This window comes from Hyla sarda, chromosome 4 (assembly GCF_029499605.1).
Source record: "Hyla sarda isolate aHylSar1 chromosome 4, aHylSar1.hap1, whole genome shotgun sequence".
NCBI lineage: Eukaryota > Metazoa > Chordata > Amphibia > Anura > Hylidae > Hyla > Hyla sarda.
The window spans coordinates 78,930,261-79,070,508 of NC_079192.1; the positions used below are offsets into that span (position 1 = coordinate 78,930,261).

General features: G+C 43.0%; 1 protein-coding gene across 6 annotated transcripts; it reads right to left on the minus strand.

Moving 5' to 3' along the window:
- Positions 1-5,538: 5,538 nt before the first annotated feature.
- ADD2 (adducin 2) lies at positions 5,539-120,469 on the minus strand. Of its 6 annotated transcripts, none has more exons than XM_056571468.1 (15): positions 120,321-120,469; positions 58,466-58,685; positions 56,061-56,199; positions 54,012-54,163; positions 52,256-52,336; positions 45,560-45,709; positions 45,300-45,443; positions 42,419-42,517; positions 39,681-39,857; positions 35,864-36,112; positions 21,854-21,973; positions 19,467-19,556; positions 15,631-15,796; positions 12,926-13,042; positions 5,539-9,641 (listed from the first exon to the last, which is right to left on the minus strand). In XM_056571468.1, the coding sequence occupies exons 2-15, from the start codon at positions 58,646-58,648 to the stop codon at positions 9,364-9,366; spliced, it is 2,145 nt and encodes a 714-aa protein (XP_056427443.1). In that variant the 5' UTR covers positions 58,649-58,685; positions 120,321-120,469; the 3' UTR covers positions 5,539-9,363. The 6 variants fall into 6 exon arrangements, with proteins under 6 accessions (XP_056427443.1, XP_056427447.1, XP_056427448.1 ...); XM_056571472.1 differs by lacking the exon at positions 120,321-120,469 and adding an exon at positions 114,019-114,040; XM_056571473.1 differs by lacking the exon at positions 120,321-120,469 and adding an exon at positions 83,547-83,567.
- Positions 120,470-140,248: the final 19,779 nt, after the last annotated feature.

Sequence of the window (140,248 nt, forward strand, 5' to 3'; positions counted from 1 at the left end):
CGTTGCCCCTGACTACGATCCTTGCCGCCTGCCCCCGACCTTCTGCTACGTCCGACCTTGCTTCTGCCTACTCCCTTGTACCGCGCCTATCTTCAGCATCTTCAGCAGCCAGAGAGGTGAGCCGTTGCTAGTGGATACGACCTGGTCACTACCGCCGCAGCAAGACCATCCCGCTTTGCGGCGGGCTCTGGTGAAAACCTGTAGTGGCTTAGAACCGGTCCACTAGCGCGGTCCTCGTCATCCCTCTCTGGCACAGAGGATCCACTACCTGCCAGCCGGCATCGTGACAGTAGATCCGGCCATGGATCCCGCTGAAGTTCCTCTGCCAGTTGTCGCTGACCTCACCACGGTGGCCGCCCAGCAAGCCCGACAGATCGCCCTTCTAACCCGTCAGCTGTCGGAAATGTCCACCATTTCGCACCAACTTCAGTCGCAACTTCTCCAGCAATCTTCTCCTCCGCCAGCTCCTGCACCTCCTCCGCAGCGAGTGGCCACTCCTAGCCTCCGCCTGTCCTTGCCGGACAAATTTAATGGGGACTCTAAGTATTGCCGTGGCTTTCTTTCGCAATGTTCCCAGCACTTGGAGATGATGTCGGACCAGTTTCCTACTGAAAGGTCTAAGGTGGCTTTCGTGTTCTGCCTTCTGTCTGGAAAAGCCCTGTCATGGGCCGCACCGCTCTGGGACCGCAATGACCCCGTCACTGCCTCTGTACACTCCTTCTTCTCGGAAATTCGAAGTGTCTTTGAGGAACCTGCCCGAGCTTCTTCAGCCGAGATTGCCCTGCTGAACCTGGCCCAGGGTGTTTCTTCCGTTGGCGAGTACGCCATTCAGTTCCGTGCTCTTGCTTACGAGTTGTCCTGGAATAGTGAGATTCTCTGCGCGACCTTTAAAAAAGGCCTATCCAGCAACATTAAAGATGTTCTGGCCGCACGAGAGACTCCTGCTGACCTACATGAACTCATTCATCTAGCCACTCGCATTGACATGCGTTCTTCCGGATGGCGTCTGGAGCTCCGCCTGGATATGGACTTTGTTCGCACGAAGCGTTTTTTCTCTCCGGCTCCTCTCTCCTCTGGTCCTCTGCAATCTGTTCCTGTGCTTCCCGCCGCGGAGGCTATGCAAGTTGACCGGTCTTGCTTGACACCACAAGAGAGGACACAACGCCGCATGGAGAATCTTTGCCTGTACTATGCCGGTACCGAACACTTCCTGAAGGATTGTCCTATCCGTCCTCCCCGCCTGGAAAGACGTACGCTGACTCCGCACAAAGGTGACACAGTTCTTGATGTCAACTCTGCTTCTCCACGCCTTACTGTGCCTGTGCGGATATCTGCCTCTACCTTCTCCTTCTCTACTATGCTCTTCTTGGATTCCGGATCTGCAGGAAAATTTTTTTTGGCCTCTCTCATCAACAGGTTCTACGTTCCTGTGACCAGTCTCGCCAGACCCCTCTACATCTATTGTTTTTACAATAAAAGATTGGACTGTCTCGTACGTTTCCACACAGAACCCCTCCTAATTTGCATCGGACCTCATCACGGAAAAATTGAGTTTTTTTTCCTCAGGTTCTTTGGCCCCAAGAAGAGGGGGAGACCCAAGGGGGGGGGTACTGTTACGCCGAGCGCTCCGGGTCCCCGTTCCTCCCCGGAGCGCTCGCCTCATCTTCATTGTTGCAGCGCCCCGGTCAGATCCACTGACCGGGTGCGCTGCGGTCCCGCCTTCAGCCGGGATGCGATTCGCGATGCGGGTAGCGCCCGCTCGCGATGCGCACCCCGGTCCCCCTACCTGACTCGCTCCCCGTCTGTTCTGTCCCGGCGCGCGCGGCCCCGCTCCCTAGGGCGCGCGCGCGCCGGGTCTCTGCGATTTAAAGGGCCAGTGCACCAATGATGGTGCCTGGCCCAATCTTCCCAATTAGCTTAATTGGCTCCCACCTGTGCACTTCCCTATATCACCTCACTTCCCCTGCACTCCCTTGCCGGATCTTGTTGCACTTGTGCCTAGTGAAAGCGTTCCCTTGTCTGTTCCTAGTCCGTGTTCCTGACCTCCTGCCGTTGCCCCTGACTACGATCCTTGCCGCCTGCCCCCGACCTTCTGCTACGTCCGACCTTGCTTCTGCCTACTCCCTTGTACCGCGCCTATCTTCAGCATCTTCAGCAGCCAGAGAGGTGAGCCGTTGCTAGTGGATACGACCTGGTCACTACCGCCGCAGCAAGACCATCCCGCTTTGCGGCGGGCTCTGGTGAAAACCTGTAGTGGCTTAGAACCGGTCCACTAGCGCGGTCCTCGTCATCCCTCTCTGGCACAGAGGATCCACTACCTGCCAGCCGGCATCGTGACAGCCTGTAGGTCCTGAACCCAGGGAACTCTGGGTACATCACATGACAGTATCACATGACCTAGGAAGGTCCTAAACATTTATACCATTGCTATGTACATACTGAACAATAGGTACAATACATCTATAATGCATTATATGAGGGAGTAATTAATAAGCAAGGGGGGGAACAGCCATGCAGGAGAGCCCTGGGGAATGGAGGGACTCTGACTGAGGGGACATAGGACAGGAACAGGACAAGGTCCTGTACCGGGACACCACTGAATATTTTGTTCTGAGCAGCAGAGTATCCTTTTAATGTTTTGTGGGATGTGATGTGGCAAAAAAAAAATTATTGTGACATTTGCGGGATCAATAAAGTTCTATTTTAGGATATGTTCACATATGCTGATATGAAGTGAGTTCCCACTGTGGGTTTAAGCTGCAGCGGGTATGAGCAACCAAAAATATGCAGCAGACCCTATTAAAGTCAATTTTATTTGCTGTAGAAGACCTACTGGAGCTCAAACTCTCAGTGGGAAACTCGCTACACATTTTTTGGCCGCTTGGAATTTTCTATAACAAAATTGGGTAAGGGGGGGTAATTAGAATTCATGTGGGGGTATATTTGAAAAAAAAAAAAATTCTATACACTATTGTGTACATGCCATCATTCAGCATTATAAGGGTATGTTTACCTTTAGGCTGAGTCTTTTAGGCTTGGATCACACTGCCACCGAGCTCCATCTTGTTCAGCTTTTCCATCTTTTTTTGGCACCGCATGAACGTTCTACAGGACGGACACTGCCGGGTCCTGATGGATCCCATTAACTTGAATGGGGTCCATTGGGGATCTGGTATTTTACAACAGTTGTACGGAGAAAAAAAACATGCAGTATTTTTTTCTCCCCTCAACTCCCGTCCTTTAAACAGGTATAGTGATAGAGCTCCCTTTAGTGGAGCGCAACTATTGTGTAAACGAGTGCGGAACCTACAGAGTCATAGGGTAACTTTGTATTTCAGAGGGTAAATACTGTAGTGAGGGACTACAACTCCAGTGTGGTCTATTTTTTCGGTGCTGCCTGTGCCCCTACCTCCCCCTAAAGGTCAAACCTGGAGAGGATGCAGGCTGCACAGACAGAACACGCTGGGAGTTGTACTATATTCACCCTGGTAGAAGACAATTGATACTACCGCATAGGTACCATGGGATGGTTTTGAGAGCCCTCCACAGTCAACATGGGCATCTCAAGGTGAACAAGACCTATAGTCTAGTACAAGCATGACCAATTCTATTGGCCTCGTATGAGGAGGCACATCAAGTCAAACAACATATAAAGACGTGCAAGGGGTGCATCCAGAAAAAGACCCTGCTGGTAAGAGCTGCCCCATGGGCCATCTGAAAAGTATGGGACCCATGGATCTTGTTTGCTGCATTTTCTGCAATGAAAAAGATACTCAATAGGAATTTTTCTAGTCAAAGGCAGGATTGGATCCACAGGCTGGGAAAATATAACTTTTTTAAAATCCAATCTTGTGTTGTGCTGAAAAAAAGTCTGCACACCTTACTACATAAACATTTCATGTGTGACTCTCTTGTGCCAAGCTTAAAGTAAAAAAAAAACTGTCAGAAGTTTCAGTCAGTAGATGTGTGGGTGCTGAGACCCCCACTGACATGTTTTTTTTTTTTTTACACTACTGTCCCCTGCCTGCTTAATAAAATAATACAAACTTTAACTCACCTTCCTCGATCCCTCATAGCCTCTGGTTGTAGGATGCCCCGTCTTGTCCGGTCTCCACTGACAGTCTGCTTCCCGGAGATGGCCAAAGCTGTAGAAGTGATATCACAGTGTGGCACAGCCAGTGATTGGCGAGCGGCACAGCTGTAGACACTTATGACCTGCAGCTCGGCAGAGTCACCAGCCAGGGATGGGGAGGCCTGATTCTGAAGGCTACGAGGGAGTAGAGGAAGCGGAGTAAAATTTTTTTTATATTTTATTAGGCAGTCTGGGGACAGTACTGTAAAAAACATTTTACCCGACAACCCCTTTAAGATTTCTCTTCACAATTACTAAGGAGTCTAGGCTAAACCCTGAAAAACTTCACAGGTAGCACAATGCAGTCAGGCAGGTAACATTCTCCTGACATTTACCAAATCCAAACTTATCCATTAGACTACAAGATACAGAAGTATGATTTCTCACTTCACAGAACATGTGTCCACTGCCCCAGACTCCAGTGATGGAGTGCTTTACACCCCTCCATCCAACGCTTTTTGCTGTAAGGCTTGTATGCAGCTGCTCGGCCATGCCAACCCATGTCATGAAGCTTAGTTTTTGTGATGATTCTAATTTCAAATAAGTTCCAAATAGGTTTTGGACTGTGCAGTTGAGTCAGCCCTATAGGCCTCAGCACTCGGCGACCCTGCTCTGTGACTTTACATGGTTCTCCTGGTTGCTGTGGTTACTAAACCCTTCCACTTTTCAATAATGCCGTTCACAGATGGTCATGGAAGATCCGGGAGAGAAGAAATTTTATGAACATCTTGTCCGCTCCTCACACTCAACCATCTTCAAGATTTCTCCTTCATGCGTCCTTCATATTTAGGAACATATATCAGACTTTTATGCACCAATGAAACCCATCTCTTTAGAAAAGTCTTAACCTCCAATAACCCTGTTATGGGCCCCACACCCCAAATAGGGGTGGGGAACACATGGGAACAGGACCCTTCCCTCCTTTTTTTCCTTGTCCTCATTTTCCTCCACCCTTTTAGGTGTGGTGGCCGTGAGCAGGAAGCGCCCTGCCATCCCTCCTTTATTGTCGTATTTAAGTTTTCCAGTATTTCTGGGCGACCTTGGTTTCAAGATCAAATGACTGAACTTTTGCGTGTTTATATAATAAATTTGGTTTGATTTTCTTTGTTTGTTATCCTTAATAAAAGCTGTGGCCTAGTTTACCAATCTGGAGTTTCTGTGTTGTTTATTTTAGTTTCATTTAGAGTCTCTGTTTTCGTGTTTCCGTTACACCACCCTATAAACATCTTTCCCTCACCTACTGTCCTCTTTCCCATTCCCATGTAAATTCTAAGTCCACAATGGCAGGGTCTGCTCTCCCTCTGTACCAAGCTCTTATGTATAATGTTCTGGTCATGTCATATACTATTCAGTATGTACAGGGCCCTGGAACTGTAAAATGAGAAAAAATAAAGCTCACACCATGGTTATACATTCCACTGTGAATTCAGTTTATTTTGCAGGTACAGCACTAAAGAGAGGCTCCAGTGGATATACAGCGAGATAGGCCCGTGCAGTAAAAGAGATAGTATTTACATGGTCTTTAGATATCACAATAACAAAGTCATGGCATCTGTGGAGGTTTATATACATTGAGGAGCGAGACACTAAGGAACAACAATACGATTGTCAGGTGGAATACAAGACACAATAATATCCTATTGGGCCCTTTGAGGCAAAGGGCAGGTGAAATTGCGCAAACAGAAAACTAGGTAGCAGGACGCTCAGCATTTACTGAGGAAGTAAGGAGCCTCTGAGAAATTTATATCAGTTACTTTAAATAAGGCAGAACTCGACTAGGGATTAGTAAAACACCCCTGAGACATAGTCCTAAATGAGTAGACACTTCTGTTGTACATACGAGTCATTTGTATACTACTACCAATTCAGTAACTGGCCATACCATGCAATAGCGATGAACCTCTGGAGGTACAAGTACTTGGCACTAACCTACGCTTGTCACAAGGGCATAACCTGGCTTCAAAAAGCCAGGTTCTACAAAATGTTTGCCCAAATTAGCATCAGGTGATGGACTACAAGCGGCAACTGGGTAACTTCATTGTGATTTCTCTTATGGGACCCTCCCTGTATGACACTCAAATGGCCTCTACTGTGTTTAGAGTATTAGTAAACCTAGAAGAAGGGCCTAGCCAAATAGACTATCCAGTAGTACAGTCATCCAATTCCTGAATAGAGACACAGTTCTGTTTAGCAGAAATACAGATTAAAAAAACTGCTACAAAAGACCTCTGCGAGATGTGGAAAAGCTTGTGTTTTACTAGCCGCATAGTTTGTCCCATGCACGTATATACTGAGCAGAAATAACGTGATGTGAACTTTTACTACAAAACAAGTGCGTGCAGAACACTTTCGGTTTGGTCCCAAAAGCTACAAGTTGAAAGATACAAAGTGTGTAAACAGAGTTGAGTAATCTGGATTATTGATATTTCTCCCATATGCACCATATGTAGACCTCCAATGTGTTACCCTTGTGTGTCTACATACATACATACATGCATGCATGCACATACATATGCAACCACCCTTCAGATTAATATATAGTATATTATGATGTAAGTTTACAGTGTTTTAATTAATAATTGAAAACAATAATTATTATTAAAGTGAAACTATACACCAGAGAACCTATAGACCAGTGTTGTACATAGAGGAGTTCTCTAGGGGACCTTAAATGGACCCTCTATTAAGGTGCTGGGTTTTGTTACCAAGACCACACTTGACCCTTGGGCCAGTTCTCCATCCTCTTATTTTGGTTACAACATAGTTCACCTGGAGAAGGACGTTTAATAATACAGGTCATGACCATCTGGTAGCAAAGGGTATGGAACCATCCAAGCTTGGGCCACTTCTTTCTAAGCGCCGCATAGTAGCCATATTGTCTGCCTTTATGGTATGTATGCCCTTGGACAATTACTACTTGTTAGGAGAGTCCCTTGGAAAAAGATTGTCAGTAACTGTCCTTGTGAATTAAGTATCTAATTTCTTTCAGCGCCACCACTGGGATGATTGAGCAGTACACAGTGCCCATTCAAATCAATGGTCTGTCTGTATTACACAGGATAGGACAGGTCTTTTTATAACCATTCTCCAATCTGGTGAAGAGATGAAGGTCCTGAACAGAAGACCCTTGTATATTAACTAAGAATTACTTAATAGAGTAGAAGAAAATTAATTTTCTAAACAGGACAATGATGTCACGTCCCCTTCTCGGAGGCAGCGCCTGGCAAAGAATGCTGGGGGCTGCACTGAGATTGCAGGGGTCCCCAGCGACAGAACCCCTGCAATCATACATCTTATTCCCTATCCTTTGGTATAAGATGTATAAAGCCGGAATACCCCTTTAAGGACCCATATATTGGTTTATCTGCATAGAACCAAGTTGTGGGGCAAAACTGGTAATTATACCAAATTCTTTTGGATTTTGGGTCTTCCCAACAAAAGTTCATTGTTCCACTGTTCTTGATCCATTTCTTATATCTTCTTTTTCTGAAACATTAAAACAAAGTACAGCAATATGCCCAGGGGACTTTAGGCCTCATACTGATTTTGCCAACATGCCACTTCTGGTATGGAAAATATTTACACATGGCACTAATGTATATTAGAAAGCAATATTGCTATACATAGTTTTAATCTGATATACATATATTAAAAAAGTAATTTGGGAAGTGTTATTGAAATTTATTAAATATATATGTAAATAATGATTGTCAAATAAAACATGTTTGTCGTGAATGTTCATTTCCATAATAAATTACCCCCGATGTTTTTTTTAGGCAGGATGGAATATTTGGGCAGCACAGTCTGCCATGTTGGTGAAGATGATGGTCCCCGCTTTTTCTGCTGATGAATATAGAGCACCATAGGAAAGACAACTCAGTAAAGATATGTGACACTATCTTATTTTCACCTATTGCTTATAAAATATCACCTATTAGTAACAATAGTAATCAATAGTATTTGTATTTTCTACAGACATAATTCATAATTATTTTTTACATGGGTTTTTTTTTTAACCAATAACCTTACCCCTACTTACAGGGTTTGTAAACAGCAAAGAGATACAATTCGATATACTAGCTTTTGTCTTGTGAATAGAAGTTTATATGCCTCTCATCCTGTCAGTCAAAACCACCATCTTCTCATTCTGGCCATAGAGTTGTTTGCTGACTGTTAGTACTGGATTGGTGTGGTAGATATTTTTCGGGGCATACTACATAGAGGGCAGTTACACTTGGGCATTGGGCCTGAGGGGGCCCATTTGGTCTCTATTCCATAGGAGAAGACCAGTACTATAAATGGTACATGGTAGGTGGGGGGGCCTGTTGTAGATTTAGCGTTGGGGTCCAGGACCTCAAGTTACCTCTCTGAGAGTTTCCCATAGGAAGAATATGCTTACATACAATGACTGGGTGAATTTCATTTGCTGATTGGATCTTCAGATTTTTCTCTAACTTAGAGGAACATAGAGCTGCTTCATTCAGTGTATATGATGACTTCAGAGAACACGCGTGAAGAGCTGATGAATTAAATAAAACCGGATACATTTACATGGGGCAGTCATCACACACATCCAATGCATGGGGGTTGTGTTTATTGTTTTAAGAGGGAATACGTTTGTGTTTATAACCCTTTTAAGCTAAGTTCCTGTATGTGTGCTATGACTAAATAAATCTATTGATATCACCATGAACAGAGAAGGTATAGAACAAACAATGCAACAAACAATAAGATTAAAATGGTAGTTGCTGCCCTACAGAATTCATATAAGAATGTGGTGTTGACTTATTGATTCTTATTATTGCGCCATGTTTGTCAGGACAGACCCTTGGCAGCCATGTTGTAACCTTCACCACTTTCACATGACTAAAAAAAAAAACACATTGCACTCTTAATTACGAAAAAAATAAACTTAAAAAAAACCACAAAACCAGTAATGTTGTTGTGGATTGAGTCTGTAAAGAAGCCGGCTAAGAGGTGGACGATTATAAAAATGTATTTTCTTTGTGAGCTAAGCAGGTATCTGTCCCAAGAGTCAGTGGACATGCTGTGCTATATAGGCACAGGCAGTACAAATCCCCTAAAAAAAGACACCTCATGAATAAGCATCCACTTTAAACTCTTGAGTCCATACTTAGCAGTAGTAGGTGTAGCTGCCGTCACTGCCCCAGCTTGGACAGTGAAGGAGCCTGGATACCTCATCTGACAGAACAGTTTCATGGATCAGGAGATCAAGACTCTGCCTTCTCTTTTTCCTTCTTTTTTCCTTTCTTTAGGAAGGAGGGGGTGCGGAACTTCTTTTTCTTTTTGGAGGGTGATTTAGTGGGGGATCCTTCCGGAGAGGCGTTGGGCACTGTCTCATTTTTCCCCTTAGGGGTTTCAGTGACTTTAGGAGGTGTCTCGTCCGGAGGAGGTTGATCCTCCTCTTTGCCGTTTAGCACCACAGCTGGTTGGACCTTCTCTTCTGTGGTTTCAGTAGATTCCGGGATAGACTCCTTCTTCTCTGCTTCTTCAGAAAGACACAAAAATGGAAAAAAAATTCATTAGTATGAACCATTTCTAGTTATTCCAATATTAACAGACAACACTGAGTATTTTCATGAAGCTTGGTGACAACTAACATGAAGACCATTACATCTTTTGCAGAGGTTGTCACCGAACTTCTGAGCAGGGGATGTATTAGTATAGATTAACCAGTAATGCAGTGTGACAGCACTCATGAACTTGTTGTCATACAGCTTTCTAAGGAATAGATGGGACTTAGAAATGTATTAGCTTTTGAAAAGTTATGAATGCTCAATACATGCTCAAATCTATTGTATTCTCATGTGGAGGTATCACTGACTGACGTTACAAGCTTGTAGACATCAGGTCTTTTAACAGTGGCCCCTATAATAACACCTCATGGGGACGCTGGAGCTGCAGGCATAAGCCTATAACTTTTTGGTATCATCATATGTATTTGGTATTACATTATAGCTGTCTATAGATGGGTGATGCTTACATTTATGAGAGACTTAAGGTTTGGTTACTATGATATAGTTTTTTTGTTCTGGAACAAAGCTAATTTACATACTTTTTTTCAACATGGGGAATGTGCCTGAAAAGTAAGTCTCCATACAGTAATGTTCCCTTCAATAATAACCATTGCCCTCCCCTGGCTGCATTTAAGGCACCTCTCTAGCCAACTAGTGCCTTGCTCTATACTGACAAGGGGCGAAAACCCTAAAGCAGATATCTACAGATGGGTGACTTTTCATTATGAAGGAGACTCTGGTTTAATTAGTTTTAGATCATTTCTTCCTTCTGGAGGAAAGCTAATATTTATGACAGGAATGAGGTATAAAGACCCCAGGATGGCTGAATGTGGATGGCTGAAGCTTCAAGGAAGGTCCAAGGGAAACTTACTAGGAGGTCCCGAAAAAAGAAACGAAGACCTAATTGTATAAGAACTCATATTGTGGCAACTATGATATTGAATAGACTGTAAGTTAAAGGGGTACTCTGTCCCTAGATATCTTATCCACTATCCAAAGTATAGGGGGTAAGATGTCTGATAGTGGGGGTATGGCCTCTGCGACCCCCCGCAATCTCTGTGCAGTAACCAGTGTTCTGAACATTATGTTCAGAACGCTTGGTGAAGGTGGCTGTGGTCATGATGTCATGCCACCCTCCCCTTGTGATGTCATGTCACGTCCCCTCTATTTATGTCTATATCGGTTTTATACACTCACTCTATTCATTGTGTTTATCCTTAGAATCTAATCCAGTAAGAGGGTGGTAATATATATATATATATATATATATATATATTATTTAAAAATATAATAGCCCAGCACAAATAAAAAAATACATCTCCAATCCATAATTCCCTCTCCATCTATGGATCGGGGCAGAAAATGTTCTTATAGTTTCCACCAAACCTAGATTTGCCCCTTTATGTGCTAGATCATGTGCTCCTCCACCTGCTATTTGGGATTGAGTGTGTTGATCTCACAGTTCTGAGAGGTAAACCAATTCATGAAGACAATTGGCATGGTGGCGTTGCTTCTAGACACATTCTGCAACTTGTAGTGAGTTTTGCAAAACAAAGAAGGTGATTCTATTTTTCATGCCAGACATTTAAGCAGTCTTGTTCTGGGAAATTGTATGGTCAACATTTGTGACTGGTCTGGAGTTGCCCCAAGTCTCTGGCACTTTATAATAAAAGCATTTATTGATGACCAGAAATCTATAGCAGCAGACATTGGACAAACATGTAGTATCCTACAAAGGTGGCACCCTAGAAGAGTGCCCGGTCATACACTGTGCACATGCTTCTTACAATCCCACTTTGGTCTAGAGCTCCTTCATTTAAGAGACTAGTATGGCCAAGCCCATGACTCTATGACATGTTAGAAGTTTTCAGTTTTCACAATAGACGTATACTAAATAAGACCCTAGCCTAATGTAGCCTAATGTAATGCACTATGGGAGATGTCAGTTTTAGGTCTTTATCTGGTATAAACATTACATTTCCCACAGTGCAAACCAGAAGAGCCTGCTCTACAATGGCCACTGGAAAATGCAAGTTCAGGGTTAAGAGAAGCCCAGAAATATTTAGAATGCAGCTCTGGAGGGGAACAGTCCTATTAAACCTCTATAAATACAGCAAAGTATTTATCACGGTACTACCTGTAAAGTGATGTACACACATTAACATATACTTTACCGCTATGCAAAAATGTTCACAATTTCAAGCTCCATTTTCAAGGCAAGCAGCTAGAAGTATACACACCATGACTCCGAATTAATACATGTTATTCTGCTTTCATTGTTAGTTCAAAGGGAATGCATTAGTCTGTAAGTGCCTGTGGCATCAGACATCACATCATAACAACATGCATCTGTTGGAGGCTCCTAAAGAAGATGCAATGTGAATACCTATACCTCAGGAAATGTAGTATAGGTGGGGATGTGCTGTTAGAGAAAAGTTACAATACTGAAAAAGAATTTGGGTACCATACAATAAAACCAAGTCTGATAATATACACAATGTCACCAATGTGATAACTGGAGGATTCCATTAAATTACCAAAAGACAAATGAATAGATAGATATTAGATTGACAGATAGATAGATTTAACTAACGTCTTGCATGGTAGCCAAATTTTCAACTTTTAAATTAGGTGAATGGGTGACTTTGGGGAGCAAAAGCATAAAGGGTGAAAAACAACAAGCCAGGGCGTCTATACTTACTACAGAGACAGGTATTCAGAGTCTGAGGTGACTCCTGCCATGAGACAGCACATGAAAAGAGAAGGGAAACATTGTGGCGACACACACACAAAGACACAATGACAACGTGAATGACACAATGAATACAGATAAAGCAGAGGAGGAAGAAAGGGACAGGACAGAGGCAAAGATTGATTTACAGGGAGTGACATAATATTCTGAATCTATTGGGTCACATTAAGACCATTTATTCTAGTTTGAGCCTGGATATCATTGTGTAAACCTCAGTGAGCCCCGGGATGGAAGGAGAAGCCACAGGTCACTTGGCCGATATGATGTCCTGGGTAATTTCTGATATAGTCATCTATTTCACTCATTTAGAATTGGATTAAGCCAAACATTTATTAGATTTGTCAATAAAATCTCCAATCTGATGTATCACTTTTAACCACCAGTGCAGGTGGGTTCATACCATATTGATCATATCTACCCAACTATAAGGTTCTACCCATATGTATAGTCCACTTGATAACACTGGCCATGATATCTAATTCTTACTGAATACAGATTACTTACCTTCAGAGGATTTAGAAGGAGACACGATCAGAGGTGTGGTCTTTGATGGACTCCTTACAGGAGAAGTAGGAGGCGTCACCAGTGATGGTTGGGTTTCCTCATCTGCAGCTTCTTTGTCTGTATACATTGATGTAATCATTTAAGAGGTCACATTGGAAAAATGTAGTCAACAACTATAGTGCTGTGCGTTGGAAAGCAACTGCGGTGTGGTAATGGGCTATAAGGGTGAAAACACACAATCAGGTTGCAATAAGTTCCAATAACTAGAGCGGCAACCTGATCATGTGCTTTTACCCTAATAGATATGACTTTCACATCTTAACTTTACTGCTGTACTTGAACATGCATGGTATTATTCATACTAAATACCTCTGCAGAATCACTTTGTTTTTACATGGATTTTTTGTTAATGTATTCTGCAGGTTGTGTGAGATAGATAACCAACTGACCTTCTCTCTTGGTGATCACCATGTGAGTGCAAGTTGCTACATTCACATAAGTGATTACATGAAATTGTACTCGCAATAAAGACAGCTTCTACATGCAAACTGGCATGTTTTAGGATGCATGCTTATCAAATCATAGAGCTTTGAGATAGACGAAAAAAGAATCCAGAAGCATGGAGAATTGTAATATTTTTCTTTCAATTCATAGAAAATTACAATTAAGCTACTTCTCATATATCTAGCAGTCTAGTTCAGTTTTTCCATCATATTCGTGATAGTAAAACTCCAGAGAGAAACTGATGGCAGAACTGATCTCATTGTTGGCGATTTCAAGTCAGGTGACACGCCGGACAGATCAAGAACCCAATAGGAAAACATGTCCTGCAGAGTTTTCCTATCCAGTTCTCAAATGGAAAATGGAAAAAAAAAGTGTGATGTCACCATTTTTGCATCAGTCTTGGCATTAGTTTGGGTTAGTTTTTGCACAAAAACCTGATCCCCATGCAACATATGTATGTGAACCCAGCCTTACGAATACCTTAGGAACCCAGCCTTACGAATACCTTACGAACCCAACCTTACGAATACCTTTCTACAGTATATCTCAAAAGTAAACCACTAAATCAAGGACAGGGACATTATTTTGGTCTCTGTCTGGTAAATTGAAGCATATGGATCTGTTTGTGGAATGTGACAGAAGCTATCTAACATATACAGCAAATGGCTCCAACAACTCATTGTCTTACTGGTTCAAGGGATACTTAAAAATACTGATCTCTAGCAGGATGCAGACAAACCACAAAGTTATATAAGAAGGGTCCCTGGTGCATATAGCAGCCTATCAGAAACATGGTTATATACTTTGTGGGGTGCTGGGCAGCCCAACTCATCTAATGGTGTGGGTATGACCAAAAGCTGTAACCAGCCAACTGCAAACACAACCGTGTGACTGGTATCTTATGAAAGCCTTATATATGTCCAAATACAATGCTAAGCATCTACCTTTTTTTATTTTTATAAATAATAGGCGTTCAGTGGGCGTTCATCAACATTTTGTAGCTATTTAAACTCCTGTATCCTGCCGGGAACTGGTGTTTTAACTAGTGATGTACATAGAATAAAGGTGTCACCATACCAAACATAGATATGGGCCCCCTATTATGGTGTCTGATTTTGCCCCCCAAGACCAGAGAGTCTGGTGTATTTCTCCTTACTTTCCATGACCTATTAGTCAATATCCCCCTACACTAATTTGCAGACAATGCAGTTTCCTGAGGAGAGTTGTGCACAATTTCTTACCAATGGAAGAAAGAAATAGGACCAACCAGGACAGGTCTCCCTATCTGCAAGGGCCTGAAATCAGTTGCAAGGTCAGCCACTATGGTAAATACACCCTTGAGTTTAACCTTGTAGCAGTAAGTATGGTCTTTCTAATATGTGGTGGCCCAGTACCCTTGCTGCCCTGTCAGGCAGCCTCCCTGCAGTATCCCCTGCCCCCCCCCCTTGCATCTGTTCTACTGTAATTGTATATTATCCCCTATGTTATGTAAAGAAGAATTTTTGTATCTTTAAGAAAGGTTAACATGTGATCACCAGTTGTCATGTGAGTTGTCATGTGATTGTTACCCAGGAGGTATCAGTGACCAGGTGACTTAAAGGTGACCAATTGGGACCCCACCAGAGTCTCCCCCATAAAAGCCCTGGGAGGAGTCTCTTCTCTCTCTTAGTTCCTGAGTCTTTGCTGAGGTGCAGTCGAGCCTAAGAGTCTGGAGTCATAGGAGCCTCAAGTCAAGTCTGCAGCCACAAGTCTACAAGTAAGCTACAGTCACAGCTTAGTCTGTCTCTAATCAAGTCAAGTCAGTCACTGTCATCTATTGTCACGTCAACGTGGCCTGCACTAAATTGTCCAAAACCACTGCAAGTCCCAGCAAGCCCTTAAGGTCTCTGAAGTCACTGGTCACCTCCATGGGCCTGGCTACACTGTATAGACTGTACCATCTGTCACTCAGTAAAGCTACCGTTGTCCGTAACTTGGCATTGGAGTCATTATTGCATCCTGTGCCTATCCCAGGATCAAGCGGTATACCTTCGGGTGGTATTGAGGATAAACCATGCCCTGGCGTCACGAATACAAGGGGTTAATGCCATCTGCCCCTAGGGTTATTCCATCTGCCCTGCATCACTCCCCATACCACAAATACATATACAGATATGATGTTTGTAGACAGGAAATATGTCAGAACTGGTTCCTCTACTTACCATCAGTGGCATGCTTCTTTCTTTCTACCTCTTTCTTATATTCTTCCAGCTCTTGGTCAGTCAGCTGACTAAAAGGGTTAGGAGGCTCAGGTTCTGGTGGGATTACCTCTACGGGCTGTTCCTTCAGTTCTGCCTCTGTTTTGGATGCCAGATGACTATCTGCAGACTTAACAAATGAAGAAAAAAGAGTTTGTCACTTACTCACTTACTCACTTTTCTAGCATATTGCCCTCACTAGTTACTTAAATCCATACCTGCATACTGTAGCTTATCGCAGCACAATATATTTCTAATATTGTGTGTCAATTGGTCACTCCATGCAGGTATGGTTTTATTTGGATTCGGTGGTCACAACCTGCCTCAGTGACATAGATGGCTTCCTTCATGCCAGAAGAAACTATTGGGCCATGTCAGCATAGGGCAAGAAGTGGAGCACCAGAAAGCAAGGCAAGGTAATACTAGGATAAGCCCTTTAATCATTGCAACTTTCTAATGTATAATTCCCCTACATTTTAGAGCATTTATTTGAATGGAAATTGATTTATTAACAATGTCTTAGATTTAGACAACATAAAATTAAATCAGACAGGCAGGAAAAGCACTAAAATGTCATAGTGGTACACACTGTGTGACATATTTGGTGAGTCTAGTTATGCATGTTGGGCAACTTTCTCTTCCTTACATCAACTCTTACCTGACTTATTTTATACCAACATTTTGCACCAAACTATTGGTGCATGACGGTAATAAATCTAGCACATTTTACAACTGAAATGTATTTGTTGTTATAATAAATTTAACATGTCCTAGTGTTTAGACCCCTACCGTTCCCCAGAAACAGCAGGGAGAGAAGCTCTGTGACTATGTGAGATGGCTTCCTAGACTTAAAGGGGTATTCCAGGCCAAAACTTTTTTTTTTTATATATATATCAACTGGCTCCGGAAAGTTAAACAGATTTGTAAATTACTTCTATTAAAAAATCTTAATCCTTCCAATAGTTATTAGCTTCTGAAGTTGAGTTACTGTTTTCTGTCCAACTGCTTTCTGATGACTAACGACCAGGGAGCTGTGCAGCTCCTATGGGGATATTTTCCCATCATGCACAGCTCCCGGGACGTGACATCATCATTGTGCAGTAAGACAGAAAACTTCAGAAGCTAATAACTATTGGAAGGATTAAGATTTTTTAATATAAGTAATTTACAAATCTGTTTAACTTTCCGAAGCCAGTTGATATATAAAAAAAAAGTTTTTGCCTGGAATACCCCTTTAAATTATGAGACCATCTTGGCCACGTGACTCAGAGCCAACAGAGGACACTCTAAGCCCACACTACTCCTGGCTGGTTCTACTGACTGGTCAGAGTCACCACAACCAGTGCAAGGACAGCCCAGATGCACTAGAATCCAGCAGGACTTCCAGACATAAATATGAATAACGTCCCATTGACAAAGACCCATACACATGGGAAGAGTCGAAGTGTTGCTTATATTATGATATTATGATGCTGCTAGAATAAAATTGAACACATAAGGTGGAAGCTGGACATCATTTATTCTTTTGTCTGTCTCTATGACATATTAAAAGTTTTTCATAATGACAGTGCTCATTTAAACATAAAAAGTGTCTAAAACACATAATAAATTAGACACATGTAGGCCAATCTTTGATGCATTATTATATGAATTTCCAGTGCATTTTGCGTCGTAAATCTTTCTATTCATGTTTATATCCAAAGACAATAAAGCTGTAAAGACCTAATACATCTCACAGCAAAGACTTAAAGGGGTACTGCGGTGGGAAACAATTTTTTTTAAATCAACTGGTGCCAGAAAGTTAAACAGATTTGTAAATTACTTCTATTTAAAAATCTTAATCCTTCCTGTACTTATAAACTGCTGTATGCTCCACAGGAAGTGCTTTTCTTTTTGAATTTCTTTTCTGTCTGACCACAGTGCTCTCTGCTGACACCTCTTTCCATCGAAGGAACTGTCCAGAACAGAATAGGTTTGCTATGGGGAGTTGTTCCTGCTCTGGACAGTTCCTGACATGAACAAAGGTGTCAGCAGAGAGTACTATGGCCAGACAGAAAATAAATTCAAAAAGAAAAGCACTTCCTGTGGAGCATACAGCAGTTTATAAGTACAGGAAGGATTAAGATTTTTAAATAGAAGTAATTTACAAATCTGTTTAACTTTCTGGCACCAGTTGATTTAAAAAAATTTTTTCCCACCGGAGTACCCCTTTAAACCCAGGCTCAGTCATGGACAAGGCTCAACACATAAACTGGTAGACACTCTAAAACAGTGGTCTCCAACCTGCGGACCTCCAGATGTTGCAAAACTACAACTCCCAGCATGCCCGGACAGCCGTTGGCTGTCCGGGCATGCTGGGAGTTGTAGTTTTGCAACATCTGGAGGTCCGCAGGTTGGAGATCACTGCACTAAAACAATGCTGGCCTTAGGGCTCCCAGGGCTCCTAGTCATGGGAACCTCGCTGATCATGAGAACATTGGTCCCTTTTTGCTGTGTAAATGGAACAATGGTTTAACATGCGTTCTGCTACCTGTTCTGAGTTTTTTTTTTTTAGCAGCCCCTTTGTAAGTAAATGGAGCAGCAGCATGAGTGCTAGAGCAGTGTTCCCCATGGGAAGTCCTCAAGTACCCCCAACAGGTCATGTTTTTAGGATTTCCTTAGTCTTTCACAGGTGACATTTATGTAGAGATGTCTGATACACTGACCATAACTGTACCACTAAGGAATCCTAAAATAATGACCTGTTGGGGGTACACTTGAGGACCGTGCTTGGGAAACACTGTGCTAGACCAATGCTCCATCTAAATGGGGGATAAGGGACCCTCATTCTTATGATCAGTAGGGGTCTCAGTGGTCAGACTCCATGTGATCAGTTAGTCGTCACCTATGGATCACATTATAATTTGAATAAATCTTTTAAAGGGGTTTGCCTGCACCTCTCCGTCCTGCTTTACTACTTCTATTTGAGTGGGGGCGAGGCATTCAAAATACAGAACATACGCAGTGTTGGAGAGATACAGGGAGTTATCTCCGGAGTGTGGCCACTTTTTCTGTATGAGACAAGAAGGCACAGTAGACAAGCCATGGAGCAGTCTGTTTTGAGTTTGTCCCACACAGAAGGTGGCTGGGCAGGATAGTGCACTCTAGAGATCCCAACCCTCTGCTGCTATGCACAGGGCATGACGTCAGTCGCCTGCCCATCCACTTCAAGAGCAGAGATGTGGTCGGTAACCTAGACAATGAGCAGCAAACAATGAGAACAGAGAATGCTAAGAACACATATTTACAAAATTGCCTATATTTGCATTATCTACTAAATGTGAAACCCACCTCTGGCAGACTGTATGAGCATCTGGTTCTGCACTGGGGCTCTATAGAGGAGGTGACCCACTCCTAGCTCACCATTATAGCAACACTTTTAAGTGTCTATTAGAATGCATGCAAGAGAGTATGCAAATCATTTTAATGGTTCCTAAAAAGCACTGGAACACCTTTGAAAGATTTTTTCTCTCACATAAGATAAGAGCTAATATACTGCTCAGCTGTCTGTATATACCCTGGGAATAATTCTTATGATATTAAGCATGACACTAGGATTTATTACCACTTAGTTTATATGAAATACAGTGATACCTCTCCAAAACAACACCTTTTTGAGAAGACTACACCCTTACCCAGACCAGATATGTGGCCGATTTCCAGTTCCTTATTTATTCTGCATTCTTTGATAAGACCACCCCCTAGAAAACCAGAATAGAATTTTGGGTGGTCGTCTCAAAGAGGTTTCACTGTATACATACCGGACTTCTGCTCTTATCCGTTATCACATTGGCCAGTAACTGAGACTGGGGTCCAGCAGACTTCACATCTTGGCGATTTTGCTCCCGAATCTGTTTAATAAAATTAATTTAATACAATGGTTAATATAAGGAAATGTGGCAGTGTCATCCATCTGGCATTTCATATGTTATTGATATTTTTTTAGGGATTATCCAGGACCTAGACTTTTTTTTTACATAAATTATAGAGCTGCAGATGGCAGCATGTATGATAATCTGTTTGTTTGTTTGGTAATGGGTGATAATTATGGGTGATTAATGAAATATTGTTCATTAAATGATGTTTTATCTAAATTACTAATGCATAATACAAATAGGCAATGATTGGCAATATAATGTTTGGTGGCATCTCCTGACCAGTCTGTCAGTAATAGTTCTATTATCCATTAAAAAACAATAACCGTTTTTCGGTAATTTGAGTTGGGTGTTAATAGTTGGGTTAATAGTTTACTTGTCTGAGATTATCCAATCCAAATTGGCAACACCCAGTTGTCTATTTAGCCATACACTTCTAGTAAGAATAACGGGAATGGCACAACCTAAAGCTCAAAGAAAAGACTTGTTATTTCATGGGTAATACAGTGATCCCTCAACTTACAATGGCCCCAACATGCAATAGTTTCAACATTCAATGTTTTTTTCTGGACCATCGTAACTTGAAACCAGACTCAACATACAATGTACAGACAGTCCAGATCTGTGAAATGTGTCACAACTGGAGGAACTGACCAATCAGAATGGGCATTTTACTGGAAAATCATCTCTATTACCGAAGTGCCTGCACTGACTGGCTGTCTGGTAGCGCCCCCTACAGTACAGGAAGGAACTACAAGTTCTCTACTACTACTTACCTGTGCCAGGGTTAGCTGCTCTTTTGGACACCAAGTAAGGGTGGCTCCATTTGGGACACTGTGTGCACTGTATAGGACCCTAAAGAAGCTTCTGTCCTCTACATAAACCATTGTTTCCCAACCAGGGTGCCTCCAGCTGTTGCAAAACCACAACTCCCAGCATGCCCGGACAGCCAACGGCTGTCCGGGCATGCTGGAAGTTGTAGTTTTGCAACAGCTGGAGGCACCCTGGTTGGGAAACACTGACATAGACAGTGATTTACAGCTCCCAGCAGATCTTTCTTACTTTTATATGTAAGGATTTGCTTTATCTGTATTATTTTTCTTTAATCCTTCACTTTTTCCTATTTTTGGATGACATTTTGGGGCTTCAGAACCAATTACCAGGTTTCCATAGAGTTATGGTCTCAACATACAATGGTTTCAACATACAATGGTCGTCCTGGAACCAATTAATATTGTAACTTGAGGGACCACTGTACAAGTTCTTACTAAACAAGCAGGCCAGGAATGGCAATGGGTCATCTTTAGGAAGATTTCTGACTATTACCATTTCCTCCTTTATATAGTTACAAAGTACGGTACAGTTGATAAAACACACACGTCCATTAAGTTTGGTCAGGGCTTGGAAGAAAATGTGAATGAAGGCAAGGGGTTTGGTAGATTTAAGAACTTCTTTTCCCTTTATTGATTAAAAAAAATACATCCTCCTAATGAGATTAATGGCTGCTGCCACGATCCAGCATGTATATACACAGTAAATTAATTAAAATACATTTCTGAGCCGTTCCGGCTCCTTCCTCAGTCTTTTAAAGGGGTACTCCACTGGAAAACATTTTCTTTTAAATCAACTGGTGCCAGAAAGTTAAACAGATTTGTAAATTACTTCTAATAAGTAATATCTTTACCCTTCCAGTACTTATCAGCTGCTGTATACTACAAAGGAAGTTCTTTTATTTTTGAATTTTCTTTCAGTCTGACCACAGTGCTTTCTGCTGACACCTCTGACCATGTCAGGAACTGTCCAGAGCAAGAGAGGTTTGCTATGGGGATTTGCTTCTACTCTGGATGTTTCCTAAACTGAACAGAGGTGTCAGCAGAGAGCACTGTGGCCAGAAAGAAAGGAAATTCAAAAAGAAAAGAACTTCCTGTGTAGTATACAGCAGCTGATAAGGATTAAGATTTTTTAATAGAAGTATTTTACTAATCTGTTTAACTTTCTGCCACCAGTTGATTCAAGAAAAAATGTTTTCCAGCGGAGTACCCCTTTAACATTGGAGAATTCTGCACAGGGGAATGCTCCTTGTCTGTTTTGTCTGGTCTCTATTGATTCAAAGGAAGGTAAAGAAAGACAAAGCATGACCCAATTTACCTAGAAGAGAAACATGTCATTCCTCATTTTTCTTGCTTGCAGCCACCTTGCACTGTATCACTAGATTTCCATTGTGCAGGTCTGCTAGGCACCTCAATTAGGCACCTCAAATTTTTTGAGCCTACCTTGTTCCTGGTCTCTAAAACCTCACGAGGATCAGTGAAAAGTGGCACAAACTGATTGGGGTTCTCTATGCGGATAGGCATCCCGCTGCTGGACTTCACCACTTCATCTGCTTTCAGCCACTGAAAAATTAACCAAAGAAATGAAAAATTGCTATGTCAAAAGTGTTAAAGTAGTATTCCAGTGCTGTAACTAAAGATAATACAGTGCCAGGGCTCTGGGAAAATAGATAAAATAACTATACTTACCTATCCCCAGTCCTCTGCTGGTCCTGCAGCAGCTCTGGTCCCTCAATGCTCATCTTTTAATGCTGCTTCTGAGACAAGCTCTCGGAGCAGGACCTTCCCGCTCAGCCAATCACTGGCCGAGATGTGACACCACTGTGGCCAGTGATTGGCTGAGCAGGAAGATCTGTCCCAGAAACAAGTTGACGAGCACCGTAGGACCATAGAAAGAAGAACCTGTGATGTGACAGGACCAGCAGGGGACTGGGGTGGGTAATATTCTTTTTTCTATTTTACCAGGGCCCAAACCTATACATTTTGTTTTGTTACAGCGCTAGAATACCCCTTTAAATATAAAATATAGAGATTGTTATGGCTCACATTTCCCACATATCATAATCTAGCAAGTCTAAATGTTAAGTTAAGTTCAACAAGACTAAGGTATGACTGTGTTGCAGTTGAAATCTGCACGGGCGTGCAGTTTTATGGAAAATCGGTGCAGTTTTCAAACTAATTTAATGGACATGGCCACTGCTTATGACCTTGCCCTTTGGGGCCATTCAATCAAACTTTAATTCCTACAGAAGGGTGTGCAGTGTCCCATTATGTGTTATCCATCAAAGTAATATGCGGCTGCCAAAAATATCAGCAATTATAGCAATTACATTGCCATAAATTGTCATAAAAATGAATTATCTTATGCATGAATCATACTTATGTGTGCATTTGTATGATATGAAAACGTAGCCAACTGCAGCAGAACATGGGGGGAACCTGTCACATGTTATAGGGGAGAAGATGCCGAAAAGACTGATATACAGTTTTGTAGGAGAAGATTCTGAATATTTTATTAATAGAAATCTCTGCTCATTCTGGGCTTAGAAGTGGGTGGTCCTAATGAAGGATTGACAGCTATGTGTGCATGCATGCTCATACAGGGGAGGCGTCCAATCATGGAGTGAGCCCGCCCACTGGACTCCTAAGGACAAATGAGCAGGAAACGTATAATGGTTGCATTTTTTCTGAAATAATGTTTTTTTTTATTTGCGTCAATGCATCTTTATGATAATCAAAATGACAAATTAATCATCCTAATCTAGAGTTTTCGCTACAGTTCCCACACAGACCTACGTGTTTCATGAGAACAGAATACAAACATTTGGTAGGCTAGTATGCAATGGCTAATGGAAGGGAGTAATTCTGCAAGATCAGACTACACAGGGGTTAATATCTGGAGATCTACATTGGAGCTTTAGACACAAACGATGAGATGGAATTACAAAACTACACAGTAAAACCTCTTTGAAAAGACCACCCAAAATTGCATTGCAAAGTGGTCTTCTATGGGTTGGTATTCCCAAAGAAAATGGCCACTCTGCATAATTTATGGTAGAACTAAAAATCTGTCACAGGAAATCTGGACTGGAAAAGGGGGGGGGGGGTATTGTCAAATAGGTGGTGAGGTTTTACTGTATCTAAAAGAACGATAAGGTATGAAAGCTGAGCTGTGATTGGTTGCTATGGAAAAACTAGACAGTTTTGGTTTCAGGCAAGTTGATAAATATGGGCTGCCTGGCTCTGTTGCCTATAGCAACAAATCACAGCTCAGCTTTCTTTTTATATTCTGATGTGTTCTGATTGGTTGCTATGGGAAACAGAGACAGTCGGTTTCATAAAGATGACCCATAATAATCTTTAAAGGGGTATTCCAGGCAAAAACTTTTTTTTATATATCAACTTGCTCCAGAAAGTTAAACAGATTTGTATATTACTTCTATTAAAAAATCTTAATCCTTCCAATAGTTATTAGCTTCTGAAGTTTTCTGTCTAACTGCTCAATGATGATGTTGCGTCCCAGGAGCTGTGCATGATGGGAAAATATCCCCATAGGAACGGCACAGCTCCTGGGACGTGAGTCATCAGAAAGTAGTTAGACAGAAAATAGCAACTCAACTTCAGAAGCTAATAACTATTGGAAGGATTAAGATTTTTTAATAGAAGTAATTTACAAATCTGTTTAACTTTCCGGAGCCAGTTGATATACAGTGGTCCCTCAACATACGATGGTAATTCGTTCCAAACGACCCATCGTTTGTCGAATCCATCGTATGTTGAGGGATCCGTGCAATGTAAAGTATAGGAAGCTGTACTTACCTGTCCCCGCCGCTCCGCACCAGGTCCTCACCGCTCCCGCTGCTGTTCCAGGGGCTCCCCATGCTGTCCCGCTGCTCCGGTGTCTTCTTCGCGATCCTCCGGTGTCTTGCGCATCTTCTGCAGGGTTCGGGCCTCGCTTTCTGGTGACGTTATTACGCTGCTGCGCCGGCGCGGCGTGCGTAGTGACGTAATAACGACGACGGAAAGCAAGGCCTGGACCCTGGAGAAGATGCACAAGACACCGGAGGATCGCGAAGTGGACCCGGAGCATCGGGAATAGGTAAGTGAACCTGCTGGGGCACATTACACTGCTATCCGACAGCAGCTTAAGCATTTTGCGCTGTTGGATAGCAGTTAATGCGATGGCCCCGACATATAAAAGCATCATATATCGATGCTGACATCGACATGCGATGGCCTCTGAGAGGCCATCGTATGTCGATTTTATCATATGTCAGGGCCATCGTAGGTCGGGGGGTTACTGTATATAAAAAAAGTTTTGGCCTGGATAACACCTTTAAGCAGTAAGGTTGGGATTAGTCACAACTTTTTTTTATTTTTTTATTATTTATCTTTTTGGACAGAAAAATAAATGGCACAAATAAACTTCTCCCTAATTTTTTACTCCAAAGAGTTGTTGTGGCCTTTTCCAAAATTAAGGTGCATTTGTATAGGCAATATTCTCTTGTTTTTCACATTACAAGTCATGGGATTCTTTCACCATGCAACTCAAGGATTTCAATGAAAGAATTGGGGGAAGCAAATGCCAATATTAAAGGGGTACTCCACTGGATTTTTTTTAAATCTTTTATTTTTTTATTTTCAACTGCCAGAAAGTTAAACAGATTTGTAAATTACTTCTATTAAAAAATCTTAATCCTTACAGTAGTTATAAGCTGCTGTTATGCTCCACAGGAAGTTCTTTTCTTTTTGAATTTTCTTTCTGCCTGACCACAGTGCTCTCTACTGCCACCTCTGTCCATATTAGTAACTGTCCAGAGCAGGAGCAAATCCCCATAGCAAACCTCTTCTGCTCTGGACAATTCCTAAAATGGACAGAGGTGTCAGCACTGTGGTTGGTCAGACAGAAAGGAAATTCAAAAAGAAAAAACTTCCTGTGGATCATAACAGCAGCTGATAAGTACTGGAAGTATTAACATTTTTTTATGGAAGTAATTTACAAATCTGTTCAACTTTCTGGCACCAGGTGATTTAAATTTTTTTTTTTCCAGTGGACTACCCCTTTAAGTACACATGTTGTTTTTTGTCCTTCCATAGAAGTCTATAGGAGGAAAAATGCAGAGATTGGTAAAGGTGTGGTAAAGTAATAGATGTTAGATATCTGTGGTCATGTCAAGATAATTTTGGCACGGTCTGATGTGCTTGGCTGGCAACAAACATTAGACCGGCATCAGAATATAAAACAAGTAACTAATGTGTATAGTGATCAACAAATAACCCAATGGGAGGGTAAAGGGCCCATAATGCTAAACAAATACAAAACCCCAGGGCCATAACCCGGAGCCTAGAACAACCCTTTATTAGATTCCCACCCCTAAGACTTTATAGTATAATGGAGTGCTTCTGTAGAACTTAACATGAATTCCATTCTGGTGGATATACTGTACGATAGATATGTAGTACGCCTCGGGGGTTGTAGGGTAGTTGGGGTGTTGCTGTTCTGAATAATAAAGGGTGCTGTTAAAGGGTACCTCTCATCAAAAAAACTTTTGATATATTATAGATTAATGTACGCAGAATAACTTTACAATTGCATGTTATTAAAAAATATGCTTCTTTCTATTTAATTTTCCACTTTGAAGAAATGACCACTAGGGGTCTCCCTACCAGTCCTGGCAGCAAGCATTTCAGACTCATGCTGGAGTCCTAAACACTACGAGCTGCCAGTCTGCTTTGTTCACAAAGGAGAACACTCAGAGCTGCCAGCCTGCTTTGTTCACAGCCTGTTTGGCTGTGAACAAAGCAGGCTGGCAGCTCTGAGTGTTTAGGACTCCAGCATGAGTCAGAAATGCTTGCTGACAAGACTGATCGGGAAAAATACAATAGAAAGAAGCATATTTTTCATTAACATGCTATTGGAAAGTTATTCAACATTCATTAATCTAAAATATATCAAAAGTTTATTTGATGAGAGGTACCCTTTAACCCTTTTTTACTCGTGACGCCAGGGTGAGGGTTAAATACTGTAATGGTGCTGGGCCTATCGCCACCCTTCCCAAGAACGATAGGTGAGTGTGTAATAAATGGATTGTCCACAACCACTGTTTAACTGAAACCTTGCAAGAACTTTTACTGAAGATTTTCTGTAGCAGGCAATATCAATAACAGTCCAGATAACAGAGTCTATTTATAGTTGAGCAGCGATTGAGAGTTGGTTGGGATCAGATAAGCTCAATTTAGCTTTTAGAAGATTCCGTAGCAGAGATCCGCTGGATTTAGGGGTGCGTTTAGGTCCAGTGATCTTGCAGAGAGTAGCGGGGAATTGTAGATGTACAACAGCTTAGGTACAGGCCGAGGCCGCAAAGGCTTTGGCCTAGTAAACATACTTGAAAGTTGCGGAGGTCCATCCTCATTCAGAGTCAGCAACCCAAGAGAGCGAATAATGTCCGCAGCTCCCTTATATGGGCAGGGGCAGAGCCGTTTTGGATTGGTCCATAACCACTGTCACTCACCGCTACACAGCATTGTGGGTGATCACGTGACACAAGAACCACCTAAGGTCCTTCAACATACCATAGAGTTCTGAGTAACGGGTCACATGACCTAAGGTCCTTCGACGCCAAACAAGTGAGTAATGCAATATACATATTTACAATGATAATTTTTACAAATATTAACTTACTAAGGGGTGACTAGGGGCTAACTAGGGAAGCGGACCCCCACAGTCCTAGGGACTCTGACTTTGGGGACCCCCCACCAAGGCACAGTATGAAATACGGTGCCAGCACACCACAGATATACTACCACAGTATTAGTTTTTGTGTTACTCTTTTAGGGCATTATACTCTTTTAAAGCACACCATAAAAGTTACGTTTTAGGGGCGGGAATCTAATTAATGGGTGTCCTAGGCTCTGGACTACGGGCCTGGGGTTTTAAATTTGTTTAATGTGTATAGTGACCTCCTAAGTAAAGACACGTACTATGTGAACTATTTAGTGGTCTGTTTTCCTGGGTACAGAAATAGCACAGTAGGTTCCTCTACTAAATGCACAAGAAAAATACATCAAAATCCCAACTTAGCCACATTTAGTAAATACACCCTACTATTAATAAATAGTTGCCACCTAATGGGCAACAGAAGAACAGCAGCTGCATACATAGGGGGGTATTTATCAAAGGATTTATGTGTTTTTTTTAATGTAACTTTGGCGCAATACTTTGGCGCAGTGTCTTTTTGCGCCAAAGTTTGGCGCATCTTCTCCACTGTCATTTTTACAACTTTCTCAAAATCACACGGTCCTGTGTGGGATTTTAACTTTAGTCAGTAATTTATCATTTGCGCCAATCGATCTTTGGCGCAAATCCCCGCCAAGAAATTTTGCACTTGGAAAACACACTTAGCAATGTCAGTAAATGTAAAGGTGTCAAAATACATTAAACATTTTTTTGTGAAAGCATCGACGCCTCCAGGGCAGCGCAATACTATCCTGCGACATAGTTGTCTCTGAGGAACCTTCACCCTCCGTTGAGCCAGCATTGGACATGGCCGCACAGGTTTAGGAAAGGTAAGCACTAAAGCAGTGGTCTCCAACCTGCGGACCTCCAGATGTTGCAAAACTACAATGCCCAGCATGCCCGGACAGCCAACGGCTGTTCGGGCATGCTGGGAATTGTAGTTTTGCAACATCTGGAGGTCCGCAGGTTGAAGACCACTGCACTAAAGTAAAAAAAAAAAAAAAAACTACTCAAGTTGAAAATAAAATCTATTTCACATGGTGGCTATAAACCCCACAAAAGAAAATAACTCACGTCGCTTGCTGATATACTGCAGGAGGGACTCCGAAATGGCTGCTCTACAGGGTAAAATACGCGTCCTCTGTGGTGGTAAGTTCTGTGTAAAAGGCGCTGTGAACAGCTGATTTCAACATTTGAGCCAAAATTACTAGCAGCTTGCACCAAATGATAAATTTGGTGCATGTCCACGAAAACCAAAGTGAAAAAAAAAAAAAGGGTAAAAAGAAACTGTCAACAGGCAAAATTGATAAATACCCCCTATAGTGTTTAGGCTGGTTTCACATGGCGTTAAAGAGGTACTCCGGTGAAAACCTTTTTTCTTTTAAATCAACTGGTGGCAGAGAGTTAAACATATTTGTAAATTACTTCTATTAACCTCTTCAGGACATAGGGCGTATGTATACGCCCTGCATCCCGAGTCCTTAAGGACCGAGGGCGTATCCATACGCCCGTGGGAATTCCGGCCCCCACCGCTAGCCGGTTGGGGACCGGAGCCGGATGCCTGCTGAAATCGTTCAGCAGGCATCCCGGCACATCCCCCAGGGGGGTCATTATGCCCCACCATGTCGGCGATCGCCGCAGATCGCTGGACAATTCAGTCCAGCGATCTGCTGCGATTCTGGGTCAATCGGGTCTCCAGTGACCCGGTGACCCGGAATTACTGGCTGTTCGGGGCCGTCTCTGACGGCCCCGAACAGCCAAAGCCTGCAGGGGTGAGGTGGCACTGGTGCCACCTCACGATCGCCCTGATTCGTCGGCCGGATTCCCGGCCGACCAATCAGGGCGCCTGCTGCGGGTGTCACTCCCGCACCCGCTCCGCCCCTCTTCCGGAGGACGTGAGCGGGTGCGGGAAGACGACCCCGGGTGCTGGGGACCCCGATCCCCGGCGTCCCTGTTGGGATCGGGGCCCCAGGAGCAGCGGCGGCGGCGGGACTGACCTCACGCGGCTAGATTGTTGGAGGTGAGTGACAGCCTCCTGCTGTTGCTTAGCAACAGCTCCCAGCATGCAAAAAGGGCATGCTGGGAGCTGTAGTTATGCAACAGCAGGAGGCAGACCACCACAACTCCCAGCATTCCCTTATGGGCATGCTGGGACTTATGGTTTTGCAACAGCTGGAGGCACATTTTTTTCTATGGAAAAGTGTACCTTCAGCTGTTGTATAACTACAACTCCCAGCATGCCCGTTGGCTGTCGGTGACTGCTGAGAGTTGTAGTTTTGCAACAGCTGAAGGCACACTGGTTGTGAAACTCAGAGTTTTTTTTTACCTAACTCAGTGTTTCACGACCGGTGTGCCTCCAGCTGTTGCAAACTACAACTCTCAGCAGTCACCGTACACCATGCACCGTACATGCTGGGAGTTGTAGTTTTGCAACAGCTGGAGGCACACTGGTTGTGAAACACTGAGTTAGGTCACAAACTCAGTGATACATAACCAGTGTGCCTACAGTTATTGCAAAACTACAACTCTCAGCAGTCACCGACAGCCAACGGGCATGCTGGGAGTTGTAGTTATGCAATAGCTGGATGTCCCCCCCCCCCCCAATGTGAACGTACAGGGTACACTCACATGGGCGGAGGATTACAGTAAGTATCTGGCTGCAAGTTTGAGCTGCCGCAAACTTACTGCTGCAGCTCAAACTGCCAGCGAGAAACTACTGTGAACCCCCGCCCGTGCGACTGTACCCTAAAAACACTACACTACACTAACACAAAAAATAAAATAAAAAGTAAAAAACACTACATATACACATACCCCTACACAGCCCCCCTCCCCTCCCCAATAAAAATGAAAAACGTCTGGTACGCCACTGTTTCCAGAATGGAGCCTCCAGCTGTTGCAAAACAACTCCCAGTATTGCCAGACAGCCACTGACTGTCCAGGCATGCTGGGAGTTTTGCAACAGCTGGAGGCACCCTGTTTGGGAATCACTGGCGTAGAATTCCCCTATGTCCACCCCTATGCAAGTCCCTAATTTAGGCCTCAAATGCGCATGGCGCTCTCCCTTTGGAGCCCTGTCGTATTTCAAGGCAACAGTTTAGGGCCACATATGGGGTATCGCCGTACTCGGGAGAAATTGTGTTACAAATTTTGGGGGGTATTTTCTGCTTTTACCCTTTTTAAAAATGTTAAATTTTTGGGAAAACAAGCATTTTAGGTAAAAACATTTTTTTTTTTTTTACATATGCAAAAGTCGTGAAACACCTGTGGGGTATAAAGGTTCACTTAACCCCTTGTTACGTTCCCCGAGGGGTCTAGTTTCCAAAATGGTATGCCATGTGGGTATTTTTTGCTGTCCTGGCACCATAGGGGCTTCCTAAATGCGGCATGCCCCCAGAGAAAAATTTGCTTTCAAAAAGCCAAATGTGACTCCTTCTCTTCCGAGACCTGTAGTGCGCCAGCAGAGCACTTTTCACCCCCATATGGGGTGTTTTCTTAATCAGGAGAAATTGGGCTTCAAATTTTTAGGGGTATTTTCTGCTATTACCCTTTTTAAAAATGAAAAATTTTTGGGAAAACAAGCATTTTAGGTAAAAATATATATATTTTTTTACATTTGCAAAAGTCGTGAAACACCTGCGGGGTATTAAGGTTCATTTTATCCCTTGTTACATTCCCTGAAGGATCTAGTTTCCAAAATGGTATGCCATGTGTTTTTTTTTTTGCTGTTCTGGCACCATAGGGGATTCCTAAATGCAACATGCCCCCCAAAAACCATTTCAGAAAAACGTACTCTCCAAAATCCCCTTGTCGCTCCTTCGCTTCTGAGCCCTCTACTGCGCCCGCCGAACACTTTACATAGACATATGAGGTATGTGCTTACTCGAGAGAAATTGGGCTAAAAAGACAAGTAAAAATTTTGTCCTTTTACCCCTTGTAAAAATTCAAAAATTGGGTCTACAAGAACATGCGAGTGTAAAAAATGAAGATTGTGAATTTTCTCCTTCACTTTGCTGATATTCGTGTGAAACACCTAAAGGGTTAAAACACTTACTGAATGTCATTTTGAATACTTTGGGGGGTGTAGTTTTTATAATGGGGTCATTTGTTGGGTATTTCTAATATGAAGACCCTTCAAATCCACTTCAAAACTGAACTGGTCCCTGAAAAATAGCGAGTTTGAAAATTTTGTGAAAAATCGGAAAATTGCTGCGGAACTTTGAAGCCCTCTGGTGTCTTCCAAAAGTAAAAACTGATAAATTTTATGATGCAAACATAAAGTAGACATATTGTATATGTGAACCAAAAAAAAATGTATTCGTAAAATCAATTTTCCTTACAAGCAGAAAGCTTCAAAGTTAGAAAAATGCAAAATTTTCAAAATTTTCATCAAATTTACGGATTTTTCACCAAGAAATGATGCAAGTATCGACAAAAATTTACCACTATGTTAAAGTAGAATATGTCACGAAAAAACAATCTCGGAATCAGAATGATAACTAAAAGCATCCCAGAGTTATTAATGTTTAAAGTGACAGTGGTCAGATGTGCAAAAAACGCTCTGGTCCTTAAGGCCAAAATGGGCTCCGTCCTGAAGGGGTTAAAAAATCTTAATCCTTCCAGTACTTATTAGCTGCTGAATGCTACAGAGGAAATTCCTTTCTTTTTGGAACACTGATGACATCACGAACACAGTTGTTACGCCTAGCGCTCCGGGTCCCCGCTCCTCCCCGGAGCGCTCACGGCGTCTCTCTCCCTGCAGCTCCCCGGTCAGTCCCGCTGACCGGGAGCGCTGCACTGACATGGCCGTCGGGGATGCGATTCGCACAGCGGGACGCGCCCGCTCGCGAATCGCGTCCCAGGTCACTTACCCGTCCCGGGCCCCTCCTGTCATGTGCTGGCGCGCGCGGCTCCGCTCTCTAGGGCGCGCGCGCGCCAGCTCTCTGAGACTTAAAGGGCCAGTGCACCAATGATTGGTGCCTGGCCCAATTAGCTTAATTGGCTTCCACCTGCTCCCTGGCTATATCTGACCACCTCCCCTGCACTCCCTTGCCGGATCTTGTTGCCTTGTGCCAGTGAAAGCGTTTAGTGTGTCCAAAGCCTGTGTTACCTGAACCCTTGCTATCCATCTTGACTACGAACCTTGCCGCCTGCCCCCGACCTTCTGCTACGTCTGACCTTGCCTCTGCCTAGTCCTTCTGTCCCACGCCTTCTCAGCAGTCAGCGAGGTTGAGCCGTTGCTAGTGGATACGACCTGGTTGCTACTGCCGTAGCAAGACCATCCCGCTTTGCGGCGGGCTCTGGTGAACACCAGTAGCCTCTTAGAACCGGTCCACCAGCACGGTCCACGCCAATCCCTCGCTGACACAGAGGATCCACTACCTGTAAGCCGAATCGTGACAGTAGATCCGGCCATGGATCCCGCTGAGGTGCCGCTGCCAAGTCTCGCTGACCTTACCACGGTGGTCGCTCAGCAATCGCAGCAGATTGCCCAACAAGGACAGCAGCTGTCGCAGTTGACCGCCACGTTACAGCAACTTCTGCCTCTGCTACAGCAGCAACCATCTCCTTCGCCAGCTCCTGCACCTCCTCCGCAGCGAGTGGCCGCTCCTAGCCTCCGCTTGTCCCTGCCGGACAAATTTGATGGGGACTCTAGACTCTGCCGTGGATTTCTGTCTCAGTGTTCCCTGCATATGGAGATGTTGTCGGACTTGTTTCCTACAGAACGGTCTAAGGTGGCGTTCGTAGTGAGCCTTCTTTCAGGAAAGGCCTTGTCTTGGGCCACACCGCTCTGGGACCGCAATGATCCTGCCACAGCCACAGTCCAGTCCTTCTTCGCTGAGGTCCGTAGTGTCTTCGAGGAGCCAGCCCGAGCTTCTTCTGCCGAGACTGCCCTGCTGAACCTGGTCCAGGGTAATTCTTCAGTGGGCGAGTACGCCATCCAATTTCGTACTCTTGCTTCCGAATTATCATGGAATAACGAGGCTCTCTGCGCGACCTTTAAAAAAGGCCTATCCAGTCGCATCAAGGATGTGCTGGCCGCACGAGAGATTCCTGCCAACCTCCAAGAACTTATCCATTTGGCCATCCGCATTGACATGCGTTTTTCTGAGAGACATCAAGAGCTCCGCCAGGAAAAAGACTTAGATCTCTGGGCACCTCTCCCACAGTATCCGCTGCAATCTACGCCTGGGCCTCCCGCCGAGGAGGCCATGCAAGTGGATCGGTCTCGCCTGACCCAGGAAGAGAGGAATCGCCGTAGGGAAGAAAATCTTTGTCTGTACTGTGCCAGTACCGAGCATTTCTTGGTGGATTGCCCTATTCGTCCTCCACGTCTGGGAAACGCACGCACGCACCCAGCTCACGTGGGTGTGGCGTCTTTTGGTTCAAAGTCTGCTTCTCCACGTCTCACGGTGCCCGTGCGGATTTCTTCTTCAGCCAACTCCTCCCTCTCAGCCGTGGCCTGCTTGGACTCTGGTGCCTCTGGGAATTTTATTCTGGATTCTTTTGTGAATAAATTCCGCATCCCGGTGACCCGTCTCGTCAAGCCGCTCTACATTTCCGCGGTCAACGGAGTCAGATTGGATTGCACCGTGCGTTACCGCACAGAACCCCTCTTGATGTGCATTGGACCCCACCACGAAAGGATTGAATTTTTCATCCTCCCCAACTGCACCTCTGAGGTCCTCCTCGGTCTGCCTTGGCTCCAGCTTCATTCTCCCACCCTCGACTGGACCACCGGGGAGATCAAGAACTGGGACTCTGCTTGCCACAAGAGATGCCTCTCCCCCCCTCCCAGTCCCGTCAGGCAAGCCTCAGTGCCTCCTCATGGCCCCCGTCCTTGTGTCACCCTGCCCCGTGCCAAGCTTCACCCTCTGCCCTCCCTCCCCATTCCCACTCCTGCTGTACTGCCTGCCTTTGAGGAAACCCTCCATTCACTCCCGGTGTCCTCGTCCCAGGTAAAGCAGTTGTCGGACAAAAAAAGGGGAGACCTAAGGGGGGGGGGGGGTACTGTTACGCCTAGGGCTCCGGGTCCCCGCTCCTCCCCGGAGCGCTCACGGCGTCTCTCTCCCTGCAGCGCCCCGGTCAGTCCCGCTGACCGGGAGCGCTGCACTGACATGGCCGTCGGGGATGCGATTCGCACAGCGGGACGCGCCCGCTCGCGAATCGCGTCCCAGGTCACTTACCCGTCCCGGGCCCCTCCTGTCATGTGCTGGCGCGCGCGGCTCCGCTCTCTAGGGCGCGCGCGCGCCAGCTCTCTGAGACTTAAAGGGCCAGTGCACCAATGATTGGTGCCTGGCCCAATTAGCTTAATTGGCTTCCACCTGCTCCCTGGCTATATCTGACCACCTCCCCTGCACTCCCTTGCCGGATCTTGTTGCCTTGTGCCAGTGAAAGCGTTTAGTGTGTCCAAAGCCTGTGTTACCTGAACCCTTGCTATCCATCTTGACTACGAACCTTGCCGCCTGCCCCCGACCTTCTGCTACGTCTGACCTTGCCTCTGCCTAGTCTTTCTGTCCCACGCCTTCTCAGCAGTCAGCGAGGTTGAGCCGTTGCTAGTGGATACGACCTGGTTGCTACTGCCGCAGCAAGACCATCCCGCTTTGCGGCGGGCTCTGGTGAACACCAGTAGCCTCTTAGAACCGGTCCACCAGCACGGTCCACGCCAATCCCTCGCTGACACAGAGGATCCACTACCTGTGAGCCGAATCGTGACAACAGTGCTCTCTGCTGACATCTCTGTCCATTTTAGCAACCATGCATAGCAGATGTATGCTAAGGGCAGCATGGTGGCTCAGTGGTTAGCACTGCTGCCTTGCAGTGCTGGGGACTTGGGTTCAAATCCCACTAAGGACAACAATAAGTAAAGTGTTATTATTATTATAATAATGTCAGCAGAGAGAACTGTGGTGGTGATGTCATCAGAGAGCATTCCGAAAAGAAAAGAATTTCCTCTGTAGTATTCAGCAGCTAATAAGTACAGGAAAGATTAAGATTTTTTAATAGAAGTAATTTACAAATATGTAACTTTCTGCCACCAGTTGATTTAAAAGAAAAAAGGTTTTCACCGGAGTACCCCTTTAAGGAATCATGTACACATATGTTCATTGAGAGGGATATATGTTTATTAAGCGTGCTGCACTTTTGAGTCCCATATAACATATGTATATGAAGGAGAATTGGAAACAAGTATTGGCACTATTCGACTATATTCAGGCCACTAAAGTAAATGGGTTCACTTTTTATTACTCATAGATATTGGCCCTCATTTACTATTGCAAACCCAACATGTTTTGTCGGGTTGTGCACCAGATTCTGTCACATTGCGCCAGAAATTCTGTCTGTGCCAGAATTTGCGCCAGAATTGAAAAAAACCTGACTAACTCTCCATTTTTTCCCCAAGAAAACGCAAAAAAGGAGCGTGTTCCCGAAATTTTCACAAAAACCCAACATATTTGTTAAGCTTTCCACAGAAAATTTAGTGGATTTAAGCTGAGGAAAACCCGACAGATCAGAGCAAAAAAAGTGAGATGTGGGGAAAGTGGAAAATGTAGGGAAACCTTAGTAAATACCGTAGAAAAAAACTGTAGGGAATTAAAACCCACAAAGAAACCTACACAACACTCTTAGTAAATCAGGGCCATTGTGTTTATTGATTGGCTATGTAGATAGTTCCACCAAACAAATGGTTACTCTAATGTGTAGTAGTTGCTCACCGTGGTCTTGCTCCTCAGGCTGCTCACATTTTCCTCAGCCACATTGACCCTCATGTAAGTGTTAGGTGTATTCAGCCAGCGGGTCTTCTCCTTCTGCTGTTTCTGGGCATGTTGTCGTAGTGTAGAAAGAGGGACTCCTTCTTCTTCAAAGACAAATGCGGTTACTGTGGCAGGTATCTCCACATCGCTCTTGTGCCTTGTCTTCTCTTGTACAAATGGGTGTCGGTAAGTATAGCCTGTACGGTATCCCTATGGTACAAAAGTCACATTTTACTAAACATTACGTTGGTTTTAAGTGAAAAGGGTTAAAGGGGTACTCCACTGAAAAACATTTTCTTTTAAATCAACTGGTGCCAGAAAGTTAAACAGTTACTTCTATTAAAAAAATCTTAATCCTTCCAGTACTTATCAGCTGCTGTATACTACAGAGGAAGTTCTTTTCTTTTTGAATTTCCTTTCTGTCTCACCACAGTGCTCTCTGCTGACACCTCTGTTCTTGTCAGGAACTGTCCAGAGCAAGAGAGGTTTGCTATGGGAATTTGCTTCTACTCTGGACAGTTCCTAACATGGACAGAGGTGTCAGCAGAGAGCACTGTGGTCTCTATAATATGTAGCAGCAGCTGATAAGTACTGGAAGGGTTAAAGGGTTATTCCGGGCAAAAACATCTTATCTCCTATCGATAGGATAGGGGATAAGATGTCTGATCACGGGGGCCCCCCGCGATCTCCCTGCAGCAACCCGCATTCAATGCGTAGCTGCGTCTGTCCGAGACAAGGACATGATGTCACACCACGCCCCCTCCATTAATTTCTAGGGGAGGGGTTGTAACGGCCGCAACGCCCCCTCTCATAGACATGAATGGAGTGGGCGCAGTGTGACGTCACGTCCCCGTTTCGGAAGCCCGATGGTTTCCAAAACTGCAGACGCAGCTACACATAGAATGCGGGCTGCTGCAGGGAGATCGTAGGGGGATCCCAGCGGCAGGGCCCCCTCGATCAGACATCTTATCCCCTATCCTTTCAAGATGTTTTTTCCCAGAATACCCCTTTAAGATTTTTTAATAGAAGTAATTAAAAAATCGGTTTAACTTTCTGGCACCAGTTGATTTAAAAAAAAAATAAAAAATTCCAGCGGAGTACCCCTTTAAGTCTTTTCAGGCCATATTACTTCTACTGATTTTCTTTTCTGATGGCTAGTACAGTCAATAAATATATATTTTATCGTGAAAATATGTGCACAGCATAATCAGAGTATTATTGTTAAATAACAGAATCAAGAATTTGTTTATGATTTATAATTGCTTATATTAAAGACTTATTGTTTTGTTGGGTTTTCAACCCGTGGTACGCGTAACCCTAGGGGTACGCTACGGGTTGAGCGGGGGTATGCTTAAGCGCTGACAAATACCGGCCATGCATTGGTCAGTATTTGTCAGCCTATAGCCGCGTCAGCTCACTGTACAGTAGCGCGGTCTGAGCTGCGGCCTCATCCACTGTAAGGGAGATGCATTGTTGCCGGGGAGACGTGTGACCTTCACTGATGTTGTGCAGAGGTGCCGCACAACGCAGAAGGATATCACACGTCAGTGCGGCCCCACCGAACGGGACGCGCTGCATGAAGGAACAAGCAACAGGGGACCGCAGGAGGCCTGATAAAGTTAAAAAGTTATAAAGTTAAAGTTTAAAAAGTTAAAAATAAGTGTATGGGATGGAGGGCATTAAGATGGAGGGTGGGGGATGTATGGGATGGAGCACAAGGCATTAAAGGGGTACTCCGGTGCTTAGACATCTTATCCCCTAGCCAAAGGATAGGGGATAAGATGCCTGATCGCGGGTGTCCCGCCGCTGGGGACCCCCGTGATCTTGCACACAGCACCCCGTTTATAATCAGTCCCCGGAGCGTGTTCTCTCCGGGTCTGATTACCGGTGACCACAGGGCCGACAGCGTGTGACGTCACGCCTCCGCCACCGTGTGACGTCACGCTCCACCCCTCAATGCAAGCCTATGGGAGGGGGCGTGGCAGCTATCATGCCCCCTCCTATAGGCTTGCATTGAGTGGCGGAGCATGACGTCACACGGGGACGGAGGCGTGACATCACACGCCGTCGGCCCTGTGGTCGCCGGTAATCAGACCCAGAGCGAACACGCTCCGAGGACTGATTATAAACTGGGTGCCGCGTGCAAGATCACGGGGGTCCCCAGCGTCGGGACTCCCGCGAACAGGCATCTTATCCCCTATCCTATGGATAGGGGATAAGATGTCTAAGCACCGGAGTACCCCTTTAAGATGGAGGGGGAGAGGGATAATGGCGGAGGGAGGATGGGGAGAAGTAAAGCACAAGGCATTAAGATGGAGGGGGGGGGATAATGGCAAAAAGGGGTTAGGAGGGGGGGGGGGATAATGGCACAAGGGGATTAATATGAGTAAGTTCCGCGCTAATTTACGCGCGTGGACATTCTTTCACCCTTTGGGGATACAGTCGCAAAAAAAGGTTGAGAACCACTGACCTAGATAGACAAGACTTACATATGGTAGTTACTTCATTTCTAGCAACACAAAATAGTGTACAGCTTGTTTCCAAAAGGGTTCTATCATTCATTTGATTACATATTTAGATCAAGTAAACTTAAAGTTTCTAATCACCACTACCACTAGTCAACTAACATTTTCTCAATGGGTTTCAAATGTGAGGATTCAAAGAGGATTAGAATTCAAAAATGTTTCCAATTTATAGTATCAGCAGATATATTTATGGTGTATCAGTGGTTAGCACTGCTTTCTTGTAACTTTGTGACCTAGGCCTAGACCGCTGTGCTATGTTATCCTGCATTTATTCCGATTTTGTATGGATCCTATGTTCTTAGGTTAGTCACCTTCCTGTCAAATATGATGAGAATGAGTCTCTGTACAGCTCTGTAGTATATGCTGGCTTCACACATGTAAAATAAGTAAATATTTCAATTAAATAATTTACCGTATATTTTCGCCCTATAGGATGCACCGGTATATAAGACGCACCCTATTTTAAAGGTGCAAAATCTAGAAAAAAAGATTCTGAACCCAACAGTGATCTTCAACCTGCGGACCTCCAGATGTTGCAAAACTACAACTCCCAGCATGCACGGACAGCCGTTGGCTGTCCGGGCATGCTGGGAGTTGTGGTTTTGCAACATCTGGAGGTCCGCAGGTTGAAGACCACTGCATAGGAGGTAATACTTACGTGTCCCCGCCGCTCCGGACCCGTCACCACTGCCCTGGATGTCGCTCCATCCCTGTCTCCGCGTCCACGTGGTGTCCCCGACGCTCCGCACGTCTTCTTCCCTGGGATCCACGCTCCTATTGGATGACGGGACGGCGTGCACGACGACGTGATGACGTCGAAGGAGAACGCCGGCCATGAAGGGGATCCCGGCACGGAGCAGACACCAAGGAGGCAGGTAAGGTCCCTCCCGGTGTCCTGTAAGCGGTCCCGAACAGCCCGACTGAGCAGACGGGTTAGTCTCACTTTCGCTTAAGACGCGGCGGTCAGCTTTGATCGCCGCGTCTGAAGGGTTAATACAGGGCATCACCGCGATCGGTGATGTCCTGTATTGGCCGCGGGTCCCGGCCGTTGGTGGCCGCAGGGATCACCGCGATTAGCTGTGCATTTGCTCTATAAGATGCACCAACTTCCCCCCCCCCCCAAAATGCGTCTTATACGGCAAAAAATACGGTACTAACCTTGTTCTTATCAGTTTAAGAACATTACAAATGGAAATCATAAAATATTAGCTTGAAGAACAGTTACGTTAAAGAGGCCAGTGGTGTTAACTCACCAGATTATCCATCATTCTCATCAAAGCCTCAAATTCATGTTCACCCAGTCTGCTCTTCTGCATGGGTCCAAACATGCTCCCTGCCCAGCCGACTGTGCCCACTTCATGTGGACGATACTTTTCTCGATCTAGCAGGATGAGATTCTCTGGCCCTCCAGCGCTAGGCACAGCAGAGACCTAAAACATATGCTTTTATATTAACATAGTCACAGGTCAATCATATTCACCCCACTTCATATTACATAACTTTTTATAAGATATGATGGAGAAGACTGATGTCATGGTTCTGTGCAGTTTTACATCAAATATATTCATGACTCCTATGTGAGAAGGTTTAATTGTATTGATTTTATTTAATAGGAATTGAACCTAAAGCGCCAATAATGGCTACCAATAGTCTTCCCGGAAAACTTTTTTTTTTTTTAAATGAACTGGTGCCAGAAAGTTAAACAGATTTGTAAATCACTTCTATTAAAAAAATCTTAATCCTTCCAGTACTTTTTAGGGGCTGTATACTAAAGAGAAATCCAAAAAAGAAATGCATGTCCTCTGATGTCATGGCCACAGTGCTCTCTGCTGACCTCTGCTGTCCATCAGAGGAAATGCATTTCTTTTTTTTGGATTTCTCTTTAGTATACAGCCCCTAAAAAGTACTGGAAGGATAAAAAATTTTTAATAGAAGTGATTTACAAATCTAGTTAATAATATATATTGTTAATGCTGATACGGATTTATTGTAATATGTTAATGTCATACCTGTATAAAGAACTTGCTTTATACAGGTACGACATTTACATATTGCAATAAATCCGTATCAGCGCTAACTATATATATATTATTAACTTTACTTACCATTGGGCATAATATACAGGGGTGGATGCCAATAGTCCAGCAGCAGATATGGTAACCAGATCAATTTCCAGCGCTAGTGTACCATACAATAGAATTGATTTACAAATCTGTTTAGCTTTCTGGCACCAGTTGATTTAAAAAAAAAAAAAAATAGTTTTCCATGGGAGTACCCCTTTAACACCTTTTGGGCAACAGTAGAGTTGTAATGCCGCACACAAGCTGTGTTTTTCCAATAAAGCTGCTATGTTTTTGTATTTCTGTGCCGATCTCAAAGATGTTAGGTGCTCATATACAGAGGCTATTACAAATCTCGATTACGCCAAAACAGTGTTTGAAAATTTGAGGCTCAATTTCCTTGTAGCCTCAAAATACATCATAACTTGCAGTAAAAGATGGCTTTATAAGTTAAACCGTTTTATGATCATGTGTAAAAGCCTTTATGTCCAAAATAAGTACATGTTGGTTGTAAACTCAAAGTAGTAAAAAATAACTGGTGTACCATAAGGTGTAACAAAGGCGTTCATGCCTAAAAATACACCTAAAAAACTATGTATTAAAAGCATAGCCTCACCGTCAGGTCACCCACAGACTAAAGCTGATTTCTGAAAAATGTAAACAGAGGCAGAGCTTGTGATCAGCTTATTGCCAAGGGACCCTTCTAACAAGTATGGACTGTTGAAAGTGGAGACCCCCTTTAAATAAGTAGTGAGGTGGTTACTATAAAGGGAGCAGACATTGCTATTACACCTTAGCTCTGGAGCCTGAGGGTGCCATACAGTCCTTCTGCCCCATATGAAGAGATCAGCATTATAAGCAATGCAAGATACTTGGGAGGGCCTGGTACTGATTTTATATTAGAGCCAAAGGGCTGTAGAATTCTACATACTGGCTAAGAAGTCCATTACTGAAAACTTCTTCTATCTGTATTTGTGTCGCTCCAGCTGTTGCACAACCACGACTCCCAACATGACATGTCAGAAGATTCACAGGTAAGAAGCCATAAAATATATAAATTGAACTACACAAAACTGTGGTGTCCAAGTATGGGATATGCTCCTATAGTCCTGTCAGGTTGAGTCCCTGTATGTCCTCAGGGCTCTCCTGCAGTGTTCCCCCATAATGCGAATAGGTTGTATATTAAGTGTAAAGGACCTTTGACATTGGTCACATGATTGTTATTCACATGATAATGTTTGTCACATGTTTAAGTCATATGTTTGTTACCCAGAGAGCACCAGGTGACCCTATGGTAGCCTATGGGCTCCTTGCTTTATAAGATAGGGGGGGGGGGAGCCGCAATCTCTCTTGTGATTCTTTCCTGTTGAGGTCAAGTCCAGTCCAGATATCTCAGGGTCAGCATCCAGCACATCTGGAGGCCTCAACCTAAATTTCAGCCACAAGTCAGTAAGTCAAGTTGTCTTTATCATCTGTCATCATCTTCAGTCAAGTCAAGTCAATTGTAGTCAGCGTGGCCTGCACCTATAGTCCGTCAAGTCACTGCAAGTCCCAGCAAGCTGCGAGGTCCTCTGTGTTACTGGTCACCTCTCTGGGATCCTGGCCTAACTGTATAGACTGTACCATCTGTCTACCTCAGTAAAAGCTTTAACCTTAACCTGGCATTGGACTATTATTTGCCCCTGCCTAACCTAGGACTAGCGGTGCTACCTTCCGGTGATTACGGTTAAATCATGCCCTGGCATCACGAACACGAAGAGGTCAATACCTTCTACCCCTGGGTAACATCATCTGCCCCTTACACCTCACACCCCGTGGCTCACAACAAAACTACAAAAGAAAAATGCAACAGAAAATGTTAAAAGGCAGACTGCAGCATATACTTTGACCGCTGAGATACAGTCTGTACATCACAGTAATATATACTATACCTGGATTTCACAGGCCGCCTGCAGGTGAAATATTTTATAAAAAGCTTCTTCTACAGATTCTCCCAGAGCCACAACCCCATGATTCCTCAGGACAAGCACCTAGAAGTTCAAAGTAATCCACAATTTATGAAGCCATTCTCTGCAATGCCATAAACATTACAAGTGTATTGAGAAATGTAAAAAGGAAAAGAATGTGTGCAGCTCACAAATCTACAATCCGAGGATATAGTTGGTTATATGCCGAAACCCCAAACGGCCAGAAATAAATAATATGAAGAGAAAATATATAACCAATCCTTCTAGGATTTTACCCCGAAGGGTACACAATGAATGCAAATATAGTAAAGAGAAATTTCAATTGATATAAATTTTATTAAACATGTATAAAACAATTGATAAAATTGTATAAAATTAATCTAATCCTGGCACAGATATATAAAGGTGAACAATCCACTGGGCCCTAGTGGTATTGATCACAAAAATGAAAGGACTTGATTCTAACAATCATAAATGGTGGAAAAAAAAAAAAAAAAAAATATATGTGTAAAAAAAATTATTAAAAAATATATACCGGTCTGGAAAAAGGGGATTGAGTCCTTTTCTGGTGCAGCTGATGAAATATCCTAGTGATGAATAAATGGACCAGTAGTGTATACACTTGTACAATTGATTTTATCAGTCTATTGACTAGTACAGGCTTACTGGTCTGTGCTGGATACTGCTGTCACAGTGTATCTCACCCGCTTCTGGCGATTATTGTTCTCTCCTTCCACCATACGCCAGCTGCGCTGGCACAGGGCTGTCACTCGTGCAAAGTTCGAATTATGCAGGGGTAGGTTTGGCACAACGTCCCCAGTGGTCTCCGTGCTGCTCCTGTGGTGGTATTGCAGGGCGGGCGCAGCGCTGGCGTCCCTCGTGGTGGATGATGATGGAGAATGGTTGTTTCTCAGGGCGGGTGGAGGATGGATATTTCCCAGCAGATTCAGGTTAGTAAGAAATTGTGGTATGAGTCCAGGTCGGACTACAGCTGCAGAGGTGGATATTTCCAATGTGTAGCAAGTCTCTGTGCAAGGTTCACACCAACGATGTGTGACAAGGTGCGGCAATTTAACCTAGACGCGTTTCAGGGTTCTTTTGCTGAATAGCATGACCCTTTCTTCAGTAGGAAAAATACTGAATATTCTGTATACGTTATTCTGTATTTTTCCTACTGAAGAAAGGGTCATGCTATTCAGCAAAAGAACCCTGAAACGCGTCTAGGTTAAATTGCCGCACCTTGTCACACATCGTTGGTGTGAACCTGGCACAGAGACTTGCTACACATTGGAAATATCCACCTCTGCAGCTGTAGTCCGACCTGGACTCAAACCACAATTTCTTACTAACCTGAATCTGCTGGGAAATATCCATCCTCCACCCGCCCTGAGAAACAACCATTCTCCATCATCATCCACCACGAGGGACGCCAGCGCTGCGCCCGCCCTGCAATACCACCACAGGAGCAGCACGGAGACCACTGGGGACGTTGTGCCAAACCTACCCCTGCATAATTCGAACTTTGCACGAGTGACAGCCCTGTGCCAGCGCAGCCGGCGTATGGTGGACGGAGACAACAACAAACGCCAGGAGCGGGTGAGATACACTGTGACAGCAGTATCCAGCACAGACCAGTGTTACGCCGAGCGCTCCGGGTCCCCGTTCCTCCCCGGAGCGCTCGCCTCATCTTCGTTGTTGCAGCGCCCCGGTCAGATCCACTGACCGGGTGCGCTGCGGTCCCGCCTTCAGCCGGGATGCGATTCGCGATGCGGATAGCGCCCGCTCGCGATGCGCACCCCGGCCCCCGTACCTGACTCGCTCTCCCTCGGTCCTGTCCCGGCGCGCGCGGCCCCGCTCCCTAGGGCGCGCGCGCGCCGGGTCTCTGCGATTTAAAGGGCCAGTGCACCAATGATGGTGCCTGGCCCAATCTTCCCAATTAGCTAATTGGCTCCCACCTGTGCACTTCCCTATATCTAGTCTCCTCCCTTGCACTCCCTTGCCGGATCTTGTTGCACTTGTGCCTAGTGAAAGCGTTCCCTTGTCTGTTCCTAGTCCGTGTTCCTGACCTCCTGCCGTTGCCCCTGACTACGATCCTTGCCGCCTGCCCCCGACCTTCTGCTACGTCCGACCTTGCTTCTGCCTACTCCCTTGTACCGCGCCTATCTTCAGCATCTTCAGCAGCCAGAGAGGTGAGCCGTTGCTAGTGGATACGACCTGGTCACTACCGCCGCAGCAAGACCATCCCGCTTTGCGGCGGGCTCTGGTGAAAACCTGTAGTGGCTTAGAACCGGTCCACTAGCGCGGTCCTCGCCATCCCTCTCTGGCACAGAGGATCCACTACCTGCCAGCCGGCATCGTGACAACCAGTAAGCCTGTACTAGTCAATAGACTGATAAAATCAATTGTACAAGTGGATACACTACTGTTCCATTTATTCATCACTAGGATATTTCATCAGCTGCACCAGAAAAGGACTCAATCCCCTTTTTCCAGACCGGTATATATTTTTTAATAATTTTTTTACACATATATTTTTTTACTAATTTTTTCCACCATTTATGATTGTTAGAATCAAGTCCTTTCATTTTTGTGATCAATACCACTAGGGCCCAGTGGATTGTTCACCTTTATATATCTGTGCCAGGATTAGATTAATTTTATACAATTTTATCAATTGTTTTATACATGTTTAATAAAATTTATATCAATTGAAATTTCTCTATACTATATTTGCATTCATTGTGTACCCTTCGGGGTAAAATCCTAGAAGGATTGGTTATATATTTTCTCTTCATATTATTTGTATTGAGAAATGGTCAGAATGGAAAAAAGTTATAAACCCGACCTTGCACGTTGGTCCTAAACACTTCTGCAGTTCTATCCTGTCGGTTTCTTCTTCCATGTGTCCATTATAATCATAATACACCACTTCTCCTGCCAGCAAAGCATCATGGGAGATAGGCAGGAGGCCACATTTCATTGCTGACACCTGCAATAAACCAGAACAATTTCCTCAGACAGGATATTCTTGTGGCTAATAGTTATTGATTGACCCATCTCGATAAGCAGGCAGGTACTACTACTGTATGATACTGTTTGTCTCACCGCAGTTGTTGCTGCTGTATGGAGCTGAATGATACATTTGACATCTGGGCGCGCTGAGTAGATAGATGAGTGCAGGCTGAAGTCACTGGTGTCCACCTCAAAGCACGTACTACCGACCTCTACCATCTCACCCAAAATATTAACTTTTACCTGTGGAGGAAATTGCACAAATATAAAAAGAATTTCAAGATCTCTGCTTGCTGTCCTTTTATGGAAACTTGTATTATTAACTTTTGTGGTGTTACGACACCGTATGTCATACTGTGCCTTGGTGGGGAGTCCCCAAAGTCAGAGTCCCTAGGACTGTGGGGGTCCGCTTCCCTAGTTAGCCCCTAGTCACCCCTTAGTAAGTTAATATTTATAAAAATTATCATTGTAAATATGTACAGTGGTCCCTCAACATACGATGGTAATTCGTTCAAAACGACACATCGTTTGTCGAATCCATCGTATGTTGAGGGATTCGTGCAATGTAAAAAGTGCATTTAATACTCACCTGTCCCTGCCGCTCTCACCGCTCCCGATGCTGTCCCAGGGGCTCCCCATGCTGTCCCGCTGCTACGGCTTCTTCTTCGGGATCCTCTGGCTTCTTCCGCATCTTCTCCGGTGTCCGGGCCTCGCTTTCTGGTGACGTTATTACGCTGCTGCGGCGGCGCGGCGTGCGTAGTGACGTAATAACGACGCCGGAAAGCGAGGGCCGGACCCCGGAGAAGATGCAGAAGACCTCGAAGGATCGCAAAGTGGACCCGGAGCAGCGGGGATAGTTAAGTGAACCTGTCCGGGAGGCTTAAACTGCTATCTGACAGCAGCTTAAGCATTTTGCGCTGTCGGATAGCAGTTAATGCGATGGCCCCGACATATTAAAGCATTGTATGTGGATGCTGACATCGACATACGATGGCCTCTGAGAGGCCATTGTATGTCGATTTGATCATATGTCGGCGCCATCGCATGTCGGGGGGTTACTGTATATTGCATTACTCACTTGTTTGGCGTCGCAGGACCTTAGGTCATGTGACCCGTTACTCAGAACTCTATGGTATGTTGAAGGACCTTAGGTGGTTTTTGTGTCATGTGTTCACCCACAATGCCGTGTAGCGGTGAGTGACAGTTGTTATGGACCAATCCAAAACGGCTCAGCCCCTGCCCATATAAGGGAGCTGCGGCCATTAATCGCTCTCTTGGGTTGCTGTCACTGAACGAGGTAGGACCTCCGCAACTTTCAAGTACGTTCACTAGGCCAAAGCCTTGCGGCCTCGGCCTATACCAAAGCTGTTGTACAATTACAATCCCCCGCTACTCTCTGCAAGATCACTGGACCTAAATGCACCCCTAAATCCAGCAGATCTATGCTACGGAATCTTCTAACAGCTAAATTGAGCTTATCTGATCCCAACCAACTGTCAATCGCTGCTCAACTAGAAATAGATTCTGTTATCTGGACTGTTATTGCTATTGCCTGCTTCAGAAAATCTTCGGTAAAAGTTCCTGCAAGTTAAACAGTGGTTGTGAACAATCCATTTATTACGCATTCACCTATTGGTCTTGGGAAGGGTGGTGATAGGCCCAGCACCATTACAGTATTTAACCCTCACCCTGGCATCACGAGTGACAAGGGTTAACAGTGCCTTTATAATTCAGAACCGCAACACCCCAACTACCCTACAACCCCCGAGGCGTACCACACTTTGATATGATGGACACAAAGGTGCTACCCCAATACCTCTGATTCTGATCTAGTACATATAGTTACAGGTAAATAATACAGCAGCAGGCAAGGAGAAGAAAATGGAACTATTCAAAGCGACATACCCCGTCAGGTAGTCAGTCCAACAATGTAGGCAAAATAAATAAAAATAGCATTTATTTGGAGCACATATCAACACGTTTCCGGTCCTCAACGGACCCTTTGTCAGGACAAGGTGCCTGTCCTGACGAAGGGTCCGTTCCGGACCGGAAAGGCATTGATATGTGCTCCAAATAAACACTATTTTTATTTATTTTGCCTACATTGTTGGACTGACTACCTGTCGGGGTATGTCGCTTTGAATAGTTCAATTTTCTTCTCCTTGCTAATCTACTACCTGACTAGAAGACTCCTGGGATCGGGGGAACCAAGCTGCAGGACCCCATTGCATTTTATATACGCTTCCAGATGTTGTACTCTGAGCGCAACATTACAGGGTGAGTGTTTCTATACCGCAAGACCACACCTGTGCCTGACATAATTCACCAGGGGCGCTTTCGTGTCTCTTTTTTCTTTTCTTTCTCTAGGTAAATAACACAGGCACTGAGTAAGCCTGTCTATATGATCATCACATTAAGGGGTCATGTGATATAATTACATAATCCCAAAAGTAAAATTTGGTGAAATGTACGTTGGGGTATGTATGCTCTGTATGTAGGCTCTGTACATGACAGGTATCCCCTTATTGTTTATCTTGTGATTTGCTTAACTCTTAATCTGAATCTGCTTTTACCTATGTTTAGTCAGCACATAGTTTATGCATTGTTTATGCATACTGGGGGAGATTTATCAAGGGATTTAGAGCTCTTTTTTTTGCTTACAAGAGTCGCACAAAAAGTCGCATTAGCACCTAAGCAAATTTTTGTGCGTCTTTTGGCTGTAAGCAAAAAGCTACAAAAGAGCCTACGAAGGTAAATTTTATTTCTCACTTTGCAGTGGTCAGGGGTTAATCAAGTGCTAAAGTCGCACAAAAAGTCGCAAGCCCTTGAAAACGGCGTAAATGTAAGCCAGCCTGGAAATGGCTTACAAAAGGGAGAGCAAATTTTTATATTTCCCACTGGCAGCTGTGATCACGGCTCCAGCGGGAAATCTAATATAACATCTGTACAAAGGAGCCCGGGCTGACATCACTCGCCAGCTGCCCGGGCTCTGTCTGATTCTAACCCCGCTACCCTAACTTAATGATGGGGACACTGAATAACACCCCCCCCCTTTGCCTCCCACCCGCCTACGCCGCACATCTCCCATCTGTCTACAACCTGTTGCAAGACTGCAACTCATAGCATGGCAGGTAGCGGGAGGGAGATGTGGGAGGCAAGGGGGGGGATGTAAAGTGTGGGTCACTAAGTTACGATAGCAAAGTTAGAATCAGATGGAGCCCGGCGGCTGCAGAGTGATGCCAGCCCGAGCTCCTTTTAACATACCTCGGCACCGCAGAGTTCTATATCCCCTACTGTAATATCATATTTCCCGCTGGGCCTCGTGATTGGCTGGGACCGAGCAGCCAATCACAGGACCCGACGGGAAATCTGATATTACAGTAGGGACTAAAAACTCAGCGGCTCTGTTATTTGTTAAAAAAGGATCCTGGGCTGGCATCACTCTGTAGCTGCTCGGGACTCCATCTTTTATTATCCCCGCACTGGACATAACTCTGCAGGCTTCCGCAGCCGGGCAGGAAGATGTGTATGAGCCATCCCTGCCATCCCTCAGCACTGCGGTACACCCTGAGAGATGATGTCAGGGACGGCTCCTGCACATCTCCCGGCCCGGCTGCGGGAGTCCCGGGCAGCTGCAGTAATATGTCAGTCCGGGTTCCTTATCACAGCGCCACGGACTTTACTGTAATTACAAATTTGAAATACAGTGATTTTCTGATCACCGCCAGCCAGGGAGTGGAGCACACTATCGCTTGCTTCCCTGGCTTGCACGACTACAGCTGGGAGTTGTAGTTGTGGGGCGGGTAATAAGCTTGTCACCTGCCCCCTGCCGCACAACTACAACTCCCAGCATGTCCTTACCATAAGGACATGCTGGGAGTTGTAGTCGTGCAGCAGGGGGTAGGTGACAAGCTTGTCACTCTCCTGCACATATCCTGCACCACATGACTACAACTCCCAGCATGTCCTTACTGTAAGGGCATGCTGTGAGCTGTAGTCGTGCGGCACAGGAGATGCAGAGATTTAGGGTGACACTAAATGTATTAACCTATTTACTTGTTTTGTTTTTCTCTTTTCAGATCCGTGTATCCTGTGGATTACTTCGGATTCGGTGGACTGCGTCGATGAACAGCGTTTTTTTTTTTATATCTGTTCAATGTTAATAAAATGGTTAACGAGAGCTTGTGGGGGAGTGTTTTTTAAAAATAATTTTTTTTAAACGTGTTGCGTTTTTTTATTTTTATTTACTTGACAGGCTTAGTAGTGGAAGCTGTCTAATAGATGGAATCCATTACTAAGCCAGGGCTTAGCATTAGTCCCAAAAACAGCTAGCGCTAACCCCTAATTATTACCCCGGTATCCACCGCCACAGGGGTGTCGGGAAGAGCCGGTATCAACAGGCCCGGAGTGTCAAAAATGGCGCTCCTGGGCCTAGGCGGTAACAGACTGGCATTATTTAGGCTGGGGAGGGCCAGTAACAATGGCCCTCGTCCACCCTGGTAAGGTCACACTGTTGCTGGTTGGTTGGTATTGGTTGAAAATAAAAATAGGGTCACTGTACTCCTCCGAATCTAAAAACGCTGGTCACTGTACTCCTCTGAATCTAAAGTAATCCACAAGATACACAGATCTGAAATGAGAAGAAAAAAAAAGAGTTAGTACATTAAGGTGAAAAAAGTGGTAAAAAAAATTTAATAAACACATATATGTCCCCCATTGTTTTCAAAGCTGCAAAGTGCTGTTCTGAAGTCATTTATTGTTTTTTTGCTTATGTGTGCTAAAAAAAAATGGTATTCAAAAGTAATTTATTGTTTTTTGCGTATGTAAGCCAAATTTATCAACCCCCTGTGATAGTATAATAAATGTGTCACACATAGCAAAAATAAAGCAAAAAAAACCCTACAGAACCCGCTTACCAAAGTAACGATGATAAATGTCCCCGACTATGTTTACTGCTTTATTCATATTTGACCACTTATGCCATGTTTTGTTTTTTTATGCCTCCCATGCATTTTTGTGTGTGTAATGGTGCCTATAATTCTCTTCCTATTTAGTTGTTGTTGTTTTTGTTTTTCTTAATAAGGGTTTATAATCATGTGACCCATCATCCTCGGCTTCTGGCTCTTCCCTTATTTCTGTTGATTGATCTTTCGGTGATCCTTAACCTTGGGCAACAAGAGAGTTTGTCCTGATTGTATTAAATGGCCAATAAAAAGGACAACATGTGGATAGTTTTTTTACTTTGTGCTGACTAGTTTTATTTTATTGCATTTGGATAGCAGAGACCAGGGTTAAAAAAACTAAGCAGCCATACACCTTCAACAAATTTCAGACAGCTATTCCTCCCATCCTCCCCAAACATAGGCATGCTCATTTTGGCTGAGCATGCATGTTTTCTTAATGAAGAGTTAGGAATAAGCTACCACCACACTGGTTTTGGCCAGCTTTCCAACCTGGGCACCTACTGATGAAAAGTTGTATAAACTTTAAGTACTTTATTGTCATGAAATTGGGGGTGACAGGGAGAAGTGGGCCCTAAGCTGTCCCTAAAAAACAATCTCCTTGACTACTTGCCCATCCACCCTAAACGACGGATCAACAACTTGGAGCCGGTCCTTTCCTTGTGCTAACTTGCATGGGCGTCAGAGTCAACAAAACAAACTGAACTGTACAAAGTCAGTGAACAAGTCAAGAACATAACGGAAATACAATAGCCAACAAACCGATATATAAAGACAGGATATAGCATACTAACATACAGTTCAGAAACCGGGATCAAGATTAATGGCAGATACGATAATATGAACAAGACTAGTTATGAGGATAAGTAAACAGCAGACAAAACCAGGAGTTGCAGGGGATGAACAGGTCAACTGAATGTCAGACTATGGGTCAGAAAATCAAGAGCACTGTTCACACTGGACTCCAATCATGGAGTGTGATCAATACTCTCCAGAGGGATCAGAATACTAGCCTAGGAAAAATCCTAAATACAAGCAAACACGATTACAGACACAAGACTAACTCACTCCTTGATAGACGGATTAGCACATGGCTCAGGAATTCTATCCTAGGAAATCCAGGATCAAACAAGGTCAAAAACAGAACTAACAAAACGCACAGTGTGAATACGGGCTAAGGTACGGACTAAGGAAACACAAAGCATATGCAGAACAAACAATACAAGAATACTAAAACCCGACAAAGTACTCAAATAATTCAAGCTAAAATCTAGATATCAGACAGGACAGATAGCCATGGTTAAAACTCAGGATACACATGTTAAAACAGACATAGTGAACATAATGAAAACATGGTCAGAATAATAGGTACAGTATAATTACCAGCCCAGAGCAGCACCTGAAGAGGCCATAAATATCCTGCCAGTGCTGAAGGCTGGAAGCATTAACTCTTCCCATCCCAGGGAGATCTAAAGGAGTAGTCCAGTCCTGAAAAACTCAATACAGCGCTATGGCAGTGCCGGAGATTAACTCTATGGCAGAGCCGGAGCAGTTATATAGGGGGCGTGTAAGCCGCCGCCTTGTGCTGTGGTACACACGCCCCCTTCCCGCAGGCTGCTAGGGCCCCGTACAGGTGATTGCGAGGGGGGAGGGGCAGCAGTCGGACCCCCCACGATCTGAAACATATCCCCTATCCTTAGGATAGGGGATACGTTTTTCAGGACTGGACTACTCCTTTAACACAGAAACTGTTCAGACACAAACCTAATGTCTGAACAGGACCCAGAGCAGAAAATACAGATAAACGGACATTACATTTATAACTTACTAGGGTTGAAGCAGACACTTCATTACAAGCCACTCCTCGCGGGTTGATTAAGAAATGATCCTGTTCTTTATTAACCCTTATCTGAGAGGAATATAAAAACATTTTTTTTTTAGATTATAATATTAATTATCACTAAGCAAACAGGAAATTTCAAGTACCTTTCAAGTATTGGGGTTTTATTACTTAAATTCAGCTTGTAATATTAAACATGCAGGCTGATCTGTGCAAAACAAGATATAGTAAATGAGTTGACTAATATATAGTTTTGTGGAAAAGGTTCATTCATTGAAACAATGCTAATTCTGTTTAGGAGTCCAGTGGGCAATCCTACTTAAAAATTTAAGTAGGATTTAATTTAAGCAATATCTACATGCACTCATATAGAGGAAAGACTGTCAATCACTGAGTAGGACCACCCACTAGACTCCTAACCCTAGAATTAGCACTGATTCCAATGCAGGAAATACAAGTTATACTGAGTCGTTTACCACAAAACTACAATTGATAAATTTGCACAGCTAAGCCTCTTTCACATTGTTGCCGGGGAGCTCCACCAGCAATTCCATCAAAACGACAGGAGTTTAGTGAAGAAAAGAATAGTGTACGCACTATTTATTTTCTCCAGTAAAATACCAGATACCCAATGGACCCCATTCAAGTCAATGGGATCTGTCGGGACCCGGAGGTGACACTGCCTTATTCTTCTCTGACATGCTGCCTGCAGATTGGACTGCATAATCAATGTGAGGGGTTCCCTGTAAGTAGAAAAAAATAACCCCATATATACATCCTAAGATCTAAAACACTAAAGTAATTATAATATCTTCCTCAATTGACTGGAAAATCTAATTGCTTCATAATGTCAGCAAGGATTTTCACAAAAAGGTGGGTCAGTTCCCATCACCCACATTGGGGGATACCTGTTCTGGAGATCAGTGAGAGCCATAAAGCTGTATATGTCATAAGTATATATAATGGAAACAACACCCTTTTCCCTAAAAAATTATTTTATCCAAAATATAAAACTGGCCACATATTAGTAAATCATAAATTAAAGCGACAGCTTAAGTTTGGGAATTCTGCTTGCTTCATATTGACATTTTTCTATTGGTCTTACCCTATGAACTGATTACTTTGTAAATGATCATTTTACCATTTATTTATTAATTTTGTTTTCCCTTGATCTGCACTCTGCCCCTCCCTCTCAGCCCAGGCCTATATAAATTAGCAGGAAGCTGCATTAGGGCCCCATTCTTTTCTGGCAGCCTCCCAGTCTATGGCTGGGAGCACATGGTGAGTGAGCTTTTTACATCTGTTCACACTGGTGTGGTGCTGTGTGGCGTCCATTGCTGCCCCAGCGCCGTGTCTGTGGGGAGGCGTGGCCCAGGGACTGGTTGGAGGGGCATTGGGGCTGCTCTGCCAGTGGGTCATTCCCCCTGTGGGCACTGGTTTTGGGGCGGTGGTGGTCGCCACTCATTTTATGCTAGGCATGTTAGGGACCCGCTACTTACAGGTGGCCATGACGTGGCTAGTGGGCTTGCACTTCATCCTCATAAAATACACTAACGACTTTATGATCATGAAGTGCATGTAGTGGATGTGCGACCATGTCTGTTTTTTTCTCTAGTTGAATTACCATTTATTTATATTGACAGCTAATAGCACTGCACTGTCTGCATGGTAGTGAAACTGTCCCAACCAAATCACATATCATCCTCATCATCACCACTGAGGAAAGGAAAGGCAGATTACTCACTGAAGCACAAGTACCACTGAGCTGGGCCCAGCCATTGAGGTCTATGAGCCTGTAGATGCTGGCCAGTTTACATCGCATTAGCCTTTCACCCTTTGCCAAAGGTACTGGATCATTGAAGTGGAGGTCATTAATAGGCGACACCATGGAGGAGTCTGAAAAATGAAGGTTTACGTTTTTTTAGTTAAATCCAGGCACAATTTATAACAGTTGTTTTTAGTACAAAGACTAGAGACTGTAGAGGCATACCTTATATATACTGCTTGTAAATACTATACCACTATAATATATTTTCTTGCTATGCCCTACATTACCTTACAAGAAAACAAAAATCAGCACAACGTGGAATTACATTTTGGGCTGTTTGTACATATAGTCACTCCTGGTTAACAATCTTTTTGTTTTAGGACTACACCAGGCAAATTTTTGCCCATATGTGAAATTCCTGCCTGAATATTTCCCTCATCTCATAGAGAAACACTTATTAGGGGAATTTATCTTTGTGTGTAAATCAAGTTATTTTTCACTGTTTGCCATCATGTGTACTTCTCCCACATTAATCAAAGAGGTGCACATTCTTCATAAATAGTAAAGTAACTTTGATGTAGATATGTGCTCTGGGTTGGCATGAAATTGTGCAAATTTTGCGCAAAAAAATTAGCAACAATTTAAAAAATATGCAGTTAATAAATCACTGATCAAAAGCTTACCATGCCACACTACATTCAAGTTATGCAAAAAGTTTGCAACTTTTTTACCCATCGCTCAGAATTTGTGACAATTTACAGGATAAAACCAATGTTAAATTCCCCCCATTGAGTGCTATGTCCACCACCCAGGCCACCAATACCAGCAGTATTGTTCCACTTCTGTTGGAGCCATAAGGTTAAAGGACTACACCCGTGGAAAACTTTTTTTTTTTTATCAACTGGTGCCAGAAAGTTAACCAGATTTTTGAATCACTTCTATTAAAAAATCTTAATCCTTCCAGTACTTTTTAGGGGCTGTATACTAAAGAGAAATCCCAAAAAGAAGTGCATTTCCTCTGATGTCATGAACACAGTGCTCTCTGCTGACCTCTGCTGTCCATTTTAGGTACTGTACAGAGCAGGAGAAAATCCCCATAGCATGCTGCTCTGGACAGTTCCTAAAATGGACAGCAGAGGCCAGCAGAGAGCACTGTGTTTATGACATCAGAGGAAATGTATTTCTTTTTGGGATTTCTCTTTAGTATACAGCCCCTAAAAAGTACTGGAAGGATTAAGATTTTTTTTAATTGAAGTGATTTACAAATCTGTTTAACTTTCTGGCACCAGTTGATTTAAAAAAAAAAAAGGGTTTCCACGGGAGTACCCCTTTAAAGGGGTATTCTGGGCAAAAACATTTTATCCCCTATCCAAAGGATAGGGGATAAGATGTCTGATCGCGGGGGGCCCACTGCTGAGACCCCCGCGATCTCCCTGCAGCACCCGCTTTCTATGCGGGTGCTGAATCTCCAGTTTCGGAAACCTCCGGGTTTCCGGGACTGGGGACGTGACGTCCACGCCACGCTCCCTCCATTCATGTCTATGGGAGGGGACGTGATGGCCCGGAATACCCCTTTAAGTTCACACTATGGAATTTCCGAGTGGAATTCCGTTTTAAAATTGCGCTCTGAAATTCCGGTGCAGCAGGGTAGCTTTGCTGTCAATAGGATTCTGCTGCACAGTCCACACAATGGAATTGCAGCACCAAGAGAATGATCTCGGTCATCCTTTAGTAGGAATCCGAGTGGGAGACATTACTGCCTATGGGGCAGCAATGTCCGCATGGTCCTAACGTGTGGTCCTCTTATGTGGCACCAAGGCCCATCTCTGCACTCTCAGTAGTTTAACCCCTGAACACAGGAGCTCTCATTCTCTGCTGCTGAAGAGCCATAGAATCTTAAATCCTTGTTTGGAAATTCCCCATGAAAGTTAGCTTGTACTTTAAATCATTTTCATCTACGTAAGGATCCTCACAAGCGTTACCCTCCTTAACCCAACTCCCTAGAGAGAAAGTGGAAGAACGTACTGACTGGACAGGTGGGGAAGACAGATGGTGCAGTGCTGGCCATGAAGTCAGCGATTTGCCTGAGAGCCCAGATATTGGAGGAGTTGTTTCCTTTCTTCATCTGCTCCTGAATTAAACTTTCCAGTTCCTCCCTAAAAGACTGAAAGTAAATGCAACAAAATGTCACCATGAAGTAAGAAGACAAATAAAATGAAATAACATCATAATAACGTTATATTACTACTATGTAGATTTTGTTTGACATTTTTTTCTCTCATGCAGAATTCATAATAGAAAAAAAAAATTTAAATTGATAAAATGGGGGCCCTATACCAGGGGCGGACTGACAGGTCGGGCACTGTCTGAGGTCTAAAAGGGGGCCTGCCGCTGCCAGCAACTTTTGTTATCCTTTAGTGCGCCCCTTACCAGCCCCTTTCCCCAACCACCATCCAAACACCAGAAATAAAATTAATAATATGGGGGCAGTATATTATACTGCATGATAGTTGAGGGTCCCTGCAGTAAACATTTGAATTGGAAGAAAAGAAGATTAGAAAGGAGCCGCACTAGTGTAAAAACGGGGGTTGTCTGAGAGCCAAGCAATTGATGGTAGACATCATATTATTAAGTCCACAGTAAGGAAAAGAGAGATGGAGCACTCACCAGGTCTTGAAGAACAATTGAAGCTTCTTTATTTCATTTTGCTTGACAACACATAAACACGAAAGGGAGAGCGGACAGTACAAACAGGTGGATGAGAGGCTAAGGGCGATGGTCCGTGTTCGCGCACGTAGCGCTTCGTCAGGCACAATGGGTCCGTGTTCACGCACGTAGCGCTTCGTCAGGCCCAATGGGCCTGACGAATCGCTACGTGCGCGAACACGGACCCACACCCGTAGCTTCTCCCCCACCTGTTTGTACTGTCCGCTCTCCCTTTCGTATTTATGTGTTTTCAAGCAAGATGAAATAAAGAAGCTTGAATTGTTCTTCAAGACCTGGTGAGTGCTCCATCTCTCTTTTGCTTACTGTGGACTTGCCATTACACTTACCTAATGTGAGCACTGGGAAGGTCTGACAGAGTGCAGCGTTAGCGGTTTTAGTGGATGGCTACACAGCAGTGCCGGGCGCCTTTCTGTTGAAGGACTGAACATCATATTATTATTTGTATATTGGAAGGTCTTCTTCAATAGTGGAAGAGAGGTTGGTGGAGGGCACCAAGGTAAACCATACCACTACTATAAGACCCCTGGAAAGAGGTGGGAGAGTCATGATTGGTCCTGTACTCTTTTTATTGGGTGGTGAGAACCTGTGCAGAACTCCCTTCTATTGAGGAACGACATTGTTATCAAACATAGAGCTGGGGAAATGGCATGGAGAGGGCATAAAAACCAAGACCGCTTGTACTGAATGGCAAAACACAGCACCATAATGACAGTCCGTGTTGACCTTTGCATTAAGGGCCCACTTGAGGTTCTCTTCTATGTACTCCACTAAAGGGCATATTTTACCAATACATTTAAGCCTGGACAAATGGATAAGGCTGGGTTCACACTACCAGTGTTCTCTCCATTGTTCTGGTCCATCATGGGAGCAGATCCTACTGACGGACCCAGTGGATAGAAAAATATTCCTAGTTCCTGCAGACGTTGTTGGTATATATAAAGCACCACAAGAGCCCTGTCTGAGCTCTCAAACGTCCACTGAATTAATCCATACAGGCTTACCATTCCATAGCCGGAATATCTTCAGACATCAGTTAATATGTGCATGTATATTTGGGATAATTTACACATTTTAATTGCCGTGCTTAAAGGGGTACTCTGGTGAAAACCTTTTTTCTTTTAAATCAACTGGTGACAGAAAGTTAAACAAATTTGTAAATTACTTCTATTAAAAAAATCTTAATCCTTCCAGTACTTATTAGCTGCTGAATACTACAGAGGAAATTATTTTCTTTTTGGAATGCTCTTTGATGACATCACGAGCACAGTGCTCTCTGCTGACGTTTTTATAATAATAATGAGTCTTTATTTATTTATTGTTGTACTTAGTGGGATTTGAACCCAATGCCCCAGCACTGCAAGGCAACAGTGCTAACCACTAAGGCACCATGCTGCTCTTAGCAAACATCTACTATGCACGGTTGCTAAAATGGACAGAGATGTCAGCAGAGAGCACTGTGCTCGTGATGTCATCAGTGTTTCAAAAAGAAAGGAATTTCCTCTGTAGCATTCAGCAGCTAATAAGTACTGGAAGGATTAAGATTTTTTAATAGAAGTGATTTACAAATATGTTTAACTTTCTGGCACCAGTTGATTTATAAGAAAAAAGGTTTTCACCGGAGTACCCCTTTAAGGTAGTAGTTATAGCAGTCATTGTAAGGAATATTTACAATTCTTCTTTCCCCATTCTAGGTAACTACTCACCGGGCTCTGTAGAATCATTGTTACACGTTTCTTCTGCTCCATCACATTAAAATCCTGCCTCAGGTCCGCTGCCATGTTCCGAATCCGTAAGTATTCTGGATCATTCTCTGTATATCGTTCAAAGTATCTTGGTCCCTCTGGGGGAGGTGAGGACACGACCTCAGGAGTGGTTTGGTTGCTCATCTTTGTGGATTGTCGCCGTCTCCAATGCACATGAGTTCTATGGGTTACAAAGAAGATCAGTCAATATCAGATGGACCCATCATACTGTTATAAATGGTATACAGCATGCGTTCAAGCTAAATGACTGGTAAGGCTGTCTGGATTTTGTTATGTTGGCTATGAATGCGCAATATCAATGTTCTTTATTTTTATTAATGGATATCCTGTCGTCGTTTGTCAACCTTGATAAATGAAATGAAACATGTCCTTGTGTAATGGTGTTGGCCTCCGTGGACCATGCCTACATCTACATAAACGTTCAGCAACTATGTAAATATATTACTTTACTTATGCCATCTGGACACAGAGCATGTCGTGCAAACAAGAGCTAAAGTACTGTGCAAAAGTTTTAGACAGGTGTGAAAAAAATTCTGCAACATTTCTCATCATGGAGGCATCTAGTAGACTCCAAATTTTTAGCTGTCTGTAAAATTCAGTTTAAAATTAATTGATATTTTTTAATTGGAACTTAATACAGGAAATGAAAAGATGGTCCTCTACGCCCCCCCCCCCCCCCATAGACTTGCATTGAGGGGGCGAGCGTGACATCATGAGGGGGCGGGGCTATGACATCATGAGCTTTCGGTGCCGGACTTATAATCTAGATTCTGGGATCAGATACATAACATAAGGCTAAAGGTAATGCTATGACTTAGACACAAATGTGTGTTGTGGCCTGTACAGAGAGGAATGCCTCATTGTGTAATGGAACCACCAGAAACCACTACTCATTAAATAAAGACATCCATTGAAAACTAATTCTTCTACTTATCAGCTGCTGTATACTACAGAGGAAGTTGAGTAGTTCTTCCCAGTCTGACCACAGTGCTCTCTGCTGCCACCTCTGTCCATGTCAGGAACTGTCCAGAGCAGGAGAGGTTTGCTATGAGGATTTGCTCCTACTCTGGACAGTTCTTGACATGGACAGAGGTGGCAGCAGAGAGCACTGTGGTAAGCCTGGAAAGAACTACAGCACTTCCTCTCGTGCCCCCTAAGGAAGGAGCCGAAACAGTTGTAGGGGTAGCGGTGGCGAGCATGGGTAAGATACTTAACACTTTGTAAAATTGTATATTCCAGTACTCATGCACATGGTTATTAGTCCAGCATACCTGACCTCCATGACTATGAATTCACTCTCTGAGACCTGTATTGGCTCATGAATAGCATGTGATTTCTTTAGGAGTAAGAGACAGATTAGTGGTAAGAGGACAGGAACGTACTATTGATAAGCACTTTACTATTGTTATGCACTTTATGAGCTGTATTCATTTTACACTGTGACTATAGTTAGTATAATAATTTAGTGTCTTCTGGCCTCGCATTATATGGGAATCCCTGCCTGTAATATTTTAAAAAATATGTTGTTAATATTTTTATTGGAATAAAACTGATATTTGTATAGAATCATAAATTCTAGTGGTTTTTCATCAGTATGCCAAAAAAAAAAAAAAAAAAAAAAAAAGCACAGCATGTGGCAGTATAGTATTCAGAGCACAGCATGTGGCAGTATAGTATTCAGAGCACAGCATGTGGCAGTATAGTATTCAGTGCACAGCATGTGGCAGTATAGTATTCAGAGCACAGCATGTGGCAGTATAGTATTCAGAGCACATCATGTGGCAGTATAGTATTCAGTGCACAGCATGTGGCAGTATTGTATTCAGAGCACAGCATGTGGCAGTATTGTATTCAGAGCAAAGCATGTGGCAGTATAGTATTCAGAGCACAGCATGTGGCAGTATTGTATTCAGAGCACAGCATGTGGCATTATAGTATTCAGAGCACATCATGTGGCAGTATAGTATTCAGTGCACAGCATGTGGCAGTATAGTATTCAGTGCACAGCATGTGGCAGTATAGTATTCAGAGCACAGCATGTGGCAGTATAGTATTCAGAGCACAGCATGTGGCAGTATTGTATTCAGAGCACAGCATGTGGCAGTATTGTATTCAGAGCACAGCATGTGGCAGTATTGTATTCAGAGCACAGCATGTGGCAGTATAGAATTCAGAGCACAGCATGTGGCAGTATTGTATTCAGAGCACAGTATGTGGCATTATAGTATTCAGAGCACATCATGTGGCAGTATAGTATTCAGTGCACAGCATGTGGCAGTGTAGTATTCAGTGCACAGCATGTGGCAGTATAGTATTCAGAGCACAGCATGTGGCAGCATAGTATTCAGAGCACAGCATGTGGCAGTATTGTATTCAGAGCACAGCATGTGGCAGTATTGTATTTAGAGCACAGCATGTGGCAGTATTGTATTCAGAGCACAGCATGTGGCAGTATAGAATTCAGAGCACAGCATGTGGCAGTATAGTATTCAGAGTACAGCATGTGGCAGTATAGTATTCAGTGCACAGCATGTGGCAGTATTGTATTCAGAGCACAGCATGTGGCAGTATAGTATTCAGAGCACAGCATGTGGCAGTATAGTATTCAGAGCACAGCATGTGGCAGTATTGTATCCAGAGCACAGCATGTGGCAGTATAGTATTCAGAGCACAGCATGTGGTAGTATTGTATTCAGAGCACAGCATGTGGCAGTATTGTATTCAGTGCACAGGATGTGGCAGTATAGTATTCAGTGCACAGCATGTGGCAGTATAGTATTCAGTGCACAGCATGTGGCAGTATTGTATTCAGAGCACAGCATGTGGCAGTATAGTATTCAGAGCACAGCATGTGGCAGTATAGTATTCAGAGCACAGCATGTGGCAGTATAGTATTCAGAGCACAGCATGTGGCAGTATAGTATTCAGTGCACAGCATGTGGCAGTATTGTATTCAGTGCACAGCATGTGGCAGTATTGTATTCAGAGCACAGCATGTGGCAGTATAGTATTCAGAGCACAGCATGTGGCAGTATAGTATTCAGTGCACAGCATGTGGCAGTATTGTATTCAGAGCACAGCATGTGGCAGTATTGTATTCAGAGCACAGCATGTGGCAGTATAGTATTCAGAGCACAGCATGTGGCAGTATTGTATTCAGAGCACAGCATGTGGCAGTATTGTATTCAGAGCACAGCATGTGGCAGTATAGTATTCAGAGCACAGCATGTGGCAGTATAGTATTCAGTGCACAGCATGTGGCAGTATTGTATCCAGAGCACAGCATGTGGCAGTATAGTATTCAGAGCACAGCATGTGGCAGTATAGTATTCAGTGCACAGCATGTGGCAGTATAGTATTCAGAGCACAGCATGTGGCAGTATAGTATTCAGTGCACAGCATGTGGCAGTATTGTATTCAGAGCACAGCATGTGGCAGTATTGTATTCAGAGCACAGCATGTGGCAGTATAGTATTCAGAGCACAGCATGTGGCAGTATAGTATTCAGTGCACAGCATGTGGCAGTATTGTATTCAGTGCACAGCATGTGGCAGTATTGTATTCAGAGCACAGCATGTGGCAGTATAGTATTCAGAGCACAGCATGTGGCAGTATAGTATTCAGTGCACAGCATGTGGCAGTATTGTATCCAGAGCACAGCATGTGGCAGTATAGTATTCAGAGCACAGCATGTGGCAGTATAGTATTCAGTGCACAGCATGTGGCAGTATTGTATCCAGAGCACAGCATGTGGCAGTATTGTATTCAGTGCACAGCATGTGGCAGTATAGTATTCAGTGCACAGCATGTGGCAGTATAGTATTCAGTGCACAGCATGTGGCAGTATAGTATTCAGTGCACAGCATGTGGCAGTATAGTATTCAGTGCACAGCATGTGGCAGTATTGTATTCAGAGCACAGCATGTGGCAGTATAGAATTCAGAGCACAGCATGTGGCAGTATAGTATTCAGAGCACAGCATGTGGCAGTATAGTATTCAGTGCACAGCATGTGGCAGTATTGTATTCAGAGCACAGCATGTGGCAGTATAGTATTCAGAGCACAGCATGTGGCAGTATTGTATTCAGAGCACAGCATGTGGCAGTATAGTATCCAGAGCACAGCATGTGGCAGTATAGTATTCAGAGCACAGCATGTGGCAGTATTGTATTCAGAGCACAGCATGTGGCAGTATTGTATTCAGTGCACAGCATGTGGCAGTATAGTATTTAGTGCACAGCATGTGGCAGTATAGTATTCAGTGCACAGCATGTGGCAGTATTGTATTCAGAGCACAGCATGTGGCAGTATAGAATTCAGAGCACAGCATGTGGCAGTATCGTATTCAGAGCACAGCATGTGGCAGTATAGTATTCAGTGCACAGCATGTGGCAGTATTGTATTCAGTGCACAGCATGTGGCAGTATAGTATTCAGAGCACAGCATGTGGCAGTATAGTATTCAGAGCACAGCATGTGGCAGTATTGTATCCAGAGCACAGCATGTGGCAGTATAGTATTCAGTGCACAGCATGTGGCAGTATTGTATTCAGTGCACAGCATGTGGCAGTATAGTATTCAGAGCACAACATGTGGCAGTATTGTATTCAGAGCACAGCATGTGGCAGTATAGTATTCAGAGCACAGCACGTGGCAGTATTGTATTCAGAGCACAGCATGTGGCAGTATTGTATTCAGAGCACAGCATGTGGCAGTATAGTATTCAGAGCACAGCATGTGGCAGTATTGTATTCAGAGCACAGCACGTGGCAGTATAGTATTCAGAGCACAGCACGTGGCAGTATAGTATTCAGAGCACAGCATGTGGCAGTATTGTATTCAGAGCACAGCATGTGGCAGTATAGTATTCAGAGCACAGCATGTGGCAGTATTGTATTCAGAGCACAGCATGTGGCAGTATAGTATTCAGAGCACAGCATGTGGCAGTATTGTATTCAGAGCACAGCATGTGGCAGTATAGTATTCAGAGCACAGCATGTGGCAGTATTGTATTCAGAGCACAGCATGTAGCAGTATAGTATTCAGAGCACAGCCCGTGGCAGTATTGTATTCAGAGCACAGCATGTGGCAGTATTGTATTCAGAGCACAGCATGTGGCAGTATAGTATTCAGAGCACAGCATGTGGCAGTATTGTATTCAGAGCACAGCATGTGGCAGTATAGTATTCAGAGCACAGCATGTGGCAGTATTGTATTCAGAGCACAGCATGTGGCAGTATAGTATTCAGAGCACAGCATGTGGCAGTATTGTATTCAGAGCACAGCATGTAGCAGTATAGTATTCAGAGCACAGCACGTGGCAGTATTGTATTCAGAGCACAGCATGTGGCAGTATTGTATTCAGAGCACAGCACGTGGCAGTATAGTATTCAGAGCACAGCATGTGGCAGTATTGTATTCAGAGCACAGCATGTGGCAGTATAGTATTCAGAGCACAGCATGTGGCAGTATTGTATTCAGAGCACAGCATGTGGCAGTATAGTATTCAGAGCACAGCATGTGGCAGTATTGTATTTAGAGCACAGCATGTGGCAGTATAGTATTCAGAGCACAGCATGTGGCAGTATTGTATTCAGAGCACAGCATGTGGCAGTATAGTATTCAGAGCACAGCACGTGGCAGTATTGTATTCAGAGCACAGCATGTGGCAGTATTGTATTCAGAGCACAGCATGTGGCAGTTTTGTATTCAGAGCACAGCATGTGGCAGTATAATATTCAGAGCACAGCATGTGGCAGTATAGTATTCAGAGCACAGCATGTGGCAGTATAGTATTCAGAGCACAGCATGTGGCAGTATAGTATTCAGAGCACAGCATGTGGCAGTATTGTATTCAGAGCACAGCATGTGGCAGTATAGTATTCAGAGCACAGCATGTGGCAGTATTGTATTCAGAGCACAGCATGTGGCAGTATAGTATTCAGAGCACAGCATGTGGCAGTATTGTATTCAGAGCACAGCATGTGGCAGTATAGTATTCAGAGCACAGCATGTGGCAGTATAGTATTCAGAGCACAGCATGTGGCAGTATAGTATTCAGAGCACAGCATGTGGCAGTATTGTATTCAGAGCACAGCATGTGGCAGTATAGTATTCAGAGCACAGCATGTGGCAGTATAGTATTCAGAGAACAGCATGTGGCAGTATAGTATTCAGTGCACAGCATGTGGCAGTATTGTATTCAGGGGCACAATGGGTGCTGGTATTGTACACGTAAGGCACAGTGTTTGGCAATACTATATTTAGGGACACAACATAAAGGAGTATTGTATTTAGGGCATAATGTGTGGCAGTATTCTATTTAGGGCATACCATTTGTGACAGTATTATATGTAGTAAGCACAGCATGTGGCAGTAATTGAAACATAACAAAAAGAAGTCTTTATGGCAATCTGGGACGAAATGGAGAATAAAAGAAAAAGAATGTCTTTGATCAGAGAAGGTGTAACCTTGTAACACTGTTTATTCTGCTTCTGTGTCTGATAAGAGCTGTAGTCCCTGTAAAGTAAAAAGAAGTTGCCCATGGAGAGGGGACCCAAGCCAAACATTTGCACCCTGGCCCATTGGCCTTTAGCAATGCCCCTGACTGCGGCCATGTATGAATTACATGGAAGGTCATTCTCCGCTGTTTGCCCAGGGCCTTGACTGCAAGATGCACAGTAATCAGCTGATCGACTTGATAGCTGTCAGATTAAAGGGGTTGTCTCCAAAGACAGGAATTTTTTTTATAAAGGTACAGGATATCTGTAAAGAGGCATGATGCCCCTGGTTGCCCAATGGGAGTCCCCCCTAGCTAGGCACATATATAGTGTATGGGGGAGGAGTTATTCAGTCTTGGCCTTGTCAAAGAGGTGTGTGCAGAGCTGCAGTGTGGAGAAGAGACAGCAGGAGTGTGAGGTGATTCAAGCGACCACGCCATTCTGCATTTGTTCCCTGCCCAGGAGGATTCAGAAATTCCTAATTGTGAGCATAATACCCAGTGAGTCAATGGGCCACATATAGATAGTTCATACCCTGGCGGTGTGCCATTAATTGGACACTATCAGAACCCTAGTCAGCATGGGAGGCCTCAGCATTAAGCCTAAAATTCCAAGCACAATACTAAAAGTCACAGCAAGTCTACAGGGCTCCCAAGGGTTACTCTGCATCTCCTCTACTCTAATCTGCGCTGTGAGGATTGTAACATCTACTCCTACCTCAGGAAAGACAGTTATCCGTAACTTGGCATCGGTGTATTTCTTATCCTGTGTCTGGCCCAGGAGAAGCTGGGATCATGTCGGTTAACGGTGCCCTGGCATCACAAAGTGATACATCCAACCACCCCGAGACACGTACCATACCACAGTCTGTCCAACTCTACGTGGTTGCCACATCTAGACCAGTAGTCTCCAACTGTGGCCCTCCAGATGTTGCAAAACTTCAATTCCCAGCATGCCCGGACAGCCAATGGCTACACCTTCAAAATGTAGGAGCTTTCTAGATCACTTAAACCTCTTTGTCACTGGCCACATATTCCTGTTACTAAAACTCTAAAGCTGGGCATACACATATGAAAGCTGTAAGATGAATAATGGCCCATGAACATGCATGCTTGACTCAGTTGAGCGTGCATGTGTTTTCATTGAAAGCAGGGGTGAAAGCTCTTCCCAGACTCATCAGTCATCAGCCTCTCCCTAAGAACAAAAGGATCGGTCAGTTAAAATACAGAAGCCCAACCCTTCTGTCCCCCTTACAGTTGGGGAAGAGTTGAAAGGTTACCATACACATCTTATGGTCGGCCAAAATCTGTGAGTTCAGCCAACACTTAGACACTGTTACTTGAACAAACTTTGCAGATCAATAGTACAAGCGAATATAAGAAACTTTGTAATATATCTTATAAGACAAAAATGTGTCTCCTCTTATCAAGCTCCCCCCCCCCCCTCCTCCTACAAATCTTCTCTAAAAATCAGCTTAGCTTTGCCCTATGTCTGCAAGGCAAACAATACAAGTCAACCACCTCTGGGAGAACTGCAAATTATAGATCAATCCTGCAAATAAATTCTCTGAAAATACCATATACAAGTAATATAATGGCCAGAAATAGTTCTGTTCATCATATACACAGAAAGCAGCGTATCCTAAAATGTTCCCTGAATTGACAGGCACACATTAAAGGGGTACTCCGGTGGAAAACTTTTTTTTTTTTTTTAATCAACTGGTGCCAGAAAGTTAAACAGATTTGTAAATTACTTCTATTAGAAAATCTTAATCCTTACAGTACTTATTAGCTGCTGAATACTACAGAGGAAATTATTTTCTTTTTGGAACACAGAGCTCTCTGCTGACATCATGACCACAGTGCTCTCTGCTGTCACCTCTGTCCATTTTAAGAACTGTCCAGAGTAGTAGAAAATCCCCATAGAAAACATATGCTGCTCTGGAGAGTTCCTAAAATGGACAGAGATGTCAGCAGAGAGCACTGTGGTCATGATGTCAGCAGAGAGAGCTCTCTGTTCCAAAAAGAAAATACAGTAATTTCCTCTGTAGTATTCAGCAGCTAATAAGTACTGGAAGGATTAAGATTTTTTAATAGAAGTAATTTACCAATCTGTTTAACGTTCTGGCACCAGTTGATTAAAAAAAAAAAAAGTTTTCCACCGGAGTACCCCTTTAAGCAGAGCACATTTCACAGCAATTGATAATGTGTCAAAAGGAATTTCAGTGCTGCACTGAACTATGTGAGTACCCTTTCATTTTGGAAATCAGCGATGGTCTAAGACAGTGTTTACCAAATAGGGTGCCTTCAGCTGTTGCAAAACTACAACATCCCAGCATGCCCGGACAGCCGCAGGAGTACCCCTTTAAGCAGAGCACCATTCACAGCAATTGATAATGTGTCAAAAGGAATTTCAGTGCTGTACTGAACTATGTGAGTACCCTTTCATTTTGGAAATCAGCGATGGTCTAAGACAGTGTTTCCCAACTAGGGTGCCTTCAGCTGTTGCAAAACTATAACATCCCAGCATGCCCGAACAGCCGCAAGAGTACCCCTTTAAGCAGAGCACCATTCACAGCAATTGATAATGTGTCAAAAGGAATTTCAGTGCTGCACTGAACTATGTGAGTACCCTTTCATTTTGGAAATCAGCGATGGTCTATGACAGTGTTTACCAAATAGGGTGCCTTCAGCTGTTGCAAAACTACAACATCCCAGCATGCCCGGACAGCCGCAGGAGTACCCCTTTAAGCAGAGCACCATTCACAGCAATTGATAATGTGTCAAAAGGAATTTCAGTGCTGTACTGAACTATGTGAGTACCCTTTCATTTTGGAAATCAGCGATGGTCTAAGACAGTGTTTCCCAACTAGGGTGCCTTCAGCTGTTGCAAAACTACAACATCCCAGCATGCCCGGACAGCCGCAGGAGTACCCCTTTAAGCAGAGCACCATTCACAGCAATTGATAATGTGTCAAAAGGAATTTCAGTGCTGTACTGAACTATGTGAGTACCCTTTCATTTTGGAAATCAGCGATGGTCTAAGACAGTGTTTCCCAACTAGGGTGCCTTCAGCTGTTGCAAAACTACAACATCCCAGCATGCCCGGACAGCCGCAGGAGTACCCCTTTAAGCAGAGCACCATTCACAGCAATTGATAATGTGTCAAAAGGAATTTCAGTGCTGTACTGAACTATGTGAGTACCCTTTCATTTTGGAAATCAGCGATGGTCTAAGACAGTGTTTCCCAACTAGGGTGCCTTCAGCTGTTGCAAAACTACAACATCCCAGCATGCCCGGACAGCCGCAGGAGTACCCCTTTAAGCAGAGCACCATTCACAGCAATTGATAATGTGTCAAAAGGAATTTCAGTGCTGTACTGAACTATGTGAGTACCCTTTCATTTTGGAAATCAGCGATGGTCTAAGACAGTGTTTCCCAACTAGGGTGCCTTCAGCTGTTGCAAAACTACAACATCCCAGCATGCCCGGACAGCCGCAGGAGTACCCCTTTAAGCAGAGCACCATTCACAGCAATTGATAATGTGTCAAAAGGAATTTCAGTGCTGTACTGAACTATGTGAGTACCCTTTCAACCAACTAGGGTGCCTTCAGCTGTTGCAAAACTACAACTCCCAGCATGCCCGGACAGCTTGTGGCTGTCCGGGCATGCTGGGAGTTGTAGTTTTGCAACAGCTGGAGGCACCCTGGTTGGGAAACACTAGTCTAAGATCAGACTAGTCTATGACTTGCCAGAAGATCAATTTGTCTTAGGTAACAGAGGCATACAAGGCTGTGCAGAACAATCTAAAAGCAAATCCGGGGCCTTTCTATTAGTCATTAAACATAATGCTTTCCAAAGAGCGGGTATGCTACCACATTAGTCCTTCCCCCAGTACATTACATCTCCGCACATCACTCTGGCGCTTTCTGGTCTAAGCACTTAGCACAATGATGCGATGAGCCTCTGAGTCCAGCCTCCCTGCTCCATCAGAATGGTCTGCGGAGAGGATTAGAGCTGTTGTCCCAGAACTGCACATTCACATGCCATTGAAATGCACGCCTCAGCACATCAAAATCATACTATAAATCTAACGCTGAGTAACTGGCACCAGGTTATGAGCCCTGCTGAATGTGCTGTCTGCAGAGAGGCCAGGGATTTAACTATTTACGCGCTGGACATTTGTATACCCTGGTTCTTTCATTTTAATACATCCATTTAGGTTTAAATCACAAGATGAATGCATCATAATCTAGTGCATCAATAAAATGCCTGTGATTTGTATTAAAAGGGTTAAGGCTGCATTCACACCACGTTTTTGCTATACAGTTCCCGTATCAGGTTTTTTGATGAAAAACGGATTCCTCAAAACCTGACTAAACTGTATCAAAACGGTTGTGTACAAATTCAACCCGTATACGGTTAAAGGAGTACTCTGGTGCAGAGTATTCCTGCTCCGTCCTGCAAAAAAAATGAAAATAAACCATCACTCACCTCCCTGGGTTCCCGCGGAGCGCCACTACAGCTGATCGGTCCTCCGGTCCATCTTCTTCATGCTTCCGTGTGAACGAAGCGTTACAAGGCGCTCAGCCTATCGCCGGCCGCCGCGATGTTCTGCCTCTGCCCATAATAGGCTGAGCGCCATGTGATGCTTCGTTACACCCGGAAGTATGAAGAAGATGGACCGGAGGACCGATCAGCTGTAGTGGTGCTCCGCGGGAACCCAGGAAGGTGAGAGATGGTTTATTTTCATTTTTTTTGCAGCCCGGGCAGGACGGAGCAGGAATACTCTGCACCAGAGTACTCCTTTAAAAATCATATACGGTTTGAAAGATGATGTCCGGTTGCATCCGTTTTTTAAGAAAAAAACGCATATGTTTTGAACTTTTCACTCCATTTTGAATAAAGTTTCACTTGTTTGATTGAAATTCCAAGAAAAAAAACTGTGCAAAGTCAAAAAACGTATGGTGAAAACCGGATGGAACCGTATGAACATACGGTTCTGTACGGTTCCCATTGACTCCCATGTTAAAAAAAAAAAAAACGTATACGGTTTAATACGGTTTTTCACCCGGACCAAAAACATTGGTAGACTACAGTTTTGGCCACGGGAAAAAAAAATGACAAAATCGTATAGGATGCAAAACGGACACAACCTGATGCATCTTTTGGCATACGGTTTTCAATGGAGAGTCAGTGCATATGGTTTTCAATACGGTTCCGTACGGTTTTCACATTGAAAACGTATAAGGGAACTGTATTGCAAAAACGTGGTGTGAATGCACCCGTAACTTAGTGTGCTATTTAACAACATTCAGCACCATGGAAACAACTGTACATTTCAATGAATCTCATTGGTTCCTAGGGAGTAATAAACCAATGTTTCTGACATTAGAGTCCTTCATCTTGCTTCTGCCACATATGGATGCAGAGCTCTTAGGGTGCATTCACACTTTCACACGTTTTTGCAATACAGTTCCCATATACGTTTCCAATTAGAAAACCGTATGGAGCCGTATTGAAAACCCTATGCATTGACTCTCCATTGAAAACCGTATACCAAACGATGCATCCAGTTGCATCGGTTTTGCATCTTGTACGGTTTTGTCTATTTTTTTCCCCAGTACCCATAACTGTAGCCTACCACAGCTTTTGGTCCTGGTAAAAAAAAAACGTATTGAAACCTTATACGTTTTTTTTAACATGGGAGTCAATGGGAACCATAGAGCACCGTATGTGTGTACGGTTCCATCCGGTTTGCACCATACGTTTTTTGACTTTGCACAGTTTTTTTTTCTTGGAACTTTAATCAAACAAGTGAAACTTTATTCATAATGGAGTGAAAAGTTAAAAATGTATATGTTTTTTCCTTAACCTCTTAAGGATGTGGGGCGTACCTGTACCTGTACCCTGCGCCCGGTCCCGGTGTTTAAAACAGTGTGACCCCGCATCACACCGGGTTGGTCCCGGCTGCTATTGATAGCCGGAACCCTGGGCTAACAGCACGTGGCACAGATCGTTGTGCCGCGCGCTATTAACCCTTCAGACGCGGCGATCAAAGTTGATCACCATGTCGAAAATGAAAGTAAAAGCTTCCCGGCAGCTCAGTCGGGCTGATTGGGACTATCACGATGAAATCGCGATGTCCCGATCAGCTAGGACACGAGCGGAGGCCCCCTTACCTTGCTCCGTCGCGTCCGATCGGCGTTTCATTGCTCCAAGCCTGAGCTACAGGCTTGAGCAATTAACCCCCTATTACGCTGATCCATGCAAAGCTATGGCTTTGCAGGGATCAGGGTAAAGGATCAGTGTGTGCAGTGTTATAGCCTCCTATGGGAGCTATAACACTGCAAAAAAAAAGGGGGGAAAAAAAACTGTGTAAATAAAAGTAAACATATGTGGTATCACGCACGGGCAGTGGCGTATGCGCAAAAAAATTCCAAAGCCCAAAATAGCGTATTTTTGGTCACTTTTTAGATCATAAAAAAATGAATAAAAAGCGATCAAAAAGTCCGATCAATGCAAAAATGGTACCGATTAAAACTTCAAAACACGGTGCAAAAAAAAGAGCCCTAATACCGACCCGTACAGAGAAAAAAAAAAAAGTTATAGGGGTCAGAAGATTACAATTTTAAAAGTATACATTTTCTTGCATGTAGTTATGATTTTTTTCAGAAGTGCGACAAAATTAAACCTATATAAGTAGAGTATCATTTTAACCGTATGGACCTACAGAATAATGATAAGGTGTCATTTTTACTGAAAAATGTACTACGTAGAAACGGAAGCCCCCAAAAGTTCAAAAAAAAAACATTTTTCTTACATTTTGTCGCACAATGAATTTTTTTTCCGTTTCGCCGGGGATTTTTGGGTAAAATGACTAATGTCATTGCAAAGTAGAATTATTAGCGCAAAAAATAAGCCATCATTTTATTTTTAGAAGGTGATGAGGAAAAAATGAAAATGCAAAAATGGAAAAACGCTGAGTCCTTAAGGGGTTAAAAAAAACGATGCAACCGAACTTTATTTTCGAAACCTTATACGTTTTTTTAACTGTATACGGGTTAAAAGTTGTACACACGTGTTGATATAGTTTAGCACGGTTTTGAGGAATCCGTTTTTCATCAAAAACCTGATAAACCTGATTGCAAAAACGTGGTGTGACTGCGCAGGAGCATAGTGGGCTATATGGAAGTTTGTGCGGTTTGGTGACATGACTTCCCAGATTGGATGTCAGGGTGGGATAGCATTAGGTTGGCCATGTGCGTCAGAGGCTTTCCACGTGTTGAAACAGGAAAAAATTGCTGAAAAGAGATTCACTGAGAGACATGGATTCCCCTTACCTGCAGCACATGGGCCAGTGTGCCCATGAAACCCCAATACACTTATTCTGCTATCATTTTTTGAATGCAGAGGCTGTGGCTAGGCACCAGAAAATGTGTGCTCAAGAATATCGTGCTTTCTTGTAGGACTTTTTCACTATCTAGCACTATTTTGTGAGCTCTTTGATGCCAGGCTTGGACTGACCCACCATGGTCTGTCAACTGTTGGTGCCCACAATATTAACAGGCTTTATTTTAAAAAAAAAATAAAAAAAAAAAAAAATCACCACATCTGTCCTTATCCACTGGATAACATTTTTTTTTTTTTTAAATCAACTGGTGCCAGAAAGTTAAACAGATTTGTAAATGAATTCTATTAAAACATCTTAATCCTTCCAGTACTTATCAGCTGCTGTTATAATCCACAGGAAGTTCTTTTCTTTTTGAATTTCCTTTCTGTCTGACCACAGTGCGCTCTGCTGACACCTCTGTCCATTTTAGGAACTGTTCAGAGCAGAAACAAATCCCCATAGAAAACCTCTCCTGCTCTGGACAGTTCCTAAAATGGACAGAGGTGTCAGAAGAGAGCACTGTGGTCAGACAGAAAGGAAATTCAAAAAGAAAAGAACTTCCTGTGGATTATAACAGCAGCTGATAAGTACTGGAAGGATTAAGATGTTTTAATAGAAGTCATTTACAAATCTGTTTAATTTTCTGGCACCGGTTGATTAAAAAAAAAAAAAAAAACCCTTTAAGTTATATGTGGTGTTATAATTTCAATCACTTCAATGGAACTGACCTGCAATACCACACACAATCTGATGACAAGAGGGGTGCTGTTTCTGGAAGAAAGTAGCTATGTTTTTCCAGTCCTTATAACCCCATTAATGCTCAATGGGAGTTCTATAATAAAGTGTTCTCCTGGGACATGGTATCAGTTTCAGACAAAACTGTGAAGCAGCTTTTGGCTCTCACCATTTTCCAAGTTTATTTGTACAAACCATAGAGCAGTATTTCCCAACCAGGGTGCCTCCAGCTGTTGCAAAACTACAACTCCCAGTATGCCCGGACCGCCAAAAGCTGTCCGGGCATGCTGGGAGTTTTAGTTTTGCAACTGCTGGATGTGCCCGGGTTAGGAAACACTGCTATAGAGGGAGGAGAAGAATAATTAGCCAATTGCATGGTTGCTGGTACAGATAGAGATGTTTTATGGCATTGTGTGGTAGAGGGGTGTGTGGTGCAGGGCAGATGTTGTTACCCTAGGGGCAGATGGCATTAACCCCTTGTATTCGTGATGCCAGGGTGTGGTTTAGCCTATAACCACCCAAAGGTATACCGCTGGATTGGTACGGTGGCAATAATGACTCCGACACTAAGTTACAGACAATGGTAGCTTTACTGAGGGTAGACAGATGGTAAAGTCTATACAGTTCAGCCAGGGACCACGGAGGTGACCAGTGACGCAGAGACCTTAAAGGGGTATTCCAGGAAAAAACTTTTTTTATATATATCAACTGGCTCCAGAAAGTTAACAGATTAGTAAATTACTTCTATTAAATAATCTTAATCCTTTCAGTACTTATGAGCTTCTGAAGTAAAGGTCGTTCTTTTCTGTCACAGTGCTCTCTGATGACACGTGTCTCGAGAACCGCCCAGTTTAGAAGAGGTTTGCTATGGGGATTTGCTTCTAAACTGGGCATTTCCCAAGACACGTGTCATCAGAAAGGACTTAGACAGAAAAGAACAACCTTAACTTCAGAAGCTCATAACTACTGAAAGGATTAAAACATTTTTAATAGAAGTAATTTACAAATCTGTTTAACTTTCTGGAGCCAGTTGATATATAAAAAAAAAGTTTTTTCCTGGATAACCCCTTTAAAGGAAAACTGTCAGCTTTCTCCCAAGCACTAACAAGCAGTATTGGCTGGTAGTGCGGGGGACGCTGATCAGTTTGGTCCTTACCGTGCCCGGATCCACCTTGCCATTCGGCCGTAATCTTCTATTATCGGTATATTCAAATGAGGTGCTAACTGACAATCTGATGTTAGTGCCGGGCCGCAGCGCCACCCAGCTCATCAATATTCCTCCCCTCTCTCTTCATTACAGAGAGGGGAGAAGAGGGAGAGGTGGAGGGAGGGGGGAATATTGATGAGCTGGGCGGCGCTGCGGCCAGCACTGATGTCAGAGTGCCAGTTAGCACCTCATTTGAATATACCGATAATAGAAGATTACAGCCGAACGGCATGGCGGATCCGGGCACGGTAAGGACCAAACTGATCAGCGTCCCCTCACTACTAGCCAGTACTGCTGGTTAGTGCGGGGGGAGAAAGCTGACAGTTTTCCTTCAAGGGCTTGCTGGGACTTGTAGTAGGACTGGACAATTGAATGCAGACCACGCTGACTTGATAGATGACAGGGACTGTGTGACTTTATCTTACGTGACTTGATGGTGGCTGCAGGACGTGACTTTGAGGTCTCCAACACTCTGGACACACACACTAGGCGACTGCACTGGACCTCAGCTTAGCAGAAGAGCAGAACTCAAAGAGAGAGAAGCTCCACCCAGGGATTATATGGGGGAGACTAGCAGGGAGCCCATAGGTCACTCTTGGGATCACCTGGTCACTGGTACCTCCCGGGTAACAATCACATGACATATCACATGACATAACTCTTAAAGATACAACACATTTTATAATACAAAACACTGCAGAACTTATGCACAGAGGGAAACGTGCAAGGGGCCCTGGGGACACTGAAGGAGGCTGCCTGACAGGACAGCAAGGGTACAGGGCAACATCTCCCATACTGGGCCACCACAACTGCATTATGATATGGGTCAGAGGTTATCATATGAAATAGCTTTAGTATTGTTTGCATGTTTCTCTAGTGACATTCACACAAATTGGAACAATAAATCCAGCCTCACGAATCACGGCTCCATCTGGTAATAACATCAGTCAGTAATAAGGAGACGTCAGATGACAAATCACCATGTGAGGCGCCTGACGTGGCAGTGAATCAGTTACTTGCGCACAATTCCCAATCCTCTCTTGCCTCCTCCTTCTCAGGGTTGCAGCATCCCTGTAGTTGCTAGGATACAGACAGGAGGATGGATGCTCGCACGGCTCCCTCATTGCATCCCTGCACACACACATTACAAGTAGAAGCGCAGCTGCTGCCAACCATACACACCTATCACTGCCAAGGCACACATGCCACTCCAGCTGAACCCAGCCGCTCGGCTTTACATGTCACAGTTTGTATACAGAATTACCGACACAGCAGAAAAGGATGGGAGACACAACATGTACATGATCAGGAATGTATAAGGTCTAGAAATGCAGTGAAATATTCATACCATATCATGCAACCAATGTATAATACACAGGTTCTAGATCCTTAGTACAATACACAGTCCCCCTAAAAAAAAAGTCTCATAAAAAACATAATTTAGTCTTCAAGGACAGTCTTAGGGCTGCAGGAATAAACATGGCCATGTGCATACAGATTTTCTTGGTGGGTGTATCTACTGTATCCAGGGCTCAAGTCCTGCAGGAACTCATGGGAGCGGAGTTCCTGCACATTTTCCACAGCAGGAACCCAGTTCCCATTAAGAGTCCTGCAGGACTAGCCCTTAAAGGGTTACTCCGCCCCTAGACATGTTATCCCCTATCCATAGGAGCTGTCATGTAAGAAGCCGGCTCCTTACATGACAGTGGGCTCAGCCTATCACAGGCCGAGGCGGAACATTGCTGCGGCTGGTGATAGGCTGATAGCTCTCCACCGTTCCCGTCCCCAGCGTAAGGCCGACGTAGGTGCGTTAAAGTTTATTTTGTTTACCTTTTGCAGCCCGGGCATAGGGATACCGCACAGTATAGAGTGCCAGCGCCGGCGGCCGCAACTATCAGGGCGAGGAGGGCAGCGCTTGCGGGTGACATGTGTGAGTATTTACCCCGATGGGGATGTGGGCTGATAATTAATATGGGGGGGGGGGGGGGGGGCTAGGAAATACTGTTATATACCGTGGAACCGCCAAAAGTTTAAAAAATACCGTGATACACACATTTGGTCATACCGCCCAGCCCTAGCCTAAATAAACACCCCAGAACCTGTCCTAAACTAGATATTTATTACCTATTCACACCATGGAACATACATTCTTGTGCCAATAGTATTGTATGTTGTAAAACCTTTCAATTTCATCTGCAAAAGCTAAAAATCTCTACATATACAATAGAAGAGACTAGGGTATGAAACTCTCCTGGCGACAGGACAATGTTCACATTTTGAGAACCGCACATAAAACTCGAATTAATAACATTAAAACAGTACCCGGGCTGGGTTCACATTCAGTATACCTGTGGCATTAAATAGAAAATAAAACATTACCAAGCTCTTAGCTATAGCTCCTACATTGTAGCCATGACAAGTTTATGACACACTGCATATATCCATGGCAGTGAAAAGGTTAAGCAGCTTGTAACATTTCCCAAGGTAATAAACATATACGTCATACAAAAGGTAAATGGTATCTACTGGTTCAATACATAAATCAGAAGCCTCTAGTGTCAAGCGGGTCCATAAAGGCCCATGCAACTTAAATTAAAGGGGTACTCCCGTGGAAAACTTTTTTTTTTTTTTAATCAACTGGTGCTAGAAAATTAAACATATTTGTAAATTACTTCTATTAAAAAAATCTTAATCCTTCCAGTACATATTAGCTGCTGAATACTATAGAGGAAATGGTTTTCTTTTTGGAACACAGAGCTGTCTGCTGACATCATGGGCACAGTGCTCTCTGCGGACATCTCTGTCCATTTTAAGAACTGTTCAGGGTAGGAAAAAATCCCCATAGCAAACATATGCTGCTCTGGACAGTTCATAAAATGGACAGAGATGTCAGCAGAGAGCACTGTGGTCATGATGTAAGCAGAGAGCACTGTGTTCCAAGAAGAAAACCATTTCCTCTGTAGTATACAGACCCAAAAAAGTACTGGAAAGATTAAGATTTTATTAATAGAAGTAATTTACAAATCTGTTTAACTTTCTGGCACCAGTTGATTTAAAAAAAAAAAAAAAAAAAAAGTTTTCCACGGGAGTACCCCTTTAAGCCACCAATGACATTCTCATTTATAACCTGGGTCATATAAAAATGAAACATAGATTGTGATACCACAGACCATTATATGTTGTGAAATTATTTAGGCTCTGCCTGTACTCCCTATAATTGAAGTTGACATGTGCCTTGGATGCTATAGTTCTATATACCTCAACGATACTGTATGTCTTCTTGTTCTTTTATATTTGATGTATTTGTGATATGTTGAAAAAGAAAAAAACTCTCTTTAAAATAAACAATTATACATAAAAAAAAGAAGGCATCACTACAGTTTACAAAGTGCACGCTAACACATTACATAATGTAAATCAGAAAACAGGCAATAAAAATAAGATAGCGCTTCTCAATTAGGTAGAAAAAAAAATCTATACAAATTTAGTACTGACTATCGATACATTGCATTAAAACCTTTTCAATGTAATAAATCATGGTAGGGGTCATAAAATCCCAAGCAAGAAAATGGTTAAAAAATAAAAAATAAATAAAATAAAACAGACCAGGAACTACATAGAACAAAAAACGGCAAGGGGTGCTCCGCTGCTCAGCATTTGGAACAGACTGTTCCCGGGAGCTCGTGACGTCACAGCCCCGCCCCCTCAATGCAAGTCTATGGGAGGGGGCGTGACGGCCGTCACGCCCCCTCCCATAGACTTGCATTGGGGGGGCGGGGCTATGACGTCACGAGCTCCCGAGAACAGTTTGTTCCAAATGCTGAGCAGCGGAGTACCCCTTTAAGAAATAAAACGACACACAGTCTAGAACTCAGTGATCTGACATTTGTAAACACTAAACTGAAAATGTACTAATATCATGTATAAAGTGCACTTACCAGTAACTACGGTAAATAATGCAATCATTAAAATCCAAGCGGCAAAAAAAGAAAAAACAACAAAAAACAAAAAAAAAACTGATAACATACGTATTAGTAAACCAAAGACATAGGGGATAGATTTATCAAAACCTGTCCAGAGGAAAAGTTGCCCAGTTGCCCCTAGCAACCAATCAGATCGCTTCTTTCATTTTTAACAAGGCCTCTGCAAAATGAAAGAAGCGATCTGATTGCCACTCTTCCTCTGCACAGGTTTTGATAAATCTCCCTCATAATGCTTACCTATGTGTCCATGCAGGGCAGTAACCGGCTGCTTTTGTAGTCACAAATAATGTGCACATAAATAGTCTATAAGCAGAGATTCTGTTTGACAAATGTTCTATTAAGCATAAATAATTGCTAAATAAATTAATCTGTAAAATGCTTTTACAAACTGTTATGCTATGCTCACAAGGTGGAAAATATGCGAAATGTTGCCCTGAAAACACGAGTGGACATTCCACACATTTGATTGTTCTGTCGGCGCTAGGACTGCTCGGAAATGCGCTGTCTTAATAGACGACAATGAACCTGATCATTGTTTCCGTAGATGCTGAAATTGGGATTTTGCGGCAGACGTTTCTGCAGCGGAATTTTCGAGTGGAATTTTTTTTCCTTCAGATTTTGCTCAGAAATTCTGCCGTGTGAACATAGCCTTAAGATTAGTGTATTTGCTGCAAAAAATCCACACTGGAGTTTGCTACCATTGACTTAAATGGGTCTGCAGAAAATCCACATCCAGATTTTCTGCGCATCCATTGAAGTCAATGGTAGCAAAATTTACTACTGTTTCCTACAGTAAATCCATCTGTGTAAACATATCCTTAGGGTACGTTTACTTGTACAGGATCTGCTGCAGAGTTGTTGCTCTGTAGCAGATCCAGCAGGACCTGTAAATTGACTGTAAAGGTACAGCCAATATATACCGAAAATACCGTAAAGCAACAGTCCTCTTAGGATATGTGCACATGGGCAAAAACCTTACCCATGTTCAGTGCTGCTGCTTTCTCTGAACAAGCTTTCTACTTGTTTTTTTGTCCTGCGTATTTCGGTTTGAAAAAAACGCCTGATAAAACGGCAGTGCAATTTCCTGAGTCTGGCATTTTTTCTGGTGTTTTTTCATTCCTATAGAAATTGCACCGTGGCAGTTTTTTTTGGTACCCAAAATTTGTTGGGTGCCACAAAAAAAAATTATTATTTAACAAAATTTCTGACATCCGCTGTGATCCTTCTGCATAATGTATAGATGCAGCCACTCTTCTATGGTCCCCTGCACTGCCGTATATATACACGTATTCATATTTCCCGCAGAGCTGTGATAGGCTGGAACCATCTGGCCAATCACAGCTCTCTGCGGGAAATATGAATAGGTGTATATATACGGCCGTGCAGGGGACCATAGAAGAGTGGCTGGCCGCATCCATAAATTATACAGAAGGATCACAACAGGTGATCTGTCAATTAGTACAGGTGCTACTACTCCCAACAGTGTGTTTCATGCTGGGAGTAGTAGTACTACCTAAAAAAATTAAAAAAGAAAAAAAGAAAAAAGTGAAAAACATACACACACTACATTATTGTTGGCTACATTTTTAGGTCCCTGCCCGCACAAATAAATTGATCCCTGTTTTAAAAATTAATAAAAATTTTGTAATAAAAAAAGTAAATTTCGTTAGATACAATTTTTTCCATAACTACTGTATCTTTTTTTATTATTTTTTTATGGTACCCTACGAAATTTTATTTAAAAAGGTATCTCCACCACTTTTTTGGATCGCTAAAGTCCAAAAAAGTGTAAAAACCGCTTGCAAAAACACCAAAGTTAAAACCAACATGGCATTTTTCTTGCTGTTTTTTCACTCCCATAGACTTCTATGGGAGAAAAATGCCACGATTTTGACAAAAAAAATCGCCAGTGGCTCAACATGCTGCAAATTTGGAAAACCACCAAGGAGCTGAAAAACGCAAAAAGAGTAAAAAAAACAGCAAAAGGTTTAAAAAAAACGCCAAAGTGGAATAAGAATTTTGCGATTTCTCATTGATTTACAGGTAACATCTGGCCGCAGCGTTTTTTTGGCCAAAAAAACGCCATGCGGCAGAATTGGTGTTTTTCTTGGCATCCCCCCCCCCCCCACCCCATAAAAAAAAAAAAAAAAAACAAGTAGAAACTTAGCCTCTGGATAAGTGCACATGGGCACAAACCTTACCCATGTTCAGTGCTGCAGCTTTCTCTGAACCCTAATGATTTCAATGGGAGCTTTCTAACGGAACCTGGCGGTAAGAAATAACATGTCACTTCTTGCATTGTATGTCCCATTGAAGTCAATGAGGGGCATTTACTAAGGGGTTTAGTCATTTTTTTCTGACTATTTTTGGCGCAAAATTGTCGCAATTGCGCCTACCTTATTTTTTGTGTGACTTTCTCTAGCAAGAGCTAGAAAGTAAAAAAAAAATTTCCCGCTTAATTTACGCAAGTTTTCAGTTTTTACTTGCACTGGTCAGGTATTTATTAACTGAGACAGTCGCAGTTGCGCAATAAACTGTTGCAACGGCCGTGAAAAATGACTAAATTTACTCCAGCTCCAACATGGAGCAGGAAAAGCTACTGCGCCCGGGCTCCGACATACTTTCTCCCTGCTACCCTCACTGCGCTACCGGGACACTGCAGTGATTTACATCCCACCCCTCTCACCTGCCAGCGCCACACAACTCCCATCTGTCTGCTGTTGCAAGACTACAAGTCCCAGCATGTCCTTACAGTGATGACACGCTGGGAGTTGTAGTCTTGTAGCAGCGGGAGCTGAGCGGCGCGGGCGGGAGACAAGGGGGGGGGGGGGTAGCAGGGAGGCCGTATGAGGCTTTGGCTGTCAGGGCATGCTGGGTGTTGTAGTTTTGCAACATCTGGAGGCACCCTGGTTGGGAAACACTGTTTCAGGCCAGTGTTTCCCAACCAGGGTGCCTCCAGATGTTGCAAGACTACAACTGCCAGCATGCCTAGACAGCCTTTGACTGTCCAGGCATGCTGGGAGTTGTAGTTTTGCAACATCTGGAGGCACCCTGGTTGGAAAACACTGGCCTAAAACAGTGTTTCCCAACCAGGGTGCCTCCAGATGTTGCAAAACTACAAGTCCCAGGTTGGGAAACACTGTGCCCGGCCTCCGGCCCACCTTACTGTAAGGGCATGCTGGGAGTTGTAGTCCTGCAGCTGGGGGCAGGGGAAAAGCTTGTCACTTGCCCACACATCTCCTGCACCACACAACTACAACTCCCAGCATGTCCTTACTGTAAGGGCATGCTGGCAGTTGTAATCGTGCGGGGCGGGAGATGTGTGAGCAGGTGATAATAAATGTACTAACCCTTTTTTTTTTTCTCATTTCAGATCCGTGTATCCTATGGACTCCTTCGGATTCGGTGGACTACTTCGATGACCAGCGTTTTTCTTTGTTTGATTTTAATAAAATGGTTAACGAGGGCTTGTGGGGGAGTGTTTTTTGTAATAAATTTTTTTTTAAACCTGTTGTGTTTTTTCCTTACTTTACTAGACAGGCTTAGTAGTGGAAGCTGTCTTATAGACGGAGTCCATTACTAAGCTGGGCTTAGCGTTAGCCACAAAAACAGCTAGCGCTAACCCCCTATTATCACCCCGGTACCCAACGCCACAGGGGTGCCGGGAAGAGCCGGTACCAACAGGCCTGGAGGGTCAAAAATGGCGCTCCTGGGCCTAGGCGGTAACAGGCTGGCGTTATTTAGGCTGGGGAGGGCCAGTAACAATGGTCCTCGCCCACCCTGGGAACGTCAGGCTGTTACTGTTTGGTTGGTATTTGGCTGAGAATGAAAATAGGGGGGACCCTATGCGTTTTTTTTTAAATAAATAATTAAATATTTAAAAAAAACACATAGGGTCCCCCCTATTTTTATTCTCAGCCAAATACCAACCAAACAGTAACAGCCTGACGTTACCAGGGTGGGTGAGGACCATTGTTACTGGCCCTCCCCAGCCTAAATACCGCTGTTACCGCCTAGGCCCATGAGCGCCATTTTTGACGCTCCGGGCCTGTTGGTGCCGTCTCTTCCCAGCACCCCTGTGGTGTTGGGTACCGGGGTAATAATTGGGGGTTAGCGCTAGCTGTTTTTGTGGCTAACGCTAAGCCCGGCTGAGTAATGGACTCCGTCTATAAGACAGCTTCCACTACTAAGCCTGTCTAGTAAAGTAAAAAAAAAAAAATCACAACAGGTTTAAAAAAAATTTTATTACAAAAAAAAACACTCCCCCACAAGCCCTCGTTAACCATTTTATTAACATCAAGCAAAGAAAAACGCTGGTCGTCAAAGTAGTCCACCGAATCCGAAGGAGTCCACAGGATACACGGATCTGTAAAAGAAGTAACCAAAAAAAAAAAGTGTAAGTACATTTAGGGAGAAAAAAACTGTGTTAAAAAAATTTAAAAAGCACACACACACACACTAAATGCCGTTTACCACTATTCTGAGCCATGACTACAATTTAGCTATTGAATTATTTAGATGTGGTGAAAAAGCTTAAAAAAAACTATTCAGACAGCAGGAAAAAGGAACAGACTATTTTTTCTACTACATGAAGTAAATTTCCCACTTTTGCCTATGTGTGCCAAATTTATTAATGCCATGCAGCAATTTAGTAAATTTGTCGCACATAGTCAAAAATGAAGTAGAAAAAAAGGGTAAAAACCAGACTACATGGTAAAAGATTAGTAAATGCCCCTGAATATCTATAGAAATGGTTTGTATGTCAAAAACCACATGGTTAATGCTCGTTTGAATATGCTCTTAAACTACTTTATAAATACATATAAATAAATGAATGTATAAACAAGGCAACATGCTGTGTGTCGCCTCATTGCGCTGCAGAGAATGAGGCAATTTGTGAATTGGAAATTATAAACTCACTTCTGGTCATAAAATATCTCACTGGCTACAAAAATGCGTCCAAACAGGATAACATAATTTAAACATATTTTTTTATTTTGTTTATTTTTTTTTTTATGGTAAGTGACAGAAAATCCAAAGGACATACAAGAAAGATTGCACAATACTATAAGAACCAAGCTTAAAAAACAAAATAAAAAAATAAAAATTTCACTAAATAAGTAAAGTACATCAAAAAAGCAAACAAACAATACCTATTCCCCAAAGCCAGAAGATGTGATATGGAGCCCAGTGCATGATACTCACTCGGTCTACAAGGACAGGCAAGGGGCTCAGTAATGGGGCTGCCCCATGAGGTGAAGTGATGTGCACTCTCTATGGAACCTGCGGAATCACATGTCACAGTTCTGCTGAGAACCTACTCTATAATCTGGTGACAGAGGGAGGACAGATGGCTGTTTTCGTGAGATAAACCCATTGCCTACTCCACCCACATTTTACCACCCCCTGCCAGAGAATCTTAAAAAACTAAAATCAAACATCATAAAAGCAAAGCAGAGATGACATTGAATGTGATGGCAGCTGGAGCTATGTACTGACTGAAGAAAAAAAAATTAAAAAAATGTTCGCTTTGAGCAATCCGTTTTTTGTTAGAATGATCCTAAAAAAATTATTATTAATCATAATAATAATAATATTAAATAAAACAATAAATTATAATAAATAATGCTAAAAAATTAATAAAAAACTGATCACAGAATAACCCACCGCTTGTAACCTATTGCTTGAATCCCCAGCAATCAGGAGTAATTTTCGGAGGAACTCGGATGCAAGTGTTCACTTTTAGAGATGAGCGAACTTACAGTAAATTCGATTCGTCACAAACTTCTCGGCTCGGCAGTTTATGACTTATTCTGCATAAATTAGTTCAGCTTTCAGGTGCTTCCATGGGCTGGAAAAGGTGGATACAGTCCTAGGAGACTCTTTCTTAGGACTGTATCCACCTTTTCCAGCCCACGGAGCACCTGAAAGCTGAACTAATTTATGCAGAATAAGTCATCAACTGCCGAGCCGAGAAGTTCGTGACGAATCGAATTTACTGTAAGTTCGCTCATCTCTATTCACTTTCACAGGAAAAACTAAGTATTACATGATGCCTATTGAAATCAACTGCACAGGTTTTCCAGAGAAAAAAGATATCCTCTCTAGCTGATTTTCCAAGCCCCAAATTTGGGGACACCCTTTAAGCTGTGTTTCATACCTGTAAAGGTCTAGTTTTAGAGCATTGTTTCCCAAGCAGGGTGCCTCCTGCTGTTGAAAAATGGCTTTGGCTGTCCGGGCATGCTGGGAGTTGTAGTTTGGCAACAGCTGGAGGCACCCTGGATTGGCAGCACTGTTTTGGGGGAATGTTTTAAAATGGCTTTGAAGGGACATTATCTTAGGTCTATGGACGTGCTGGACAACAGACTATAGCAGTGGTCTTCAACCCACGGACCTCTAGATGTTGCAAAACTACAACTCCCAGCCGATGGCTGTCCGGGCATGCTGGGAGTTGTAGTTTTGAAACATCTGGAGGTCCGCAGGTTGAAGTCCACTGGACTATAGTCTATTGTTCTCTGATATCAGCCATTTCAGGCGGGGTGAACAGCTCACTGTAGTGCTTTTGAATTACTGCTATAACCAGTTAAGATATGTTCACATGGCCATTTATCTGCTTGTTTTTTTTAATGCAATTTCTGCACCGATGTCTATGTCCAAAAATAGTCTCCCACTGACTTTGGTGAACGGCACAAAAAAAGAATTTATGGGTACATTCGCATGTACGCAAATTTGATGCGCGGGATTTTCTGCTGCAGATTTCAGTGTAAACTAAATGACTGATCACGGCTTCTAATCTACAGCTACAAATCCTGCGCATCAAATCTGCGCAGGATCCTGTATGTGTGAACATTACCCTAAAGGGGTTCTCCGGTGGATAACAAATGTTTTCAAATCAACTGGTGTCATAAAATAAAACAGATTTGTAAATTACTTCTATTTAAAAATCTTAACCCTTCCAGTACTGATTAGCCGCTGTATGCTCCAGAGGAAGTTGAGCATGGACAGAGGTGTCAGCAGAGAGCACTGTGATCAGACTGGAAAGAACTACACAACTTCCTCTGGAGCATACAGCGGCTGATAAGTACTGGAAGGCTTAATATTTTCAAATAGAAGTAATTTACAAATCTGTTTAACTTTCTGTCACCAGTTGATTTGAAAACATTTGTTTTCTACTGGAGTACCCCTTTAAAAGCCATCTGAGGCCGAAAACAACTTATCCCTATCCGCAGGATAGGGGATAAGTGTTTGATCGTGGGGTGGGGGTCCGAAAGCTGGGACCCCCCCCCATGATCTCCTACATGGGGCCACGGCTCTGCCGCGGCTCTCCCGTGCAGGAGGCGTGTCGGCCGCAGCATGATGTCACGGCTGACACACCTATTCCATGTAGTTCTATGGGAGAGGCAGGGAGGCAGCGTTCGTACCTCCCCGCCTCTCCCATAGAACTGTATGGGGAAGGGGTGGAACTGTTGACCTCTCTAGGTGGACGCTACGCGCATTAGCACTCTCACTGAGCACTAATGTGGGGGCCCCGTTCAGGAGATCGCGGGGGGGAGGGAGGGTCCCAGTGGTCGGACCCCCCACGATCAAACACTTATCCCCTGTCCTGTGGATAGGGTAAAAGTTGTATAACGCTGCAGGGGTCCCCATACCATCCAGAACATAATCCTGTCTGGCTGCAGCATCATCTTTGTAAAAGCTGAAGCACAAAGTTCATAAGTGAGGGCAGGACTAGCACGCTTCTGTGCTCACATCTGTCCTATTAGACTGCAGCATGAAAACAGAGAGGAGGGGTTACAAAGTAGCCTGCAGTGATTAAGTGAAGAGACCAAGCCCAGCACAGAAGACTCAGGGAAAGTGAAGACATGCCCCCTCCAAAACACAGGATGACAAACTAAGTGAGCAACAGGTAGAAGGAATTTGTGAGAGAAATACAGGTGCTAGACAAATAATAATTATATATGTACTGTTCATGGTCAGGATTAGGTGCTGACTGATTTGTGGGATATGACAGGTACTCTTTCAAGACTTTGTTCATTTCTGCAACCATTTTGTATGGGTTTAATGCATTTAAAATAAAAAGATATAGACATTTGACAAATAATCTTGATTAAAGATATTGAATATTGTGAATGCAGCTGTCATGCAGACCTTGTTATAGATAGCAGAATTCTTCCTGCTATTCCCTCTTCTCCTGTTTAGGAAGCTGTCTGAGTCTTATAGTCTGATTTCAAAATATTGGATCACGTAATTCTTGATTGTTCAGGCCTTAATAGTTTGGGTGAAGTGTCATTAGTAAGCCATTAAAAACAGGGTCTGTGTCAGCAGTGAAGACCCTACACTGACCCTTCAGTAAATGTTGCTTTTGTTTACTCCCATGTACTTATCTTAGTTCCTTTTCTATTTCTTCATTCATGCCTTTGTTTTCCTAATATTGGTATTTTCGTGGTAATAGAGTCTTGTTTTCGTGTTTTCTATTTTCACAGTTTTGCCTCCATTTTGTTTTCCCATTTTGGGGTGTTTCTTTTGCTTTAGATCAGTCTAGGGCCATTGCAGGGAAACTACAGGAGCAGTAAAGTTTAGTTTCCTGTGTTAGCTTAGTTTAGGGGAAGATCTAGGGACATATTAGGTAGACAGATATCTGCTCAGCACCTGCACTAATTGGGCTGATCAGCGCTTATTAAAAGGAGCCTTTAGTGTGTGTTCACATGTTCAGGGTTTTAATTGCAATTATTGAATACCCCGCTAGGAATAGATCTGGATATAGGTCAGTCTTAGTGTTTTCTTTATATGTGTCCTCCATTTATATCTATTTCTGTCTTTGTATTCAATAATTGCAATTAAAAACCTGAACGTGTGAACACAGCCTTACGTGACCCAATTATTACTGGATTGTTTGTGTGACTGTTCATTTCCATTATTGTCATCAGGACACCCCCTGTGTGTATCTGTGCTGCCAACAAATTTTAGGGTCACACAATCCCAGCAATCGGTCAAGAAGGATTTTCTTTTTCTTCTGCTTATCGCTGGGTCTTTTTACACAGGGGCAATAATCGACCCCTTCAGTGTTAAAGCGGTACTCCGGTGGAAACTTTTTTTTAAATCAACTGGTGCCAGAAAGTTAAACAGATTTGTAAATTACTTCTATTAAAATTTTTTAATCCTTTCAGTACTTATTAGTGGTTGTATACTACAGAGGAAATGCTTTTCTTTTTGAATTTCTCTTCTGTCACGAACACAGTGCTCTCTGCTGACCTCTGCTGTCCATTTTAGGAACTGTCCAGAGCAGGAGAAAATCCCCATAGCAAACATATGCTGCTCTGGACAGTTCCTAAAATGGACAGCGGAGGTCAGCAGAGAGCGCTGTTTTGTGACAGAAGAGAAATCCAAAAAGAAAAGCATTTCCTCTCTCGTATACAGCCCCTAAAAAGTACTCGAAGGATTACGATTTTTCAATAGCAGTAATTTACAAATCTGTTTAACCTTCTGGCACCAGTTGATTAAAAAAAAAAAAAAATTCCACCGGAGTACCCCTTTAACCCCTTAAGGACTTAGCCCTTTTTTCACCTTAAGGACTTGGCCGTTTTTTTGCAATTCTGACCAGTGTCACTTTAAACATTAATAACTCTGGAATGCTTTTACTTATCAATCTGATTCCGAGATTGTTTTTTCGGGACATATTCTACTATAACATAGTGGTAAATTTTTGTGGGAAATTGCATCCTTTCTTGGTGAAAAATCCCCAAATTTGATGAAAAAAATGAAAATTTTGCATTTTTCTAAATTTGAAGCTCTCTGCTTGTAAGGAAAATTGATATTCAAAATACATTTTTTTTGGGTTCACATATATAATATGTCTACTTTATGTTTGCATCATAAAATGTATGAATTTTTACTTTTGCAAGACACCAGAGGGCTTCAAAGTTCAGCATCAATTTTCAAATTTTTCACAAAATTTTCAAACTCCCTATTTTTCAGGGACCAGTTCAGGTTTGAAGTGGATTTGAAGGGTCCTCATATTAGAAATACCCCATAAATGACCCCATTATAAAAACTGCACCCCCCAAAGTATTCAAAATGACATTCAGTCAGTGTTTTAACCCTTTAGGTGTTTCACAGGAATAGCAGCAAAGTGAAGGAGAAAATTCAAAATCTTCATTTTTTACTCTCGCATGTTCTTGTAGACCCAATTTTTGAATTTTTGCAAGGGGTAAAAAGGAAAAATTTTTTACTTGTATTTGAAACCCAATTTCTCTCGAGTAAGCACATACCTCATATGTCTATGTTAATTGTTCGGCGGGCGCTGTAGATGGCTCAGAAGGGAAGGAGCGACAAATGGTTTTTGGGGGGCATGTCCCCTTTAGGAAGCCCCTATGGTGCCAGAACAGCAAAAAAGAAAAAAAAAAACCCACATGGCATACCATTTTGGAAACTAGACCCCTCGGGGAACATAACAAGGGGTAAAGTGAACCTTAATACCCCACAGGTGATTCACGACTTTTGCATATGTAAAATTTTTTTTACATTTTTAAAAAGGGTAATAGCAGAAAATACCTCCCCAAATTTGAAGCCCAATTTCTCCCGATTCAGAAAACACCCCATATGGGGGTGAAAAGTGCTCTGCTGGCACACTACAGGTCTCAGAAGAGAAGGAGTCAAATTTGGTATTTTGGAAGCAAATTTTGCTCTGGGGGCATGCCGCATTTAGAAAGCCCCTGTGGTGCCAGAACAGCAAAAAAAAAAACAACACATGGCATACTGTTTTGGAAACTAGACCCCTCGGGGAACGTAACAAGGGGTAATGTGAACCTTAATACCCCACAGGTGTTTCACGACTTTTGCATATGTAAAAAAAAAAAAATTTTTTTTACCTAAAATGCTTGGTTTCCCAAAAAATTGTACATTTTTAAAAAGGGTAATAGCAGAAAATACCCCCCAAAATTTGTAACACAATTTCTCCCGAGTACGGCGATACCCCATATGTGACCCTATTCTGTTGCCTTGAAATACGACAGGGCTCCAAAGTGAGAGCACCATGCGCATTTGAGGCCTAAATTAGGGACTTGCATAGGGGTGGACATAGGGGTATTCTACGCCAGTGATTCCCAAACAGGGTGCCTCCAGCTGTTGTAAAACTCCCAGCATGCTTGGACAGTCAGTGGCTGTCTGGTCATACTGGGAGTAGTTGTTTTGCAACAGCTGGAGGCTCCGTTTTGGAAACAGTGGCGTACCAGACGTTTGTCATTTTTATTGGGGAGGGGGGCTGTGTAGGGGTATGTGTATATGTAGTGTTTTTTACTTTTTCTTTTATTGTGTGTTAGTGTAGTGTAGTGTTTTTAGGGTACAGTCGCACGGGCGGGGGATCACAGTAGTTTCTCGCTGGCAGTTTGAGCTGCGGCAGAAAAATTGCCACAGCTCAAACTTGCAGCCGGATACTTACTGTAATCCTCCGCCCATGTGAGTGTACCCTGTACATTCACATTGGGGGGGACACCGAGTTTGGTAACAAACTCAGTGTTTTGCAACCAGTGTGCCTTCAGCTGTTGCAAAACTACAACTCCCAGCATGCACTGATAGACCGTACATGCTGGGAGTTGTAGTTATGCAACAGCTGGAGGCATACTACTTTGGCTGGGGATGCTGGGGATTGTAGTTTTGCAACAGCTGGAGACACACTGGTTTGCTACTTAACTCAGTGTTTCACAACCAGTGTGCCTTCAGCTGTTGCAAAACTACAACTCTCAGCAGTCACCGACAGCAAACGGGCATGCTGGGAGTTGTAGTTATGCAACCAGCAGATGCACCACTACAACTCCCAGCATGCACTTTAGCTGATTGTGCAAGCTGGGAGTTGTAGTTATACAACAGCTGAAGGTACACTTTTCCATAGAAAAAATGTGCCTCCAGCTGTTGCAAAACTATAAGTCCCAGCATGCCCATAAGGGAATGCTATGAGTTGTGGTGGTCTGCCTCCTGCTGTTGCATAACTACAGCTCCCAGCATGCCCTTTTTGCATGCTGGGATCTGTTGCTAAACAACAGCAGGAGGCTGTCAATCACCTCCAACTGCTGCTCCACGCCGCCGCACACAGGTCAGTCCCTCGTCGTCGCCGCCGCTCCTGGGGCCCCGATCCCAACATTGACGGCGGGGATCGGGGTCCCCAGCTGCCGGGGTCAACTTCCCGCACCCGCTCACGTCCTCCGGAAGAGGGGCGGAGCAGGTTGCGGGAGTGACACCCGCAGCAGGTGCACTGATTGGTCGGCCTGTAAACTGGCCTACGAATCAGGGCGATCGTGAGGTGGCACCAGTGCCACCTCACCCCTGCTGGCTATGGCTGTTCTGACGGCCCCGATCAGCCAGTAATTCCAGGTCACTGGAGACCCGATTGACCCGGAATCCGCCGCAGATCGCTGGGCTGAATTGTACAGCGATCTGCGGCCATCGCCGACATGGGGGGACATAATGACCCCCCCTGGGCAATATGCCGCGATGCCTGCTGAATGATTTCAGCAGGCATCGGGCACCGGCTCCGCTCCAGATGGCTGCGGGGGGCCGGGAAAGCTCATGATGTTCTCATACGTCATGAGTCCTTAAGGACTCTGAAATGAAGACGTATGAGAACATCATGAGTCCTTAAGGGGTTAAAGGCCCTCTTTTAAGTGTATTTTCCTGTGTTTGCTTTGTCTTGTTCGGTTTCATTACTGGCTCATTTCTATCGTCATCCAACCCATTGTCTTTAGTTACGGTCATTAAATGGTGAGTTACCATCTTGTTCTCGTTACGTCTCATATTGGTAAGAGCTTGATCAGCCAAATATGCACGTGTTCACAAGGTGAAGAGGGGAGAAATCTGCTGTTGGGCTCCTTTGTCACCCACTTATCTCATTGAGAACAAAAGGATCTGGTGGTTGAACTCTTACATGCCCGATCCTTCTCTCTACTAAGTTACCAGGGAAAGAAGGACCCAATTCTCATTTGCCCTTATTTACTAAGAATGGAGTGTAGGTTTCTATGTGGGTTTTAATTCCCTACAATTTATTTTCCACGGTATTTACTAAGGTTTCCCTACATTTTCCACTTTCCCTACATTTTGCTTTTTTTTACACATGCTCTGATCAGTCTGGTTTTCCTCAGCTGAAATCCACCACATTTTCTGTGGAAACCTTAGTAAATATGTTGGGTTTTTGTGAAAATGTTGGGAACACTCCCCTTTTCGGTGACCACACCCCTTTTTCCCAACAGCCACGACCCTTTTTCGGGTTTTCTTAGCAAAATGGAGAGTTAGTCAGGGTTTTTTCAATTCTGGGGCAAATTCTGGCGCAGACAGAATTTCTGCCGCAAAACCCGACAAAGCATGTCGGGTTTGCAATAGTAACTGAGGGCCATTATATGGTTGGCTAGTCAGGCTGAAGTTAGCAGGTTTGGCCAATCTAAGGCTGGGTTCAAACCATGTTTTGTCCATACGGGGACCGGATCCGGCTGGGGGATGGGAAAACCGGGCACTCCTGTATCCGAGCCAGACCCACCCCCATCTGATTCATTTGAATGAGCCGACCGGAGTCACACAGTGAGATATGTCGGCTCATTTTTGCCCTGTATCCGTTTTTTGGGCTGGACTGAAAACCGTGGTATGCTGCGATTTTTAGTCCGGACAGAAAACCAGATATAGGGCAAAAATAAGCCGACTGGAGTCACTATGTGCCACTGGTCAGCTCATTCGAATGAATGAGATGGGGGCAGGGTCTGTCTTGGATACAGGAGTGCCCGGTTTTCCCATCCACCAGCCGGATCCGGTTCCCTTATGGACAAAACGTGGTGTGAACCCAGCCTTACATGTATTTCCAGGAGTCCAATATTGATGACCTTCCCTTATCATAGGCTTGATATCTGCAGAGCTTAGTGAATAGTAACAATAATGGCATCAATAATAGGTCAACAATATTTGATTCCCAAAAAAGCCCATTACGCATAGACAAAGAACATGACACATAGGGCACCAGGCATAGAGTAGACTCCATAAGAGAAGGATCAGGCCATCCTGACCCACTTCTGTCTCTGCTCCAACTTTTTCTCATCATTCAGCAGCAACATGCGGCGGAGGGATTATCAAAGCCTTGTACCAGATCCCAAATTTGCCTGGGATTATTTCAGATGCAGTTTTAATAGGTTAAACCCTCCCAGATAATGCATGTAGACATTTTAATGCTTATGGATTAGCAAAATATAACCCAGCAAAGCAAACCGCAACTTGTACCTGCCGGACTAGAATGCGCAAAATCAGTACACGGCGTCTTCGTAGCTCAAGAATAAGGACGGGATGACTATATCCCCATCCCCCTCCATAGACGCCTCTTAGAACAGAGCTTTCTGTAAGCAGAAAAGATGGAAACATAATAGGATGTCTCCCATCGTGTACAGACCTGAGCATAATGGGCATACAAAGAGGATGTTTGCAATCTAGCTACTTGGCCATTATCAACAAATGTAAAATTATATGAGAGGCCTCAGACACAGCAGCATCATAATATGATAGAAGTTACGAGACACAAAGGGGAGATTTATCATTTGATTTAGCATATAAATAGCTGACCATGTAATGGATGAGCAGCTGAGTCCACTGGTGCTCTTAAAGGGGTACTTCAGTGGAATTATTATTTTTTTTTTTAATTAACTGGTGCGAGTAAGTTAAACAGATTTGTAAATTACTTCTATTTAATAATCTTAATCCTTCCACTACTTATCAGCTGCTGTATGATCCAGAGGAAGTTCTTTTCTTTTTGAATTTCTCAGTGCTCTCTGCTGACACTTCTGTCCATGTCAGGAACTGTCCAGAGCGGGAACAAATCCCCATAGCAAACCTATCCTGCTCTGGACGGTTCCTCATTTGTACAGAGGTGTCAGCAGAGAGCACTGTGGTCAGACAGAACAGAAATTCAAAAAGAAAAGAACTTCCTGTGGAGCATACAGCAGCTGATAAGTACTGGAAGGATTAAGATTTTTAAATAGAAGTCATTTACAAATATGTTTAGCTTTCTGGCACCAGTTTATTAAAAAAAAAAAATAATTGTTTTCTACTGGAGTACCCCTTTAAAGAGCAACTCTCCATTCTGGTACATAGAGGGGCTTATGGTATGGCGAACCCCCCCCCCACCCCCCCCCCCCCCCCCTATGATGTCTATATGCCCTAATAGAGCATATATATCCGGCATCCAATAATCCACAGAATCTAATAATCCTGAATATGTTTTAATCAATTATACAGAATATAATGTGAGAGAGCAGCATCTAAGCTAGTGGTATTAAACTGTGGCCCTCCAGATGTTGCAAAACTTCAACTCCCAGCATGCCCGGACAGCCGTTGGCTGTCCGGGCATGCTGGGAGTTGAAGTTTTGCAACATCTGGAGGGCCACAGTTTGAGACCACTGAATTCCAAGGCATTTTTGTAAGCCAGCCCGCACCCTGCTCTGTACAGACAGACGGTAAGAACCAGCTGTCTACAGGCACTGTCTCGATTTAAGAAAGTGTTGCTTTAAAGGGGTGCTCCGGTGGAAAACTTTTTTTTCTTTCTAAATCAACTGGTGCCAGAAAGTTTAACAGATTTGTAAATTACTTCTGTTAAAAAAAATCTTAATCCTTCCAGTACTTATTAGCCTCTGTATACTACATAGGAAATTCTTTTCTTTTTGGATTTCTTTTCTGTCTGTCCACAGTGCTCTCTGCTGACACCTCTGTCCATTTCAGGAACTGTCCAGAGCAGAAGAAAATCCCCACAGCAAAAATATGCTTCTCTGGACAGTTCGTAAAATGGACAGAGGTGTCAGCAGAGAGCACTGTGGACAGACAGAAAAGAAATGCAAAAAGAAAATAATTTCCTCTGTAGTATTCAGCAGCTAATAAGTACTGGGAGGATTAAGTTTTTTTTTTATAGAAGTAATTTACAAATCTGTTTCACTTTTTGGCGCCAGTTGATTTAAAAAAAAATGTTTTCCACCGGAGTACCCCTTTAATGAGAGTCAGTCACCTCTCCTTAAGTTGCATTGAAGGCATTTCACTTGCCAGCCATTATCCAGCGTTGTTAAGGGTCAAGAACCCTAAACCAGGTGTTTACATATTGCTTCTTGGTCTTTTGTCCACCCTGTAATGTCTTCCTAAAAATATGACCCTCATCACACATCATGAAAATGGTTCCATGACGTTGGCCACCTTTGGGTGACCCAGACAGCAAACATTTTTACAGTGTTAAAATACAACCATTTGCATGAGCGGTAATACAGAAATTCCTTTTCCCAGGAACTAGTAAATCCTGGAAAGACTATAAATCTAATACATATAGAATTGTAAACAGTATTAGAGTCCATATTGGGCATTTTACAGTTTAGAACTCATTGGCCCTTATTTACTAAGAGTGTTGTGTAGGTTTCTTTGTGGGTTTTAATTCCCTACAATTTATTTTCCACGGTATTTACTAAGGTTTCCCTACATTTTCCACTTTCCCTACATTTTGCTTTTTTTTTTTTACACATGTTCTGATCTGTCGGGTTTTCCTCAGCTCAAATCCACCACATTTAATGTGGAAACCTTAGTAAATATGTTGGGTTTTTGTGAAAATGTCAGGAACACGCCCCTTTTCAGAGACCACGCCCCTTTTTTAAGTTTTCTTAGCAAAATGGAGTTAGTCAAGGTTTTTTCAATTCTGGCGCAAATTCTGGCGCACATTCAGGCGCAGACAGAATTTCTGGCGCAATGCGACAGAATCTGGCGCACAACCCGACAAAACATGTCTGGTTTGCAATAGTAAATGAGGGCCATGGTCTATAAACTTATAGCCAAAACATTACAGAATTCCATTAATTCTTATTGTTGCACTCAAAAAGCAGCTGCAAAACAAGGGGTGCAAAGCCTTAAAGGGGTACTCCCGTGGAAAACTTTTTTTTTTTTAAATCAACTGGTGCCAGAAAGTTAAACAGATTTGTAAATAACTTCTATTAAAAAATCTTAATCTTTCCAGTACTTTTAAGGGTCTGTATACTACAGAGGAAATGGTTTTCTTTTTGGAACACAGAGCTCTCTGCTGACATCATGACCACAGTGCTCTCTGCTGACATCTCTGTCCATTTTAGGAACTGCCCAGAGCAGCATATGTTTGCTATGGTTTTTTTTCTCCTACTCTGGACAGTTCTTAAAATGGACAGAGATGTCAGCAGAGAGCACTGTGGTCATGATGTCAGCAGAGAGCACCGTGTTCCAAAAAGAAAACCATTTCCTCTGTAGTATTCAGCAGCTAATAAATAATGGAAGGATTAAGATTTTGTAATAGAAGTAATTTACAAATCTGTTTAACTTTCTGTCACCAGTTGATTTAAAAAAAAAAAAAATCCACGGGAGTACCCTTTTAAAGCATACCTGTCATTTTAGGTGACTTTTCAGGATAAGCTTTCCTGTGTGTTTACATGAGAAGCACTATTTCTGGCCATAATATAATGTGTATATGGTATTAAGAAGCAGATTTCTGCTCTGCAGGCTTCAGCTGTAATTTTCAGTTCTCAAAGAGATGGTGGGCGGAGCTTCCCCTCCCCCCCTCCATAGACTTGTATTGCTTGTCTTGCCGACAAAGGACATAGCTGAGCTGGTTTTCAGAATGAAACACAGTCTCACAGGAGAGGGGGGGGGGGGAGAGGGAAGAAGCTTTATATCGGGAGAAAGAAGCATTTTTGTCTAATAAGATACATTACAAAGTTGCTTATATTTGCTTGCACTATTGATCTATAAAGAGTTTCTTTAAATGACAGTGACTATTTAAATAAAACCATTCAAACAAAAAGTAAAGTCTGCACAAAACAAGAGCATGGGCGACAACAAAGCAACGTTATTACGTGTAACCTTTTCGGAATGAGTCACAGTCACACTCTTGGCTATTCATTTGGTATACCAGTGGGGGATTGAAATGTTGCACTTGTCCCTGAGGACTGGAACACATTATTTCCATAGTGTAATTAATGGCTATTAAAGTGACATTATAGAACAGTAAAGCAGCAGGAAGGTAATACAAGGCAGCACACTGTGTCCATGGCAGATTAGGCGCTGGAACGCCCCGGCTGTTGCCAGGACAGAGCAAATTGGCTTCCAATGTTACTAGGAAGAAACAGATTCCATTGGGGGAAAGCTGTTTTCCCAGGATAATAAAGTGGTACGTCTATGACTTCACCCTGGATCCTCTTAACAAAGATAAATTGCTGTAAGTGCATCTCTATGCGGAAGACTCTCCGGGGGTGGGGGGGTTGGGGGGATTCATGAGGACGAGGCCCCCAGGGCTGACAGCATATTCGTCCATTTACATTAGTTTGGACATTTTTATGGTTATTTATACAGCCAAGTGAAAAGGAAAAAGAAACGGTAAAAACTGTTTACATAAAAAAATTTCCATAAAGCATAAAAAATTCTGAGAGAATTTTTTTTTGTAAATAGAAAATAACCATAACAACTAAAAATACAAATACAAAATACAAAACAAAATACAAACAAAAAATATATAAATAAATAAAATAATAAACAATAATAAAAAAAAAATAAAAAAAAAATAAAAAAAAATAAAAAAAAAATATATATATATATATATATATATATATATATATATATATATATACACACATTTATTTATTTGACAATTTGGTGACACCAATCTTCTTGTCAATAGGGTGTATGCATCATACACCAGTGGTCTCCAAACTATGGACCTCCAGCTGTTGCAAAAGTATACCTCCCAGCATGCCCGGACAGCCAGCGGCTGTCCGGGCATGCTGGGAGGTGTACTTTTGCAACAGCTGGAGGTCCACAGTTTGGAGCCACTACTATACAATAGTGTTGAGCGGCATAGGCCATATTTGAATTTGCGATATTTCGCGAATATATGGACGAATATTCGTCATATATTCACTAAATTTGCATATTCGTAATATTCGCGTTTTATTTTTATAGCATATGCAAAAATTAGCATATGAAATTAGCATATGCGAAAATTCGCATATGAAAAATTTGCATATGCAAATTTTTGCATATGCGAAAATTCGCACGCCAGTCTCACACAGTAGTATTAGAGCCTTCTTTATACCACACAAGCTGGAAGCAGAGAGGGGTGATCACTGTGATGTGTACTGTGAAAAAATAAAAAATATATTCATAATTACGAATATATAGTGCTATATTTGCGAATATGCGATATTCGCGAATAAAATTTGCATTGCGAATATTCGCGAGCAACACTATTCTACAATGTCTGAGATTCTTTGCAGCGATTGGACATGTCAGAGAGTACAGACACATACCCCATTGAAAAGAATGGTACCACTTACTTGTCAATCTTTTCCTACACTTCCAGGAGGAATAACAGAGGAACAATACAATGAAGAATTACGAAAATATTCTCCACATTTATTTGCAAAATGCAAATATTTACTAAAACAGTCATACCAGGGAAGTTCACATGCTTCTTTCAAATGGACCTTTCTGTACCCATGAAGTAACCCTTGATATGCTGGGTAACATACAATATAAGCAAATCAAAATATCTGCTAAGCGCCTCATATCTCTCAAACAAGAACATAACAATAAAACGCTGACCATTATTTCTGCGAGACAGATAGATGCACACGAGATTATTACAAGATAGATAGAGATGAGATAATAACAAGATAAACAGATAAGAGAGAAATAATACGAAATAACTACATTAGATGGATATATACACACGAGTCCCTATATACAGTATATACCGTATGCATTAAAAACTACTAATGAACACTGGCATAGATGTAAATATAAGCACTCTTCTCTTGGCGATTCATGTTGCCTGTGGCGGCTACAGAGCTCTTGAGGTAGAAATAATCCTTTTATCTTCCCTGGTTCACTACCCATCTAAGTGGCTTTTTCGGAGTTTGTAAAATTCATGTTGTAATAAGAAAACTAAATGAAAATGCAATAAAAGAGCACTTACGAGATTACTTTCCACAGCACTACTAACCACCCAGCCAAACCTATACGCCCTCTTTTATGGGACTATTTGTCAACCAGTTGGATAATTCCCTATACAAAAAAAGTATTGTAAGCCATTAAAGAAGACCTAAGTCCCAATTTTTTATTTTCTATCATATTGGTCCCGTGATTCTGTGTTTTTATTTTCTTGCTACTAAGCTAACTGGTTCCAGACATATAGGGGTCGTACTATTTTTTTGACTGACAGTACTTTTCACTGAATAGTCAGATGCTAAGGAACTCAATTGCTAAGTGGGGTATGAACTAGGGATTGACCGATTATTGGTTTGGCCGATATTATCGGGCGATATTCACGATTTTGGACATTATCGGTATCGGCAATTACCTTGCCGATATGCCGATAATTCACCGCCCCCCTGCCCCGAGACCACCACAGCCGCCGCTGCCCCATTGCCTCCCCCATCCCCGGTTTTATAATTACCTGTTCCCGGGGTCCGCGCTACTTCTGGCTCCTGCGGCGTCCTGCGCCGTTGCTGTGTGCTGTGCAATGACGAGTGACGTCCTCAACGCGACGTCACCATCAGTGCGCACAGTGACAGCACTGGACGCCGCCGGAGCTAGAAGTAGCGCGGACCCCAGGAACAGGTAATTATAAAACCGGGGATGGGGGAGGCAATGGGGCAGCGGCGGTGGTTCGACTCAGGACTGGCAGGGGGAGAGAAGCGGGCGGTGGCGGTCTCTGGCCAGAGGATAGGCAGGGGGGGGGTGGGGTGGCAGCGGCAGTGGTGGTTGGACTAGGGAGGACTCCAGGGCAGGCAGGGGGAGAGAAGCGGGTGGCGGGTGGCGGTCTCTGGCCCCACAAAAGCCGCTGCAGTTCATTGATTTAAGGCGCCCGCTTTAAATCATTGATCTGCAGTGGCTTCTGCGGGGCCGGGTGGGGGGGGGGGGGGGGTTGGGGGAGAAATAGCCGATAACTTATATCGGTATAAGTTATCGGCTATCGGCCTCAAAGTTCACAGACTATCGGTATCGGCCCTGAAAAATCAATATTGGTCGATCCCTAGTATGAACGCGAGGCTAATGAGCTACATAAGCAAACCCCACCTGAACATGATTCCTGCCCCAACCCCTCCCCCTCAGTCTCCTATTAATGCCCCTGCGCCTAGCATTCACACCCCATTTTGCCCATCTGACAATTCAGTATAAATATAGTCAATCAAAAGTAAAATCCTGACAACTCATAGCAGATGGTGTAACAAGAAAGTCTTGGAATCGGAACCCAAGGCTACAAAGAAATATAAAAACTCAATTTCTTTGGGACTGACCACAGAGCCTTTTTAAGTCTAGGTTTAAGATTCAAATGGAAGTAAACTTCTGGCAAGTAGCACTACAGTCAACTTCAAGTTCAAAAATTTTATTATAAAGTAATTTGTTTTTTGTTGTTGAGATTTTGGGGATGACTATGTCTAAACAATAGGTCGGTGGACCTGCTACAAGTTAAGCCTTTTAGGGTTATATAATGGGTCTATGGACCAGCTGCATCTATAGCCTTTTATCTCTAAATGATCGGTCTATTGACCTGCTACAAGCTTAAATTGTTATGGTTATATGCTGGGTCCATGGACTTTCTGATACCTTAGCCTTTTACAGCTTAAATGACTGGTCCACAGTCCTACCACATGCTTAGTCTTCAAGCTCCATATGGTTGGTCTATGAACCTACTGCTTAGTTTTCTAGGCCAATATTGTAAATAGTGTTTGTACCTCTTGCATACTTAGACTTCAATGTCAATATGGTGGGTTTGTAGACTTGCTGCATGCTTAGTCTTCTATGTCCATATGGTGGTTCCATAGACCTGGTTCATGCTTAGACTTTTATGGCTATAATGGATGGTATATAAACCTGCCAAATTCTTTTCTAGCTCCATGTGGTTAGTCTACAAACCCGCCTCATGCTTAGTCTTCTAGCTCCATATTGCGGGTCTTTGAATTTGCTATATGTGAAGTATTTTGTGTTCATATGGAGGGTCTGTGGACTTTCCGCATTCTCAGTCTTCAGTGCCTATATGGTGCGTCTATGGATCTGCTGCATGCTTAGTCTTCTCTGTCTATATCATAGGTGCATGCACATGATGCATGCTTAGTCTTCTCTGTCTATATCATAGGTGCATGCACATGATGCATGCTTAGTCTTCTCTGTCTATATTATAGGTGCATGCACATGATGCATGCTTAATCTTCTCTGTCTATATTATAGGTGCATGCACATGATGCATGCTTAGTCTTCTCTGTCTATATTATAGGTGCATGCACATGATGCATGCTTAGTCTTCTCTGTCTATATCATAGGTGCATGCACATGATGCATGCTTAGTCTTCTCTGCCTATATTATAGGTGCATGCACATGATGCATGCTTAGTCTTCTCTGCCTATATTATAGGTGCATGCACATGATGCATGCTTAGTCTTCTCTGTCTATATTATAGGTGCATGCACATGATGCATGCTTAGTCTTCTCTATCTATATTATAGGTGCATGCACATGATGCATGCTTAGTCTTCTCTGTCTATATCATAGGTGCATGCACATGATGCATGCTTAGTCTTCTGTGCCCATATGGTGGTTATATGGACCTGCTGAGCTAAATAAAGGTTTACATTTCGATTAAAGGATCACATGATATAAACATGTATTGGTGTGAATTCCTCCCATACTGTTTTATGCTGATGCCAGCATGTGAACATTTTATGTTGACTGTTGGAAAACCTCTTTAGGGTACGTTCACACATACAGGATCCTGTGCAGATTTGATGCGCAGGATTTGTAACTGCAGATTAGAAGCTGTTAAGCCCTTAGGGTACGTTCACATGTATGCAGATTTGAAGCGCAGGATTTTCTGCTGCACATTTCAATGTAAACTAAATGACTGATCACAGCTTCTAATCGGCAGTTACAAATACTGTGCGTCAAATCTGCGCAGGATCCTGTATGTGTGAACGTACCCTTAATGGTTTTTCTAGCCCAATCATGAGAGTTAATGTAGTGTACTATGAGGAGATGCTTCATTGAGGGTAGTGAGCTGTCCAGAGTGCTGAACCAAGAGTCTGAGGGTTAGCAATAAGTAGGGATTATGGCTTGTAGAAAGTGTGGAGCAGTGATCTGTGAATTGTAACCTCTGGTTCTCCAGCTGCTATGTATCTACAACCTGTACCATGTTGAGAACTACATTTTCACAGCAGAAAGCATATGTATCATTCTACCAGACGGTTACTTGTTGCAAAGCACTGGCATATAGAAAAGTGGTTGCAAGCCTGGCATAAGAAAAAATTGTGGCATAATAGAACAGATGTTGTTTTGGTTTAAAAAAAACAAACACCTCATTTTTAAAGTTAGTGTAGTTCATAATATAGTGTCTGTACCTGTGTGTGATGGTTTTCTCACAATTCTTCTGTGATTTTCACCCCAATATTTATTTTTACCAGCATACATAATGACTGTTGTCTCAGATTTTTCCCAGGTTGCAATGCGGCCGAGACCTGACTCACTAGTCAGCTGGTGACAGGGAGCTTGTCTGCTTCAATGGGTGGAGCGATCACTTGGTGGGAAAGAGATGAATCTGCAACTAATGCAACAGCTGTAGGCACCCTGATTGAAAACCACAGGTCTTTTGTTTCAATGGGTGGGGTGGCTGATGTGTGGGAGGGAGGAAAATGGAATTGTGGGATTTGTAGTCAAAAAAAGAAAAGTCAAAACAGGAAATAAAAGTTCAGAAAAAGCTAGCCACAGTGTTATGTAATCTCACAACATGGCCATTTATCCCCAAGACAAGTGCAGATGCTTCCTAAGCATGTCCATTACTGTCTGCCAGGTACGTACTAAAATCACCATATGGTGGAGAACCCCTTTAACAGAAACCAAAATACCCAGAGGAAACCTAAACAAACATAGGGAGAACATACAAACTCCAAGAAAAAGAACTAGGACCTCAAAACTGCAGAACATGAATGCTGACCATTGAGCCACCATGCTGCCATGTTGTGCCACAAAGTCCATTTATTTCAATGAGAACTGAATAATGCTTTGTTTTCCCTGTGGTGGTGCTGCAGAAAAATTAAACACTTGTTGATAGTCTCCCCCCCCCCCCCCCCCCCACACACACACAGACAGCAGGTTCCAGCAGCAGGACATACTTTGACCAGCTTAATGTATATATCTGATTCTAACTGTGTTTTTATTTTCTTCCTAAGCCCCCTGACTCGTGAGATTCCATTCATGTCCCAATCAGTCTCCTATTCACACCCCATATGCCTAACATTCACATCCCCATTTTGCCCATCTGACAATTCAGTGAAAAGTATAGTCAACCAAAAGTACAAAGCATTGGAACCAGGTAACCCAAGGCTACAAAGTGATATAAAAACTATATTTTTTTGGGAACTGACCGAAAAGCCTCTTTAGGGTGCAGTCGCGTCACGCTGCGGCTCAGCTTATCACCGACCACAGATAAGTCACGCCTCGACCAGTGGTTGGCTGAGCATCACCTTGAGCTATTGGGCCCGGGCATCAGGAAAAAGACCAGGGCCGGGGCTTAATACATCACACTGCCGCTTCGAGCCGGGACATTGCTACAGTCCGCATTAAGCTGAGTGCAGTATGACACATCGACTACAAGAAGCAGGAAGCGGACCACAGAGGAGGACAGGAGCAGGATACCAGAGGAATCGGGGGAGCAACAGTAGGCAAGTCCAGTTTATTTTTTTAAATATCGATATTCTGGCCAAGTTTTAAAAAAAATAAAAAATAATTTTTTTCCCGGAGTACTCCTGTAAAGGGACCCTTCAGCCCTAAATTTTATTTCATCAGGGTCAAAAGCACGGTGAAACTAAACACTGCTTCCTATCTCCTGTGTGGATCCATTCCCACTTCTATTCACCTGGCCCAGCCCTTGCATGCTGCATTGTGACCAGCCATTTCACACATGGATTTGTGTGTAAAGTGAAAGTCACTTTCTCTATATAAGTTTATGGGTAAGATTTATCAATATCTGTGTGTGGTGGCCCAGTAAGGGATAGTGTTTCCCCATACTTCTCCTGCCCTGTCAGGCAGAGTCTCTCCATGTCCCCAGGGTCCCCTTTATGTATTATCCCCTGTGTATATAAGTTGTGATATTAACAATGTACTGTTTCTTTAATTGTTATACCATGTGATTGTTACCCAGTAGGCACTAGTGACCAGGTGACCTCCCAAGTGACCTATGGGCTCCTTGCACAGCCCCCCTATATAATCAGGGGAGCTGCAGCTCTCTTGTTCCTGAGGTCCAGTGCAGTCAAGATGTCTTACAGAGTGTGTCCAGAGCATTGGAGGCCTCAAGCCTAAAATCTGCAGCCACAAGTCCGCTCAAGTAAGCTAAAAGTCATCATCTTGTCAGTCACAAGTCAGTCATCAGTCAAGTCAATTGTCTAGTCACCGTGGCCTGCACTAAAGTGTCTCTACATACTGCAAGTCCCAGCAAGCCTGCGAGGTCCCCCTGTGTCACTGGTCACCTCCTTGGGATATTGGCTGTACTACATAGACTGTGCCATCTGTCTACCCTCAGTAAAGCTGCCGTTTGTCTGTAACTTGACGTCGGTGTCTTCATTGCCCCCGTGCCTAGCCCAGGACCAGTGGTATTACCTTCGGTTGGTTAAGGATAAACCACGCCCTGCCGTCACAACAAGAAGGGGTTAATAACATCTGCCCCTTGGGTTATAACATCTACCCTGCACCTCACAGCAACCAATCAGATTGCTTCTTTCATTTTTAAAAGGGCCTGTGCAAAATAAAAAATGCAATCTGATTGGTTGCTATGGGCAACTGGGCAAATTTTCCTCTGCAAATGTTCGGATAAATCTCCCCCTATTGCTCATATGTCGCTCATATGGGGAATTTTATCTAAACTTGGGCAGAGGAAAAGTGGAGCAGTTGCCCATAGCAACCAGATTGCTTCTTTTATTTTCAAAGGGGCCTCTGCAAAATGAAAGAAGCAATCTGATTGGTTGCTATGGGCAACTGCTCCACTTTTCGTCTGCACAGGTTGTGATAAATCTTCTCAATAGACTTAAAGGGGTATTCCAGGAAAAAACTTTTTTTTATATCAACTGGCTCCAGAAAGTTAAACAGATTTGTAAATTACTTCCATTAAAAAATCTTAATCCTTCCAATAATTATCAGCGGCTGAATTTGAGTTGTTCTTTTCTGTCTGGCAACAGGGCTCTCTGCTGACATCTCTGCTTGTCTCGGGAACTGCACAGAGTAGGAGAGGTTTGCTATGGGGATTTGCTTCTACTCTGGACAGTTCCCGAGACACGTGTCATCAGAGAGCACTTAGACAGAAAAGAACAACTCAACTTCAGCAGCTCATAAGTACTGAAAGGATTAAGATTTTTTTTTTATAGAAGTAATTTACAAATCTGTTTAACTTTCTGGAACCAGTTGATTTATATAAAAAAATGTTTTTCCTGGCTAACCCCTTTAGAGATAGTGACTTCCGCTTCACCCTCTAACCCATGTGTGAAATGGAAGGAAGCGGGGCAGGTAAGTATGGCACTTTGTTATATTCACGGCATGACCAGCAATACATTTAAAAACACCCCCAACCCGGACAACTACTGTAAAGTTGAGATTTTAGCATTGTCTGCTAGTAAGTATCAGATTGTTATGCAATATATTTTCACTGCTTTTTTGCTCATCTATTAGAATGCTTCATCTTCACTGGTGTTCTTCCCTGACTGCAACCAGATTGGGGTTTTATTGTTATTTTAATAATGTCTTGTGGGAACACATGAATATCTAATACTTCCTAAAACATGAACTGTTCCCTTCTGGTTTCTGTAAGGTCTGATGTTCCGGCACATATTAGGGCCTCCTGGTAATTTGACATTATAGAAGCCTTTCTGGATTTGCACTGTAATGTCATTTGCTATTCAGCGGGCCTGCAGGGGGATGTTATGGAGCCCATCACACCCATGACGCACCATTATGTATCACTAAACACAGACACATAAAAGGACCTGATTCAGCCGCACCGTCTTCTGTAAATGTCACAATGAAAGGCCATGCGTATTGATCTGATGATATAAGGGCAGGCCTTAATGTCGCTTCCCAATCATCTGCTAATACAGGCAGCTTGCTAGACAATATATATCTCACATATAAGACTTTATAAAATCTTAGCTAATAAAATTTTAATAGTTCATCTTATTTTCAGAAACAATTTTGCTTATTTGCATAGTGATGAGGCTCGGTTCAGACTAGTGTTGTGACCTATATTTATAATGGAAGCCACAACTTTCTCTAATCATAGTAGGATGGATACCAACAAACCCAGGGCTCGTGGAAGGATTTTTGCCACCCTAGGCAAAAGCCCCTTGACCCCAACCACTGGCCCTTTGGCACGCCCTTTGACACACCCCACCTAACAACGGGAGTGACACACTGTAGCAAACCTCCTCCTCATGGGGCGTATGTATGGAGGCGCTCGCGATGTCCGTACCTGCCTGTCTGTCCTTGAAGCCGGCACTGCGCTCCTCCAGAAGGCTGAAGAATGCAGGCGGGTTGCAATGGTGGTACTGGCTGGACGGTTGCTTCGGATGAGCGGTGGGTACTTTGAATGCTGGGTGGCTACCAACTTTTTTGCAGTGAGCAGAGTGGCACCCCCATCAAGAGGGTGCTCTAGGCAGCTGCCTATTTTGCCTATAAGCAGAACTGGCCCTGAACAGACCCCATAGACTTACATTGGGATCCCTAGTGTTCCACTGTGTTGCAGCGCTATTCTGTCACACCTGCAAAGGTTGTGGAGAATCTGACTAGAGTCTCTAATGCCGGGGTAAACAAAATCTTTTTGTTAAAATTTGACAACTACGGTTGGTTGGTGGGATGGATCAATGTGAATAATACTAGTTAACGTTTTCTCCCTCTCTATACTTATTAAGTGTTCTTTAACAAGAAGCTTATTACGATGAGTCTTCCTGCTTTAGTAAGTGTTTAATTTCACTGCAGTTCCGCCACAGAGGAAATTAGGTATTATACAGTGCCCATTCAACGCAAAGTGTTGTCTGTGTAGTGCAGGGCAGGACAGGACCTTCAGAGCCAGAGGCACTCTTTATAATCCTCGTTCCTTTTGGTTGAGAGATATGGCTCCTGAACAGGGGACCCTCTACAAATTGCCCAATAGGGTGTAAGACAATGGGCTTTTTAAAGTGGAAAACCCCATTAAGAGTCCGGGATAATGGCATTGCTGCATGCATGAGCCCTGTATGACAACAAACACTCACCTAGCTACGTCACAGTGATGAACATCTAATCACTGGCTGAGGCGTCCCGCCTCAGCCAGTGATTAGATGTTCATCACTGTGACGTAGCTAGGTGAGTGTTTGTTGCCTCCAGTGATTGGCCCAGCGCCACTGTGATGGATCTACCTACAACGCCAAAAAGAGGAGCACATCGGCAGAGCTAGTTCAAGGATTTTTTTCCACCCTAGGCGAAAGCTAATTTTTCTGCCCCTTAACCCCGCCCATTGGCTCTGCCCTTTGACACGCCCTACCTTACTACTGGGGTGACACACTGTAACAAACCCTTCCTCATGTAATCACCTACTACTGGGGTGACACACTGTAATAAACGCCCTCCTCACGCAACAGCGGTTCTGGCGGTTTTGTGAAAAATGAACGCAGCCCACGCACACATTCACACATTCATTTATGTAGCCTCCACTGCATAAAAAAATCATTAGGTACAACCAAGAAGAAATCCATGCGGACCTATAAAAACATATGTCTGTAACTAAATGACATTTCATCTGTTCTCATGTTCTGGGGATCACTAGGCGACTAAGTCATAATCATTTATTTTGTCAGAATAATCCAAATACACCACAAAATGTTCTTTTTGCCTTACGGTTCTGTACCATTCACACGAGTAACAATTGCTGGTAGTTGTCTCTTCTAAGGTGGTCATTTTCTTAAGTTGTTTCCATTAAGTGGAAAATGAGATTACCCCAAATGTTTGCCTGAGCTGATGAAACAAGAAGATTGTTCTGGGAAGTACAGACATATAATTACAGGCCTGGAACCAACGGCACATCCAGACATCCAGATTAATGGGAAATGGATGATGGGACCAAGTGGTAAATACAAATGAAAATTAATAATGTAACAAACCCAGTTCCTGCTGTCATACTGCCAGGCAGATATTATAGTGGAATTAACCCTGTCTTATTGGGACTGATAAGTCTTATTGGGACTGACAAGACTCTTATATTTAGCGGGGGGACAATAATACTTCAACAGGGTATTAATAGTGTCTCCTGTATGGACTGGATTTCTCTAATTTTCATAGCCCTTAACCCCTTAAAGCATTACTGTCATTAAAAACAGCTTTTGACAATCTGTGAATTTCTCTGCATAGAAGTCTAATCAGAGAAATAGACTCATGTCTCAGCTGGCCGGGGAGCAGAGCGCAATGCCACTCGCTTTCCTGGCTAATAAGTTGTGATCGCACCAGGTCTCAAGAGTGAGACCCAGTATGATCAGTTACTTTTGACATGTCTGATCAGCATGTCAAAAGTAGTTTTTTAATGACAGTAACCCCTTAAGGACGCAGGACGTAAATGTACGTCCTGGTGAGGTGGTACTTACCTGGTGAGGTGGTACATTTACGTCCTAAGCATAACCGCGGGCATCGGAGCGATGCCCGTGTCATGCGCGGCTGATCCCGGCTGCTGATCGCAGCCAGGGACCCGCCGGCAATGGCCGACGCCCGCGATCTCGCGGGCGTCCGCCATTAACCCCTCAGGTGCCGGGATCAATACAGATCCCGGCATCTGCGGCAGTTCGCGATTTAAATGAACGATCGGATCGCCCGCAGCGCTGCTGCGGGGATCCGATCATTCATAACGCCGCACGGAGGTCCCCTCTCCTTCCTCCGTGCGGCTCCCGGCGTCTCCTGCTCTGGTCTGTGATCGAGCAGACCAGAGCAGAAGATGACCGAAAACACTGATCTGTTCTATGTCCTATACATAGAACAGATCAGTATTAGCAATCATGGTATTGCTATGAATAGTCCCCTATGGGGACTATTCAAGTGTAAAAAAAAATGTAAAAAAATGTAAAAGTAAAAGTAAAAAAAAAGTGAAAAATCCCCTCCCCCAATAAAAAATTAAAACGTCCGTTTTTTCCTATTTTACCCCTAAAAAGCGTAAAAAACATTTTTTATAGACATATTTGGTATCGCCGCGTGCGTAAATGTCCGAACTATTAAAATAAAATGTTAATGATCCCGTACGGTGAACGGCGTGAACGAAAAAAAAATAAAAAAGTCCAAAATTCCTACTTTTTTAATACATTTTATTTAAAAAAAATTATAAAAAATGTATTAAAAGTTTTTTATATGCAAATATGGTATAAAAAAAAAGTACAGATCATGGCGCAAAAAATGAGCCCCCATACCGCCACTTATACGGAAAAATAAAAAAGTTAGAGGTCATCAAAATAAAAGGATTCTAAACGTACTAATTTGGTTAAAAAGTTTGTGATTTTTTTTAAGCGCAACAATAAAATAAAAGTATATAATAATGGGTATCATTTTAATCGTATTGACCCTCAGAATAAAGAACACGTAATTTTTTCCATAAATTGTACGGCGTGAAAACAAAACCTTCCAAAATTAGCAAAATTGCGTTTTTCGTTTTAATTTCCCCACAAAAATAGTGTTTTTTGGTTGCGCCATAAATTTTATGATATAATGAGTGATGTCATTACAAAGGACAACTGGTCGCGCAAAAAACAAGCCCTCATACTAGTCTGTGGATGAAAATATAAAAGAGTTATGATTTTTAGAAGGCGAGGAGGAAAAAATGAAAACGTAAAAATTAAATTGTCTGAGTCCTTAAGGCCAAAATGGGCTGAGTCCTTAAGGGGTTAAAGGAGCACTCCAGTGCTTAAAAATTCAGAATAGGGTATAAGTTTATAAGTTTTAGATTGCGAGAGGGGGGGAGGTGCACCGCTGGGGACCCTCGCTATCTCCTGCATCCTAGCAGTCCCAGGTGAGAGCCTATCGACCCCCGCACGAAGAGGCAGCCAACACCCCCCCCCTCCATGTATCTCTATGGGAAAGCCAAAGATACCTGAATGCTGTCTCTCCAGCTCTCCCATAAAGATGCATAGATGCAACTAAAATGATACCCACTTTATATAGTTCTTCTATAATTTGAAAAAAAAAAGTTAAACTTATTCTTAACAAAATCAGTATGCTTACAATTGTCCTCTTCTTACCCCTATAACCTTTTTATGCTTTTTTGTATATGGGGCTATATGAGGGCCCTTTTTTATATAGTTGTTTTTTTATAAACATTGTTACCACATTTTAACTTATAGAAAATCAAATATGAAATAAAGATTACTTAAGCAAAGGAGGAGGTGAGGTCTCTTTTCAAACTCCAAGGGTTGATACATGATGAGTCCATCTTAAAAATAAGTCAAACTAACCATGTTTAAAAAAAATAAATAAATAAAAAAAATTCTAATTAAGTAAAAATGTTTAACCATATACTGTCTAAAGGTGTCTATAGGTCAATCCCTTAGGTTCGGATTATGATATAACAAAAGGTAGGAGATAAGAATGACATTGGACAAGTAGAGAAGAGGGAATGGAAAAAATATAATTTTTAAGTACAAAAAGATAAGGGTAAAGAGAAAAAGAGTAAATAACAAAAAAGGAGAAGAGGGTAATCACCTATGTGATCCCAGCCTGCCAAACTAAGTTTTCTTAATAAGCATCCCATGGTTGTCAAATCCTATTAAAGTAGATCAATCTGTTTTCTATACCGGCTGAGAGGGATTCCATTTGTTTTGTCTCTGTGATTCATACCTCATGGCGTGCCGTGATCTGTAGTTTTTATCAGTACTATGTTTGTTTTGATAGGACTTTTTGATCACTTTTTATTTATTTTTTCTGATATATGAAAGGGGTACTCCATGGCAAACATCTTATCCCCTATCTACAGGGAACACCTTTAATGGATTCAAAAATAACTCTTTTTGGCATTTTTTTCCCCACGTTAACACTGTTAATTGTGTGGTATCATAAACATATATTTTAATAGTTTGGATAATTTCCAACAAGTTGATACCAAATATGTTTATTTTTTTATTTTATTTAATTTTGTAACATGGGAAAAAGGGGCGATTTACATTTTTATTAGGAAAGGGGCCATTTACATAATTTTACACTTTTTCTGCTTCTGTAGGGGACAATTATATTGGCCACCATTTTAACTCATCAGACACCTGCAGTTGCGCGGTCACTGCCTGTCATTAGTGGTGAGTGCCCCACTACTGAAAGTAGCTGTCACTAACCACCTATAAAGCAAGCACAGCTACTGTACTCGCCTCATAGACACTTAACACTCCAGGGCATAGATACACCCAGATGGCAAGTGTGTACAGGTATGCCTTATGTAAACAACATTTAGTAGATATGCTTTAAAACATAATACTTATTAACTCCTGTGGTAGAATGTTGTAGGCATGCTTCGTGACCTGTGCACTGTGACCATAATATAAGGAAAAACTTGGCACTCAAATATACGATGCAAAAGGATTTAAATTTTCACAGTCCATACATAATTATTGACGTTTCGGTCCTACCAGGACCTTCCTCAGAATTAAACAGGACTGGTGCGGAGGAGAGTATAGAAGAAAACGGCCAAGTGGTGTAATGACTGCCTCCGTGGCTTCAGTAACACAACTCATTACACCACCTGCACAGCACTTGGCCATTTTCTTCTATACTCTCATTAATTATGAGTCCCATAATTAATAAAATGTGTTTTGCCTGCATACTCATGGTATATAGATGACCAATTCTCCAAGGGTATGCAAACTTTTGAGTACAACTGTATGTCGCTATAATTGCCAAGTATCAGTACCTCCTGCAAGTAAAGTCATCATGGGTTTTGCATTCATAGAGCCGTGTCTGACCATTTATTGCTGTACTATCTCCTATAGCAAGGCATTCACTGCCAGGCCCCTTGCTATATCGTCACAAGTCTGTAGGGGTACCCCACATCAGTTGCCCCCAACCTGAACCTTATACTACCACACACTGCAAAAGTACGACATTCCGGAGAAGAGTGGTTGATCCATTGATTTATTCTTAATGCCAGATTTGAAGTTGGGAAGGAGTTTTTGGCTTCTACCGTATAATTTTTGGCCATTCCTCCAGAGCAATATTGCAGGGTGTAGGGCCAGTCTTAAAAAGTATGTTCCTCATGTATAGTACCTACATAGCAATACCACACAATACCATAAATAATTTGCTCAAATAAAAAGAACACGCCATAACCAGATAACTCCAAATCAAACTAAACACAGTGCTGTAAAATGTCTAGACAATAATACTACTGTGCAATTATTACAAAGATTTCTAGAGAATACAAGACACAGGTGCCTGGACTTCTAAGGTGCTCCATTTGTCCCGTGTGACTGCATACCCTCAAAAGCTGGTCCTAACTGTATCCTGAACCTATAGCCCAAAGGAGCCAGAAACATAACCTTTTAAAGTATTCCCATGCATGGAAGAAGACTCTCAGAATTAGATATTTAAGGTCTACAATAAGTTAATGAGTTTGCACAATTCCCAAGAGGGCCATTAATTTGTGCAGAGGATAAAGAGACTTCATTATGCACAATGTGTCTGATCTTATGTGATTTCACATTGTTACTTAAGACTGTTACCATTCTGAACTCTTCTAAATGGAAATGCAAAAATAAAAAGCCCTGGCCCTGATCCTTCCAAAAATTATTTGCAATAAAGATTATTTTACCCATGGGAAAGTGTGTGCGCTAAAATTTATACACTGCTCAAAAAAATTAAGGGAACACTAAGATAACACATCCTAGATCTGAATGAATGAACTAATCGTATGAAATACTTTCGTCTTTACATAGTTGAATGTGCTGACAACAAAATCACACAAAAATTTTCAATGGAAATCAAATTTATCAACCCATGGAGGTCTGGATATGGAGTCACACTCAAAATCAAAGTGGAAAACCCCACTACAGGCTGATCACACTTTAATGTAATGTCCTTAAAACAAGTCAAAATGAGTCTCAGTAGTGTGTGTGGCCTCCACGTGCCCGTATGACCTCCCTACAATGCCTGGGCATGCTCCTGATGAGGTGGCGGATGGTCTCCTGAGGGATGTCCTCCCAGACCTGGACTAAAGCATCCGCCAACTCCTGGGCAGTCTGTGGTGCAACGTGGGGTTGGTGGATGGAGCGAGACATGATGTCCCAGATGTGCTCAATCGGATTCAGGTCTGGGGAACGGTTGGGCCATTCCATAGCATCAATGCCTTCCTCTTGCAGGAACTGCTGACACACTCCAGCCACATGAGGTCTAGCATTGTCTTGCATTAGGAGGAACCCAGGGCCAACCGCACCAGCATATGATCTCACAAGGGGTCTGAGGATCTCATCTCAGTACCTAATGGCAGTCAGGCTACCTCTGGCAGGCACATGGAGGCTGTGTGGCCCCCCAAAGAAATGTCACCCCACACCATTACTGACCCACCGCCAAACTGGTGATGCTGGAGGATGTTGCAGGCAGCAGAACGTTCTTGCCAATCTTGGTGTTCTCTGGCAAATGCCAAACATCCTGCACGGTGTTGGGCTGTAAGCACAACCCCCACCTGTGGACGTTGGGCCCTCATACCACCCTCATGGAGTCTGTTTCTGACCGTTTGAGTGGACACATGCACATTTGTGGCCTGCTGGAGGTCATTTTGCAGGGCTCTGGCAGTGCTACTCCTGCTCCTCCTTGCACAAAGGCGAAGGTAGAGGTCCTTTTGCTGGGTCGTTGCCCTCCTACGGCCTCCTCCATGTCTCCTGATGTACTGGCCTGTCTTTTGGTAGCAACTCCATGCTCTGGACACTATGCTGACTGACACATGAAAGCTTCTTGCCACAGCTCGCATTGATGTGCCATCCTGGATGAGATGCACTACCTGAGCCACTTGTGTGGGTTTAAGACTCCGTCTCATGCTACCACTAGAGTGAAAGCACCGCCAGCACTCAAAAGTGACCCAAACATCAGCCAGGAAGCATAGGAACTGAGAAGTGGTCTGTGGTCACCACCTGCAGAACCACTCCTGTATTGGAGGTGTCTTGCTAATTGCCTATAATTTCCACCTGTTGTCTGTTCCATTTGCACAACAGCATGTGAAATTGATTGTCAATCAGTGTTGCTTCCTGAGTGGACAGTGTGATTTCACACAAGTGTGATTGACTTGGAGTTACAATGTTTAAGTGTTCCCTTTATTTATTTATTTTAACAGTATTTCCAAGGACTATGGGAAACATTTATCAAAACCCGTGCAGAGGAAAAGTGAAGCAGTTGCCCATAGTAACCAATCATATTGCTTCTTTTTTTTTTCAGAGGCCTTTTTAAAAATGAAAGAAGCGATCTGATTAGTTGCTATGGGCAACTGGTCCCATTTTTCTCTGCACATGTTTTGAAAAATATCCCCCTATGAATGGGAATGGTTCTGACCAAAAGCAAGATCACAACTGCTGCAAAACGGCAATAAAAACTTTTTCGGCACAGTTTGTTGCGGCGCAGTTACAACAAAATATTGAATTGTGTATGTACCCTTAGTCATTAGTAAATGTTCGGCTGGTGTATAGCGGTGGACCTTCAGCTGTTGCCAAACTGTTGCAATGGTCTTCAAACTGTGGACCTCCAGCAAAACTCCAACTCCAACGGCTTCAACGGCTGTCCGGGCATGCTGGGAGTCGTTGTTTTGCCAAACATACCACAGTTTAAAATCCACCAGTGTAGAGAAAGCTGCATTTAATCCTATATATGACATAAAGACACAAACAGTAAATGCATAGAACATTTAAAAAAAAAAATCCTATACTGAGATCATTAGCAAGTCATGTGGGCAAAGAAACAACGGCACTGCGATTTTGGATGGGATTGTGCTCGGAGGTTTGCCGCTAGCATCACATTTTACAGTGGAGAACGCCCTTGTGTAGGGGAACAGCCAGCTCTCTCCTTTTTAAGTGTTCATTTTTCCATTAAAAATCAATGCGATCCTTCCCTACAGCAGAGACTTCAGATTGTCATGAGGAGCTGGCAGATTGCTATTCACACAGCTGCGTGGGAAGATCACATAGGCGTGAATCTGAAATAACTCGAGTGAGTCAGATTGGAAGGTGATTTATATGTAACCCACTCCTATAGGCAGTGTGACACACATTGGCCACTTGGCATTGGGCATGGGAGAATGGGAGAGCAAGGAGGAGAACATCATGGCAGATCGTGCCCGAGTCCAAAATTCATTCCAAAATGCAAAAATACTCTTAGTAAACAATGATGAGGAAATAAGGTGTTCTGCAAGAAGCTAATGTTGCATCTCTGGCTCCTTAATCCATTAGCCTGGGTTGCTGCATGGCTTCACTGACAGCACACTGGGTTAATGCATACGAGCTTAGCTACTATATGCATTTCATTGGATCAATATTGTATTTGTATGATATATGTGTAGTAAAATGGCTGATCCAGCATGCACTACAACATGACTGTAATAACCTTGTCTGTCCTCCGTATAACAGGTCTGTTCAGCAGCTTAGATAATAGTATATTCAGCTCACCAGACTCAAGTGTGCATGGATCCAGTGCTATGACTGAAGACACCAAAGTAACCACATTCAAAAAAAAAAGGGCGGATCAAGCTTGAATGGGTAGACTTTTCAAGTTTATTATAGTGGCATTATAATAAATAATGTACCGCATCCCACTGTCCGACGCATTTCTGGCATCACACCTGCCCTTAGTATGGTCCATGGATCATGACTAAGGGCGCGTGAGGCACTAGAAATGCGTTGGTCAGTGGGCTGCTGTGCGATAAATGTATTACTGCTAAATGAATAAACTTAAACATTTGTACTGTTCAAGCCCTGTTTTTGGATGCAGTCCAGCAGCTTCCATTCACACCTACTTCTGTATGGGTGTGGTCAATGCCCTTTAGACTGGACTGTACTGAGGATGCAATATTCCTGGCTACCGAAACGTGAATGAGTAATAATAATAATTCTCCTATAAAGCTTGGATCACTTTTTACCTTCAATTTACGCTTGTATTTCCCCAGAAGGGTTGGAGAAGCATAGCCATAACATTGATGCACATAGAGGATGGGTGGACCCATTGAAAAGATTATTAGGTTCATGCTGCATGACCACACCTTGCTCCTAACCACCCAAAATAATTACATTTTTATGCTTTGAGTATATTTTCCACTTTGTTTGCTAACATTTACGCAAGTGTGAAGACCATGGGGGATATTTATCAAAGCATTTAGTAGGTTTTTTTTCTTAAAATTGTCGCAATAAAGTCACATGTGCGACTACTCTATTTTTTGTGCGACTTTTTGACTGTGCAGTACCCTAAGCAAAAAATAAAAATAAAATAAACTTGCTTACCAAAGCAAAAAGGGATTTTGGACTTGCAGTGGTCAGAGATTTATCATGTGCGAAAGTCGCAAAAAAGTTGCATTGCATGAAAAAACCTACTAAATTTACTCCAGCTCAGACATGGAGCAGAAAAAGCCACTACCAAAGCAAACAATAAATAAAAAATTGCTTACGTGAAAGAAATTTATCAACAGGCTGAAATCAGTTGATAAATAAGTCGCACATAAGCAAAAAAATTGTATGAAAAAAATGACTAAAAAAAAGGAATACATAAAGCAAACATTGATAAATGTCCCCCCATATCCTTGTGCTGGCTCTTGGCACCCATAAGGGTTTGTTCCCACCTTGATTTTTTGATGCAGTTTTTGAAGCCAATGCCCAGAACGGATCATATATGGAGGACACATATAAAAGAAAGACTGGGACTTCTCTTTTTAAATAAAACCTTTAATTCAAAAACTGCATCTAAAAACCTGAACATGTGTACACACCCTTGAAATTGGTCATGTCTCTCCAGGGACCCCATAAAAGTCACATGGACTTGTAGTTACTCCATGAAAGAATCAACAAAGTAACTCATCATGTGTTTATAATAAACATTTTTTTTCTCCCATCGTCTTTTAAATTATCTTTTACACACCCGTAAATGTCTTATACTGTAATACTTTTTAGGGATTCCATTATACTGATAACTACACATTGAAAAGACAATGGCAAGATATTATTGGTTCTCCATCACCTATGAATGTATTCTTAGTCAGTGAAAGGGTTAAAAGGGAGACAGCTTCGAAATCCATTACTGTGCTGCAACAGATGACCTCATGCAATACTGCAGATAAGCAAAGTACTAATGTCCAGAAATATGACCCACGAATAATAATCAAGGCAGCAAATGAAGATGAACAACCCTGAACCAAAACCAATTCTATACTAAGATTAGACATAGTGCATAATATTTATATGTGGTATCGGGCGAGATGCAGGACAGATGGAACTACTGCAGATGGCATTAACCCCTTGTATTCGTGACGCCAGGGCGTGGTTTATCCTCAATACCACCTGAAGGTATACTGCTGGATCCTGGACTAGGTACGGGGGCAGTAATGACTCCGACGCCAAGTTACGGACAACAGTAGCTTTACAGAGTGACAGATGGTACAGTCTGTACAGTGTAGCCGGGCCCACAGAGGTGACCAGTGAATTCAGAGACCTTAAGGGCTTGCTGGGACTGATTTTGGACAATTTAGTGCAGGCCACGTTGACTTGACAATAGATGACAGTGACTGACTTGACTTGACTGGAGACAGACTAAGCTGTGACTGTAGTTACTTGTAGACTTGTATCTTGTGGCTGCAGACTTGACTTGAGGCTCCTATGACTCCAGACTCTTAGGCTCGACTGCACCTCAGCAAAGACTCAGGAACTAAGAGAGAGAAGAGACTCATCCCAGGGCTTTTATGGGGGAGACTCTGGTGAGGTCCCATTGGTCACCCTTAAGTCACCTGGTCACTGAGACCTCCTGGGTAACAATCACATGACAACTCACATGACAACTGGTGATCACATGTTAACCTTTCTTAAAGATACAACATTCTTATATACATAACATAGGGGATAATATACAATTACAGTAGAACAGATGCAGGGGGGGCCCAGGGGACACTGCGGTACGGGGTAACAACTCCCATACTGGGCCACCACATATATATATATTTGATATTTTACTTTATAATGGATTTATTCACAAATCTTTTTACCTAAAGGGGTATTCCAGCTAACAGGTGTCCTGTGACCTCCCATAGAGTTGCATAGAGTGGGAGAACACATGCTTGACTCCATACAAGTCTCCTTGCCATACAAGTCTCCTTGCCTTCGGCTGTCCAGGCATGCTGGGAGTTGTATTTTGGCAACAGCTGGAGGCACCCTGGTTGGGAAGCACTGTCACAGAGGATTAACCACCAATCGAAAATGTATCACTTATTCTGATAGTGATGTGGAGGAATGAAGGACTGCTGCCAATCTAAAATGTATCCCTTAATCTATATTAATGGTGAGGAGGAATGAAGGATTACTTCTATAAATCTAACGTATCACTTATTCTATATTTATACTGAGGAGAAATGAAGAACTAAATACCATTCTAAAATGTATTACTCATTCTATGTTAGTGATGGGGGGAATGGAGGAATACTGCCAATCTATAATGCATCGCCTCTTCTATAATAGTGATGGGAGGAATAACCATCAATCTTAAATGTATCACTTATTCTGCTAATGGCTGGCATACCTCTTTAAATCTAAATAATAACTTCATGGTTATGTAGTATCTTATAGTTTTGGTTCTGTTTCTGGGAAAGCTGAGTAACACCCAATGTGGCTGTCATTATAGCTTCCGTGTGGAGCCCTTCCCAGATTCTCTGAAGGACATACTGGTCTGTCCCCATCATGTGGAATGACTGGGCAGATTTCCCGTTCAGGAGTCTCAGAAAGCTGAGTGTGTGGTCGCTTGTGGGGGCCATATATGTGTTTCCAATAAACTTTCCTAAATAAAAAAAAGTAATTTAGCAAAGAAAACAGCTTCGAGATTATTTAACTTCACAAAACTAAATGACTTAAAGGAGTATTCCAGCGCAAAATAACTTATCCCCTATCCAAAGGATAGGGGATAAGTTATAGATCGCGGGGGTCCGACCGCTGGGGCCCCCCGGGATCTCCTTGACGGGGCCGGGCCAGCAGTCTGCAGGAAGTGAAGTTTCGTCCCCAGCAGAAATCCGCGGCAGACACTCCCCCTCCATGTATCTCTATGGGGTACATGGAGGGGGTGTGTCAGCCGCCGCGTCATGCGGGGACGGCACGCCCCCTTTCCTGTATATTGCCGCGGCCCCGTACCGAAGACCGCGGGGGACCCCAGCGCTCGGACCCCCCGCGATCTATAACTTATCCCCTATCCTTCAGATAGGGGATAGGTTATTTTGCACTATAGATGTCCTTTAAAGGGGTACTCCGGTGGAAAACATTTTTTTTTTTTGGTGCCATAAAGTTAAACAGATTTGTAAATGGCTTCTATTAAATAATCTTTACCCTTCAAGTACTTTTTAGCAGCTGTATGCTACCGAGGAAATTCTTTTCTTTTTGAATTTCTTTTCTGTCTGACTACAGTGCTCTCTGCTGACACCTAATGCCCGTATCAGGAACTGTCCAGAGCAGGAGAAAATCCCCATAGCAAACCTATGCTGCTCTGGACAGTTCCTGACGCGGACAGAGGTGTCAGCAGAGAGCACTGTGGTCAGACAGAAAAGAAATTCAAAAAGAAAATAATTTCCTTTGTAGCAAACAGCTGCTAAAAAGTACTGGAAGGATAAATATTTTTAATAGGAGTCATTTACAAATCTGTTTAACCTTCTGGCACCAGTTGATTAAAAAAAATAAAAATAAATTTCCACCGGAGTACCCCTTTAAAGGAATTCTATTAAAAAAATGTATGGGTAAGCGCTCTTTAAACTGAATGCATGCAATGTCTGTAGGTTTATTACTGGCACGCAGTCACTCCTGGTATATAGTCACATCAACCATTGGGAACACTGTTGCATCTACAGTTGGCAGACCGATACAGTCACACCCTCATTGTGCATTTCTCGCAGTCAGTGAATAAGGGGTTAAAAAGAACCGCTCCAGTCATTTACACATTTTGATGAGGTTTTGTAGGGTTTACAAACTCATCTTAAACAAAACCTTCTTGTCATAGGGCTCATAGGAGCAGCAGGTATCTCCATGGCTGGTGACAGTCCAGCACATAGGAATAAGCCTAGTCCTCCCTCTCTGGCTGCATTCATTACAGCTTCTGCATTGCAACAAATGGAACCTGCCGGAACAGCTTCAATACAAAGCAGATGGGCATGTCTTCCCGTCATCTGTTTTGCCATTATTTGTCCTAACATAAAATACATTATTTTATTATATTGTGTCAGTGAATCCCTCTGCAGCCTGCATGTTCCCCCGGTGGCTGCTGCCAGTACTGCAGCCATGAAAAGAATCTCAGCAGGGTGCTTTATTTCCCAGCTCTGTTACATCCATCATTTTTCATACACATCTAGTAAGAAAAACACATACCTGCCGTCCAACAATAACAAAATGTTTAATAAAGACTTTACAGACGTATGTCTATACGGCATCATTAATTCTACATGCATGAAGATAAATAGGCTTCCTATGGAATTGGAAAAGGGTAAAATGACATCATAAGCCCCAAGGACTACGCGGACCGACGTGAGTGATGACAATCTCTGTACAGTGCTGCGGAATATGTCGGCGCTATATACGTACCAGGTAAATCAACAGTAAGTCATGCATCCATCTACTAATGTATACAGAATGGCAGTGCAGGTATGGCATTGCATCTTTGCGGCATGTGGATGGCATCAGCCAGGGTTTTCCTATGATAACCTTAGGATAAATAAGGAAATGACGGAGACATACCTTTAATCTCTGCAATGGGAATGTTATCTTCTGCAGGTTGGGAAGCCCATGTTATCTCCTCCTGGTTTCTGGCTATGGAGCAGAAGCCCTGCCCCTCTCTCTGTACAGCTGGCAAACAAAAGGCAGTGACAGTGATCTCCGTGTGCCTGCCCCCTACCACACCCACCCAGCCAACAGCATCCCTGGTACAACCTCATCGCAATACACCAGGGAATATCCCCAGCTGCACTGGAGAAGGCACGACTGGACCATCTAGGGCAGTGTTTCCCACCCAGGGTGCCTCCAGCTGTTGCAAAACTACAACTCCCAGCATGCCCGGACAGCCGTTGGCTGTCCAGGCATGCTGAGAGTTGTAGTTTTGCAACAGCTGGAGGCACCCTGGTTGGAAACACTGATCTTGAGAGTAAAATTATCATCCCCACTAGGAGATGCATCGGCATGCTGGCCGTGAGAGGGCCATTTAATGAACATTACTCACTGTACTGCTTGTTTCGTTCCTTGAGGGGTGTAGTTTCCAATATATTATGCCATGTGTTTTTTTTTTTGTTTTGTTTTTTTTGCTGTTCTGGGACCATAGGGGCTTCCTAAATGGGACATGCCCCCCCCCCCCCCCCCATTTCAGCAAAATTTGCAAATGTGACTCCTTCTCTTCTGAGCATTGTAGTGCGCCAGCAGAGCACTTGACGTCCACACATGGGGTATTTCCATACTCAGAAGAGATGGGGTTACAAATTTTGGGGGGCATTTTCTCCTATTATCCCTTATAAAAATGTAAAATTTGGGGGGAAACCAACATTTTAGTGAAAAAAAAAAATTTACACATCCAACTTTAACGAAAAGTTGTCAAACACCTGTGGGGTGTTAAGGCTCACTGGACCCCTTGTTACGTTCCTTGAGGGGTGTAGTTTCCAATATATTATGCCATGTAGTTTTTTTTTTTTGCTGTGGGGGAACTGTACTGCCAACCCTAATGTGTGGGAACTACAACCTAATGTGGGGGAATCTATACTGCCAACCTAATGTGGGGGGAACTGTGCTGCGTACTTAAAGGGGTAGTCCACTAATAAGATATATAAGTGTGCATATGAATTTGTTCATGTTTTTTAATCTAAAGTCCGGCCCTCCAACGGTCTGAGGGACCGTGAACTGGCCCCCCGTTTAAAAAGTTTGAGGACCCCTGCCATAGAGGCTTCCTAAATGTGATATGCCCCCCAAAAACCATTTCAGAAAAACTCACTCTCCAAAACACCATTGTCACTCCTTCCCTTCTGAGCCTTGCAGTGCATCCACAGAACACTTGACATACACATGAGGTATTTTCTTACTCGAGAGAAATCTACAAATTTTAGGAAGATTTCTCTCCTTTTACCCCTTGTAAAAATTCAAAAACTGGGTCTACAATAACATGTGAGTGTAAAAAATGAAGATTTTGAATTTTCTCCTTCACTTTGCCGCTATTCTTGTGAAACACCTAAAGGGTTAACACACTTACTGAATGTCATTTTGAATACTTTGAGCGGTTCAGTTTTTATAATGGGGTCATTTGTGGGGTATTTCCAATTTGAAAGCCCTTCAAATCCACTTCAAAACTGAACTGGTCCCTGAAAAATTCAGATTTTTTAAATTTTGTGAAAAATTGCTGCTGTACTTTGAAGCCCTCTGATGTGTTCCAAAAGTAAAAACATTTCAACTTTATGATGCAAATATAAAAGTAGACATATTGTATATGTGAATCAATATATCATTTATTTGGAATATCTATGTTCCTTACAAGCAGAGAGCTTCAAAGTTAGAAAAATGCAACATTTAAAATTTTTTCCTAAAATTTTGGAATTTTTCACCAAGAAATGATGCAAGTATCGACAAAAATTACCACTAACAAAGTAGAATATGTCACGAAAAAACCATCTCGGAATCAGAATGAAAATGTATTGCATCCCAGAGTTATTAATGCTTAAAGTGACAGTGGTCAGATGTGCAAAAAACGCTCTGGTCCTTAAAGAGGTACTCAGGTGGAAAACTTTTTTTTTAAATGAACTGGTGCCAGAAAGTTAAACAGATTTTTAAGTTACTTCCATAAAAATCTTTATCCTTTTAGTACTTTTTAGCTGCTGAATACTACCAAGGAAATTCTTAGGTGTGCTATGGGGATTTTTTGGGGTTAAACCCCATGGTAAATCATTGGATGGATTTGGAAGAGGCAGTTCCAGCACATAAATGCAAGTTTATAAGTGAACTGGAGGCCATTACCCATAAATATAGACTGGTTCCTCATGGATGCTGCCAGAAGCTGACATCTGGTTATGCGTCATGTTTGCAGCAGGTCAAAACAGAATAAGGCTGCGCTACTAAGTACTAAAGATGCTTGTCACAAAGTAAATGAATAATTCTGAGACTGCAGGAGTCAGTAAAAGTGGCATTTTTTGTCAGGCTGTGTTCACACCTTGCAGTTTCATTGCAGTACTGACATGGTACTGCAGCAATTTTACTGTGATTATACAGTACTAGGAGAGTACTGCAGCAGTACTGCAATGCATCTACAATGTATGAACACAGCCTTATAGTTATGTAGCAGGAGCAAATCCCCATAGCAAACCTATTCTGTTCTGGACAGTTCCTGACATGGATGGAGGTGTCAGCAGAGAGAGGTGTGGAGAGAGAAAAGAAATTTAAAGGGGTGCTCCAGTGGAAAACTTTTTTTTTATTTAAATCAACTGGTGCCATAAAGTTAAACAGATTTGTAAATTACATCCACAATGAAGTAAAGAAAAGGCTGCACTCACCAAGGCCTTTTCATCTGTGCTTTATTAAGTTCGAAACATGGGGTACAACACACGGGCGGGTGCGCCTCACAGGGGAGGGCAGCCCTGTGAGAAGCACCCGCCCATGTGTTGTACTCCATGTTTCGGACTTAATAAAGCACAGATGAAAAAGCCTTGGTGAGTGCAGCCTTTTCTTTACTCCATTGTGGATGAAACCTGGACTTTCTTCTTATAAGGCTTCATTGCGCCACCATCTCAGTGCTGACATAGCATACTCCACCTTAAAGGGGCCACAACTAATTTTTGTGATGTACTGCATATAGGAGTGCCAGTTCCTCTCTAACTCTGAAACTCTGAAAAGCCATTTGTTCATTGAGAAAGAGATGTGCAGTCCCGAAACGCATCTGCTATTGGCTCAATAAAGAAACCTTGCACAATACTCAATCTGTATTGGTCTCCATCCAAGCGGATTGCGCCTCGTACCCCGGCATTTTTCAAGATAGCATCGCTATCCCCGCACTTACCTAACTGAGATTTGTAAATCGCTTCTATTAAAAAATCTTAATCCTTTGAGTACTTATTAACTGCTGAATACTACAGACGAGATTCTTTCTCTGCTGACATCTGTCCATTTTAGGAACTGTCCAGAGCAGCATATGTTTACTAAGGGGATTTTGGACAGTTCCTAAAATGGACAGAGATGTCAGCAGAGAGCACTGTGCTTGTGATTCAGCAGAGAGCTTCTGTAGTATTCAGCAGCTAATAAGTACTGGAAGGATTAAGATTTTTTTTAATAGAAGTAATTTACAAATCTGTTTTATTTTTTAAATCAACAGGTGCCAGAAAGTTAAAGTTTTTCACTGGAGTACCCATTTAAAAAAGAAAAGAACTTCTAGAGAACACAGCAGTTGATAAGCACTGAAAGGGTTAAGATTTTTAAATAGAAGTAATTTACAAACCTGTTTAACTTTCTGGCACTAGTTGATTTAAAAAAAAAAAAAAATTCCACCGGAGTACACCTTAAAAAAAACCAAAAAAAAAACACGCCAGATCGCAGCAAAACGCCAGGGTCAGGGAAAAAAACGCCAAACCCCTAAACGCAAAGTGGGTTTGACATTTTGCGTTTCTCTATCGACTCCCTGCTCACATTTGGCCGCTGCATTTTTCAGGGGGTTGGGTTAAAATGGCCCAAAAAAAAAAAAAAAACGAGTGGAAGCCTAGCCTAAATAGTCTGCTTTGAAATTCTGGTGCAGCAGCCTCCCATTGCTTTCAATGGAATGCTGCTTCACAGTTAACGTGGCAAAATTTCTTCAGAGTTTTCCGCCACGGAAATTCAAATTCTGGACTCTGCATTAAAAATAAACATGTTCATTCTTTCAGCGTAATTCTCTAGGAATTTCATTGACGACTATGGAGATGGTGGTCCTGATTTGTCGGTGGCTGCTGCACACAGAATGTCTGCCTTGAATTTTTCTTGGCAGATATTCTGTGAGTAAATGAGCCATACAGAATTAGTAGCTATGGCAAGCAATAGGGCTTGGCACACACAACCTGGTTAGTGAGTGACTGATGCACATTTAGACCCTTAGTTGAACTCTGTATACTAAACCAGTGTACAGCATTAATGCTGAACATCTATGGAATCCATCAATCCTGCCTAATGCAATGCTGTAAAGAGGTGCAATCAGTAAGCTTAGTGCAGGGGTTGCATAGTATTATCACAAGATGACAGCCGATGGGCAGATGCGTCTGTTACCTGTAGAATCAATGACAGCATTCAACCAGTCACTGAATGCAAGGAGCACAATCCAGTCAGCCAGGTCTCCTGCAGTGTTGAGTTACGAATACATTCAAAGCAGTCAAAAAAGTCCTATAATAAGTAGGTGTGGAAGAGAAGACAACCTCCACAATGGACTTTCTTAAAGGGATACTCCGCCCCTAGACATCTTATGCCCTATCCAAAGGATATGAGATAAGATGTCTAGGGGTGGAGTACCCCTTTAAGACTCACTAGAGCTGAGGAAAGAACATTTCCATGTGATTATTTCTGTCTGAATCATCATTCCATGTGATCTAAACAACATGTTGTTGCAGTATTGAGCCTACAAGTTATTCTTAACATACTACAGTCATTTAAAGACTAAACATTTTGCCTGCCCTCTCCATGATGGCAACCCATTGTATGCTTTAAGGTTTCCAATTTGTGGGTAAGCGTAGGCGAGCTGCTAAACAACTGTTGTTTACTATGCCATTGTAATTCTGCCTCCGAACAGCAGGCTCTTTCCTTCTTTTAAAGGCGATTTCACACATGCCATTTTGATACAGTCTTTGACGCAAACACCAAGAATAGATCGTAAAGTGTGGGACGGTTTATTGGAAAATTTCTAGTTTCTTTTTTAATTCACTCCTAGTTCTTAGCCTCACAAACTGCATTCAAATAATGCGGCAGAATGGAAGCTTTCCTGATGGAACTGCATGATCGAATGCCTTCCTGATAGTAATGCATGACGCAGAAGTATCTGCCTGTATTTATCAGCAATGGGGACACCATTAAAGGGGTACTCTGGCGCTAAGACATCTTATCCCCTATCCAAAGGATAGGGGATAAGATGCCTGATCATGGGGGTCCCGCCGCTGGGGACCCCCGTGATCTTCCACGCCGCACCCCGTTAGAATCAGCCCCCGGAGCGTGCTCGCTCCAGTGCTGATTACTGGCAATCACGGGGACGGAGCATAGTGATGTCATGGCTCCGCCCCCATGTGACGTCACTCTCCGCCCCCTCAATGCAACCCTATGGAGGGTCCATAGGCTTGCATTGAGGGGGCGGAGCATGATGTAGCACAGGGGCGGAGCCGTTACGTCACTATGCTCCGTCCCCGTGATCGCCAGTAATCAGGCCCAGAGCGAGCACGCTCCGGGGGCTGATTCTAATGTGGTGCAGCGTGGAAGATCACGGGGGTCCCCAGCGGCAGGACCCATGTGATCAGGCATCTTATCCCCTATCCTTTGGATAGGGGATAAGATGTCTTAGCGCCAGAGTACCCCTTTAATCCTGATCAATTCAATTTCCTGAAATGCAGTCCCAAACTTACAAAGGAACCTCCACCATGCTTCACTGTGGCCTGCAGACACTCAATAGTGTAACGCTCTCCAGATCTCTGGCAAACAAACCACCTTCTGTTAATTATGTCTAATTTTGACTCATGAGTCCAGAGAAGTTGCCTTCATTTTTTTGGGCAACCCAGTTCCTATGTTTTTTTTGCATAGTTGAGCCTTTTGGCCTTTAGACCACTTCTGTCCTTCTCCAAACAAAAAGATAGATGTACATGGGTGTCCATTGATTTCTGCTAGGTTTGAGCTGATAGCACTGCTAGACATCTTCCAAATTTAATGCTGCACTAAGTTTCCTTGGGCAACTGCTTTGTCTATGATCCTCAGCTCTGCCCATTTCTTTGTGCGTCTTCAAAAGAGCTCAAACAGCACATGTTCAATCTGTGCCTGATGACTGACTATGCAGGAGCTGGAGGATCGTGATGTCACAACCCCACCTCCTTGTGATGTCACGCCCCACTCCGCCCCCGCAATGCAAGTCTATGGGAGGGGGCTTGAAGGCCGCCATGCCTCCTCCCATAGACTTGCATTAAAGGGGCAGGGCGTGACGTCCTCCAGCCCCTGCATCCTTTGGATAGGGGATAAGATGTCTAGGGGCAAAGTACCCCTTTAATCACAGTCTTTAAAATCTTTGCTCAGGAGAGACATTCCTGATGCAGTGTAACTACCTTGTGTATGACTTTGGCGTATGACCTGTGACATGCCATGGTCTTCCATAACATCACATTTGTAGCAGAGTTTGGCTGTTCTTATCCCAGTTTTAAGCCTCCTACACAGGTGTTTTTGTTTCAATAATGACTATGTTTAACCCTACATATTCAAGTTAATGATGATGATCATTATTTTCACAATTGTTTAATCATACATCCAACTACAATCGTACAAAGTTCCTGACTTTGAGCAAATATACCTAGAAGAACTGATGCTGTATTGAAGGCAAAAGGTGGTCACATCAAATATTGATTTGATTTAGATTCCTCTTTTGTTCATTCACTTTGCATTTTGTTAAATGATAAAGACCATCATTAAACACTATTCTTACTGTGCAGCATTTTTTCCACACCTCCCTTAAAAGTTTTACACTTTTCCGCTAACAATAAAACCAATGACAGCTTAAGTGGAAGTGGAATTTATTGGGCAGTAATTCCAAAATTGGTTCAAGGACAGACAACTAGTGAGCCAATGATAGGGTCATGGACACCCAAGGCTTATTTAAGGGGTACTTCGGTAGGAAACCATTATTTTCATATCAACTGGCTCCAGGAAGTTAAACAGATTTGTAAATTACTTCTACTAAAAAATCATAAACCTTCCAGTACTTATCAGCTGCTGTATGCTCCAGAGGAAATTGAGTTGTTCTTTTCTGTTTGACCACAGTGCTCTCTGCTGACACCTCTGCCTGTGTCAGGAACTGTCCAGAGCAGGAGCAAATCCCCATAGCAAACCTCTCCTGCTCTGGACAGTTCATGACATGGACAGAGGTGTCAGTAGAGAGCACTGTGGTCAGACAGAAAAGAACTATACAACTTCCTTTGTAGTATACAGCAGCTTATAAGTACTGGAAGGATTAAGATTTTTTTAATAGCAGCAATTTACAAATCTGTTTAACTTTCTGGAGCCAGTTGATAAAAAAAATTGTTTTCTACCGGAATACCCCTTTAATGCCTGTGGGATGTAAAGGCTAGACAGTTTGCAATAGCAGAAGGCTGCCTGGTCTGATAAATCATGTTTCTTTTACATCATATGGATGGCCATGTTCCCGTGTGCCATTTACTTGGGGAAGTGATGATACCAGGATGCACTATAGGAAGACAAGCCCTTGGTGGCAATGTAATATAGTAACATAGTTCATAAGGTTGAAAAAAGACCAGAGTCCATCAACTTCAACCTATAACCCTAATGAGTCCCTACTAAGTTGATCCGGAGGAAGGCAAAAAACCCTCATACTAGAGGTAAAAATTCCTTCGACTCCACATATGGCATCAGAATAATTCCCTGGATCAACCTTACGTCCCTATAAATCTAGAATTCATAACCTGTAATGTTGTTATTCTCCAAAAATGCATCCAGACCCGTTTTAAATTCTTTTACAGAGTTCCCCATGACCACCTTCTCAGGCAGAGAATTCCACAGTCTCACTGCTCTTACAGTAAAGAACCCCGGTCTGTGCTGGTGTAGAAACCTTCTTTCCTCTAGACGTAGAGGATGCCCCCTTGTTATAGATACAGTCCTGGGTATGAATAGATCATGGGAGAGATCTCTGTACGGTCCCCTGATATATTTAAACATAGTTATTAGGTCGCCCCTAAGCCTTCTTTTATCTAAACTAAATAACCCTAATCCTGATAATCTTTCTGGGTACTGTAGTCCTCCCATTCCACGTATTACTCTGGTTGCCCGTCTTTGAACCCTCTCCAGCTCCACTATATATTTCTTGTACACAGTATTCTATGTGTGGTCTGACTGGTGATTTGTACAGCGGTAGAATTATTTCCTTGTCATGGGCATCTATGCCCTTATTGATGTACCCCATGATTTTATTTGCCTTGACAGCAGCTGCCTGACACTGGTCACTGCAGCTAAATTTACTATTAACTAAGACTTCAAAGTCCTTTTCCACATCAGTCATACCAAGTGTGCTCTTATTTAATACATAATCCCAGCCCAGATTTTTGTTCCCCATTATCTTACATTACCTTACATTTATCAGTGTTGAACCTCATCTGCCACTTTCCAGCCCAAACCTCCAACCTATCCAGATCCATTTGTAACAGTGCACTGTCCTCTATAGTGTTTACCACTTTACAGAGTTTGTGTCATCTGCAAAGATTGCTACTTTACTATTCAACCCCTCTACAAGGTCATTAATAAATATATTAAACAGAACAGGACCCAAGACTGACCCCTGTGGTACCCCACTAGTAACAGTCACCCAATCAGAATAAGTACCATTAATAACCACCCTCTGTTTCCTATCACTGAGCCAGTTACTTACCCACTTACACACATTCTCCCCCAGCCCCATCCTTCTCATTTTATTCACCAACCTTTTATGTGTCACCGTATCAAATGCTTTGGAAAAATCCAGATGTAAGAAATCCAGCGATTCCCCCTGGTCTAGTCTGGAGCTCACCTCCTCATAAAAGCTGATCAGGTTATTTTGACAGGACCGATCCCTCATAAAGCCATGCTGATATGGAGTCATACATTTATTTTTATCAAGATATTCCAAAGTAGCATCTCTTAGAAAACCCTCAAACAATTTACATACAACAGAGGTTAAACTAACAGGTCTATAGTTCCCAGGGTCACCTTTTGACCCCCTTTTTAAATATTGGCAGCACATTTGCTATGCGCCAGTCCTGGGGAACAGTCCCTGTCACTATAAAGTCCCTGAATATTAAAATAGGAGTCTGTCTATTACATTACTTAATTCCTTTAGAACACCGGGGTGAATGCCATCTGGACCTGGCGATTTGTCTATTTAGATTTTTTGTAGGCGGCACTGTACTTCCTGGGTTAGACAGGTGACCTGTAATGGGGAGTTTACCTTATCTCGCTGTATTTCACTTGCCATTTCATTTTCCTCAGTGAATACAGTGGAGAAGAATTTGTTTAATAGGTTTGCTTTTTCCTGATCCCCGTTTATAATGAATTTTTTATTGTTTTTTAAAGGGCCTACACTTTCAATTGTAACCTTTTTGCTATTTATATAGTTAAAGAACATTTTGGGGTTAGTTTTGGTCCCTTTTTTGTGGTTTTAATCTGTTTTGGCAACAGTTTTCCCTGATGACAGTGACTCTTTCAGCAGGACAATGGGGGGTATTTATGAAGCATTTAATCCTTTTTTATTTGGGTAAAATTGTCTCAATATTTTGGCGCAGTGTGTTTTTTTTTGCAACCTTTTTTGCGACTTTTCATATACATGCATTCCTGTGTTTGGCTGTGGTACGCTTGTTTTGAGTCAGGATTTTGCAGTGGTGAGAAATTTATGAAAATGCGACTTTAAAAAAAGAAAAAAAAAAAGGCGCAATAATTGGCGTAACCACTTTAAAATGCCGCAAATCACCACCATAAAAAAGTGGCATGAAATACACACATTACAAAAATAAGTTGAAAATACTCATTAATATTAGCAGTTCACCTTGTTGTTATTGAAACTTGAAAATTTACAAACAATACTTCTTTTTTTTACATGTTTATCCAAATTATTACTTTAAAGTAAAAATTGCTACGTTTTTACGGAGATACTCACGAAATTCAAATGATCAGTGGGTTACATCGAAGAAACTTTTTTATTACGTATGGCTGTCCGCTCCCTGTCGCTATATATCCTATAATGCATATGAACAATTAAATACACCTCATATAATGATACATCATTATACCCAAATAGTTAAAAATACATATAAAGTCATACTTAAACACCAAAACAAATAAAGTATGACACATACAAATAATGTAACCTCTACGTGTTTCCCCCAGTACCAAGATGGTCATCGGGGGTTCCTCAGGAGGTCTTACATAACCAAAGAAATACTGTGTCAGATACATCATCGTTGGTCCAATCCCCACTAGCACAGAGTAGCATGTAGCTCCAATGCATGACAGCCAAGTACTAATGACATTTAGCATATATTTGTGCTTGGTGCTCATGCGAATAGAAAGCCTAACCTATTAACCCAAAGATAACATCCCTTTCCCACATATAAACCAACTAGGCAACTTGGGTTGTGTCATATACTGCCGCGTGCGAGTATATCTGAGAAAATTAGAGGGCAAAACTCAAATGTCAGAAAAAAACACTTTATTCATACACAAAAAAATCACATAATCAGAGACTGGAAAGCATTGCGCATTTCAGATTTAGGATTGGGAACATCTCTCATATGTACTGGATTTCCAACGTCCTAATTTCCTGATTACGTGTGAAGGAATGCCATGCTGTGATGCGGAAGCGGCAGCGCTGATCCGTAATGAATGACACAAAATGATGTTAGGGTCTTCACCTAAGGATTTCATGAACACATGTAAGTATTTAACAAAAATGGCAGTGGTCAAAGCAGAACCACTAAACAATAACAGGCAGTCGTGGCTAGTTTGTGAGCGATTGGCAAGTAAAGCATGGAATACTTCGATGTGACACCACTTATGTGAAGTGGGGAAATACCTGACAATTACCTCCTGCCCTGGTAGACATTTTCATACTGTTTAACTTGAGTGCATAATGATCCGTCTCCCAGCAAAGCTGGCTACGTTGCAGAAACTTAGATTTACTGGAACTACACGTGAGTTCCCCAGGCCTTAGGAAACCGTAATAGCCCAAAAACAAAGCAGCCTTTTATGACAAACTATCAAAGGGAATACTAAGACATCTGCTAATTTCCTGAACAAATCGCCCAACAAAGGTTGCCGAGAGGGAGCCTTATGAATCTGATTTTTAGCCACACCTTTCAAAGCCGCTTTAACGTCATTAGACGAGAATATTGATGCTCTGTCAGGGTATGATAACGTTATGAAATGTTGAATGGCAGACAAATACATTTGTTTAGTGTTGTAGGCTAAATGTAGTGAGGAGTGGCAAAACCTGATAAAACTTAGCAGGAATGAAATGGTATATGGATCCTCAAGAAGGTAAGTATGGCAGAAATTGGTGAACGTATTCCAAGCTGTGTTGTACATTTTTTGTGTATTTGGAGATAATGAACTATGAATAAGTCGTTTAGCAACAGAAAGATGCACGTTCAATCCATGATTAATGCTTGGAACGGAGGAACTTTAAACCCAGCTTCTGGTACTACCTGAAAAAAAGAGTGAAAAGTTACGCCTGGACAGTGCATCTGCAGCAGTATTCCTGACACCATCAATGTAAGCACACGTAAAGTGAAATTGTGGCACAATGACAACCAGACCAATCTTCTCGTTAAAGACATAATGACTCGGGATATGGATCTACCTTTGAACAATGTTTTAACGGTAGCTATATTATCAGAAATGAATGATGCCCCCATATGCTAGCAGCAGCTACGATTGGGTAGAGTTCAAACAACACAGAACTCTTGCTGAAACCTTCTAACTGAAACTTCCAGAGGCCAAGCACTGGCTAACCACCGATTTTCCCAAATGGCAGCAAATCCAAGTGTGGATGAAGCATCTGAGAATATGAAAAGGTGACTGGTCACTGACACCCGGGACAAAGAAAGATACCCCATTCCAATCAGACAAAATTGTGTTCCACATGGCTAGATATGTAACTGCTTGCTGATCTAAATGTACCACATCATTCTGCACAGGAACTGAAGACATTAAATCTAATAGTCTAGAAATAAAAGTTATAAAAGTTCTCCCTTGGGGAATGACTCTCATGGAAAAATTTAACATTCCAAGGACAGATTGAAGTTCAACCTTAGTCATCCGTGGGGAGATCAGAAGATTGGGAATAGCCTGTTTAATGCAATAGAGTTTGTCGGCAGGGAGCCTGGCTTCCATAGCCTCAGTATCAAGGACTATACCTAGGAATGTTAAAACTTTGCTAGGTCTCTCCACCTTTTTGTCAGACACTGGGACGGCTAACTGTTGAAATACAGCTAACACTACATCCAGATCTTGGGGTGGCATGTTACCCAGCTCTACAAAAAAAAAAATCGTCCAGGTAGTGAATGACATGGGAACAATCAAACCTGTCTTCCAGCAACCAATGCAACGCCTGCGTGAACTTGTTGAATAGTCATGGGCTACTCCTAGATCCAAAAGTTAATTTAAACTGCAAAGTAGTATTTACCACGCTACCTAATCCCATGCCGTTTCCATAACTCCGGCATGATGGGAAGTAGCTTGAAGGCATCTGATATGTCAGCCTTAGACAACCAAGCTCCACCCTCCATACTCAGAATCACAGCTATGGACTCATCTATAGAAGCCTATTTTAATGCAAATTCCTCCGCAGAAATGAAGGAATTCATGCTAGGCGTAGATGAGGAATAATGTGCGGACAAGTCATAAATTAATCTTAGTTTATTACTGAATTTCCCAGTAACTAAGTCTACAGGGCAAACTCTCCACATGTCGAATGGTGGCACGTCAAAAAGGACCAATAATGATTCCGCCTGAATCCATGTGTCAACACTTTGTGGATTTCTCAAGGCTGACCTCAAATTGTCACATTCATATGTGGAACTGTCAGGGTCCGGACTAGCGGCTGATGAGGACACTGGAGGTGGATCCTCTGTGCCAGAGAGGCGATGATGCGGGTCTTACTGGGGAATCGGTTCTAAGCAGTTACTGGTGTTCACCAGAGCCCACCGCAAAGCGGGATGGACTTGCTGCGGCGGTAACTACCAGGTCGTGTTCCCCAGTAGCGAATCGACCTCTCTGATAGCTGAGACTGGCGCGGTACACAAGGACTAGACAGAGGCGAGGTCAGACGTAGCAGAAGGTCAGGGCAGGCAGCGAGGTTCGTAGTCTGGGGCAACAGCAGAAGGTCTGGGTACACAGGCTAGGGAACACACTAACGCTTTCTCAGGGCACAAGGCCACAATATCCAGCAGGGACAGGAAGGGGAAGGGGGTTAATATAGTGTCGGGAAGTGATTGAACAGATTGGGCCAGGTACCAATTAGCGGTGCGCTGGCCCTTTAAATCTTGGAAAGCCGGCGCGCGCGCGCTCTAGGGAGCAGGGCCGCGCGCCGGGACGAGACAGACACCGGAGGAGGGTGAGTAGAACGGGGCGTGATCCGCGAGCGGATCGCGTCCCCGGCGGCACGAACACAGCAGTGCTCGCGGTCAGAGATAGAGACCGGAGCGCTGCTGTTAACAGACAAAAACCCATACACCAGAAAATTTACAAATTGACAATCTGGGTGATCCTGTAGAAAAATTTTCAGGTGCGACACATCTACCACTGCTGGTCATGCTTTGCTAGCTTTTTGAGGACAAGCAGATCTAGGATGAGCCCTAAAGCAGACTACACACACGTGCAACAACCTACACAGGTTGTAGTTACATATGGTGTAATTATACATTGTTGCATATTTGCGACTTCCCAAGATATTTACTGGCATCTAGCTCAAACCCGCGCCTTAAGACCGGCAAAATGATTACAAAATATCTCTGCCAAATTCATGGTGTAATTGAATTGGGATAGTGCGGCGGCTGCTTTTGCCGAAAACGACTTGTGATAATCGTAACACACATGTCCCCCATATTTATGTGACAGTTCAGTAACTTTGTATAAATACATGTGAAGCTTCTCCTGTCACTCAGGTTTTACAGAACAGATGACATCTCGATAAATGGCAAAGGCCATACTAAACTCGGCTAACGATAGGTTTAACCATACATCTTTAGATTTTAGTATCACCGATACCTCACCACATGCAATCGTTTTGTTCTGGGTTACATCGTGTGATGCAATACGTAAGGATGCTAAATTGACTTCCTTACAGTCTAAGATGTCTTTAAGTTAGCCGGGATAAAATGTGTCGGCGCGATGATAGGTATGAGAACATTGAGGCCGATCGGTGCGACTGAAAGCTGAGGTGGTATGGGTGTAGGGGTCGACACAAGACCTGGAGTAGAGGCTGCTGCTGGTGCCTCTGCGCTCTTGTTTTTTAATGCTTCCAACCTGGTGGACAAATAGTTGACAAGAGAATGGAGTTGCGTAATGGACGTGTGTAGAGTCTGCATGGACATCTCTCCTTCCCTTGCGCCAGCTTGCTCACTTTGACCTGCCTGATCAGAAACTAACAAGCGATATAACTGCTTTACGAGCCATCGCAGAGAATGGAATCCCTCTACAAGCAAGCTATGCTGTTAGCTTCGGAATAGTCCAACTGCGTAACGACAAGATACTGCCATGCTCAGAAGTCCTGGCCGTGTTCTCCAAGACAGACCCAGCATCTTCTATGTATGAAGCGTGCGACATTCCTAATAACACAGACAAAACAACACTTATGGACTGAACAACTGATTCCAGAACACTTCCCCCGCATTTAACAAGCTCTAAGATGTGAACACCCCCATCTGCAATTGCAATTACCTCTGCATAGCTTACCTGTTATTCAAACCTGACAACAAAAATGTATACACCGCGAACAACAACACTAAACCAAAACCAGTAATGATGCCATAAAAGAAGGTCTGCAGATGTGACAGACATAATATAATGAGACGTGAAGAAGTGTCATCTTTGATAAAGAACTCTTAAACTTGTCAAAGGTGAATATTGCAGTGACTAACGGAATCCTGACCCAAAGACGTGTTGGTAAGAGCAGAATACAAATACCCAAAGACGTTATCGGTATTGTGTAAGGAAAACACCACTACCTGTTTCCTGAGATCCTCTGGATACTAGTCCTGAAATTAAAAAACAAAGCAGATCGAAAAAAATTCTTCTGACAGTATCCCTCAAAACCCGCTAACCTGCAATACCAACCTGAAATTGAACCGCTGCAAACGGAATGAGCTAAAAGCCTGCAAGAAAGAAACAGGTCAGCCACCCTGCCGCAGGAATGTACCCGTTATCCTGAATGATCAGACAAGTATGAACTGTCCCCTATAAATAAACTAGCTGAAGCATATCCAATCTGGCCGAAAAAAGATGTCAAGTGAACCTCAGTATAACAACCACCACCGAGAGATGACTAATGCAAGACGCTGTGAATAAATCAAATTATTGTTATGAAAAAGGGAAGAAATTACCATTTGACACTAGCTACCACACGAAAGACCCAAGGACGTGATGAGTCAATGGTAACTCGGACAACAAGTACCCAGAGACGTGACGGGTAACACATATACAATACTGCCAGTACCTGTAACCAAATGATCCCAATTTCCAGACCTGCAATACAAACCAGGACATTACTAACATAACTACGCAAACTCGCCCCTACTACACCTAACCCTACACCCACCTGGATCTGCTAAACCAAGCCTGTAACTGCTCGACCTGGACAACTTGAAAACTCCCGATGTATCCCAGTGAGCCGGAGAAGCTTTCCCTCTAGAACTTGGACCTGGGATAGAAAAATGAAATCAACCCTAATTCTAAACAACATGACTACCATAATGTCAACTGACCCGACTACCGAGAATTATGTCGATCTGTGCAACTGAACAAGCCAGAGTACCACAAGATAACTACGACCTGAAAGGCAAACACAAATTACCTGTATTCGCCCAAATACACTTTCACCAATATAATAAGCTGTATTAACCCCATACATACCTGAGACCCGCATAATTACAGGTAACCATCGGTCGCAATTACAAAACCAAAAGGAACCTGAAACCTGGACATCAAAACAATTAAAATAAGATGACCGTAAACTGGACAAATAATACTACTGGAATGGCGTACCTATAATGAAAACCGTGATTACCTAGGCCCGAGAGTGGAAAACCAACGTTAGAGCCTTTGTGGTAATAACGTGACTGTGACTTCAAATAAAAAAATGTTTGATAAACAGAAATGTGAATATGTATATATACATATATACCTAAATACCCTTACATACACACATTCCCTTTATGTTTTTTATTATTTTCTTAATTTTATATACTAAATCCAATTGGCGTACTCACAGTACCTTGAAATGATCCAGCACTAATTGCCTAATATAAGAACAATAATTATCTATGTGCCACCAAACCCTTATCACCCATACACCAACTACATGTATGTTATAAAAAATAAAATTTTCCGTGAAATACAATAACATTTTTACTACTCTTGATGCACGCACAATAACCTGTGAAGACATGAAATTCCTGTGCGTCATGTAGCTAATGCCGAGTATATCATGAACTCAGAATTCCATATTCAGGATGATAATATCGTGCCACGTCTGAATAGATATTCAATCCCAACTTGCAGGGGATTGATGCTACAACCGCGAGAAGGAAGTGACCTAAGTATAATACACTAAATAAGGGGAGAGCAATAATAACTACCCACTTTGACCCTGTAATACAACTGTAATGGGCTATGTAGAAGTAATGTGTATGTCCGAATACTCATGCCCTGACACGGACATAGACTGGGGGCCAAGCTAGTCCTGCCCACGAGCCGTGCTGGAGACCAGGTGGCGACAGCCCAGACCCACAGGGAAGCAAGCCGGATCTGCATCTCCACCGCCCAGAACCCCAGCCCCTAACCCAAATAACAAATTGCATGTTCAATGTAATTTATCCACAACCTGCATCAGTTCCAGCTGAACCTGCCGCAGCGCTGTGAAGTGCGCACCCTCTGAACGTCAGTGCCGACTGCGTGACCGGCGGGCCGTGGCTATTGCGGAATGAGCTGTAGAATACGACTGCCCCGGCTCCCGGGTCTCTGCAGCCACTCATACTTACCACTTGTGGCTCCACGTCGCAGAAACCAGGCGCACAGACAGACATACTCACCACCCAGACGGACGCCACTTCCTCCTTCCTGTCAGCTGACTTGCTGACGTCATGTAAAGAACATGCGGCGTGAGAGACCGGCAACGGCTGCGGGTTCTCAAAAGGTACAGGACTGCCCCTCTCACAAATACAGTATTTAGCCTTCCCACATATACAACATATAATAACGCACATGCGATCCAGCTGTATTAAGGCCATGCTCACTTGTTTGCGAGATACTTCCGGGAAACAAAAACCAGAAGTGATGTCAGCTGGTCCCGGATGTGACGTCTGCTTCACTTGGGATGCATGAATGGAAAGCAAGCATGAGTAATTCAAACAGCGCATGCGTCCTACTGGGTGTCACCAGGCATAAAGTTATGAGGTGCAGATGTCACGCTCACTATGCTGAAGACCAGTCGCTTAGATAATCAAGTCACATTGTCAAAATAGTCTAAGATGTTAAAGTGATGTGGAATAGAACATATACGGGCTGAACTATGTAACATACAAAGATGATGATAAATACATTTCATAATAGCACATACAAGATAAGTATAGATCAATTACAGAACTGACTATGCAAGGATATACATGCAGACCTGAACCTATGTATAGATGTATATGTCTATTCCACAACTTATATGACAAAGAACATAGCGAACATTTCCTGCAGATACATAAACTGAATAGAACTATGCTGAATAAATGTGTTAAATTAATCCTGGCATTTCATGCTATATCCATATGAAGCTGTTGCTATTAGTATTATTAGGGAGTATATACAGGGAGAAACCAGTAGAAAAATTCTATCTTCCCTCACATCCGGGAAGTCTACTTACACCCCCACTAATCTCTACTTATAAATGTAAACCCTGGACATCAGAACCAAGGTTTGGCCATTATTAGACTGATCCCGAAGAACCATATATACAATTATGGAAATGACCAGCAGATGCAAAATTTATAAAAACATAAAAGGAAAAAACAGCTACTCAATAAAACATTGAAATGATAATTGATCCATTAAAGGAAATGTCATCAGAATCACCCGCACTAAACCTGTTACACAGGCTTGTAGTGCGGGTGATCCTGATTAAAACGCTTCTTACCTCATTAAAAACTGTGCAGCGGTTCGCCAGATATCTTCATTTTTAGTTATATGGTATTCCCAGGCTTGGGACTCAGTGGGAGGTCCGCAGCATCAGCACGGACTCGCTTACGTCATTTTCGCCGGGCGGAGCGGTTGCACGGCTCATGAATATTCATGGCTACCTCATCGCAGTCTTCCTCCTGGTGTAGGTCACGTGGGTAGCGCCGCGCATGCGCCGTACACCCGGAAGCGGCGTTCAGGATGCAGGAGAATGCCGCTTCCGGGTGTACGGCACGCGGCACTACCCACGTGACCTACACCAGGAGGAAGACTGCGATGAGGCAGCCATGAATATTCATTAGCCGGGCAGCCGCTCCGCCCGGCGAAAATGACGTAAGCGAGTCCGTCCTGTCTGTCGAAACTGTGCAGTCCTACCCGCACCCCCTACCTCCTTTCCAGCCCTCCCGTCCCTTGATGTGTATTATGCTCTTGTTGGAATAAAGAAGTTTAACTGCAGGAATGGCGAGTTGCTGAGCGGCTTTCTTATTTATTGCCTTGTTGGACTCACCACTACTCGTAGCACCACCTACCTGCTTGCATGGACTCCGGACTAGACACTCGTCTACACGCATAGGGCTCATTCACACTGGGGGTGCCTGACGCTCTGCTTCTTTGCTGCTTACCAGACACAACAGGTCTTCCCTTTAAGGGGCGTTGCCCCTTGTGCACATTTTTTTTTGTAGTGCATAGAAGGTGGGGATCACTGGGTATTTAGGTAACAAATGCACATTCATCATGAGATATCAATTTATTGTCCAACGCCAGAAGTAACAGGGACTTCAATTCTCCCAAAAATGCATCTGTGGGGCCACCTCCTAAAATACCATACGTAGTGCAGTCATTGAGGAGTCAAGATATTGGTCATGGGTTAAAACCACCAGATTACTGTATGTTACATAGTTCAGCCGGTATATATGTTCTATTCTACATCACTTTAACATCTTAAGACTATTTTGACAATGTGAGTCGATTATCTAAGCGGCTTGTCTTCAGCATAGTGACGTCTGTGCCTCATAACTTTGTGCCTGGAAACACGCAGTAGGATGCATGCGCTGTTTGAATTACTCACGCTTGCGTTCCATTCATGCATCCCAAGTGAAGTGCAGATGATGACTCATTAGCAGGTGCACCAATCACATCCCACCACCACAAGGAAGGGGCACGCCCCCTCCCACCACTACAAGGTAGGGACATGCCCCCTCCCACCACCACAAAATAGGGACACTCCTCCCCCTCATCAGATTTATACCCCTGTAAGCTAAAGATAAGATGTAAAATGAAATGTAAAATAAAGGACATTCACAATGAAGCTACTAAACTGCCTTGCAGTAGCACACAAGGAATAACCTATGATCGAGCTTCCTGGTTATTTCTGAAATTGCACCAAATTTATAGCCCGACTTGTGCCTTTTTGTAAATTTGGTCCAGTGAATTAAAAAAAAAAAAAAAAAAAAAAAAAAAAAAAACACATACCACAGCCATTATTCGTAAATACCCCTCAATGTTTTGAAATGGAG

Excerpts from the sequence above, each read along its gene's own strand:
- ADD2 (XM_056571468.1), bottom strand. The coding sequence starts at position 58,648 with ATGAGCAACCAAACCACTCCTGAGGTCGTGTCCTCACCTCCCCCAGAG. Across the intron at positions 42,518-45,299 it reads GTTTAGGACCAACGTGCAAG|GTGCTTGTCCTGAGGAATCA; the intron begins GTCGGGTTTATA and ends TTGAACTTCTAG. Across the intron at positions 36,113-39,680 it reads TGAGAATGATGGATAATCTG|GGATACCGTACAGGCTATAC; the intron begins GTGAGTTAACAC and ends TTTGTACCATAG.